General features: G+C 41.1%; 6 protein-coding genes across 6 annotated transcripts in view; 1 reads left to right on the forward strand and 5 right to left on the reverse strand.

The window, feature by feature from the left end:
* Positions 1-4,877: 4,877 nt before the first annotated feature.
* znf362a (zinc finger protein 362a) lies at positions 4,878-20,611 on the reverse strand. Its single transcript, XM_083892455.1, has 9 exons — positions 20,589-20,611; positions 13,095-13,158; positions 12,222-12,468; positions 11,034-11,159; positions 8,646-8,970; positions 6,753-6,977; positions 5,485-5,563; positions 5,176-5,334; positions 4,878-5,068 (listed from the first exon to the last, which is right to left on the reverse strand). The coding sequence occupies exons 2-9, from the start codon at positions 13,155-13,157 to the stop codon at positions 4,949-4,951; spliced, it is 1,344 nt and encodes a 447-aa protein (XP_083748581.1). The 5' UTR covers position 13,158; positions 20,589-20,611; the 3' UTR covers positions 4,878-4,948.
* A 23,152-nt stretch (positions 20,612-43,763) lies between these two features.
* trim62.1 (tripartite motif containing 62, tandem duplicate 1) lies at positions 43,764-72,076 on the reverse strand (the record flags this gene model as incomplete). The annotated part of the gene is made up of 5 exons (XM_083892250.1): positions 43,764-44,314; positions 47,958-48,073; positions 49,839-50,095; positions 53,194-53,289; positions 71,669-72,076. 5 exons carry the CDS (start codon positions 72,074-72,076, stop codon positions 43,764-43,766), a joined length of 1,428 nt encoding a protein of 475 aa, XP_083748376.1.
* A 3,539-nt stretch (positions 72,077-75,615) lies between these two features.
* On the reverse strand, positions 75,616-84,407 carry tnfrsf1b (tumor necrosis factor receptor superfamily, member 1B; the record flags this gene model as incomplete). The annotated part of the gene is made up of 9 exons (XM_083892594.1): positions 75,616-76,167; positions 77,522-77,580; positions 78,713-78,799; positions 78,886-79,169; positions 79,262-79,355; positions 80,653-80,811; positions 80,947-81,072; positions 82,356-82,461; positions 84,357-84,407. 9 exons carry the CDS (start codon positions 84,405-84,407, stop codon positions 75,616-75,618), a joined length of 1,518 nt encoding a protein of 505 aa, XP_083748720.1.
* Positions 84,408-88,223: 3,816 nt separating this feature from the next.
* Positions 88,224-92,348, reverse strand: miip (migration and invasion inhibitory protein; the record flags this gene model as incomplete). Its single annotated transcript, XM_083892595.1, has 8 exons — positions 88,224-88,349; positions 88,446-88,565; positions 89,521-89,611; positions 89,913-90,045; positions 90,340-90,438; positions 90,543-90,666; positions 90,796-90,956; positions 92,087-92,348. 8 exons carry the CDS (start codon positions 92,346-92,348, stop codon positions 88,224-88,226), a joined length of 1,116 nt encoding a protein of 371 aa, XP_083748721.1.
* A 16,439-nt stretch (positions 92,349-108,787) lies between these two features.
* mmel1 (membrane metallo-endopeptidase-like 1) lies at positions 108,788-120,250 on the forward strand (the record flags this gene model as incomplete). Its single annotated transcript, XM_083892353.1, has 23 exons — positions 108,788-108,944; positions 109,718-109,762; positions 110,105-110,167; positions 110,573-110,734; positions 110,882-110,962; positions 112,458-112,553; positions 112,902-113,020; positions 113,643-113,708; positions 114,009-114,143; positions 114,302-114,391; positions 115,953-116,089; positions 116,198-116,291; positions 116,398-116,526; positions 116,817-116,915; positions 116,995-117,078; positions 117,636-117,739; positions 117,855-117,913; positions 117,989-118,108; positions 118,218-118,351; positions 118,481-118,546; positions 118,627-118,722; positions 119,171-119,247; positions 120,151-120,250. 23 exons carry the CDS (start codon positions 108,788-108,790, stop codon positions 120,248-120,250), a joined length of 2,313 nt encoding a protein of 770 aa, XP_083748479.1.
* A 6,642-nt stretch (positions 120,251-126,892) lies between these two features.
* Positions 126,893-130,799, reverse strand: part of prxl2b (peroxiredoxin like 2B) — a 10,433-nt gene continuing 6,526 nt past the window's right edge. The window contains exons 6-7 of the mRNA XM_083892480.1: positions 130,544-130,662; positions 126,893-127,048 (exon numbers count right to left, since the gene is read on the reverse strand). Coding sequence (XP_083748606.1) covers positions 127,022-127,048; positions 130,544-130,662 — 146 coding nt within the window. The 3' untranslated portion in view covers positions 126,893-127,021. The remainder of the gene's footprint in view (positions 127,049-130,543; positions 130,663-130,799) is intronic.

Genomic DNA, 130,799 nt, shown 5'->3' on the forward strand with positions numbered 1-130,799 from the left:
AAATGTCTGGGAGTGCGCGAGACTGTGAGAGCTACGCGTTGCAATACTACGCAGACAGTGCTCGGTGTAATATTTGCGACGCAAAATGTTAGCACTGCTAGCGTTGATAGCTGATTAACTTTTAACGAATCAGTGCCAAATTTCGGTACTTGAAATGTCTGGGAGTGTGCGCGAGACTGTGAGAGCTACGCGTTGCAATACTACGCAGACAACGCACGATGTAATATTTGCGACGCAAAATGCTAGCACTGCTAGCGTTGATAGCTGATTAACTTTTATTGAATTGGTGCCAAATTTCGGTACTTGAAATGTCTGGGAGTGCGCGAGACTGTGAGAGCTACGCGTTGCAATACTACGCAAACAGTGCTCGATGTAATATTTGCGACGCAAAATGCTAGCACTGCTAGCGTTGTTGGCTGATTAACTTTTAAGGAATTGGTGCCAAATTTCGGTACTTGAAATGTCTGGGAGTGTGCGCGAGAATGTGAGAGCTACGCGTTGCAATACTACGCAGACAACGCACGATGTAATATTTGCGACGCAAAATGTTAGCACTGCTAGCATTGATAGCTGATTAACTTTTAATGAATTGGTGCCAAATTTCGGTACTTGAAATGTCTGGGAGTGCGCGAGACTGTGAGAGCTACGCGTTGCAATACTACGCAGACAACGCACGATGTAATATTTGCGACGCAAAATGCTAGCACTGCTAGCGTTGATAGCTGATTAACTTTTATTGAATTGGTGCCAAATTTCGGTACTTGAAATGTCTGGGAGTGCGCGAGACTGTGAGAGCTACGCGTTGCAATACTACGCAGACAGTGCTCGGTGTAATATTTGCGACGCAAAATGTTAGCACTGCTAGCGTTGATAGCTGATTAACTTTTAACGAATCAGTGCCAAATTTCGGTACTTGAAATGTCTGGGAGTGTGCGCGAGAATGTGAGAGCTACGCGTTGCAATACTACGCAGACAACGCACGATGTAATATTTGCGACGCAAAATGCTAGCACTGCTAGCATTCGATAGCTGACGCTACCAACATTTGCAATTTCGCGGACATTAGCCGAACAGGGTCAGCCTCTGACTCACGAAAAAAAAAGTGTTTGCTAGTCGTTAGCCTTACGTCTGTGGCTAGCGTTAGCCGTGTGGCTAACTATCTGTCGGTTAGCTCTGTTGGAGTGCACAGCTGACTTGTTTGTGACATGAGACAAAGGGAAGAAGCATTGGTTGTGGAAGAGAGAGGTCTTGTTGTTGTTGTTGATCTGGTCCTAATTTATGCCGAACTAACATTTACTGTTCTTAAGTCTTCTTAATAAAAAACTGAAACTGAGAAGTGCAGACTTGTGTGTGTTCTACAACTGAAAAACATTTTAAAAATACAGAAATAAGGTACCATTTGGTACTGCCCTGTGTTCATTCTTTGTGCGCGTCCACAGACGCCGATTTGCATAGAAACATGAACCCATGCTGAAAGTTACCGTACAGAGTAAGGGCGGAGTTTGGAAAACTCGCGTGGTGTGGTATCTTGAGTTTTAAATAAACTTTGCATTCATCCAAGCAACAAAGATGTGAATCAGCAGCAGCAGTGAAGTCCTCGAGTCTGGCTAATAACTTTTGCAAATGTCCACCGAGTTGAAAAGGTCAACTGACATTTCACTGTCGACGTTAACCCTGAAATATTAGACATTTCAGCTGCTTTTTTCCATTACTAGGTTAAAACGTACAGTAAATACAGAGGCTATAAGAGTATATGTGCGGTATAGAGTGTCTTATATCCTTTTAGAGTTTCAGCACAACCTTGGCAGTCCATTTCCTCTACCGCTTTATCCTCCACAGGAGGGACGCGGAGGGGTGCTGGCTCCAAGTAGAACCTTTTTATAAAGATTCCACCTGGAATCCTTTTGGAGGGTTCCACCAAGAACCCTTTTAAAACCCTTTATTCTGGAAAGGGGTTTTAAAGGGTTCTCTGGATCAAAATGGTTCTTACGGGAACCATTAGTGTTACCAAGAACCCTTGAAAAACCCTTTCTTCTGGAAAAGGAAGTCAGAGAACCCGGGGAAAACCCTTGCACACACAGGGAGAACATGCAAACTCCATGCAGAAAGACCCTTTGTTCCAACCGGGGCTCGAACCCGGAAAAGAGTGCTAACCACTGAACCAACCTAAAACCGCATTGAATTTGTTGAAATTTGTTGAAAAGTTCAAAGTTCACTTGGCTGTTTTTTTTTTTTTACTTCTGCACAATTATTGCTACTTTATATTACGACTTAAAACGCGATATACAACATCATACGAATCATAACTTTGTCTCAACAACTCGTAAGAAGACGGAAAACAAAAACACATTTTTTTTTAAAGCGCGACTATGTGACCTATAATCACACACCCCCAGGATGTCCGTATAAGGAGTTATAGAGTCACGCCCGCGTGTTCATAGCTCATACGGACGATCTAAGGAGGACGATGAGGAACCTGCGGTAACAGGAGATGGAGGTTGAAACGGGAAGAACATACTGAGGACGAGTGGACACAGATGAAGGAAAGAGAATCACCAGAAGTTTCCTGAGGTCACTTTAGCTGAAGAACTTAATCTACCAAAGACCTCCGTGCCGCGTGAGGACTAAAGCCCAATTTATACTCCTGCGTAAAGTGCTCTGCGTAGGTTACGCAGAGTCCTCTGCGTCGACGCAGAACCTGTTGTAGAGTCGTCTCCGGCTGCACGGAATATTTTTTAAGTGTCCGTCACTCTGTCAAGGGACAACGGAGACGGCAAGAGCTGCAATTGGTCCTCAGGACAGGCCGAGCGAAGCTGCTCTGTGCCGGCTCACAGTGAGCACCGAGCGTCCACAGAGGGCGGAGCTGATCACCGCCGACTTCGTCGCTGCCGAACTATAAATACGTCATATCTTAACACACACAGCACATGTTTAGACTCTAAATGGCCAATTTCTCGCCTCAAATTATCTTAAAACTGCGTTCCGGGACACAGAAAAGTGACAAACGGCCGCTGTTTCAACAACAACAGTCTTTCTCCCTCGGACGCCATTGCTCACTGTAGCCAAAAGCACAACAACCTTGCGCAGCGACCCCTACTGATCGGGCGGGAAATTGCATCGCCTATCCGTCACCACGACGCAGAAGTATAAAGGCCTCGAGTGGTCTACGTGGTGACGCAGACGGATAACGCATTACGCAGTCGGAGAAGTATAATGTGGCCTTAAAGGTTAAACACTGACGGCACAGTCTGTCTGTAGACATAAAGGACGAGCAGTTGCCTCAGTCCACACATTTGAATTACATTTCCCTGTAAACACATCTACCTGTGGACATTTACACCTTTGTAAACAGTCCAAAAAACCCCACTTCTGGCAACACGATAAGGTCATTGATATCATCGATAACTGCTTAATTTAAACTGTTCAGCGGGCAAAAATGTCATCTTTGTGAAAATGACATTTTTTGCCCGCTCAAGCTCGATCGTACAAACGACTTAACAGCGACATCTGTAATTACAGAAATATTTATTATAAACGGGCTGACAGTTAATATAGATTATTTACAGTGTCAATCATGCGATGATGACAAAAAACGACTACGTGGATCCTAGGGTTTGAACAAAGTTAAGGCTTAAACGCATACAAAATGGCAAAAGTGCTCGTCCGGAAAACAATAGAAAATAAAATAATAATAATAATAATAATAATAATTATACGCAAACAGAGGTGATGCTTCCATTACACAGAAAAATTATTTTTCTAACGTTTGTGTAAGATTTCAGTTATTTGTGTTAAATGTTGTTGTGGTTGACTGAGCATAAAAGAGTTTTGACTAAAATGTGTTCAATTTAACCTCCGTCAATTCAAAGGCTAATTGCAAACGGTGCCTTTAATTTCGCGTATCTTTCACTCGGCCATGTTAAATTGGAGTCATTTTAACTAGTGCTGGATACGCTAACGCGATAACGGCGTCAACGTTAACATCATTCTCATGACGGCTGACCGGAAGATTAATACGCACGCGAAGTCATGTTTTATGCTACTCCCGATTGTTAAAACAAGTCTCTAAAGTAACGCTAAACTTTAAAAACAGAGGCACACATACGCAGCACACAGGTACGCTGGTTATTTGTAAATAACTCCATTAGCTGCGTTAGCTCCTTTCAGCTAACGCAGCTAACGGAGCTAACTGGTAAACCAGGTGCCCGGACTCCGGTGTCGCGGCGCGCAAACATGACGTCGCGCGCGTCTTTTTCCGGTCAGTCGTCACGGAAACGCGTCGCGCGTTAACCTGGTGCCCAGCACTATTTATAACACTGCAAAACACATACGTTGACATAGTCCAAAATGAATTAACTGGTGGTCTGTGTGTTCTTCACACGGCCTCGTACAGTAAACGGTGAACTATTGCAAACATTGACATTAAAAAGTGGCACAATACTGCATACAGTACAAGAATACACATCATCTAAGCATTCACCTTTATGTTCGGCTGGCCACGTGGGGGCTAAAGGAAGACTTTGTCTGATGCGAATACTTATCGGCTTTTAAAAAAAAAGAATTGAGTAAAGAAAATAAAGGACCATATAAAAAAGACAGAGCAATCTTATGTAACACACAAAGTTAAAAAAGAGTTTTCCATGTAGCTGCCTAGGGCAAAACCTTTTCTCTTTTGATTTTATTTTTTTTCTTGTCACATAGAAAAAATTTTTTTTGGCCTGTCATTTTTTTTTTTTTTGAGGCCTGAAAGTGCTGAGAAATCATCTTTGGATGTCTCCGATAATACTATCTGGTCAGCAAGAGAAGAAAAGGAGGATGTGCTCCTCTTCGCAAACGATCTGGCACATTTTTGGAACCTATTTTATGGGTTTTTTTTTTTTAAGTCCTTCTGAAGGAACGCCGAGACGCCGAGACGCCGCGTCTCCGACCCCGGAGACGAGCCACGAGATCAGATGAGCGAGATCCGTATGGGGAGGGACGGCGACTCTGTCCGGTGCTGAGGCGTGTGGTGCGACATCACGTGTTCCACCACCGCGTGCTTCGCCAGGTGCTTGATAAGGTACGTTTCCTGGGGAGGGGGGGGGGGAAGGAAAAAAGGAGAGGGAAACGTATTATTTTTAGGGGCCACACTGCACCGCTGCGGTGTTATCCAGAGCTCAGATTGGTCCGACTCACTGAGGTGTATGCCCTGCCGCACATGCTGCAACAGTACGCCTTGGCGTTTTTGATGGCGTGGACGGACATGTGGATTTGCAGTGAGGCAGCGTCTGAATAGGCACGGTAACAGTTGGAGCATTTGAATTGTTTGTCTTTGTTGTGCTGCCTCTGGTGAGACTTGGGGGGTCAGAGCGAGGACGAGAGAGAGAGAGAGAGAGAGAGAGAGAGAAGAAAGTTATGAAAGACACCGCGTCACAATCTGTGGACGACGACGACGACGACGGCGGTAAAAACACGGTTGGAGGAGACGACAGTTCATGTTTTTACCTGCAGATTAGATAGCTGAGTAAAAGCTTTTTCGCATCCTGGATGGGCGCATTTGTACGGCCGGTCCCCTGTGTGGATTCTGAAATGTAAACACAAACATTATCCCGCTGCAGATTGAACGTCTACCAGCAATAGAATAAACTTAAAGGTGCATTATGTAATAAATCTAAAGCAACTGGACCATAAAATCCTCCTGATATGTCACAGAGACTCAGGAATAATGTTCATATAACAAACTGAACTCACCAACAACAACAGTACAGACAAAATATTTGCATTAAAAAAATATATTTTGCAGACTGCAAATCATGTTTTGGGCATGTGGCGCCACCTACCGCCGTCTACCAATCATTGCAGTCAGTAGAGTCTCAGCTGCCGAGCAACCACCGGTTGCCAGTTACGTCAGAAAACGAAACCTAAAAGACCTCGGTGTTTTGAATTTGAATGTAGTAACCGTTTTTGGCCACATTCTTACATATGGCACCTTTAACGGACTCATATTATACCCGATTTCTCCAAGTTAACCTAGTTCCCTGGTGTCCTAATGAACATTTCCGTGACGACTGACTGGAAAAAGACGCGCCTGACATCATGTTCACGTGCCGCGGCATCAGAGTCCAGGTTTACCAGTTAGCTCCGTTGGCTGCGTTAGCTCCCTTTAGCGCCGTTAGCACGCCTACAGTCGAAACTGGAGCGGTCTGTTTATTAAACCAAAAGAGCAGCGCTACAAATAACCAGCGTATCTGTGCCTCTGTTTTTAAAGTTTAGCGTTACTTAAGAGACTAATTTTAACAAATCGTAAACATGGCGCGTCGCCCGCTTCTTTTTTTGGGTCAGTCGTCATGGAAACGCGCCATGCGTTAATGTGCGTTAATGTTGACTCCGTTAACGTACCCGGCACTACTCATGCAAATTAGACACAGCAAACTACGTCAGCTCCGGCAGCTAACAGCAGTTAGCGTTTGGAAAATATATAAAATGTATCCACTGGACACGTAAATCCTCTGAGGCTGGAAGTTTGTGTAGAACTCTGCGCTGCACCGTGCAGCCAAGAATAGAACACTTCGCCGACTGCCGCTCTCACGGACACTATTGCCCTCGCCTGCACTCTCGCATTTTTAAGCGACAAAGCAGAGACCACAATTCCAGTAATTTATCCATCTGACATTAGATACCAAAAAAAAGTCGATTTTGCATAACAGGTCCCGTTTAATGAAACTGAAACCAGTGTCAGAAACGCACTGATGTGATTCGCTCAAACCTCGCACCTCGTGTGCTGCTGCAGGTGGGAGAGCTGGCGGAAACATTTCTCACAGTAGGAGCAGCGATAAGGTTTGACGCCCAGGTGGATGCGCAGGTGCTGGGCCAGGTACGACGCATTGGCAAAAGACTTGGTGCAGTGAGGGCACTTGTGAGCCTTGGCCTCCGTGTGTGTTTTCGAGTGCATCTGCATGTCCGACTTGGAGAAGAACGTCAGAGGACACATTTTACACCTGCAGAAAGCGAGAAAACACAAGAGACACACGGAGAGAAGAGTTAACGCCGTCGTTATCACATGATTCATAACTTGTGTTTTGTGCTATCGATAAAACTGTCAAAGCTATGATATTTTATTCTTAAACAACAAAAAGTGTGAAAAGTGAGAGGAGAAAGAGTCCTATCTTGAAACTTAGTGACCTCTCCCTCCACACGGGTGGTACAAAGTTGATCTGATGTCACGTGATGTGGGAGCTAAGGTAAATTTAGCGCAAAAATAAGGCGGCAAAACCGTGAAAACAGTAGTAGATAGAGTAAAAGCGGGGAGAATCGTTGACGCTCTGACTTCCTAGACAGAGGGAAATTTCTAAGAAACCTCATCCTTTATTCTTTTAACTTAAAGGTCACATAGAGTGGTCCTGTTGCACATAAATGTTAGTTATGGAGGTCTACTTACATACATTAACTTGTTTTTATGGTCAAAAACCTCCTAGTTTCTGTAAACGAGCCGATAGAAATCCTCTTTTCTGACAGTGTTTTTCTGCTGTGAGATTTCAGAGTGAACTTTCACCCTCAGAAGACAGAGTCTTGTGATTGGCCAGTACTATCCAGCACATCCGTTCTCAGAAGCGCAGCGCCCCCCTCTGGAACGGTGGATGCACTGCTCCTCATTATCAAAACATTGTTTTAACAGTGTTTAAAAATAGCTTCTTCACGACTCCCCGCCTCAGTCCCTTTTATGACTTTAAACCGGAGTCAGACCCAGAGTCAGAAGACACTGTTGCTCGTGAAACACCTCCACAACGGACGTTATTCTTCTTCTGCGGTTCAATGTACGCAACCGGATGTGCCCGGACTAGTGCCCGGAGCAGGACGATCGGTTGTTCAGGAGAACCGCTGCTTACGTAACTATTACGGGATTTTCAGTGATCTCGTTGAGCCCCGAGATTACAATAAAACACAACGTTCTCAGCAATGGCTGAACTGTTTGTTTCGAAACCGTCAGGCTTCATAAACAAGGTAATGACGCAGATACACACCAAAAAAACAGTGTTAATAGGAACTTCTGGTCTAGTTCCGCTTTAAGTTTTTGTACTTGTATTTGTTCATTTTTCTTTATTTTTGACTCAGGGTCAAGCTTTTAGAACATACAACTGACACTGATAAGTACAAACTTACTCTACCGTTCAAAAGTTCGGGGTCACCTATACAATTATTTTTGTGTTTTCCATTAAAAGTCACACTTTTATTCATCAAAAGAGTGATGCGAATGATTTTTATTCCAAATAATAATGTTGCCATTTCGTCAAAGAACCAGCAAAACTGTTTTCAGCTGTGTTAACATCATTGCACAAGGGTTTTCAAGGGTTTTCTAATCATCCAATAGTCTTCTAACACCATTAGCAAACACAATGTACCATTAGAACAGTGGTGGAAATGGGCCTCTATACACCTATGTACATATTCCATTAAAACAGACGTTTGCAGCTGGAATAGTCGTTTACAACATTAACAATGTGTAGAGCTGTTGTCTGATTCATTTAATGTTAAAAAAAAGTGCCTTTTCCTTCAAAAATGACTTCTAAGTGACCCCAAACTTTTGAACGGTCATGTACCTAGTATACTGGGACACTTTTAGTTATAGTGAAAACTTAAGCCATAGACATAAACGTGGTCTTATTCACCTGTAGGTCTTTCCCTCTTTGGCAGCGATAACACAGGACTGGTCATTGCCTGAGGCGAGGATGGGGTACGGCACCACCAACAGCGACGAGCCGCTCTCCGCTTTGATCTTCTTGCGGCCTCGCTCCTCTTTCGGCGGCGGCCCGAGGAGGCCCACCAGGCCCTCGCAGTTTTTCCCCAGCTCCATGCCGTGGCAGCCGGCTAACCCTGAGATGAGGTGAGGGGTCGGAGCTCCGCCCAGACGACTGTGGCAGCTGGAGGTGGGCGTGCTGGGGGTGATGATCTCTGAGGGGTTGAGGTTGCCTGTTCTGGATGCCAGCGCCACACCTGTTGGAAGTTGTACTCGAGAGTAAATAAATATCGGATAAAGTACGTTTTGTGTTTTTTTTTTTTTTCTGTACATAATTCACATAGACTTTAGTCCTTTTTTTCTATTTTTTTTTACCTTTCGTCCTTGAATGTTTTTGCTTCTGTAATAAGGGAATTTCCCCTTTGAGTGATATATGAAGTTTATGTTATCTTATCTTTAATTATCTTTAATAACTTTAATATCATTTAAAGGGGAAATAAGTAGTTTATAGTGCCATCTAGAGGAGAGGCTGAAATTTACAACAAAGACCTGCTGCTCTGCTCACCCCCTCCCTTCCCTGAGCGCTACAGTATCCTCAGCCGGTCAAATGTCGTCCTCGTCGTCTTTCTCCGTGTCAGCAGATGAGGTTCGTGAGGCGAGGGAGAGGGCGGAGCTACCGCGGCCGTAGCAGACGAAGCGGAGAGAGAGGAGGCGGGACTTCAGCTACAAGTAAAGAGACGCTTGATTTGTTCTCTCGCGTTTGTCCTTACAGGCTCCGGTAGAAACATGGCGTCTCGCTGCTAACAGTGGCTATGCAACCGCGGTCCGCGGTCATGTTATTTAACATGACTTTTTGAAACACTACGAAAATGAAACAAAAACTATTATACAGCGACTAGACAATGCAGGAGCACATAATATGTATAAAAAAGTGGATTTTGGGTTATATAAACCCATAAATACTACATATTGTACCTTTAATTTACATGTAGTGTAAGACAACGACCTATTTAAACCGTCGCAGACCGATCTCGCGACTGAATTTTTTAAAATTTTGTGGTGTTTCTTCACTTCAAAATTGCATTAATTTGCATTTAAAACAATGATTAAGCAAAGATTTCACGAGAAACCATAAAATCAAGAACTTTTAGAATGTAATACGAGGTTGAGAATGATATAAATAGTTACTATAATACTGTACATGTATTTTAAATAAGCATAGGAAATAGAACAGTCACAGAAAGCCTTCAAATTCAGTCGGTGTAGAGAAAGGAATGAAATACAGTGTGTAAATAAGTATATTTATTTTAATTATAATAACTAACTTAGGGATGATTGAGTCATTTCTAAATATATCTATAACTTTGTCAATAGCACAGAGGCATAAAATCGGTAAAAGCAAGGATTTATCAAAGAAATGACTGTATTTAAGAAAAACTTAAATGTATCTGTAACCCTTGTAAATGTATATGAGCTATTAGTTTACACTGAAACTAAGAATATAAAGCTGATATAAAAAAATAAGGCTGAGTATGAAGCTTCAGTTCTTTGGTGGTATACTTCAAAGTTCCTCATCTGTTTCCAAACTGTTATTATTTCATATTAAATTTCAGCACCTAAGGAGTTAATCGTCTCTGCGTCCGTGAGCCAATGAGGACGCAGCATGCTGTGTGACCGAGATACAACTGTGCTCCCCATTGGTCGTCTCGAGGCTTTCAGGAAGCTACGAGCAGATGGAGATGGAAGCTCATTCTGCTGTGTGTGTGTGTGTGTGTGTGTGTGTGTGTGATGTGTTTTGTTTAAATAAAGTTGTATAATTTAAATATGAAAGCAGGAAGCTGCTCTGTGTTTGAGTGCAAGAAGACGACTTTAAACGTGTGTAAGTGGAATTTACTTCAGGAATCAGTATCAAAATATATATGGTTATTATCTGCACATGTTCATTTTGTATTTTAACCCTTAAAACCCGGGAGCATTTTCCATGAATATGTTAAAATGCGCAATATATAAAAGAATGTGCAATATAGAGTGTCTTATATCCTTTTTTTTTTTCGCACTTTTCAGATTGAATTTGTGAAATTTGTGAAATACGTCACATTTCAAAGTTCTCTTGGCTTGTTTTTATGAAGAAAAAGAAAAGAAAAACGCTCTATTTTGTGACTTCTGCACTATCATTGCTGCTTTACATCACTACTAAACATGTGACACACATTTAATCATAACTTTGACACAACAACACATAAGACACTTCCACAGGATGTCCATATAAGGAGTTGTGTTATTATTCCCACGATCTCTTCGCAGAGATCTCCGTGGTTACCTGAGACGTGGTTTGTCCGCGAAGGATGATCGATGAGTTGCCGCAGATGCCAGTCTTCCCATAATCCTCTGGCCTTTACGGCGGCCTTATCGTCGAGATTCAAGTTTACGTCCCCAAAAATGCGACCTGAGAAATGTGTTTTTTTTTGTTTTTTTTTAAAGAAAGAAAGAATATGATATTAAAGGAGACATATTATACCCTATTTCACCAAGTGAACCTAGTTCCCCGGTGTCCTAATGAACATGTTTGTGACATGCTTTGGTCAAAATACCATAAGGATGAAGCACCACAGCAGTTCAATCACCCTGAACAAAACAGCCCGGTTCAGAACGCTCACTTTTGAGTGCCTGTCTCTTTAAATATGCAAATGAGACACAGGAAACTATGTGCAGCTAATGCTAGTGCAGTTAGCATTTGGAAAAGCCATCATTATCGCCGTCATATATAAAATGTATCCATTGGACACGTGAATCCTCTGAGGCTGGAAGTTTGTGTAGAACTCTGTGCTGCACTGTGCAGCCAAGAATAGAACACAAAGTGGAGCTCCGCGAAACGACAATTCCAAGAATGTCTCATTGTGACGTAGCAATGAAGTCGACATTGCGTGTTTTAGCTCGGGCGGACCACAAAAACATGAATGAGTCATGTTTTTCACATTTTGCCTACACATAGGGCCTCCAGAGTCCCAAATATAAGGATTAAAATGATTAAAAAGTTGATGTCTCCTTTCAGATACTTAAACAGTCAAATGATTATTAAACGATTTAACCCTTTAAGGTACTACTCAACCATTTGGTCGAGCACACTTTAAGTCACTATATCTCATCGAAAAATGCATCAAGGCTGAACTCACTAACACTTAATGTCACTTGTTCTGAATGTTGTAAACCAGGTTTATTATGAACAGACGTCTCATCCGTTTGGTAGAGGCCTGCATCTGTAATACTGTAGGGTCTAATAAAAAAATAAATAATAATATTGATTGTCGTTATTGTTATCATAAGTAAATTAAAAAAAAAATGCAAAGAAATAATTTTTCCTTTGCTTTTTTTCTTGGTGCGTACCTTAAAGGGTTGCGATTATACACTTCTACAAACACACTCTCGAAATGTTACACCGCATGGATAAACGTCGACGCCCAATCGTTTCATAGTTTCCGTCGACGACTGGAAAAAGACGGGGGTTTACCTGCGACCGAGCTGGACGTGGGCCGGGCGTGCAGGGCGATGTCGGGCTGAGACGAGCCGTGGCTGTGCAGGACCTGCATCTGCACCTGCTGGGCTTTGGTCATCCCCTGCTGGCCGTTCTCCACCAGACCGGGAGGAGCCAGCAAGGGCTGTTGGGAGGGGGCTGAGGCAGCGGAGAGATGCGGCGGCCGGATCTTCTCCGCCATCAGCTGCTCCTTGATTTTATTGATCAAGACTAGGTTATCCAGCTTGACAGCCAGGAAACAACATTGTGTGACAAGAGAACAGCCACGGTCAGTTCAGTCAGTGTCAGGTCACAGCGTGACCCCATGGTTCCCCCGTCTAATGGCCCGACAAATGACACATTCCACACCAGTGGTTCCCAAACTTTCACCGCTACTGACCCTTTAACCCGGTTTAATGGATGTTTTTTTTTCTTAGCTGTAGCTTAAAAAAGTATTAAGATGTGATGAATATTTGATTAAAAAAACCTGTGCCATGGCCGCTCACTTTCACTCAAATGCACCAAAAAGGTGACCAGCGATCCAGATCATCACCAAAACCTGACTCACTGGCCATAAAATCCAATATATTCTGAATGTACAGTAAGTCTTCAATAACCTTGTGAACCTTCTGATAAATAAGGAAATCTAACAAGAGCAACAAAAGGTAAAAAATGTGCATCTTAAATGTTGATTTATCCGTACAAATGTGTAAAAACGGCACATTGTGTTGTTACGGTTGTGAACTATTTCATGGCCGAGGGAACTCTGTCACGAGTGGGATTAATATTACAATTGAACTTTTTGTTTTTATATAAAATACATTTATTTGTATTTAGACAAAATGAGTGTGGATACTTGGATTCACTCACCTGACCAGTCATCGCAGGAGGTGGAGGCCAAAAGTAGGGATTATTAAAGCGAGGTTCAGCCATCCTGGAATAAAAAGACAGAAAAGGTTATTAGATAGTTAGATTATAATCTTGTGTGGCACACAAAAAAAGAGGAGAGAAAACTCAATTTTCCCGGCTTCCTTCATCCTAACAGGGGTTGAGAAAGAGTGTCAAAGCAGCAGCTGACTGTTTGATGCAATAACTTGAGATAACTTACTGGTACCCGGTCTTGTGATAGAGTGTTTTCTTTATTAGTTCTTGTCCCGCGAAAAAAAGAAAACCTTGTGTCCTCAATACTTTGACAAAACAACACGTCAGAGATAACAGAGAGGAGTTGACACAGTGGATTCATTTTTTTGGGGAGGACATTTAAGTGAGAGTCTGACAGATTATTTAAAGGACTCTTTAAAGGCCTCATATTATCCCCTATTTCTCCAAGTGAACCTAGTTCCCTGGTGTCCTAATGAACACGTCTGTGACATGCTTTGGTCAAAATCCCTTAAGGATGAAGCACCACAGCAGTTCAATCACCCTGAACAAAACAGCCCTGTTCAGAACGCTCCCTTTTGAGTGCCTGTCTCTTTAAATATGCAAATGAGACACAGGAAACTACGTCAGCTACGTCACTGAGGCTAACGGCAGCTAACAGCAGTTAGCGTTTGGAAAAGCCATCGTTATCGCCGTCATATATGAAATGTATCCACTGGACGCGTAAATCCTCCGAGGCTGGAAGTTTGTGTAGAACTCTGCGCTGCACTGTGCAGACAAGAATAGAACACTTTGCAGACTTTCCGCTCTTCCGGATACTATTGCCCTCGCCTGCACTCTCGCGTTTTTTTAGGTTACAAAGCGGAGCTCCGCGAGACCACAATTGCAGTAATGCGTCATTGTGACGTAGCAATGAGTGCGGAAGTCAACGTCGCGTGTTTTATCTCTTGAACTTAGACTGAGGAGGACCACAAAAACACGACCGAGTCGTCTTTGTTCACACTTTGCCTCCAGAGTCCCGAGTGCAAGGAAAAAGTTGACTTTGCACAACACGTGCCATTTAAAACATCGGTCTTCTGTCCGTCTCGTCGGGTGCTAGTAAAGCAAGAAAGGGTTAATGGGCAAACGGGAGAAACTTTACAGTCTCGCTCCAGAGTCAAAGTATGACCTGAATGACATGGTCACGTTCTCAAAAACTAAAATTAGGAATACTAAAGAACTCACATTTACAGGATGTATCATACATAGAAAAGAATAGCGTTTATTGTTATTGTACGTACAACCAAAAATGAAACCTCAGGCCTTTCATCGCGGTGAGAAACTAAATCGGTGTTTGTCACCCGGAGGTTTGCCGCCACATGACCACGCATAGTTTTGAGATTTTTAAGCCTGTTTTTTTCACTTAAAGCAGAACTAGACCGGAAGTTCCTATTATCGCTGTTTTTTTGGTGTGTATCTGCGTCATTACCTTGTTTATGAAGCCCTGACGGTTCGAAAACAAACAGTTCAGCCACTGCTGAGAACGTTGTGTTTTATTGTAATCTCGGGGCTCAACGAGATCACTGAAAATCCCGTAATAGTTACGTAAGCAGCGGTTCTCCTGAACAACCGATCGTCCTGCTCCGGGCACTAGTCCGGGCACATCCGGTTACGTACATTGAACCGCAGAAGAAGAATAACGTCCGTTGTGGAGGTGTTTCACGAGCAACAGTGTCTTCTGACTCTGGGTCTGACTCCGGGTCAAAGGTCGTCAAAGGGACTGTGGCGGGGAGTCGTGAAGAAGCTATTTTTAAACACTGTTAAAACAATGTTTTGATAATGAGGAGCAGTGCATCCGCCGTTCCAGAGGGGGGCGCTGCGCTTCTGAGAAGGGATGTGCTGGATAGTACTGGCCAATCACAAGACTCTGTCTTCTGGGGGTAAAAGTTCACTCTGAAATCTCGCAGCAGAAAAACACCGTCAGAAAAGAGGATTTCTATCGGCTCGTTTACAGCAACTAGGAAGTTTTTGACCATAAAAACAAGTTAATATATGTAAGTAACTAACATTTATGTGCAACAGGACCACTCTATGTGACCTTTAAACTTAACCGGTTTTAAAATATTCAAAGAACATGACGATGCATAGTTTTAAGGTTTCCCCATGTGTTACCAGCTCTAATAATAATAATAAAAATATTTAACCTCGTATGAATCACCCAGAGAATGTATATCAAAATGGACATAGTCTTGAAGTTGGAAAAAAACTCAGAAGACTATTCCCACAGAGAGAGAGAGAGGCCATTACATTTCTCAGGCTGAACTGCTCGCTCGCTCGCTCACCGTTGGGATCTGAAGGCCTTTCTTTCCATCGCTTTTCCCCTTTTTCCCTCTTTGACCCTGTGTGCAGTCTTTCTTGCATGCTTTGGCAAACTCCGACCATTCCGAGGTCTGTTTGGCTTAGCGGAGGCATAACACACTCCGCGTCTCCACGCCAAGGAAAACAGAAAGTGATACGTCCAGGGGTACAGGCGTACAGTAAACCCCACAGAATAGTTCTCTAATGATGCCAGTGGGGAGCTGGGGGGGGGGGGGGGGCAGTGGAAGGGGGGAGGGGATCAGTTTCACTTCCTGTAGGTTTTGCAGCCTCCTGGGAGAGCTGAGGTCAGGAGTCCTGACTGCTGCTGGGACCATCTCTGTGTCGCGCGCCGATATGTCACACTTTACTGACAAAACATTTAAAGACGGCGAGGTTTCCACGCGTACACTAGCGTGCAAAAGTTTGGGGTCACTAAGAAATGTCCTTTTTTTTTAATATGAATATAACATTAAATGAATCAGAAATACACTCGTTACGTTGTTAAAGGTGCATTATGTAATAAATCGAAAGCAACTGGCCATAAAATCCTCCTAATATGTCACAGAGACTCAGGAATAATGTTCATATAACAAACTGAACTCACCAACAACAACAGTACAGACAAAATATTTGCGTTGAAAAAAATCTTTTGCAAACTGCAAATCATGTTTATGTTTTGAAATCATGTTTTTGGCATGTGGCGCCACCTACCGCCGTCTACCAATCACTGCAATCAGTAGAGTCTCAGCTGCCGAGCAACCACGGGTTGCCAGTTACGTCAGAAAACGAAACCTAAAAGACCTCCTTATGTTAGTAACCGTTTTTTTGGCCACATTCTTACATATGGCACCTTTAATGTGGTTGTAGCTACACCGGTTCAACAAAAGGCCACGATTATCGTACAGCCGTCTTGATTTTTCTGTTTATTTTATTCTCCTTCGTCCGTCGTCACCAATAAATCATAGGACACCGTGAAAACTATAAATACAAAACATAAAAGTCCATATGAGTCCATTGAGGCTTATTTTAACAAATCAAAAAAATTAAATACAAATGACAATTAATACGAGTACAATTACCGTGTGCGCCTCTTGAACACAGTGCAGAAAACTTCAGAAGTCATAACCTCTTGCCTCCATGACAGTGGTCACGCTTCTGACCCACAATCCCTCAGTTCAACCTCAAACTGACCCCAGTCATGTGATAATGCACTTCAAAATAAAATGATCCCACATCAATGTAATTATGTGAAATTAAAGGTATTATACCAACATGTTTTAATTCAGTTATGCATAAATGTAATGCCCTTTTGGTCTCCTATTTATACATTTTAACACTTAATGAACTCTAGTTTATAACAATGAAATCTGTCTCACAGACAGTTACAGTGATAAACGACTATTCTAGCTGCAAACGTCTGGTTTTTAATGGAATATGTACATAGGTGTATAGAGGCCCATTTCCAGTGTTCTAATGGTACATTGTGTTTGCTAATGGCGTTAGAAGGCTATTGGATGATTTGAAAACCCTTGTGCAATGATGTTAGCACAGCTGAAAACAGATTTGCTGGTTCTTTGACGAAAGGGCAAAATCATTATTTCTAATCTTGTCAATGTCTTGACTGTATTTTCTATTCATCCTGCAACTCTTTTGATGAATAAAAGTGTGACTTTTCAGTGAAAACTAAAAAAAAATTGTATAGGTGACCTCAAACTTTTGAACAGTAGCGTATATATAGATACATGTATGACTTAGTGAGGCTATAGAGTAAATCACGTCACGTCTGTTTTTAATTTTTTCAAATAAGCTTAAATATTTCATAAAATCAGCACTAAAAAACACAGAGGTCGTTCTTTTTTCCGTCACTAGAAGCCACACCCACTCTACCTTTTCCATTGCAAAGAACATTATTATGAAAGTCAACTAGCGATTATTCTCATAACCGCTCGGTCCAACAAAATGTCAGAAAATCGTAAATTGATCACCTGGAAAAGATGCCAAACCAAAACGGATTCAGTTTGAATGATGTCTTTGTTACACGGAGCAAAGAGACAATACAATACAAATATTCACATTTTGAACGTCTGCCACAGGTCACACACACAGTGAGTCAGTATTTTCAATTCAAACCTTTATCTACCAATCGTTCATGTTGTATAGTTTTATGATTGTGTGTGTGTGTGTGTGTAGCAACTCATTTCATCATCGTCTAATCTGATGCACGCGTGTGCTAAATGTTTGCATCGTAATCATTTACAGCCGGGCTGAGAAAAAAAAAAAAAAAAAAGAGACACTTCCACGTTCGCCGTTTATCATCTGCTTATCTGTTTATATTAAGTCAACTGTCATCGTTTATAAGCCGATTACAGCACACGCTGCTCAATTCATCCAAGTAGAGGTCATTCATATGTAAATTACTGGTTAAACTAAATGATCATGATGTGAGAAACTGTTTTTTAACCTGAAGGAATGCATAATGAGTCATTAATCAATAATCCAAAAAGTGAATTTCACAGATTGTACAGGAGCTGCACTGACGGACCGTAAAGAGACATCCTATCTGGAAACAACTTAATAATCTGTCACTTAAAGCTTTTAAATTTGACCACAATTCACTTCACATTTAAAACCAGGGAGTAGATAACTTGATAGAACAGTGGATTCATTCGGGATTATAACCAAACAGAGAAGACGTAACATCATCCACGACCTAAAGAAAGACCTGATTTGTGGTTTGCGGCAGCTCACGTTTAACCACCGGGTGACAAGACTGTGGTAGTTTATAATACTGGCCCTTTACATTTATATGGGTTTTATGTCTGTTTTTGGTGTATTTTCCACTATACAGTACCGCCTCGCCTCGCCTCGCCTCTACACGGTTTTGGTTGATTTTCCATTACAATATAGTAACTGAATCATTAGAATCAGTTCATGAAAAAGATTAGTTCAGTACTTCCTGCATAACCGGAGCACATACAGCGGCTAAATGCACCAGACTCCTCCTGTTTCCGTTGCTAAATATTAGAGATTAACCCCCACGTTTTCCAGGATTGTTACGTCCTTTCAACCGATCTACAGTTCGGCATCGTTCGGCTCGATTCCTGTGACGGCACTCTGGCCAATCAGTGACGTGGGCGGTCCGGCGACGTCGCGCACGTCATCGCCTCAGTACCGTGTACTAATGCTAAGGTGCTACATCGCTAATGGAAAAAGCAAAAATAGCCGCGCCGTGCTGACGTGCGAGCTAGTGGGAACACGACATTAGCATAAACCCTAACCCTAACCTTTGTGTCTACAGTTAATGCAGCTGTCGCTGTGTGTTAAACATGACTGTGCTAATCAGGCTCCATTTTTAAAGAAATAAAATAACATATGATACATGAATAAAAATGAACAACACACAATGACTAATTTAATCCTGTGCAACACGCTGTTGATTCATCAATAATAATTATTAATGCATGTTTGCACTCTACCACTTGTTTGTGTCAGATACCGATATCAGTTCAATATCGGTATTTTAGACGCCGTTAGCAACACATTTGTGCCGAGTCATTTCAAAGATCTAATTCTCCGACATATTGTTCTCCCAAAAAAAAAACTGCCAAAACATGACTCAGCTAAAATGCTTTTGCTGATTGTTATTCACATATTCACAGTCGGTGCAATGCGAAACATGCGATACATATATATACAATTATATATATTATATACGATAATTCGGTGCTACCTATGTTAATTCATCAATAATAATTAATAATGCATGTTTGCACTGTACCACTTGTTTGTGTCAGATTTTAGACGCCGTTAGCAACACATTTGTGCTTTTTTTTTTTAGCTTAAATGCTTTTGCTGATTGTTATTCACATTTTCACAGTCGGTGCGTACCGAAACATGCGATATATATATATGATTATATATATATGTTATATACGATAATTCGGTGCTACCAATATTACCGATATCAGTTCGATATCGGTATTTTAGACGCCGTTAGCAACACATTTGTGCTTTTTTTTTTTTTAGCTAAAATGCTTTTGCTGATTGTTATTCACATTTTCACATATAATTGAAAACATGCGTAGCGAAACATGTGATATATATATATATTATATACGATAATTCGGTGCTACCAATATTAATTCCTCAATAATAATTAATAATGCATGTTTGCACTGTACCACTTGTTTGTGTCCGATACCGATATCAGTTCGATATCGGTATTTTAGACGCCGTTAGCAACACATTTGTGTTTTTTTTTGTTTTTTTTAGCTAAAATGCTTTTGCTGATTGTTATTCACATTTTCACAGTCGGTGCGTACCGAAACATGCGATATATATATACGATTATATATATATATATACATATTATATACGATAATTCGGTGCTACCTATGTTAATTCATCAATAATAATTAATAATGCATGTTTGTACTGTACCACTTGTTTGTGTCCGATACCGATATCAGTTCGATATCGGTATTTTAGACGCCGTTAGCAACACATTTGTGCTTTTTTTTTTTTTTTTTTCTTAGCTAAAATGCTTTTGCTGACATTTTCACAGTCGGTGCAGAGTGAAACATGCGATATATATATATATATGTATAAGATTTTTGGATTTTACATTATTATCAGTCCAATATCAGAGCCAGTGATTTTCGCCCGATACAGTTACCGATTCCCATCCGCGCTGTTTCACAATATCAGCATTAAAATGGCATCATGGTGTTAAAATAGTGTCATTTTGGAAACAGGCCTCCATCTTTAAAACAAAAGTTGCCATTATTAACTTTCCCTCCGTGAATCGGTGCCTCGTTCTTTCTCAAAGCGGCAGATGTTTCCCAGCAGCTGGACGTGAGCTGGATCTCGTGTGCGCGTGCAGCAGCGGCTGCCTCTCCCCACATTCTCAGACAGTTTATTATTTAAGAAGAAAAAAAAAAAAAAAAAAAAAATCAGACAAAAGGGAAACAAAAATGGCAGCCCAGTCTTATTTTTATAAGCAGTGGGACGCCATATTCTGCAGATCCGAATATTAGAAGCAGATAAGTCTCACACACACACACACAGAGAAACAGAGGCGCGGGGAGTCGTTCACGCGCCCGCGTCGATGTGACATGTTTGCATTAAAGCGCGCGGATGATTGTTTACTTTGATTTGCAGGTTTGAATAGCCCGGCTTAGAGGAGGAGAGAGAGCGGAGAGAGGGAGAGAGAGAGAGGAGGAAGAAAAAAAAAAAAAGAGAGAGAAAAAAAAAAGAAGCCCTGACACTTCCTACAACAATCACCACCATGCCTTTGCTGATCGCTGTGCAGCCGCCGCCGCGTTCACAACACAACACGGACGCGTAATGGACACACACACACACACACAACAAAAAACGCGCAGATCTGTCTTCATCCTCTGCGCCACACACGGGTGAGGTTTTTTTTTTTATCGCAACTTTTGCACGACTTAAAAAAACACGCGACGCGAAGCCGAGGGAGCGAGCGACAGACAGACAGACAGACAGACAGACAGATGTGTGTGTGTGTGTGGGGGGGGATAAAGAAGAGGCGTGTGGAGGAAAACACGTACCTGAGCCGGAGAGAGAGAGGGAGACGGGGGGGAGAGACGAGCAGCAGCAGCGGCGGCGGCAGCAGGGATGTTTTATTCAGGATTACAGTCTCCTCTTTCTGCCTCTGCTCCCTGTCGGACTTCAAGCCTTCCGGGTCGCCTGCTGTTCACTTCTGGGTGCTGCAGGCGAGGAATTGTTCGGCAACAACAACAACACCACCACCGAGATGATGAAGAAGAACGATTTTTTTTCTCTCTCTCTCTCTTTCTCTCACTCTCGCTCTCTCCTTAAAACCCCATTTTTCGTGGCTTTTCCTGTGTGTGTGTGTGTGTGTGTGTGTGTGTGTGTGTGTGTGTGTGTGTGTGCTGCAAAGCGGAAACGAACAGGACTGAGAGGAGAGACTGTGACTGTTTGCAGGGAAGTGAACACACGGACGCTTTAGGCTGTAGTGCTGCTCAACACCTGCTCTTTTTTTTTTTTTTTTGCCCTCTGAACCATTTAAAGACACTTCTTTATTTTTCTACTTCCTCCCAAAAAAAAAGGACAAGAGGAAAGGAATTGGGCTCGTAGTCGGGGAAAGGTCAAGGGTTCAAATCCCTCAATCCCAAAGCACCCAATCATGTGTGTGTGTGTGTTCCTTGTAACAAGGAATGGGTTAAACCAGGGGTTGTCAAACTCATTTTCTCTGAGGGCCACATCAGTATAACGGTTACCCTCAAAGGGTCAGATGTAACCGTCATACAGAATAAATGTAACTAAATGTAACCAAATATAACGTAAAGTAAAGGTAACTACTCTGTAACATATTGCCAACATAAATAACTTTCTGTATTTTTGTATTCGTGCATTTGTGGGAAATAGTAGTTTATGGTCAACGCACATGCCTTAAAAGCAGCGTGGATCTATTTTAACACAGATGTTTAAGACCGTGGGACACATAACATGACGTGGCGAGCCTGAGTTTGACACACGTGGGTTGAATGCAGAGGTCAAGTTCACTATCACGTATTACATTTTTTTTTTAGATGACACTTCCCTCGTCAGTCTGCTCAAAGATGGCTGTGATATAATACTGTAATCTCTTAAAAGAGAATATAGTAAAAAAAAATATTCCTGCCACAATTATCCTGACCAAAATAATTGTGATTATTGCGATTACTAAAAAAAAGGTCCGTCTGCACTTATGGCGGTCAGAAACATCCCATATAGGATCCATATTTAATTTAATAGACGTGTAGGGGGAGGTCAGAAGCCACATATGCTAATTAAGATCATTTAAAGACATTTTGTCAGTAATTTTGTTTAGGTTTCAAGACAAAACCATTTTAACACTGTCTGACATTATATAGATCAAACAAACTAAATGTTTAAATTGAGATAAAAAAATATCTATGAAAGTTAGCATCTATCTATCTATCTATCTATCTATCTATCTATCTATCTATCTATCTATCTATCTATCTATCTATCTATCTATCTATCTATCTATCTATGAAAGTTAGCATCTACCTATATATCTATCTATGAAAGTTAGCATCTATCTATCTATCTATCTATCTATCTATCTATCTATCTATCTATCTATCTATCTATCTATCTATCTATCTATCTATCTATCTATCTATCAATGGAAGTTAGCATCTGTCTATGAAAGTTAGCATCTATCTATCTATCTATCTATCTATCTATCTATCTATCTATCTATCTATCTATCTATCTATCTATGGAAGTTAGCATCTATCTGTCCATCTATCTATGAAAGTTAGCATCTATCTATCTATCTATCTATCTATCTATCTGTGAAAGTTAGCATCTATCTTTCCATCTATCTCTGAAAGTTAGCATCTATCTATCTATCTATCTATCTATCTATCTATCTATCTATCTATCTATCTATCTATCTATCTATCTATCTATCTATGAAAGTTAGCATCTATCTATCTATGAAAGATAGCATCTATCTATCTATGAAAGTTAGCATCTATCTATCTATCTATCTATCTATCTATCTATCTATCTATCTATCTATCTATCTATCTATCTATTTATCTATGAAAGTTAGCATCTATCTATCATCTATCTATGAAAGTTAGCATCTATCTATCTATCTATCTATCTATCTATCTATCTATCTATCTATCTATCTATCTATCTATCTATCTATGAAAGTTAGCATCTATCTATCTATCTATCTATCTATCTATCTATCTATGGAAGTTGGCATCTATCTGTCCATCTATCTATGAAAGTTAGCATCTATCTATCTATCTATCTATCTATCTATCTGTGAAAGTTAGCATCTATCTTTCCATCTATCTCTGAAAGTTAGCATCTATCTATCTATCTATCTATCTATCTATCTATCTATCTATGAAAGTTAGCATCTATCTATCTATGAAAGATAGCATCTATCTATCTATGAAAGTTAGCATCTATCTATCTATCTATCTATCTATCTATCTATCTATCTATCTATTTATCTATGAAAGTTAGCATCTATCTATCATCTATCTATGAAAGTTAGCATCTATCTATCTATCTATCTATCTATCTATCTATCTATCTATCTATCTATCTATCTATGAAAGTTAGCATCTATCTATCTATCTATCTATCTATCTATCTATCTATCTATCTATCTATCTATCTATCTATCTATCTATCTATCTATCTATCTATCTATCTATGAAAGTTAGCATCTATCTATCTATCTATCTATCTATCTATCTATCTATCTATCTATCTATCTATCTATCTATCTATCTATCTATCTATCTATCTATCTATCTATCTATCTATCTATCTATCTATCTATCTATCTATCCATCTATCTATCCATCTATCAGTAAATATGAGATGTAAAAATCCTCACGTGTCCTGTGCTCTGCTCAGCAGTAGATGGCGCTGCTGCCACAGCTGAAAACATAGTGAACTGAGGCCTTTAAACCTCACTTGTAAACACTCTCAGTGCTGTAAGGTCACCAGAGTGACCACAAGGGGGAGCACTCTGCATTCTTCCAGTGTCATCACTGGTCCTTGAGATGTATAATGATCTGATTTAATTAAAGAATCTGTCAGAGCGCAGGTTACACTCTGCTCTACTTATAAAGGCTTATCTTCAAAGTATTAACCCCCCCAGTGGCTAACAGATTTATAAGGTCCTAAATTAACAGCACTGGTAATGATCAAAATATTTTCTTATGTTTCTGTAATAGTTAATAGCCCGGTATTTAGAAGCTATTTAATGCTAAAATACTAAAGCTAACCATTATTTCTTGATTAAGATGTGAAATTATAGTTCCTTAATTAGTTTTATGGGCTTAAACTCTATGCTTGGATGAAGCCCAGTAAAGCCAAATGTGGGTATAAAAAAAAAAGGTGAATACAGTTTATTATTTGCCAAATAAATAACTTTACTTAAGTTTGTCTAAATAAAAAAAAAATTAAAAAAAACATGCCAGAGGACAACGTCCACAACGCACAGTAACTCAAAAAATAATAACTACTTGTTGCAAACAAGGCATGCAAAAGAGCGTCTGTGTATGCAAAACACTGTGAACTTTGAAACAGATACAACAGCAGAGAGAAACTCTGCCAAGTCTGTTGTAACATGTCTGCAGAGGTGGAAAAAGTACTCAAATATTGTACTCAAGTAAAAGTACATATACTTTGATACCTACTCAAGTAGAAGTAAAAGTAGTCATGTGAAAATGTACTCAAGTAGAAGTAAAAGTAGTCATCTGAAAATGTACTTAAGTAGAAGTAAAAGTAGTCATCTGAAAATGTACTCAAGTAGAAGTAAAAGTAGTCATGTGAAAATGTACTTAAGTAGAAGTAAAAGTATTCATCTGAAAATGTACTTAAGTAGAAGTAAAAGTAGTCATGTGAAAATGTACTTAAGTAGAAGTAAAAGTATTCATCTGAAAATGTACTTAAGTAGAAGTAAAAGTAGTCATGTGAAAATGTACTCAAGTAGAAGTAAAAGTAGTCATCTGAAAATGTACTTAAGTAGAAGTAAAAGTAGTCATGTGAAAATGTACTCAAGTAGAAGTAAAAGTAGTCATCTGAAAATGTACTCAAGTAGAAGTAAAAGTAGTCATCTGAAAATGTACTCAAGTATAAGTAAAAGTAGTCATCTGAAAATGTACTCAAGTATAAGTAAAAGTAGTCATCTGAAAATGTACTTAAGTATAAGTAAAAGTAGTCATGTGAAAATGTACTCAAGTATAAGTAAAAGTAGTCATGTGAAAATGTACTCAAGTATAAGTAAAAGTAGTCATGTGAAAATGTACTTAAGTAGAAGTAAAAGTAGTCATCTGAAAATGTACTCAAGTATAAGTAAAAGTAGTCATGTGAAAATGTACTCAAGTATAAGTAAAAGTAGTCATCTGAAAATGTACTCAAGTATAAGTAAAAGTAGTCATGTGAAAATGTACTTAAGTAGAAGTAAAAGTAGTCATCTGAAAATGTACTCAAGTATAAGTAAAAGTAGTCATGTGAAAATGTACTTAAGTATAAGTAAAAGTAGTCATCTGAAAATGTACTCAAGTAGAAGTAAAAGTAGTCATCTGAAAATGTACTCAAGTAGAAGTAAAAGTAGTCATCTGAAAATGTACTCAAGTAGAAGTAAAAGTAGTCATCTGAAAATGTACTCAAGTAGAAGTAAAAGTAGTCATGTGAAAATGTACTCAAGTAGAAGTAAAAGTAGTCATCTGAAAATGTACTTAAGTAGAAGTAAAAGTAGTCATGTGAAAATGTACTCAAGTAGAAGTAAAAGTAGTCATGTGAAAATGTACTCAAGTAGAAGTAAAAGTAGTCATCTGAAAATGTACTCAAGTATAAGTAAAAGTAGTCATCTGAAAATGTACTTAAGTAGAAGTAAAAGTAGTCATGTGAAAATGTACTCAAGTAGAAGTAAAAGTAGTCATCTGAAAATGTACTTAAGTAGAAGTAAAAGTAGTCATGTGAAAATGTACTTAAGTAGAAGTAAAAGTAGTCATGTGAAAATGTACTTAAGTAGAAGTAAAAGTAGTCATCTGAAAATGTACTTAAGTAGAAGTAAAAGTAGTCATGTGAAAATGTACTCAAGTAGAAGTAAAAGTAGTCATGTGAAAATGTACTTAAGTAGAAGTAAAAGTAGTCATGTGAAAATGTACTCAAGTAGAAGTAAAAGTAGTCATGTGAAAATGTACTCAAGTATAAGTAAAAGTAGTTCATTTGAAAATGTACTTAAGTAGAAGTAAAAGTAGTCATCTGAAAATGTACTTAAGTAGAAGTAAAAGTAGTCATCTGAAAATGTACTTAAGTAGAAGTAAAAGTAGTCATCTGAAAATGTACTCAAGTAGAAGTAAAAGTAGTCATCTGAAAATGTACTCAAGTAGAAGTAAAAGTAGTCATCTGAAAATGTACTCAAGTAGAAGTAAAAGTAGTCATGTGAAAATGTACTTAAGTAGAAGTAAAAGTAGTCATGTGAAAATGTACTTAAGTAGAAGTAAAAGTAATCATCTGAAAATGTTCTCAAGTAGAAGTAAAAGTAGTCATCTGAAAATGTACTCAAGTAGAAGTAAAAGTAGTCATGTGAAAATGTACTTAAGTAAAAGTAAAAGTAATCATCTGAAAATGTACTCAAGTAGAAGTAAAAGTAATCATCTGAAAATGTACTTTAAGTAGAAGTAAAAGTAGTCATGTGAAAATGTACTTAAGTAGAAGTAAAAGTAGTCATGTGAAAATGTACTTAAGTAGAAGTAAAAGTAGTTCATTTTAAAATGTACTTTAAGTAAAAGTTACTTATTTACTTTGCGTGAGGTGTGAGGGTAGTACAAATATGACAAGAGGTCAGAAATCCAAAACTATTTTGGAGCTCACGCGCCCGACGCAACACAGGAAATTACGTCACTTTTGGCCACGCCCTCTACGTCCACGCACCAGCGCTGGTGATAATCACATCATCATTTGTCTGGTTCTGGTGTATATTTTCCCCCTGTAGATCTTCATTGTGCTCAATTTTTATTTTTACTCAGTAAACTCAGTAGGATTTATAAAGTAACTAAGTACAATACTTGAGTCAATACGTACTCAAGTAAAATACAAAATCCTGCAATTCTAAATTGTACTTAAAAAAATACAAAACACACAAAAAAAAGTATTCAATACAGTAACTTGAGTAAATGTATTTAGTTACTTTCCACCTCTGCATGTCTGTATGTGAACATGACTGAGGATCTAGTTCTGATATTAAATGTTATAATATTCTATGATATTCTATGATATTCTATGATTCTAGATCAGGTTTTTGACTCGCTAGTGTGTCGTAGATACAACAGCAGACATACTACACTCTTAGAAGTGCTAAGAAGAACCATGTAAGGTTCTTCGGCTTGAGAACCATTTTTGGTTCCAGGTAGAACTTTTTTTTGAAGGGTTCCACCAAGAACCCTTTAAAACCCTTTATTCAGGAAAGGGTTTTTTAAAGGGTTCTTCCTTTTCCTGTTCAGGCAGCCGTGTTGTCAAGGTCGAAAAGGCATTTTGACATAAATGTTGCTTTTAAACTTCCGTTTCCTCAAATTACCATATTCAACATTTTCAACATATGATGACTTTGGAAGAGGATTCACTGGATTCTGACGCGCGGCATTTCCGTTGCCCTGGCAACGACGCACGCCGAGGGAGGCTTCCTGCACTCTTCCTGTGTCAATAATCGGGCGTACTTTCATTTAACCAGGCCGCAAAAAGGCCGTTCCATGTAAGAAGGAGGATCTTCTTACAACATCAGCCTTTTAGTTCGTCCACGCTTCCTTTGCCGGTCAATGATAAAAAGCATTTCTCCTACTTCAGGGTTATTGGCGATAACAACACGCTGCAGCTCCGATTGCTCCTGCTCTTCCGTAAGTAGATCCAACTTCCGTAAGGTAATCCGGTTTATTGATCCAACTTCCACGTGTTTTTACTTGTTTAGTGACTGTCCAAACTTCATCAGCCACTCAGCTACATCCTGTTCTCATGTATTATTATCGATGTTATGCAAACGTTTACATTTTATTGTTGCAAACATGAGGTGAAGGACAATCTAACTGTGGCGTGTTCACGAGTAAAAACCGTGTGATCTCACCACCACCTTAGTAAATCAATTCACCTGATACACCTGTGGCGACATTACGGTGGCCCTGAAGTTCAAAACGCAAAACAAATAAACCACAAACAAACAAAAAACCCACAAACACACTCAAAAAACAAACACAAACGCTCATGACAAATCACAAAACGCAAATGACAAAAGGCAAATAACGAAGCACAAACGCAAATAATAAAACGCAAAACACAAACGCAAGTGACAAAACACAAATAACAAAAGGCAAATAACAAAACGCAAACGACAAATCACAAAACACAAATAATAAACCACAAATGCAAATAATAAAGCGCAAAGGCAAATAACAAAACACAAACGCAAATAACAAACGCAAATGATAAAGCGCAAACGCAAATAACAAAACGCCAATGCAAATAACGAAGCACAAACGCAAATAATAAAACGCAAAACATAAACGCAAATGACAAAACACAAATAACAAAACGCAAACGTGAATAACAAAACGCAAACGTAAATAACAAAACGCAAACGTAAATAACAAAACGCAAACGACAAATCACAAAACACAAATAATAAAACACAAATGCAAATAATAAAGCGCAAAGGCAAATAACAAAACACAAACGCAAATAACAAACGCAAATAATAAAGCGCAAACGCAAATAACAAAACGCCAATGCAAATAACGAAGCACAAACGCAAATAATAAAACGCAAAACATAAACGCAAATGACAAAACACAAATAACAAAAGACAAATAAAACGCAAACGTGAATAACAAAACGCAAACGTAAATAACAAAACGCAAACGTAAATAACAAAACGCAAACGACGAATCACAAAACACAAATAATAAAACACAAATGCAAATAATAAAGCGCAAAGGCAAATAACAAAACACAAACGCAAATAACAAACGCAAATAATAAAGCGCAAACGCAAATAACAAAACGGAAATTACAAAACCCAAAGCACAAACGCATTAAGTAAAGCATAAATTGCAAAGCACAAACGCAAATAACAATATGTAAACAAAACGCATAAAAAAGTGCAAATAAAACGCAAACACAGATCTGTGTCTGTAGGCGTACAATATCACCACAGTAAGGGACGTAAGTCATATACTCTTCAAGTTTTTTTTACATAGTTTTTTATTAAATTAATGTATTAATATATTACTGTGAAGTTCTAATTCAAAGAACAATAATAAAACCTGACAAGAAAATATGGTTTGTAAACCTCTCTTCTTTGTATCAGTCAGATTTTAAGGTCAAGAATGAGCCTTTAATAGCAAAAACGTTCAATTTAAGTGGTGTTTTTTTTTTTTTTTTTTTTTTTTTTTAGCATCTCATACCGACATATGCTGGTCTGTGACCTGGCATCATGAACGCCGTCATAAACTCCAGTCAGACAGTTAATGAAGCAGGAGCAGAGCCATAAAGATAAAACAATGTAAACACAAACTTCACCTGCTTCAAACCCAGCGGCCATAAAGTGGTGGGTAAAGGCCGTTATGATGCACCTGTGGATTAAAGAGAACAATGAGCCCTTTACATGGCACCACAGAGACACTTATTCTTATTATTAGTATAGGGACGCACTATAGAAAAATATACTAATTTCCTGCAATAAAGGGATATTATGAATCCACTGTAGAACTTTCCAGCAGGTTAAACTATTGTCGTCTATATATTATTATAAGTAATAGATGTTATGATTATGATGATCTCCATCTGCCAATGTTTATTGTGCGTGTGTAATAAAACTCCATAAAGAGACTGGAGTTGTATCCGTCATACTTTATAACGTCGTGATAACCCTTCACAGACGGGAGTTTAGTAAAAGTCAGGAACATCCAGTAGTACCAAGTAGTAACATTAAATCAAAAAGGTTTTCGACTTAATGCCAGTAACGCATCCATAATCTACTCAATCTTTAATTTTAAATGGCATTTAGTCAGGCAATAAAACCAGGGGTCTGCATCTGGAGGAGCATAAACCCCCCCACTTAATATTATGTTATAATGAAAACATGGCCCACAACCACACCGTCTTTTAAACACAGTGCTTAGCTGAGGCACAGCTGCCAGCGAGGTGACAGAATATAATATACTCAACAGGAAGTTGGCTTTTTTGAATTTTGGCGACCATTTTGGCCATTTGCCAACCTATGTACGTTCCTACAGATCTATCTACGTTCCTACAAATCTACGTACGCTCCTACAAAGCTATGTAGGAGCAATGTTAGCATTGTTGTTGAAAGGTTTTGCAGATACAAAACGGCGTGAACATGGCAACCGTTGACCATGGCCTCAAATCAACAGGAAGTTGGCCTTTTTGAATTTTTGGCGATTTGCACACTTTCCTACAAATCTATCTACGTTCCTACAAATCTTCGTAGGAATTCTACGTACGTTCCTACAAAACTATGTAGGAGCAATGTTAGCATTGTTGTTGAAAGATTTTGCGGATTCAAAACGGCGTGAACATGGCAACCCTTGGCGAATTTCGACCATTCACCACCATACAGGAATTGCCCTATAACTTCGGCATAGATTGAGTTCCACCGCCGAAACTTGGCGGGAAGACCATGGCCTCAACTCAACAGGAAGTCGCCTTTTTTAATTTTTGGCGATTTGCACACTTTTTCCTACAAATCTATCTAAGTTTCTACAAATCTTCATAGGAAATCCACGTACGCTCCTACAAAACTATGTAGGAGCAATGTTGAAAGGTTTTGCGGATTTAAAACGGCATGAACCTGGCAACCCTTGGCGAATTTCGACCAAACTTGGCGGGAAGACCATGGCCTCAACTCAACAGGAAGTTGGCCTTTTTGAATTTTGGCGATTTTCACACTTTCCTACAAATCTATCTACGTTTCTACAAATCTTCATAGGAACTCTACGTACGTTCCTACAAGACTATGTAGGAGCAATGTTAGCAGTGTTGTTGAAAGGTTTTGCCGATTCAAAACGGCGTGAACATGGCAACCGTTGGCGAATTTCGACCATTCACCACGATACAGGAATTGCCCTATAACTTCGGCATAGATTGAGTTCCACCGCCGAAACTTGGCGGGAAGTCCATGGCCTCAACTCGACAGGAAGTCGGCCTTTTTGAATTTTTGCCGATTTGCACACTTTCCTACAAATCTATCTACGTTTCTACAAATCTTCATAGGAAATCCACGTACGCTCCTACAAAACTATGTAGGAGCAATGTTGAAAGGTTTTGCATATTTAAAACGGCATGAACCTGGCAACCCTTGGCGAATTTCTACCAAACTTGGCGGGAAGACCATGGCCTCAACTCAACAGGAAGTTGGCCTTTTTGAATTTTGGCGATTTTCACACTTTCCTACAAATCTATCTACGTTTCTACAAATCTTCATAGGAACTCTACGTACGTTCCTACAAAACTATGTAGGAGCAATGTTAGCAGTGTTGTTGAAAGGTTTTGCAGGATTCAAAACGGCGTGAACATGGCAACCCTTGGCGAATTTCGACCATTCACCACGATACAGGAATTGCCCTATAACTTCGGCATAGATTGAGTTCCACCACCGAAACTTGGCGGGAAGACCATGGCCTCAACTCAACAGGAAGTCGGCCTTTTTGAATTTTGGCGATTTGCACACTTTCCTACAAATCTATCTACGTTCCTACAAATCTTCATAGGAACTCTACGTACGTTCCTACAAAACTATGTAGGAGCAATGTTAGCAGTGTTGTTGAAAGGTTTTGCAGGATTCAAAACGGCGTGAACATGGCAACCCTTGGCAAATTTCGACCATTCTCCACGATACAGGAATTGCCCTATAACTTCGGCATAGATTGAGTTCCACCCCCGAAACTTGGCGGGAAGACCATGGCCTCAACTCAACAGGAAGTCGGCCTTTTTGAATTTTTGGCGATTTGCACACTTTTTCCTACAAATCTATCTACGTTTCTACAAATCTTCATAGGAAATCCACGTACGCTCCTACAAAACTATGTAGGAGCAATGTTGAAAGGTTTTTGCGGATTTAAAACGGCGTGAACCTGGCAACCCTTGGCGAATTTCGACCAAACTTGGCGGGAAGACCATGGCCTCAACTCAACAGGAAGTCGGCCTTTTTTAATTTTGGCGATTTGCACACTTTCCTACAAATCTATCTACGTTCCTACAAATCTTAGGAATTCTACGTACGTTCCCACAAGACTATGTAGGAGCAATGTTAGCATTGTTGTTGAAAGATTTTGCGGATTCAAAACGGCGTGAACATGGCAACCGTTGGCGAATTTCGACCATTCACCACGATACAGGAATTGCCCTATAACTTCGGCATAGATTGAGTTCCACCGCCGAAACTTGGCGGGAAGTCCATGGCCTCAACTCAACAGGAAGTCGGCCTTTTTGAATTTTTGCCGATTTGCACACTTTCCTACAAATCTATCTACGTTTCTACAAATCTTCATAGGAAATCCACGTACGCTCCTACAAAACTATGTAGGAGCAATGTTGAAAGGTTTTGCGTATTTAAAACGGCATGAACCTGGCAACCCTTGGCGAATTTCGACCAAACTTGGCGGGAAGACCATGGCCTCAACTCAACAGGAAGTCGGCCTTTTTGAATTTTGGCGATTTGCACACTTTCCTACAAATCTATCAACGTTCCTACAAATCTTAGGAATTCTACGTACGTTCCCACAAGACTATGTAGGAGCAATGTTAGCATTGTTGTTGAAAGATTTTGCGGATTCAAAACGGCGTGAACATGGCAACCCTTGGTGAATTTCGACCATTCACCACCATACAGGAATTGCCCTATAACTTCGGCATAGATTGAGTTCCACCGCCGAAACTTGGCGGGAAGACCATGGCCTCAACTCAACAGGAAGTCGGCCTTTTTGAATTTTTGGCGATTTGCACACTTTTTCCTACAAATCTATCTACGTTTCTACAAATCTTCATAGGAAATCCACGTACGCTCCTACAAAACTATGTAGGAGCAATGTTGAAAGGTTTTGCGGATTTAAAACGGCACGAACCTGGCAACCCTTGGCGAATTTCGACCAAACTTGGCGGGAAGACCATGGCCTCAACTCAACAGGAAGTCGGCCTTTTTGAATTTTGGCGATTTGCACACTTTCCTACAAATCTATCTACGTTCCTACAAATCTTCATAGGAACTCTACGTACGTTCCTACAAAACTATGTAGGAGCAATGTTAGCAGTGTTGTTGAAAGGTTTTGCAGGATTCAAAACGGCGTGAACATGGCAACCCTTGGCAAATTTCGACCATTCTCCACGATACAGGAATTGCCCTATAACTTCGGCATAGATTGAGTTCCACCCCCGAAACTTGGCGGGAAGACCATGGCCTCAACTCAACAGGAAGTCGGCCTTTTTGAATTTTTGGCGATTTGCACACTTTTTCCTACAAATCTATCTACGTTTCTACAAATCTTCATAGGAAATCCACGTACGCTCCTACAAAACTATGTAGGAGCAATGTTGAAAGGTTTTGCGGATTTAAAACGGCATGAACCTGGCAACCCTTGGCGAATTTCGACCAAACTTGGCGGGAAGACCATGGCCTCAACTCAACAGGAAGTCTGCCTTTTTGAATTTTGGCGATATGCACACTTTCCTACAAATCTATCTACGTTCCTACAAATCTTCGTAGGAATTCTACGTACGTTCCTACAAAACTATGCAGGAGCAATGTTAGCAGTGTTGTTGAAAGGTTTTGCGGATTCAAAACGGCGTGAACATGGCAACCCTTGGCGAATTTCGACCATTCACCATGATACATAGATTGAGTTCCACCGCCGAAACTTGGCGGGAAAACCATGGCCTCAACTCAACAGGAAGTCTGCCTTTTTGAATTTTGGAGATTTACACCCTTTGTAAATGATCTAGACACATCGAAAAGTTGTCGAAATTTGTTTTTCCCCCCACTTTTTGCTCTCTAGGCCGGCCCCCTATTGACCATAGTAGACATTCATTGGCCCCCAGGTCATTTGACATTGACACCCCTTTTTTAAATATTTAAAAACACACACAGGTCTGTTGTGTTTGGGGAGTTTTTTTTTTTTTTGTTTTTTTTTAAATAGCACATTTTGACTTTATCATAGGGTGGAGACGCATGTTTTTAGATGAGAAAAACACTTGTATTTATCACCTTCAATCAATTCTTAGGTTGCAGATGCAGATCTGCAATCTTGATCTTATCTATCAAGTGTAAAACAATATTATAAACATGAAAAAAAAAAGTCTGTATTGACTCACGGGAGCCAGAGTGTTTGTTCCTCAAATAGTTTGGGGTCAAAGTTCACTCTGGTTGCAGAAAATGTGACCAGTAGCACCTGCATTGCGTTTCCTGCTAAAAAAATCATTCAATAATAACTTTGCAAGCATTTCACACTCAGGCTAAATAATTGTGTATTTTCTGCAAGTGCAGAAACAACATGCAGTAGTTCAAACAATGTACTGGGTGTATTCTTTCATGCACACACACACACACACACACACACGTTCCTGCATCGCTCACCTACTGACAGACCAGCTCTTTTTTATAAAAGCTGTGCCACACCCTCTGACGCACATGTTCTCTCACCTCCACACAGGCCAGGTGCAGGAGGGAGCTGAGGGAGGAGAAAGGGTGATTACCAACCCCCACCTCCACCACCTCCACCTCCACCTCCACCTCCACCACCACCAAACCCAAGAGGGTGGAGCAAAGGGTTGAGGTGAAGGGAGCAGATGAGAGATCTGACACTCACAATTGACATCCTGCCCTGACTGGTCCTGGGAGAGCAGGTAAGAACGCAATGATCTTCACACAAAGCTTTTTGTTCTCCTATCCTCATATTTGCGTTTGCAAGCTCACGTGTGTTTACAGTTAACTGCAGACAGCGACGGCGTCTGTCACATTTGCACGACGAATGGAGCGCGTCGTTGATTCGTCGTCCGCAGCAAACTCTAAAGTGAATTTTTTTTTCAAATTGAATTCAAAGAATAGTTAGCTTTGCCTCTTTTTTTTTTTTTGTAAGTTGCTCCAGTCCAGGGTTCACAGCTAACGCACACACCACTGCAAACAGTTATTTCCACAACTCGTGGAGCTGGCTGCAGGTTGTCAAACATTCTCCCCCCTGTGCCCTAAAGGCACAAAGGGAAAAACTGGTTTGTCCAAATGCTAATCCGCCGTTCTTCTTGTCTTTGTTTTTAAAGTCATGGATGATCTGCTGGTGGGAGCGGCGATGCTGTGCGCGTGCAAATTCACCTGCTCTTTCCCCTTCTTGCCCTCGCTGAACTACTGCAGCAGCCCGGTCAGCTTCTGCTGCTGCTGCCTCCTGGTTTTAACCGACTTCCTGGTCACAGGTGACTATCAGGACACAGAGGGATGCACTGTGCAACACACATTAATATATATACACTATTTACACCGTTCAAAAGTTTGGGGGGTCACTTAGAAATGTCCCTATTTTTGAAGGAAAAGTACCTTTTTTCCAATGAATATAACATTAAATGAATCAGAAACACACTCTATACATTGTTAATGTGGTAAACGACTATTCTAGCTGCAAACGTCTGGTTTTTGAATGGAATATGTACATAGGTGTATAGAGGCCCATTTCCAGTGTTCTAATGGTACATTGTGTTTGCTAATCGCGTTAGAAGACTATTGGATGATTAGAAAACCCTTGTGCAATGATGTTAGCACAGCTGAAAACAGTTTTGCTGGTTCTTTGACCAAAGGGCAAAATGTTGGAGTCAAAATCATTATTTCTAATCTCGTCAATGTCTTGACTATATTTTCTATTCATTTTGCAACTCTTTTGATGAATAAAAGTGTGACTTTTAATGGAAAACCCAAACCCAAACTTTTGAACGGTAGTGAAACAAGTAAAAAAAAGTACATGACTCAAACACTCATTACTTTACTCATTACACTGCTCATTCAGGGATTATGAATGCAGCATCATTTGTAAAAATAATTATTCGACTATAGGATAAAATGGAAATGCAACATTATACATCGATGAAAGGGTTATATGAACATTATTCCTGAGTCTCTGTGACATATTAGGAGGGTTTTATGGCCAGTTGCTTTAGATTTATTACATAATGCACCTTTAAAGGAGTTGATTGAGACTTTGCTCTGTGTCCCCCCCCCCTCTCCCCCTCTCCCCCTCCACCACAGTGTTTCTGTCTCTCCTGCACATGTTTGACTACTGGGTCACTGATGTGTCCCCCGCGGGCGACGCCATCGCCCTGCGCTTCCTGCTGTTTCTGAGCCACACGTACGGCGCGGCGTTCCTCCTGACCATACCTCTGATCGCCGTGGACCTTCTGACCAGGCGGCTGTGGACACACTGTGACAGAGAGGGAGCAGCAGCAGCAGGAGAAGAAGAAGAAGAAGAAGAAGAAGAAGCAGAAGAAGAAGAAAAGCAGGAGGGCAGCAACAGTGACACGCTGTCTCGCGCCGTGGGCTACCTCTGCTGCCTGTCGGTGTGGGTCGCCGTCGCTTTGGTCGTCAGGTGGCGATGGACGCCGCAGGAGGACGTCACCGCCGTCTGTTTGCTCACGGCCAACTCCCTCCTCAGATGTTTACCCAACCTGCTCAGCCCCATCAGCAGCCCTGTGTATCCATGCTGGGGGATGGTCTTCCTCTTCTTCCTCGTCCTGCTCCTGTCCACGATCCTCTACATGCGTCACCGTCGCCCTGCACACACCGAGGAGAAACACAGGATTATCGAAAACGGGGCAAAACTCGTCTCGGCCCAGTCCGCTCCCTCCTCGCCTGTCGACTGCGGGACGCCGCCGTCGGCGTCGGCACAGCGCGTTGACCCGGAGAAAACACACAGCAGCTGCACCGTTCACGGAACACGCTCCGGGAGCGTTCTGCAGATGCCCAGAACGCGTCACCATGGAGACGTCGTCCTCGTCTCCTACAGAGGAGAGCTCGGGTGGCGACACTGGGCTTTCCCCTGCCTGTGGCTGAACGTGACCGCGGCGCTCGTGTTCGTGCTCTGCATGCTCGCGTTGCCCCTGATTCTCAGCGTGAACGTCGTCACGGTGAGGTGCGCCGAGACTCTCATGGAGCTGTACGTCGCGCGCGTGCTCAAATCTCCGGCGCTTGCGGGCGCTAACGCGTCGTCTTCCTTCCACAAAGTGTAAACGTTCGCGGGAGTCGGTGGCGACGGGGGGGAATAACGTGCAATAGAATCACCAAATTAATACGGCGCTCGACACCGGTTTCGTATGAATAAACAAACATTACTGAGCAGCTCTTCGTACGTGAGGAATCGTGTGTGGAAACTGCTGAAAAGGTGCTGAAGAGGCAGGTTGAGGCGTGCCTGCCGGAGAGAGAGAGAGAGAGAGAGAGAGACACTAAACCTGAGTGAAACAGATGGCTGGAAGGCCGTCTTTGACTATTCAGAGCCTGAGAGGTGATTTGTTCGTTTCACAACGGGTAACAGAGGGAAAAGGGGAGGGGAAAGGGGAGGGGGAGGGGGGAGGAGGCCCTCTGCATTTTAAATAACACTAATCCAGGGTTTCGAAAGAAATGATCTGGAGTGTGCTGACGCAGCAGCGCCCACGTGTAAGCCCTCTCTCCGTGATGCAAGCACTAAATGAATACTGAGCGGTCTGAGGACGTGCAACAGATTGTGCTTCCCAATTTTGTATCCACGGGTGGAAAAATCTATATATTATTATTTATTCAGGTAGGATTTTGAGCCATTTATTTTCTCAAATATTTCCGCTCCTCTACATTTGAAATGTTTCTGACAAAAATAAATGGTATCCTCTAGAGCAGGGGCTCTCAAAGTTTTGATACCTGAGGGCCAATCTAGGAACCCAACATTGGACCGAGGGCCGCCAAAGGAAAAAAAACAAAAACATTTGTAATAGTTTTAATGACCAGATTGCAGTTATACAGTCTACACTTATTGGACTGTATCCAGTAATGTCCAATAAACATTTAACAAGCTTAGTAGGATTAAAACTATCGACTGTAATTCATTGCGGGGCCGCCAGAAATGTTTCTGCGGGCCGCCATTGGCTCGCGGACCTCACTTGCCACCAACGATTGTTTTCACGATTAATCGATTCATCGCTTGTTCCACGAAATGTCGGAAAATGTTAATCAGCGTTTGTCAAACCTGGAAATGACGATGTTCTCTATTGTCTTTGTTTTGTCCACAAACCAAAATGATTCAGCTTTTTAATGATTTTCTTTGTTTATGTGGAGCAAAGAAACGAAGGAAATATTCACATTTAAGAAGCCGAAACGATCGGAAATCTCGTTATAATCATGAAAAGAGCTATCAAAACAGTTGACGATTAATTTAGTAATCGATGAATTGTTTCAGCTCTAGTTTCCTCTAAGAAGAGAGAATAAACCAGTGGCTTCTACACCAGTAAAGTTCAATAAAAATCAATGTTTGAGGCCTACAGATGCAAATCTATCACACATTTATTTCAGAAAGCATGCAACAGGTTTTTCCCACTCACCTTGTGAGAAAACAGGTCTCCATAGTGATCGTCCTTCAGCACCAGGTGGAGCAGAAGGAGGAGGAGGATTTCACCTCAATAATCACTACAATACCACAAAAAAGCAAGGTTGTTCAAACATCATGTGTCATAATATGTGTGTGTGTCCAGAAATAAATCTCGTTACTTACCTGGGTTCAGTATTGTTGACGACAACCTCTCATTGTGACTCAGTCAAAAGTGTTGACCTCCAAAAGGTGAGAAGGGACAAGGATTCAACACCAGAGGGCGCCCCAGCACAACAACAACTCAACGCAATGACACCCTTAATGTTGAATGTGTGATGTGTGGAGATGAGCTTCAGCTACATAGAAGAAGTCTTGGAAATAAATCCACTACATATAGACCGACAGAGGGTGAGAGTGCAGAAGTGCAAGGACAGAAGAAGCTCTTGGAAGAGCTGCATCTGCAAGAGCTTCTTTGAAGATAAGTTGTGGCAGCACTCAGTCGCTCTATCCACCAGATGACAGTCCTTTGACGAATGGAGTTGTTGCATGACGGAGCCACACCACACGAGGGCCTGCAAACCTGAGTAGACAAAAACACTGCAGCACACATCTGCGTGTGCACTCTTGCTTTATTATATCTCCGTTAATACCCTCACGTGTCCAAAAGGCAAATTATTGCTTCACATGTGCAAGACGACGAGCGCGAGAACAGACCGAAGCGCTGTTAAATCGCTCCACCATCGGTCTCAACACGTACAGTCTATAGCAAAAATGGAGAAAATCCATTTTGCAAGTAGCAACTCGTAGTGACATCACTCATAAGAACCATAACTTGGAAGAAAATAGACCATCAAGCACAGTATATATATATATAAACATATGTGTGTGGACAAACTTCAACATTTCACTGGTCAAATGGTCAGAAGTAGGTTTGTTCTTCCATAGTCACCCCCCCCTTGTGGCTTTTCAATGTATACTTACTTCCAGGATGGCCTCATCTGGCAAACCAGAAGGCTAGGATCACTTTAATATGCAGTCTATTTGACATCATTGTCCGACTCATGCACCCAACCTTTAAAGATTTAACAAACAAACATTTAAATCTTCATGGGGGGGTAAAACTGATTTGATTATTTGTGTAAAAAGGCTCAATTATCCTGAAAACATGCACAATAAAAGATGTTCTGAGCACAAAAAGGCGAGTGTTTTGAGTACTGCCTGTTTACATCTCTTAGAAGATTAAACAACGACTTTATAATAATGCACACTTCTGTATCTACTATTACCAGGATGGAGAGCGAACGGACTTTTCCTCAGATAAAAAACGTCTGGATCAAAGCCACTTACCCAAGTTTGTCTATACTGTGAAGCTTCAGACGTCACGGTTTGTTGTGGAACGGCTGTAAATCGTGATGATGCAACAAGACTCAACTGGAAGAAATAATAAAGCAACAGGCTGCAAAGATACACAAGACGTGCAGACGCACACACAAGCACGAGGAGGATTCCACTGTGTGAGAAAATGCGTTCGGCTCAGTTATTCAGATTTGACACGGATGGCAAACGAAGACGATCCATTGATGGTGGTGGATCGTCCCACTGTGAGGGAATGTTGAACGTGATGCAGACATATTATTTTGCACCACGTTCTAATGTTTGGCACCTGTCAAATGGGATTCATTTCGTCTTTTTTATGATTTTAAAGTTGTTCGTGAAATCAGACGATGACATAAAACAAACAAAAGTCGCCACATAGCAAAGACTGAAATGATTATCCCTGCAGTGTCAGACAGTTTGTTGTGAAGATCAACCTTCAAATGTTATAATTTAGTCACTGGAGGGGGAAAAAGTCCAGTATTTACCCTGAATTAATTATCTCATTGGGCAATTCCTGCCAAAATTTGACACCATCATTAAAGGTGCATTATGTAATAAATCTAAAGCAACTGACCATAAAATCCTCCTAAAATGTCACAGAGACTTAGGAATAATGTTCATATAACAAACGGAACTCGCCAACAACAACAGTATGTTTATGTTTTGGCATGTGGCGCCACCTACTGCTGTATACCAATCATTGCAGTCAGTAGAGTCTCAGCTGCCGATCAACCACGGGTTGCCAGTTACGTCAGAAAACGAAGCCTAAAAGATTTGTATTCTGTATTTTGAATTTGAGTGTAGTAACCTTTTTTGGCCACATTCTTACATATGGCACCTTTAATATAGCACATTTGCATCCAATGATCATCACTCACATCGTGCAACATTGAGCACTAACAAACTTAAGATACAAGAGACTATTTAACTATAATATAACTATAATTATTATTAGGCTAATTCAATTAAAACCATTTAGAGTTTTTTGCACCCGAAGCCCAACATTGGGTTTAGAGCAAACGCACAAAAGCTAAGCTACGGTCATTATTAATGACATCAACCTGAACTGCTATGTTTATGACTTATTATGGATTATTTGATGGCCAACATAATCCAAGAAGGTCAATAATTGTGTTTTATAACAGGTAAACATCATCATGACGGGGCTGCCGTTTTATCCAGGGTTTTATCTTGCCGATGTTAGCATTAGCTCGTCAATAGCGTAGATTTGTGAGATGGATCATGTTGCTACTTAGACCCTTTCAAGGTTTCAGGTAAATCAGGCTGGATTAACATAAACCTTAAAACTGAATGTTATCGATGAGACGTCAGTTGTGAATTCTCAGGTCGATATTAATTGTGATGTTTTGTGAAATCTGACCTTCCCAGCAGCAGCTACACAAATGTCCATCTCTGTTTGTTCCAGAAAACGACGAAGCACCACACGTTTGCTGCAAATCAAAACAAGACAAAACATTTTTAAAGACAGTCTGATTTCACGCAGTCATTTATTTTTTTTATTTTATTTTTTTTTACATTAAAACACTTCCCACAAACCTCCAGCAGGATAAGTAATGTTCCCACAATCACCCGGCAATAACCTTTTGATAATCTCCTTCCTAATATTTAAACATAAGCGGATCACACACACACACACACACACACACACACAGGTCTTTAAACCCTGCAAAGTGGGGTCAAATTCTACATTTGGTGGATCCTGCATGAGCCCAGCTGGTCTTATGTTGACAGTGAAAGATAGAAAAATAAAAATAAAATAACGGAATATTGTCTTGATCGCCTTAGCCGTACACACAGTAATAAATAAATCCTTTTCCCCCCTCCACAAACCAAACTCACCTGGGTTGTACGATTGAATCTGCCGTGACTGCCGTTACTCGGATAACCTCTGAACCACAGATCTGTGCAAGTTAAAGCAATGCAGACGCTCACAATTAGACCTTATAGTTTACAACACACTGGGAATAAGATGCTACAAAAACAAGGGCACTGCCCCTTAGGTTTCTTTTAAAAAATGGACAACACAGACGACACACGCACGCACAAACAAATACAAAGAAGTGACAAAGAGAGGGTGCGATGTCATGTTTTTGTTCTTAATTTCCAACGGGGAAATAAATTCTGATTCCACTGTAGTTCCTAACAAAAATGTGGCCACTGTGCTTTAATCAAACACAACCAAAGTTGAAGCAGGTCACTCAAACAAACACTGTGCACACTGGATTTGGTTGAGTGACAAGAGCCTCTTAGGGGTGATTGTGCAGGACATAATGTGCACAACTAAACATAAAGAAGAACACTTGAAGAAACTAGAAAAGCACTCGGAGAGCGCAGACCAATAGTGATAGCGCCCAAAAATGAATCACTTGTTCCTGGTCCCATTGCAGACATTTCTTGAAAATTGACTTTTTCGAGTGTTGCCAACAGACAGGCAGACAAACAAAACTCCGGCGAAAACATAAACCTCCTTGGCGGAGGTCAATAAACAAAACGGAGCCATGGACATGGCCAGGATTACGTAACTGTGCTCAAGACCATGTCTTCCACATAAATATGATTTAAAGTATATGAGAGAAGTCGGTCTCTAGTTTTAGCTTAATTTGAGCTTAATGTGACCCTCATCTACTTAAACACACAATTTAATATTCTATTGACTGGAAGCAGAAATGTGATTCAACATAACTTAGCAGTGGAAAAAAAAAAAAAACCCAACAACCTTCAATATTAAACATGAGTCAGCATGAACACATTCATTTAATCCTTGACACACAAAACCTCGGTGAAAAAGCAAAGCATTTCTGGAGAACCTCCGCCTCGAAACTGGAATGTGGATCGCCTATGAACTACTTTCTGTTTCCTTTGTTTTAGGTCATAGAAGAGCAGCTTTTCCTGTAAACGATGAGCAGACGCGCGTGAACGTGACGAGGTCCTGGTCTCTGGCAGAAGTAAAAACGTGCCCGACGCACCCGACCCGACCCGTTCACGGCGATCTGCTGAAAATGTGACAAAACAAAAACTAAACAAAAACAAAACCCCCCCCCGACTGCTGTCAATCACATTCCCACAAACAACGCTAAGCCAACTTTACAGCACAGAGAAGACAAGTGTCTGGACACAGAGTGTTTAAGCCAGGCCTGGGACAATCACTTTAACAGAGGGAATCACTTTGTGTTGCCACAGACTCCAGAAGAGGCCAGAGGCCACTTCTCTCCCTCTGGATTCAGTGTCATCTTTTCAACGAAATATGAGGAACGAGGCTCAACCCCCGGGGCCTTTTTTATCGTAGTGTCATTTCAAGTCACGGAGAAGAAATAACGGCGTGTTTTTTTGTTTCGTTTTCAAAGAGCAACATCAAGCACAATTCTGAACACGGAACTAAAATATTTGACATTCAAACACCCTAACATTTTAACTAGCGCTGGGCACGTTAGGCGCGCGACGTCGTGTTTACGTGCCGCAGCACTGGAGTCCAGGCACCGTTTACCAGTTCTCTCCTTTAGCGACGTTAGCGCGCCTACAATCGAGCGGTCTGTTTATTAAAAGAAAAATTGCAGCGCTGCAAATAACCACCATACTGTGTATGTGTGCCTCTGTCTTTAAAATTTCGCGTTACTTTAGAGACTAAGTTTTTAACAATTCTAACACCTTTAACTGCTGCTAAGGTGTTGACGTGCCCAGCACTAATTTTAACTGATTTCTTTTTGTTTTTTTAAATATCTGAAACCTACACAAGGTCCTGCCAATTCGTCCGTCAGGACACGATCACAAAACCGGGAGATATTTGTCGCTCTTAAAGGCGAACCGTGTTGATTCGCAGAGGTTGCACGTTCTTGCCGTTAGCGTGGCTCTGGCCGGGGCTAAAATAGGGGAAGACCTTGGGCGGGAACTTGTCTCGGTAGGTGTAGAGCCAGGACATGTCGTCGGCGTTGTAAAAGATGAGCAGGCCTTTCCCGTAGTCCAGGTAAACGCCCACCTTCTCCAGCTTGCTCTTGACATTGAGACGGGTCCAGGGCTCGGTGCAGGCGCTGTACTGGTTGCCGTCGTGCATGACGATGCAGTAGAAGCCGCGGCTGGGCATGATCTGGATGCTGCCCTTGCGGCTCACCGTCTCGTTGGCCAGGCCGATCATCCACTGGGTTTTCTCCGACACCATGACCTCCCAGTAATGGACGCCCGAGGCGAAGCCCTCCGCTCCCAGAACAGAAACCTCCACGTCGAAGCGGCGCGGCGAGTCCTGCAGCGGCTGCGGGTGGAGGTTCCCGTAGGCCACGATGGTACAGTCGTCGGAGAGGATCAGTCTTTGGTGGGCCGTTATGGGGTCGAGGGTCAACGCAACCGGCACTAAAGAGAGCAGAAAGCATAGATATATTATATTCTATATTATAGTTGAGAATAATCTGGACAGGTGTTCAAATCTCCTTGGGTCAAACTTTATTTGACCTGAGACATTTGCAACCATTGATGATTTCACAGTATATTTTACCCACTTCAGTGGAACCAGTGAGTGAATAAATACATAAAAACAATTCAGTTTGTCTGTTTTCTGAAGAAAATAAAAGAAACCTCCTCCTGTCCAGATGACAGGCCAACGAGGTAAAGTTAGTGTCCGAGAGTCTGGACGACCTCACTGTGGACACTTTCTATTGGAAATACATTATCCAAACATTAATAATTTACTTTTTCCTACAGCTTTGTAAACTCACGAGTTGGACAGAACACCACTTTTAATTATTGATCCATCCTCTGTGTGCAAACAGAGTGAAAGTGGAGTGCTGTCCAACTCCAGAGGACTCAAAAATGTACTGAAACTTAAAAACCTTGTCCCTATTAAGGCCTAATTATTACCTCCACTAATAATATTCTCCAGTTGCACGTATGATGCTGCTAACTGGCTCTTTCTTGGCAGAGCCTTGCTTGTAAAAGAGGTTTTAATCTCAAATGTGACTTCCTGGTGAAATAAAAGTTGAATAAATGTTCTTTGTTTTGTTTCAGACAGAATGGGGATAAAGACTTGAGGAAAATACCACAAAACATGGAGCTGCATCAAATCCTATTGGCCATTTCTCCCGTTCTGCACATGCATATCTTTGGTTGCGTTTACCCACAATGCCCTGCGTTGCCGTCCACTTCCTGCATTTGGTTCACTTGAATCAAACCAAGACCTACGTTTATACGTAGACCAGAGTTTCCCCAAATGAACCAGATTTTCCGAGCAAACGAACTCGGGTTCGATTACGGCTAGCTTTTACGCGACAAAGATCTGAACACAAACCGCAAAAGTGGCGTCGCGTTGCCACTTTTTATTTCGAGTTTAGACGTGTGTCTTTGGGTGGAAAATCTGCATGCACACGGTGACACAAAAGTGTGTGAAATTTGATGTACTATGCATGCCAGGTGGCTAGGTGGCACTGTGACGCACTGTCATACAACAACACCAGGAGTGCGCACAAATGCGTTGAAACTTCCTTCTACTTCTCTAAGGCAACCCGAATGTCCGACTGACGGATAATCGGACACGTTTGTTGTTGTTTGGCTGTACTGCACATGGATCCGACGTCAACGCGTACGGGAGGATAGCTAGCGTGAGCAGCTCGGAGCACACTTTTTTAGCGTTTTCAACCCTTTAGACGGGAACGCGACGGTGGAGCGTTTTTAAGATTTGCACTCTGGAGGGTCAGGGTGGGTTAATTTTTTTTTGCGTTTTTGAGACCCAAAAAAAACGCAGTCGCCGTCTAAACGAAAGGCACATCTGATAAAATATTTTGTCGGTTTCACCCGGGAGCTTTGTCGTGTAGCCTAAAGAATATCTGGTGTGAATATTTACCCCTCTTTGCTCTAAGCACTTGGTTATACAGGCATCCAAAGTGTAGATAATCAGGCTGAACATAGAGGAGACTCGGTAAAGCATCGGAAACGTGATCGCTCCAGTCCGCCGTACATCTATCCGAGGTGAAATGTCAAGCAGTCCGCCAGCTGACGGGACAATGCCTCCTCCAGTCAATGATATCTCTCCAGTGTTTCTTTACAATCAAGTCATTAAAATTTCATAAGCAGAGAGCCTCTTTGTGCCGCGCAGAGACGAACGCAGGCGTGCGCATTATTGGCAGAGAAGTCGGTTTCCAGCTGAACGCGAAAAGCCGAAGGAACCACGGTGTCTGCTAGTTATTCCCCATAACCCCAGCAGTGACAGTAAAGGCTGAGGGATGATGGGAAGAATGTCTTTGTTGCTTCTCTGGCAACCACCGGTGATGGATTGTAACCAATTGTTCCATTTGGCAGCCACTCAAGGGGGAACCAAAATAACTTGTCTTGCCTCCCCCCACCCCCCCCCCCCCGTAGCTGGCAGAAAGCTGAAATAGGAGGATTGATTTGAGGGAGTGTAAAATTCCTCAGCACGTTATTAGAAATAATCTCCAGTAAGGACGCGATAGCTGTAGGACGGACGGATGTAGTACTTCTCCGACCGCCGTTTCTCACACGAGGATGGAGAGAAAATCAAGAGCATCCCTGGAAAATAAATGCAAGGCTAGATAAGTCCTTGCAAAGATGGATGTCCCAGACATTCATCTACTGCGAGAACAGATGTTCTTGAAAAGCTAGCAGTACATTCCCTCGCCGAGAATGTGTTTTAAAGGATCGATTGCACTCAAAAATCTGTCCGTCAAACATAAAGCTGCAGTCAGGAGAGCATTAGTCTCACATAAGTAAGACCCGACTCCATAAGACGTGGTGTTACAGGGGGGGGGGTGAAGAATGGTCTGGTTCTGCTGAAGGTGAAAGTATATGTTAACATGGACAATGACATTGTTTTCTGTACCAAAAAGGATGTTGAAAAAATGATAACGGGCAGGAAACCGTGGGGAGGGGAGGAAAATGCCGAGTGAGACACTTGGAACAATAAACTGCATCCGGACAAACAAAGGACTCATGAAATATCACCTTACCGACGTCCGTCTAACACTTGTTAATAAAACACAATGTGCCCCGTTTGTGTAACGTCTTCAAAAACCAACATGTAAACAACTATTTTGTGGTTTTATAGGGAGGTCACCATCACTACAGCTTAAATGACAAGTCGTAGGCAGCTGTTGCTGCACCTTCATACAAAGTAGGTGTGGTCAAAGAGCCAATAAGATCTGAACTGCGCTGTGATTGGTCAAAGAGGAGGTGTAGAAATGTCCGTCTCTCGCTCTATATCAGTGAATTTAAAGGTCACATAGAGTGGTCCTGTTGCACATAAATGTTAGTTATGGAGGTCTACTTACATATATTAACATGTTTTTATGGTCAAAAACCTCCTAGTTGCTGTAAACGAGCCGATAGAAATCCTCTTTTCTGACAGGGTTTTTCTGCTGCGAGATTTCAGAGTGAACTTTCACCCCCAGAAGACAGAGTCTTGTGATTGGCCAGTACTATCCAGCACATCCGTTCTCAGAAGCGCAGCGCCCCCCTCTGGAACGGCGGATGCACTGCTCCTCATTATCAAAACATTGTTTTAACAGTGTTTAAAAATAGCTTCGTCACGACTCCCCGCCGCAGTCCCTTTTATGACTTTAAACCGGAGTCAGAAGACACTGTTGCTCGTGAAACACCTCCACAACGGACGTTATTCTTCTTCTGCGGTTCAAATGTACGTAACCGGATGTGCCCGGACTAGTGCCCGGAGCAGGACGATCGGTTGTTCAGGAGAACCGCTGCTTACGTAACTATTACGGGATTTTCAGTGATCTCGTTGAGCCCCGAGATTACAATAAAACACAACGTTCTCAGCAATGGCTGAACTGTTTGTTTCGAACCGTCAGGGCTTCATAAACAAGGTAATGACGCAGATACACACCAAAAAAAACAGCGATAATAGGAACTTCCGGTCTAGTTCCGCTTTAAATTAAACTGAAAGGTTATTATGAAATAATTGATCAATATAACCCACTGCATTCTTTATTTTTTAGTTTGACATCATATTGTTCCAACAATGTTCACATACCTGGTGAAATATCCTGAAAGAGCGACTTCCATATCGTGTACTGTAAAGGACCCATGTACTTGGATGTCGGGAAGTCTTCGTACGTCAGGTTGGTCTCGTGTATCTTCCCCTTGATCCTGTGACAGTAAAATAAAAAAAAAGATCAATAAGTCTCAAAAGTGAGCAATCGGGGTTGCGGTGCCATCACTGATGATTGAGACTTATAACAAAATACTTAATAAATGCCCAGCAGCAGAGATGAATACATCAGAGCAGGGATATGGGGGGCAGATAACCCTAATGGCATTACAATATAATGTGATCAATTCTAACATGAATCACTCAACATGAAGCCCGAGTTCTGCCAAAACACAGTGACTGGGGTTATTATTACTATGCAGAAATCCTCACAATCACATTGCATCACATCCCGTTTTGGTCTGACGCTGTTCAGTACTTACATTTTGTTCCGTTTATCCCTTTTGTGATGCAATTATCGTCCCCGGGTTTTGATTAAAAACACTGCCAAAAATGTTAATGTAGCAACTTCCGAGCAGTTTGAGGCATCAGTTCTGCTAAGTGAATGTTCAAACTCATTAAGTTCCCTATTATAGTAAACTACTCAATTCAAATTGTTGGTTTATTTCAAGCCCAGTACTCCATCTGTTCAGAGGAGCATCTGAAGCTGTTGCCAAAAAGTACGGAAGAGGATTAGGGCCACACGAGGAAAGAATATTTGAGTTTAAAACTCAGAATTCAAAACTCAGATTTCTGACATTAAACTCAGAATTTAAAAACTTATAATTTTAACTTTAAACTCAGAATTTTGACATTAAACTCAGAATTCTGACTTTATTCTGACTATTCTCATAATTCTGCCTTTAAACTAATAATTGTGACTTTAAACTCAGATTTCTGACATTAAACTCATTATTCTGAATTTAAAACTCAGAATTCTAACTTTAAAACTCAGAATTCCGACTTTAAACTCAGAATTCTGACATTAAACTCAGAATTCTGACTTCAAACTCAGAATTTAAAAACTTATAATTTTAACTTTAAACTCAGAATTTTGACATTAAACTCAGAATTCTGACTTTATTCTGACTATTCTCATAATTCTGCCTTTAAACTAATAATTGTGACTTTAAACTCAGATTTCTGACATTAACCTCATTATTCTGAATTTAAAACTCAGAATTCTAACTTTAAAACTCAGAATTCCGACTTTAAACTCAGAATTCTGACATTAAACTCAGAATTCTGACTTCAAACTCAGAATTTAAAAACTTATAATTTTAACTTTAAACTCAGAATTTTGACATTAAACTCAGAATTCTGACTTTATTCTGACTATTCTCATAATTCTGCCTTTAAACTAATAATTGTGACTTTAAACTCAGATTTCTGACATTAAACTCATTATTCTGAATTTAAAACTCAGAATTCTAACTTTAAAACTCAGAATTCCGACTTTAAACTCAGAATTTTGACATTAAACTCAGAATTCTGACTATTCTCATAATTGTGACTTTAAACTAATAATTGTGACTTTAAACTCAGATTTCTGACATTAAACTCATTATTCTGAATTTAAAACTCAGAATTCTAACTTTAAAAATCAGAATTCCGACTTTAAACTCATTATTCTGACTTTAAAACTCAGAAGAAAAAAAAACTGAATTCTGACTAAAGTCAGAACTCAATTTTTGTTTTTTCTGTGTGGCCCTAATCCTCTTCCATAAAAATGTGTGTTTTCAATGTAAGCAAAAGCAAAACACCCATTTGGTCATATCACAGTATCACACTAACAACATTCATTCATCCTAGTGTTAGATAATCAGATCCTCCTTGGACCACAACCACGTGTTTTCTGATGGGAGTGCAGGGAAGGCGAAGCACCTCTCAGACGTGACGGCTACTCCCTCCAGAAAGTCATGTCGACCCGTCTCGTTGAGGCGCTCCTGCAGGATCTGGATGCCCTCTTTGACGTCGCGCAGCTGCTGACTGTAGCGCTGGATCTTGTGCTCGATGTCTGCGAGTTTGCGGGCCGTGTCCATCTCCAGCTCCTCCAGCATGATCTTCTGACGCTCGCGGAGGAAGCGGTGGAGGCGCTCGAACGCGTCGCCGATGGTCGCGCGCAAACTCTTCGCTGAGGACTGAAAGCGACGATATTGTTTACAAAAAAATACAACATCATTTGGGGTATTTACAACTGAAATGACAAGAAATAGACTTTTCTAATATACAGTAGCTGGTTGGATTTGGATGGAGTGTTGGATACGTTTTTTTTATTTATGTCCTCTTTGCTCATCAGAAGAAGAAAACAGGGATGTGATGTTGGTTTTGAGGTGACCATCTAGTACACAAAATAATCGCAACACCAAAGCATCTGAAAAGTCTAAGTATTTCTGGTTCTACAACATAGATGGCAAAGCATAACGAACTGCAGACTCTGCTGATAGCTTCACTGGAGCTAACAGCTTCGCACGAGAGAATTATGGTCATGCAAGACTGGAACCACGATAGCCTCGTAAGATTTGTGCAGGGGATACAGGATACAGGAAGTGGCATGTATTAAAATATTGACCCATTATGCATTCATATCAGATCTTGCAAACAAATATTTTTAACCGAGTCCTACTTACAAAATTATCTAAATTGTGTTAATATTACATTAATATTCATCAATTCATTCAGCTTATGCATGTTTTGATTTGAAATGGCTCTCGGTCAAAAGTACGACTTTCAAAAAATGTATTCAGGAGAGACAAACGGTTCACTTTGAGGGGCGGGGCATCAACAGAGCACGTCCTATGTCTGAAGTCAAGTGATTAAAAGGGCCACTCAGACAAGCTTAAGTCATTACAGACACTGCTGATGACTTTGGAAGATAAACTGATTTGTAGAAAAATGGAAAGTTGGACTTGGAAAAAGGACATATTAGCCTTTCAAGCTGTCAAACGCCAGACGTTTTTAATCAAAACTTTACCCGCGTGCGTTTGCAAACTGAACATCTGGCGAGAGAGAATTCTGTGACGACTGAACGAACCCCTGTTTCTGTGCAAACCATCAATTAATCACCTTAAGAAAATGTTTCATCTGATTTATCTTGTAAATTTAAAAAAACTTAATCAATCCCAGAAACGGGGACATATTTCTATTCCACTGCAAGCTCATGACATTCAGGTCAGTCCCATCCCAGCCCACCTACATTATTATTATAAGAGCTGAAAACTACAGTGAAGAGGAGGAGGAGGACTGCAGCTGCTTTGCTATCAGTCTCGGTGACACGTCTGCTTGCTTTGGCTCAGCAGGATGTGATGGCACTGAGAGAGAGAGAGAGAGTCTGCAGCCCTTGGAGACACGATGCAGCCTACCTTTCAGGGAAGGCAAATCCCCCGTGGGCATGTGAATAGGACACAATGACTGTTTCTTCTGATGGGAGAGACTCCCAAGGTCCCAAATTGGAGTGCAAGGAAGGCACATTCGTTTAAAAAAAAAAAAAAAAAAAAAGTGGGAGCTGGGCTGTGCTGCGGAGCTTCTTTTTCAGTCTTAGAAGAATAAGTCAGTGCGGGGCTACATTCACAGTGCAGTGCACTTCAACTCAACAACTTTTTTGGTGCAGTTTTTAGTTTGGGTGCAGAGAAACAAAGAAGATGGCAAAGTTACCTGCATTTACTTCCTGATTGGTTCTTACCGATACAGCCCGACGACTAGCAGAGAACTTAGATTGTTGTTAACACTTGCTGTCAGTGACTGTTTCATCTCTTCAATGGTCTAATAAATTAAACCTTGCTAGTATTTTCTGTAACTAAAGAACCAACTGCAGAGAGGATAACCCGTTTCCTGTTAACAGTCAGTATGTTTACGGTTTTATCAAATTAAGACTAGCTCCATTTAGTCGGACTAATGTCTTTACATGATGACACTAAGAAAACCGAATTATTGTAAATCTGATTGTTAACATGCATGAAAACTAGTGCTGGGCTAACGGCGTCAACATTAACGCACGATAACGCATTGGCGCGTTTCCATGACGAGTGACCGGAAAAAGACGCGAGTGACGTCGTGTTTACGTGACTCCGGATTGTTAAGTGTTGTTTAGCGTCTCTAAAGTAACCCTAAAAACATGTTTAAAAAACAGGGGCAGACATAAGCAGTAACACAGGTAAGCTGGTTATTTGTAGCGCTGCTCTTTTCGTTTAATAAACGGGCCGCTCCAGTTCGATTGTAGGTGTGCTAACGGCGCTAAATGAGCTAATGCAGTTAATGTAGCCAACTGGTAAAAGGTGCCTGGACTCCAGTGTCGCGGCACGTAAACATGACCTCGCGCACGTCGTTTTCCAGTCAGTAATCATGGAAAGTGAAGAGGAAACGTGTCGCGCGTTAACCTAGTGCCCAGCACTAATGAAAATGCGATATGTAGAGCTGCAACTAACGATAAATCTGTCAATTATTTTCTCGATTAATCGAGTAATCGTTGGATGGAGCAAAGAATTTAAGAAGCTAAAACAATCTGGAATCTTGTTTCAATAATGAAAAAAGCTTCAAACCGATTGCTCGAGTATCGAAATAGTTGATGATTAATTAGGTCATCAATTAATCAGGTAATTGGGTGATGCATATTGGTAAATAATAACGCAATATGCATTTTTCAGCTGTTAGTATGGATTGGATTGGATTACAAAATCGTAATGGAAGGACAATGAGGTAAAAAAAATAAACAAGAAAAATGACTCAAGTTTAGCATAATGAAGAAGAACTTTCATCATCAGCTGCATAAATGAATCACAGGTCAATGCAGTCACTGCATCCCTGCAACAGGAAGAGCAGTCTGTGATAATGAATGTCTATCTAATGAGAATAGTCCACGTCTACTGACAAGTGGGGGGCAGCTTAAAGTCCAGTGTCTCGCAGTCAGATCGAGTCTTGGATTAAACACTCGTCTTTGCCAAAACCCCCTCTACCTGTTTAATGTGTCAATGTCACTACAGGAGGCAGGAGAGAAATAGGGGGCAAGTGTGTGTAGCTTTGCTGATTAAAATAAGGTGTTAGAATTAAACCGCCAATCAATAAACCAATTTATGTGTCACAATTCACCTGTCAGTCAAAATCAGTGAAGAAGACAGATAATCATCGACTACACGACATTACACAAGACTCATCTTTAGATCCTGCTCACTGACACTTTACTGACGAATGGCAGATGAGAATACGTTGTACATTTTGTTTTTTGAGTGTTGTGTTGCAGTACCTTGGTCTCGGTGAGTTGTCTTTGCAGGAGCTGCAGGGCCTCAGTGTGTCCTTTCTCACTGTCCTGCAGAGTGGCCAGCTGCTCCTTCATCTCCCTCTGCAACACACACAGTACAACAGGTCAGGAAACTGCCGAGCGGGCTGGGATAAATTCAATTAGGCGACGCGTTTGAAGGATTGTCCGTTTTCAACGCTAAACATTAGTGCCGCACGTGCTCAAAATGGAGTAGCTCGTATTAAACTGATGTTTAACAATCACCAATTCATCCATCTTTGCAGAAAACACAAATGACAGTCGTGGTCGACTCATTACATTTCCTCCTCAGAAAAGTTTGGGGGTCACCTTTGTTGTGTTTTCCATCAAAATAGTTGCACAATGAATAGAAAATATAGTCAAGACAATGACAAGATTAGAAATAATGATTGTTATTCAAAATAATCATTTTTGCCCTTTCGTCAAAGAACCAGCAAAACTGTTTTCAGCTGTGCTAACATCATTGCACAAGGGTTTTCAAGGGTTTTCTAATCATCCAATAGTCTTCTAACGGCATTAGCAAACACAATGTACCATTAGAACACTGGAAATGGGCCTCTATACACCTATGTACATATTCCATTAAAAACCAAATGTTTGCGGCTAGAATAGTCGTTTACCACATTAACAATGTATAGAGTGTATTTATGATTCATTTAATGTTATATTCATCGGAAAAAAGTGCTTTTCCTTCAAAAATAAGGACATTTCCAAGTGACCCCAAACTTTTGAACAGTAGCGTAATCTATGAGAGTAGACTGACATTAGTAGACTAAAATTAAGACCTTTAGTTGATAGTTAGAAGATTAAATTTAGTTTCCTTTGTGGCATCATGAGACGGACATGAACACCCACACATACACATTTAAAAAAATATATAATATATATTTAAATACACACAGACGAGTGTCATCCAGGGGGAAAAGGTTAGAGGATCATCGAGGATAACGAATGCTTGAGATTTAATTTCAAGGCAATCCATTAAATTGCTGACCTGAACTGAGAGAGATTTCAATACCAAGGTCTCTTTTAATCTCTTTACTATGTAATTTACTATGTTTTCATGTTGCAAAGTGGCCAATAAGAGTAGATTATAAATAAGAGCAGTTATGAGACTCGCGGTCCCTTTGCTCATATGCGTCACCTTTTCTGCGACCCACACAATGTCACTTTTCTCCTGCGGCACTACAACAATACATTACATGCAAATTCATCCGTAAGGCTCAGTGGGGTTAATAAAATGACCATTACTCAGCAACTAGAATGAAATGAACGCCAGAATAAATCTCTACTGACAGGAAAAACACATTACAGTACAGTAAACAGGAGGGGAAAAAGGTTATTGTAGGGAGAAAATAAGTCTGCATGCATCGGTTTGTGATGCATTAGAAAAAAATCCTTACAAATCACACAACAATGGCTCAAACAGAAACGAAGGAGCAGTGGTTCGGTTCGGTTCGGTTCGGTTGGCTGTTGGAAGATGAAGCATGTTTCTCGTCGAGGACAGAGACAGGAAAACAATGGCTGGTGCAGAGGAGGAGCATGACTCTCCATGTTAATGACAGTGAGTGCGGCGGCGGTGGCGGCAGCAGCAGCAGCCTCAGCAGGCGCTCTATACCTCATCACTGCTGGATGCTTGTCTGCAGCAGGTCAAAGGCCACTCCCACACACTGAGATAGATCAACAGTGGCAGAGTGGCATAAAAAAAACATGTCCCCCCCCCCCCCCCCCGCTCCTCTAGTCTCACATTTTTCTGACCGACTGGTCAGAGAACGGCGAGGGTGTCGATGTGAAGCGACGTCGTGTGCCCAAAATGAAACAAAACATACATAGAATGAGTGTAACTGAAATAAATTCAATGTCATCATCCTTTGCACTAGCATTTGTAACAGAAATAATAAGAAAACACGATGTACTGAATTTAAAACAGAGCAAAAAATGAACCTTTATTTACTGAAAATCCCTGAACCTCCTACATAACATGTAATTACATAATCCTCTATAATCTCCCCTGAAGCAAAAAACCTGCCCTTTGAACATCCTACAGAGGGAGATTTTCCCCCGTAATGACTGGAAAATTTGGGCTTCAAGGGAAAATCTTTGCATTACCTCATGGTAAGTGCTAGTCTACGTGTGGAGATGTGTCTCTCGTGTCCATCACATGTCTGACACGACATTTCCACAGGTCGTAAAGTTGCAGGAAATCACACGGGGTCACACGCCTGAGGGATTATAAATCTAAAACTCATTTCATCCTGCTGGCGATTTCCTTCCCCCTTCTACATCCTCTCATGTCATGTTAGTATTCTTTGGTGGGATGATTTATACACGCAAGTGAATAATGGAATACAACAATAAATAAATAAATAAATAAACGACCGACGACCACTTGCTGGATTATATTCTGCAGCTGGCTCTGGATGTAAAGAGCATGACTGGTTTCAAACTGCCAGCACAGGTGAGGAAGTGAACAAGAGAACATGCAGCAATGTTGCAGCATGAATACTAAAAAGCTTCCTCACACAAACACACACACACACAAGATATAAGTAGCTTCCACTGACAGCAGCAAGAGCACAAACACTTACTGGAAGATGCGTCAAATGCAGGAGTAATGCATTCATCATAATTGAGTTCTGATTGCAGTATAAGGAGAGTCTCATCTGCGTATCATTGGACAGATGACTCAAACGAAAATGTACTGCAGTAACTCAAATGTTACTGCGAGTGGTTTTCTAAAAAGACAGATTGGCAGAGTCGTCACAGGGCTGAGCCGAGGGTGTAAATTCTGTAGAAGTCGACAGGTTGAGTAAATAGGACGTCAGCCAATTACACAGCAGTGAACTCTCTGCGGCCGTCGCAGTCAGCCGGTTAGCTTTATGGGCTTGTCGTAATTTAGCACGGACCGGTTTTGGAAATATGTGGCCGACACTTTAACTGTAATTACACTCGGGTACACAGCGTCACAACACAATAGCATGATCTCAAGATATTGGATATTACAAAAGAAGCAACTAGAGGCGAAACGATTAATCGATTACGTTTGAAGCCTTTTTCATGATTAAAACAGGATTTCCTGATTGTTTTAGCTTCTCAAATGTGAATATTTTTCTTTGTTTCTTTGCTCCACATACATAAATAAATAATTAAAACTGAATAATTTTGGTTAGTGGACAAAACAAGAAATTTGAGAACATAGTAATTTCCAGATTTGACAAACACCAGAGACTAGAAAAGGGACATTAATCGTGTTCCTGCATGTATTTCATACATATTCGTTTGTACTTGGTCCAAACTGACTTTTATACAAGGGGAATTTTTGAAAAGCCAAGAGGGAAGATGACTCTTTAACACTTGACAGTGTTAGTACTAGATTCAACCAAATGTAAACACTGCAAAAGCAAGCAGAGGTATAAAAACAAACAGAAAGGAACCAAAAGAAATCTGCTAGTACAGGAAAAGTAAGGGTGGTTCTATAAAAATATCACAATAATTCAATGAATTTCAAATTTAAAAACCACAATAAACTTCCGTTATCAAACATCTATTGTGGTCATTTCTGATATTGAATAGTTTGGATCTTTTTCAAACAATACTAACATTATTTTTTTGCCCATGTGATCCAGCACTAGATACAGCACAAACAAACCGTGATGACAGCTTCTGTGTTTTTGAAGATGCAGGAATGTCACTACATTTCATCATCTCTGAGACTTTGTTTCGAGTGCCCATTAAAATGCAGGCAAATTAACTTACATTTAATCACATAGGTTATCGCTAGATATACCACGACAAGCGGATTAATTTGAGCTGTGCGTAAAGCAAAGATAAACTTTTAGTTCAAACGTATCAAGGTCAATCAGGAAACATGTTTTAATGACACGTATTGCCGTAATAGCTGCCATCCCTGGCTCCCGTGAGGCGAACAAAATAAACGAAAAAAAAAAAACACAAAGCGGAGAAACAAAACTGCCGTCTCAGGCTGTAAAAGTCCAGTGTATTTTGTTCCAAGACATCAAACTGAAGCTCAAGCTGTGCCTTACATCCCACAGCATTGTTTCCCCCTAGCATCAGCACAGAACCACAGCCTCTCCGGGGAGAAGAGTGCCTCCCTTCAAGCTGCAGCTCAGAAGCCACAAGAGCAGGACGAGGCCAGCTGAGCTGACTCAGAAAGCTGGAGGACAGTTGTTCTACTAAAAAAATAAAACTTGCAAAATCACAGATTACCAGACACTAGGACCTTGGTTATTACTGGGGATGACGAATGGACTTCACAGGAGTTTGACAGTAATAGTCCGGTGTCATAGATACACACATTCCTATGTATCATCTGGTCTCTTGGTGGTGAAAACTTTTAAAGAGAATTACTTTAAAATACATGTTCTCTTAAATACTCTGTACAGATCAAAAGGAGTATATTATGCAAAATCAACTTTTTAATCATTTAAATCCTTACATTTGGGAAAAAAGATGACTCGCTCGTGTTGACTTCCGCACTCATTGCTATATCGCGATGCACTAAATTCCTGGAATTGTTGTCTCGCTGAGCTCCGCTTTGTCCGTAAAACACGCGAGAGTGCTGGCCAGGGCAGCGGTATCCGAAAACCTGAAGTCCGCGAAAAGTTCTATTCTTGGCTCCACAGTGCAGCAGAGAGTTCTACACAAACTTCCAGCCTCAGAGGATTTATCTGTCCAGTGGATACATGTTATATATGACGGCAATTTGTCTGCTAGAGCCTGCAAATTATCACTTTTCCAAATGCTAACTGCTGTTAGCTCCCATTAGCCTCTGTGGCTGATGTCATTTCCTGTCCCTTAAGTTTCAATTCACTGTTTTTTTAAGGTGGACCTTTAAGGTGGACCTAAAGAGATACTACTAAATCGAGTGTTCTGAACAGGGCTGTTTTGGCGTGGGGTTTTAACTGCTGTGGTGCTTCATCCTTAAGGTATTTTGACCTGATTAGGACACCAGGGAACTAGGCTGGAAAAATAGGGTATATGTCCCCTTCAAAGTAAAGTGCTGAGCATTGTAAATTACCAAACATAGCTGCTCCTTAACAGATGACACCGTTCCACTGCGCCAAGCTTCAGATCAAAAATGACCCCACATGGGCGACTTCAACAGGAAACCTTCGTTAAAAGCAGTAGAGATGAGAGGAAACGCTCCCCTGAAGGCCTGCTGCTCCAGTCCTCTGAATATAGGACATGTCATGTAAATGATGAATGCGCAGAAGCTGCAGCTCCATTTACAGGAGAGAGAAAAAAAAAAGCACCAAGTGTGCAAATATAATACCTCACACGGCCAAATGAATAGAGTCGTCAAGGATAAAACAACACTGCACGTCAGTTTTAATATTTTTATACCTAAAATGAAAAAGATTTACGATGTTTGAATTAGCTGACAAAGGTCTACGGAGTCTAAACGTTAACCTGTGGAAGCAGTGAGAACAAAGTTTGTGCTGCTGCAGCGTAGACGCAGTAAAGCAGTGGGTGGATGACTGAAGCTTGAAGTCTCAAAAGCCATCAGAGCAAGTTTAATCATCTACACAGGAGGAGTCATCAATAACAAACAGGGAGCCTGAGAATTGTTCAGTGATAAGAGCACACATTCACCGGCTTTGACAGAAGCTACTTAGCGCATCGCTTTTAAGTTTTGCTCCGGCGTTATTGTGAGTGATGAGCAAAACTGGCGTCTAACGCAGAGAAGATTAGAAATGCATTTGACGGACAGCTGGTACAAATGCTCGCAGTTCTAGTACGATAGGATAATCGTGAATTTTCTCACTGCAGCAACCAGTTTCCTCCCATCTCCATCTCTGGAGAGCAAAGACGTGAATCTTGGCTGTACATTAACGTCAACAGGCGGGGACTGGACTGCACAAAGGGAGAGAATATTATTAACATGACAAAGGATTCTTAAGCCTCTTCTAAAAGTATCCAAAACAAACCACAAGCAGCTCCCATGTGTCACTGATTACTTCCCAGCAGAGGGATCATTAGTATGAACAGCCATGTTTTGAAAGCCACAAAGTACAATTAGAGTGCTTGATTATCTTTAAAGTAGACATATTATAGCCTAATTCTTTAAGTCTCCTAGTTCCCTGGTGTCCTAATGAACATGTCTGTGACATGCTTTGGTCAAAATCCCTTCAGGATGAAGCACCACAGCAGTTCAATCACCCTGCCAAAACAGCCCTGTTCAGAACGCTCGGTTTCGAGTGCCTGTCTCTTTAAATATGCAAATGAGACACAGGAAACTACGTCAGCGTCACTGAGGCTAACGGCAGCTAACAGCAGTTAGCGTTTGGAGAAGCCAGCGTTATCGCCGTCATATATAAAATGTATCCACGTGTGGACACGTAAATCCTCTGAGGCTGGAAGTTTGTGTAGAACTCTGTGCTGCACTGTGCAGCCAAGAATAGAACACTTTGCCGACTTCCGCTCTTCTGGATACTATTTCCCTCGCCTGCACTCTTGCGTTTTTTTTTTTTTTTTAGGTATAAATCGGAGCTCCGCGAGACAACAATTCCAGGAATGTGTCATTGCGATGTAGCAATGAGTGCAGAAGTCAACATCACGTGTTTTATCTCCTGTACTTAGACTGAGGCGGACCACAAAAACATGACTGAGTCATCTTTTGTCACACCTTGCCTACTCATAGGGCTTCCAGAGTTCCAAATATAAGTATTAAAATGACCAAATTTTTGGGATTAAAAGTGTGCAATGACCACCAGAGAAGCTGTAAAGGCATCTTCGTTTTTGGTATGCACTGTATTTCTTAAACAGATATAAATATTGCACTAAGGCAACAATCATGACAAACCATTGCTTCCAGAGAGAGAACGGATTAATTTCCTGGCCCATACCCATCACTCGGCAACCCTCAACAAAGCTGTCCTCACAGCGCCCTCTCTCCACTCAGGGTGTGTTCATGTGTTTTGAACGCGGTGCTTTTCCAAGAAAGCAGACCGGAGGCGGTGGATGTTTTAGTTGCACTGGATGAAGTGTTGCAACCTTATTTTTCCCCTCTCTCTCACGAACAGATGACTTTTATGGATATTCAGTGGGTTGCACGAACCAAAACCTCAAGGGCAGCAGTGTATTGATTAGCACCGTCACCTCGGAGCACAGTGTGAGGAGTTGCTGCATGATATCTGTGTGGAGAGATTGTGTTTCCACCCCCTACACACACACACTGCCTGCCTGTGTGGGCTGCTTGATATTTTTCCACTTTCCTCCCACAGGCCAACACCACGCAGGTTAGATCAAGCAGTGTTGACTCTAAATTGCTTATTTTCTGCCAAGCAGGTATGAATGTGATAATAAGTGATTCTCAGCCTTGTGTCTGACCTCAGCTATTGGCCAGGGTCAGCTGCAGCTCGAGGATGTATGTCTAAAACCAGAGAGCTGGAGCCGTTTGTCATGTTTCATCACAAAGTACTCGCTGAACTTTCTTTTAAATTATAAAATGTTCACCTTACAGCGAAGTGTAGAACGGATGTTAATTTGTCTTTGCCGTCACTTCAAGTACAAACATCTGCCGTTTCAGATTTTTAAACTAGGTCAGATTTCAGCAATGTCAGCATGTTTCACGTCTACATAAAGTAAACCCTATGTTTGCAAAGAACGGGGTCATTAGTCACGCTTCTTTAAGCAGCTATATGTAGACGCAGCTACCTGGCTCGGCAGAAAACAAACACACATGCATGTAGGCTGGGCGTTTTTTCATGACGGGGCTGAGGGAAAAGTGCATTCCTGTGAACGCTTTAAAGCGGAACTAGACCGGAAGTTCCTATTATCGCTGATTTTTTGGTGTGTATCTGCGTCATTACCTTGTTTATGAAGCCCTGACGGTTCGAAACAAACAGTTCAGCCATTGCTGAGAACGTTGTGTTTTATTGTAATCTCGGGGCTCAACGAGATCACTGAAAATCCCGTAATAGTTACGTAAGCAGCGGTTCTCCTGAACAACCGATCGTCCTGCTCCGGGCACTAGTCCGGGCACATCCGGTTACGTACATTGAACCGCAGAAGAAGAATAACGTCCGTTGTGGAGGTATTTCACGAGCAACAGTGTCTTCTGACTCTGGGTCTGACTCCGGTTTAAAGTCATTAAAGGGACTGTGGCGGGGAGTCGTGAAGAAGCTATTTTTAAACACTGTTAAAACAATGTTTTGATAATGAGGAGCAGTGCATCCGCCGTTCCAGAGGGGGGCGCTGCGCTTCTGAGAACGGATGTGCTGGATAGTACTGGCCAATCACAAGACTCTGTCTTCTGGGGGTGAAAGTTCACTCTGAAATCTCGCAGCAGAAAAACACCGTCAGAAAAGAGGATTTCTATCGGCTCGTTTACAGCAACTAGGAGGTTTTTGACCATAAAAACAAGTTAATATATGTAAGTAGACCTCCATAACTAACATTTATGTGCAACAGGACCACTCTATGTCACCTTTAATCTCCGTTCAACAGTGACTTCTGTGGGAAAAATAAAATGACCCTTTTTGCATGGACTTTCACCACAACCAAAACAAGCTTGCAGCCGTCTTTTAGAAAAACGCTTTTACAAATCACCCTGTGAGGTTGCATGTCAGGGTTCACAAAGAGATTTGTTTACCTCTACCTCGTCTTAGCAGCATGAGCGTAGATGGAAGCTATTCTGTCGTAGCTACTGCCAACAGCAGCTCAATCTGACCAAATACAGTTGCGCGTCTGCTTCTCCTTTCACTCCCCCGCGACTGTGAATAAATATTTGGAATATGGACCTCTTTTGTCAAGTCACACAGACGGTTTCTGTAAACGGTGACAGGCGGTTACGGTTCCACGAATTATAAGTATAGCCTATAGTCATGTCTAATTTGTCTAACATGTCTACAATTTCCGAATAATCTACATATTGTAGTCTGGATCATAGTTATAGTAGCACTCAAAAGTTTGGGGTCACCTATAACAATTTGTGTGTGTTTTCTATTTAAAGTCACACTTTTATTCATCATGAGATAGTCAAGGGCATTGACAAGATTAGAAATAGTGATTTGTATTCCAAATAATCATTTTGCCCTTTCGTCAAAGAACCAGCTAAGCTGTTTTCAGCTGTGCTAACATCATTTCACAAGGGTTTTCAAGGGTTTTCTAATCATCCAATAGCCTTCTAGCGGCATTAGCAAACACAATGTACCATTAGAACACTGGAAATGGGCCTCTATACACCTATGTACATATTCCATTAAAAACCAGACATTTGCAGCTAGAATAGTCGTTTACCACATTAACAATGTTTAGAGTATATTTCTGATTCATTTAATGTTATATTCATTGAAAAAAAAGTGCTTTTCCTTCAAAAATAAGGACATTTCTCAGTGTGCCCAAACTTTTGAACTGTAGTGTATATAGGAAATTATAATTTAATGTAATTTAATATGTGGAGCAGTAAAAACTAATCTGTTTATAGTTAATATACATCTTGTTTGTACAGTATTGACCATTTTTAAGGCTTTAAAACTTTGTATACTGAATATAACTACAGTAAATTGAGTGATCAAGTAATGTAATTTAATAATCAACAGTCTTAATAAATATGATAGAGAATTACAAATCACACAGGCACACACACCCAGCTGTGTCTGTGTTTGACTTGCCTCGACTACACAATAATGCAGTTAATCTGCTCAAACTTAAGGTCCAGTGCAGCATTAGTACAGACATGTGGGCAAGAATAATACAAATCTAAATCTTATGTTACCTATAACTCTGACAAAAAAAACAAAATGTAAAAATACAACAACTGCAAAACAGGCACAACTCTAATCCGCTCCTCTGCAATCCCCCGTGCTATTTTAAAATTAATACATTTAAATTAAAACCACAATTTGGTCGCTATGTTTTTCTGTTTCTGCTGTCAGAAAAGAAGCTGAAAATCCTGATTTGACAGGAGGATAAACAAAACTCACGTATGCAAATCGCCACATTGCGAGTTTTTATTTTCGTAACTTTTGGTGGCAAACACTTTTAGATGTATTCACTCTGCAGATCATTTAAAAAAAAACAAAATTCCAGGTTTCAGAAACATCACTTTCGTGTCGATAAGAGGTCAAACAATGCGGTTTTATCTGCACAGAGCGGACATCTAATCAATCCAGAGAACATTCTACGACCTCTACAAAGCTCTCTTTAAGCCTTCGCAGCGACACGTTTTGTGTTATGTGGAATTAGTTTCTGATCGCCTAACAAGTAAACCGAAAAATGTAATCACTCCTCTAATAGGGATGGTTTTCTTTCAGATTAACGAGGCTGCTGCTGATAAGAAGAACACTTTACTTATCTATTTCTCCGAGTACGACTGTAACACTTAAAAACAGCTCGTCTATGCGGCGATCAGAGAGCGTTCGACTTTTACTGCTCCACAAAATGCTAATTTGTTTTACAACTGCAGTAATGAGTCACAGTGGAAAAGATCCTCAGTTTAAAAAAAAAAAGAAAAAGAAGAAGGAAATCTGTTAATGTGCAGACTGAGCACAGCGATGCAACGCATTAAGTTTTATTAGCAAACCAATTTGGGTGCCATTTAAATGGGTTTTCTATTACGGTGTCTGATAATTGCACAATGAACTGTTGCTAATTTTGACACCAGTTTCCTAATCCCATATATAATAATAATATAAGACTAAAATGAACATGTGAGGGTTTTCCCTGCTGCCACCTGGAAATCATCCGTTCCTGTGTTCCAGCAGCAACACTCTGTCATTTACACACAAAAACGTGGCATTTAAAACGTTTGTACACCTTGAGGCTCCCAGGTGTCTTTCCATCCCTGGCAAATTGGAAGTTGTAAACGGGGGCTCCCATCAACCGCGCGTCTAATTAAATAATCTGCGGCAGCATATCACGGACACGGGGAATTACAGGAGATTATGGCCCTACACGGACCCCCCCCCCTGAGAACAAGGGCCTATAATCTGTGTTAATTCCCGAGCTAATAAAGCAACGCAGCGCTCGATGAGACGACCCCTTAAAAAAAAAAAAAAGGAAGGAGACGACTGTATTTTAACAGCTTTGCTCTGCGATCACTCGAGCGTTTGAATTTTTAAACATTTCCCAAGATCGTCTCGGTAAAGCTATCCTCATAAACCTCTCTCGTTTCACATTCATAACTTTTTTTTCCAGCTCTAGGGCATTTGAACAAAAGAGCAACCATCCATAAAACACATTTTACCGCCTGGTCCCGTTTAAAATTTGATATGATCTTTTATAGCCCGCTGGATGTCACTGGATTGCAAGCTGCTCTCGCTGCCGCTGCTGCTCCGCCGCATCACATTCACGAGGCCGGAGCTGAGAATTAAAAGCCTCACTTCCAGTCACAAAAGCTGAAGGACAGCAACTTCCTTTTTCATTTACTAAGAAGGCTGATAAATCTCTCTCCTCGCCTCTGATCCTTCCTCCTTCTCTGCCAAACCAGTCACAGCTTGCACAGAAACTGTGACCTGTAACTAGCTGTCCGACATGTTCGACTACCCTACGCTGCATTCACGTGTAATGAATCATTAGGCTGCAGTCATAATATTATTCGGGAGTGTGCATTTGCACAGAAATGAAAGAAGGAAGTAAACCTCAGAGCGCACCTTCCCAAAAGGAGGCAGAAATATATGTTCGGTTGCCAGCTCGTACAGCAGTGGCTGGAAGCCATTTTCACTGTGGTAAAACTGGTCCCTTTCAATAAATCCAACCTCTCCACTGAGAGTGATGTTCATTTTTATTCACACAGATGAAGAGAAGTGTTGATTTAATTATGTGGTCATTTTAGTGGCTGAAGTGCATTATCATGAGGCTGGGATTTATTGCTGGACTCTGGTATAAGACTGCATTAGATTTACCTTTAAGTATCCAAGCGATGACTCACAGAGTATACCTTTAAAACTGCATTGATGAGGCTCTACTTCTGCCACAGAACTACTTCAGAATTGTGAGGGGTGAAAACCCCCAGAAACTGTAAATAGAACATCAGGAAAGCGACATTTCAGCCCAGCAGACCTGAAGTCAGGTAATAATATTGCATGTGATATTTTCTTATTAACTTGGGCACCAGCATCGTGAAAGTAGGGTATTGTGTCTGTTTGTGAGTACAAACTCAACAACACATTAGTAATTACTTCTTTAACAGATTAGTAAAAGGGCCCAGCTCTAAGTAAATGAAAATGTAGTCTAAAAACACACATTTTCCATATCATCTCCATACTAGGGATGTGAATCTTTGGGTGGCTCACGATACGATTCGATTCCGATTCTTAGGGTCACGATTTCAATTCAAAAAGGATTCTCGATTCAACTGATTCAATTCGTACGATTCTCGATTCAAAAATTGATACAATGCATAGTGTGTTAAGGCAAATTATGTCATCAAAACAATGCAGTTTGTATAAGATAACGTGATACTGTGATCACACAAAGGCAAACTTAAGACAAAAGTTAACATTTATTCATTCAAAACAAATAAAAACTTACTTACTGTAATTACTTTTATGAATTGATTCAGAATTGTGGACGATTAGAATCGCGATTCCTATGTGAATCGATTTTTTCCCCCCACCCCTACTCCATAATGTCGGTTTGAAGCTTTTTTCATGATTAAAACAAGATTTCTGATTGCTTTAGCTTCTGACAATTATGAATATTTTCTTTGTTTCATTGCTCCATCATTAAAAGTGAATCATTTTGGTTTGTGGACAAAACAAGACATTCAAGAACATCGTCATTTCCAGGTTTGACAAACACCGATCGACGTTTTTAACATTTTCCGACTGATTAAATCGAGAAAATAATGGCTAGTTGCAGCTCCACCATACTGTAAATAATATGGTCAGATAGGGTTACCGCATGTGATGAGTATGCATCACCAACCCCCCAGTGATGTTGATGACGGACCTAAAAATTTAAGATCACATTAACTGTACAGTATATAGTTATAGAACTGTAGTTCAGGACATTCTCCTCTCATCTCCTCACCTAACCTTTGAGCATCACATCAACAAAAACCTCTGTAAGAAAACATCTACAAACTCTGTCCAACTCTTACCCTCTGGACTACTGCAACACACATCTCATTCAAAAGCTCCAGTGCATCCTCAGTCACCCCCATCCTCCACTTACTCACTACGTCGGCTCCCCACATTCCACTGCATCCATTATACCTCACAGAGCTCCTCAGCCCACACACACACACACACACACACCTCAGCACGATATCGCCGCTCTTCAAACACCTACCTTCTCCTCCTCCACAGGACTTAAACCCACACAGTGGGGGAAACGGGCCTTCTGCTCCGCCGATCCCCCCCGACTCTCTTAGGGCAACACGGACTATTGGTGCCTTTCAAAATAGGACTTTTTACGGCATTATTATTATTATTAGTAGCAGTAGTAGTAGTGGTGGTAGTATTATAAAATGAGCTATTCCTGCTCAAAGACATATGGCAAATTGAAAATCCAAATAATCTGTGCAGAAAGCTTACAGTACGTACATGCACGTGCATTTCTAATGCACGGCAGATGCACAGACATCTGTGTCTCTTCACTTAAGCCAACGCAATCATCTAAACAAGACAAAGTGTTGTGTGCGATGGAGACAACAACAACAGCAGCAGCAGCAGTCGCTCTTCCTCGTACAATCAATGCTGCTTATCTGCTAATTTACCAACAGCATGGGCTGAAGGAAACATTCCCAAGCTCCAAGAATTAATTAGTGATATCAGTAAAAAAAAAGTGCACTTGTGAGTTAGCTACCACCTCTTTCTGGATGAGGTTAAAAATGATGCCAGCTCTACTCTAATGGAACACGACACTTCTGTCTTTTCCCCCCCGTAGCTCCTTTTCCACATGAATGCCACCTCTCTGCCACACCAGCCTAACCGACTGCCACATTTTGTTTGGGGTGAGTGGACGCTAGGTGGGAACGAGTGTGAAGAGCTGGGAGCTAGCTTCCTCAAAAAGAAGTTTATTAAAAAGGACTTCTGATAGAGCAAACAACACAGACGTGAAAGTAAAATAAATTGAGGACAGGAAAGCAGAACGGGGGGGGGGGGGGGGGGAGGGGGGGGTTATCGTGGGTGCCCTTGAAATTGCCTGACTCATTACTGCTGCAGTACGGCCCTGCCTGGAGACGGCAGCTCTCTCTGCTGGGCTCTGACAATTGTAGAGCGAAAGACAAGCCATGTTTCACAATCACTTCAAAAGATTGCCATTTTCATTCCATTTTGAACAACAGCGCACAGACTTATAGGACGGTAAATGAGAAAAAAAAAATGCTAATACGTGTCTTGATTAATCCCGCGGTCGGATAAAAACTAGGTTTTGGAAAGAATTTAATGTAGAGTAACACTCTTGCCCATCTGGACGCTTTGAGTGACAGGTCTGTGTGGGAGAGACTCAATGCCAAAGTAACCATTTAATTATTCAGCTGCGTGGCTTTTAGTGAACTCTACCGCTGCCTGTTGCTATTCTCTTTTCCTCACTCCATTTACAGCTTCTACAGTCCAAGCAAAAAAAAAAAAAAAGTTAAGTTCCCAATTATGCAGGAATAGCCAGGAGCTGCGTTCTTATACTCCTTTATTTCTTATCTGGTCTTGCACCGCTGTCAAGCTTGAATGCAAAGATGCCCCGAGGACAGAGACAGTAGGAAGTGCGTGTGCATAGCCCTGCAGCACTTTGGTTGCACACAGCCCAATGAACAGCCTCCATCATCACAATTAAAGCACAGTGGCTGCTGTAGCTTCCACGTTGTCCTCTGCAGGAGCCAACGGACAACTTCAGGTCCCAGTGGTCTGTCGATCTCAAATCAGTGTTACAGTGATCCGGCAGACTTCCAAGTGTAGCCTGACTGACGGAAGTGAAGTCTAATCACCATTAATCTATGTTGCCCAACATAAAAGTCTATATTTCCCAGAGTATAAAGCATGTACCTTTACAGGGTGAAGGAATGAGGCTCGACAGATGAGAACCCTGTGAGCCCTCTTTTCCATTTCATTTTCGTTTAATGAATTTGACGTCTTCACAACAGGATTAAAATGAAAAACGGTGCCATTCTAGGACTGATTGTCTGTACAATGTTGTATTAAAAAGGCTTTCTTCCCTCGCGAGTTGGGTTTAAATGCAAACCCCTCCTAAGAAGAACATATTAGTCACTCCCTGAATAGCAGGGAAGCAAGCAATTAGGAGTGACTGTTGTGCCAGATGTGTTTGCATCACCCTGCGATGGGTTGGATGTTGACGCGTTTTTGTTGCTTTCCAGATTTGGCTGCAGGAGCTTCTACAGGAGGAAAAAAAATGATAAACATCAGTAGGAGGTAAAGCTCTCAGCGCAGCGGCAAGACTTATGGCCCGAGGTCAGTGGAGCGACATGCCAGGAGTAAGGAGATTACAGACTGCCACAGAGCAACCGAAAGCTGCACTCATCAGCGGACATCGCCCAGCCAAACGCACCAGCAGCAGCCTATACAATATAAGCTGTGGGGCCAGGTCTAAAAGTAGTGGAAATCAAGTCAAATCTAAGGCTTTGAATGCCGAGCTCTGCTGCAACAATGGTCTAATGGCTGGTCTAAATCTGAACATTTACTGTACATATTTTGACTGGATTCATTAACTGGATGTGTCGTCCTTGTAGCTTTTATTATAAGTGTTGTGCTTTGTGGAGAAAGCCGGGGAACGTCCTGCTCCACTAGTGGGAGATGGGGTGATGGGTGTGTGTGACATCTAATGGTAATGGACTGCAAGTTGCAACAAACAAAGAGCACAGAGCACTACTTTGGTTCCCATATATACAGATACAGCCATTCACTTGCTTTTAAAGCCAAAGCTTTAAAGCGCAGAACATGTCCATGCTAGTTTGTTGATCTGAGCGACTGTAGAAAGACTTAATTTAAGCATGAGCCTTCCCTGAAGTTAATATTTAAGGCTTATTCTAAAAGGCTAAAACTATAGAATTTTATTTTAAAATGATAAGTCACTTATACAACCGTACTTCCGCCAATTAACCCGACTAAACGTTACACACTGTGAAAGAGTCCAAGTGTGAAAGAGTCCAATACAAAGAGGATAAGCTCTGGCTCGCACTCTACTCTGCTAAAAATGCTTATCCCCCCCTCATTTACCAACTTTCCCACCCTGCAGAAACTCTGGAGGTTCAGTTCAAAAGAGGCCACCAAGTTGGCAAATCATGTGCCTCTCTGGTCCAGACATTCACAGCACTGGAGCTGTTGTTGGAGTGCTGCACCACTTAAAGACATCATCATCATGTTGTTTTGGCACTTCAGTTAAGCGTCGCGGGGCCTCATGCTAAAAGTGATTTCGGTGCCAAGAGTGAAGTTGCTGCCTGCACAGATTTGTTCTGATCTGACACACAGCCTTTTTTTTTTCCTATCTGCTCTCTGGAAGGGTAAGGGGGGAAATGATAAGGAAACTAATGTTCACTCGTTGACACACTCCTAAATAAGCGTCCTTTGCAATCGCTAACAAACATGACAGAAAAATAACCTGCTGACATTAGTGCTCGTCTGGTTAAGGACAAGATGTTGCATAACAAACGTGCTGAAATGTGCTGATCTAAAAAGGGCGAGTATGCCAAGCTCATCATGAGACACGGTTGCTTCTGATGGGGCCTCGTTGTACCATTACGCTCTTTTCAGTATCGGACATGTGGGGAAACCTCACAGTTCCTGCCAGAATACAAAATACCGGAGCAGCGTCTTGAAGAGAGCTACAAGCTGGTGTCCAAGAAAAAAAACATCTTGTCTAGGATCTAATTACTCCTGCTCCAAGATTACACAGTTTCGACCTTTCTCAGGCTTTTACCACACAGTCTGATTGAAGGTTAATGAGAGCATCGTTGATATTTAGATTTAATGCAGAACGTAGAAGAATAGTGCCGCTCTATTCACAACGACCTTATATTATTATGTGTAATCTACGGATTTAATTAACTGCATGTGTAGTTTATTCTTTATGATCTTTCTACAAGTACCTCAATAAGTTTTACTCCGACAAGGAAGTAGCATAGCTATCATATTCTGTAAAAACTGTTATAGTGGCTGCATATAGGAATTAACTTAAGTTTGAATTTAAGATTATTGGTAATAAATACAATTTTTTTTCTGATTTTGCAAGCTGAGGCAGACTCAATAAGATTAATCATGTGAGATTTGAGCAATATGACCTAAAATATACAGAACCATAATGGCGAACTGTCCACGGCGTACCCAGCCTATCGCTCTATGTCAGCTGAGATGGGCACAGCACCCCCCGCGACCCTCCGGTGGAGGATAAAGCGGTACATAATGGATGGATGGATGGATGCAGAACCATAAGACTAATTACAACTAATGACAACTTCACTGGGGGGGAGAAATTAATACTGAAGGTATATTAATTCGGATAACATTAAATCTTGAGATGACCGTCACGTATTTAATGCTTTGTCTCCCTCCTTCTCTATTGGACAGACTTCATAAACGAGCTGCAGTTTGCATATAATCCTGCTCCGTCAGAGCAGCGAGCACAGGGTGAGCTTGCAATTGTCAAAGTCACACTTTTAACAGGAGGTCAGTGTAATGAACAGTCGAAGGACGAGGGCGCTAACACTGACGCAGTGTGGGGCGGTCAAACTGCTGTGAGGGGGTAGCTTCTTTTCTCTTCTGTTCTGTTTCCCATCAGAGATCTCACCATGCTGCGTGTCAAGAAAACTCAAAAAAATCAAATGCTTGTGCTTTCTCATAAAACAGACCTGAAACAAACACCAGGTCTGTAACACTAGGCTAGAAATGTATTCTCATTGCACAGCGGTGTAATGAAGGAAGAGGATAAGGAGCTTTCTTTCAATATTATATTGGATTTTGGTTCTGTGGGAATGGAATTAATCCAGACAATGAGAGGATGAGAAAAAAACCCTGGAGCGGCCTTGTTCGTGTAGAAAATGTGATTCAGTGTAAACACATATAAGCCGAAAATAGAAGGGCATTTAATCGATGCGACTGACACAAAGATTTTAAGGACCAATAAGGGATTTCAGACATTTGGCATTTCATTTCAAGACTAATTCAATGAGACAAACCACTTTAAGTCTAAACCTAACCGACTGAAAGTATAGAGGTGTGGGGAGAGCGCTTTACATGCAGCAAATGTTGCATCGTTCAAATGAAAAAAATATATAATCCATCTCCCATTCTGTGTCTGCAAAAGTTGCCATGTTCTCCAGGTCTGGGTTGTTTTACTGTGCTCACGCAGAATTTTTACGAGAATACTCAAACTGTTCCAGTGGAGCTGCTCCCTGGCAGTAAAACAGACTGAATCGACTGTGGGCTGCTTCCAAACTATGAACAAACGCTAATGCTTGAAAGTGAGTTTTATGAAGATGTCAGCCTCGGTCTCGATGTCTACGCGCTACGCGCTACGCGCTACTGACCTGTATCTCCTCGTACGCCTCGTCGATAGTGGTCACTTGGTGCTGCTCATGCAGCGCCGGCTCGTCGCAGAAGAAGCACACCAGGCTTTTGTCGGTGAGGCAGAAGAGCTTGACCTTCTCGTGGTCCTTGCACGGATAGCAGCTCCTTTGAGCGTTGAGGATGGCGTCGAGCGGGAAGGCCGAGTAGCGCTCGACGATGTTGGACAACTTTAGACTCGGGGTGAGCAGAGGGTCGGCAAAGGTCCTCCGGCACTCGGGGCAGTCGCGCGTTCCGTGAGGCTCCTGCCGGCTCCAGTGCTCGGTGATGCACTTCCTGCAGAAGTAGTGCTCGCAGCCAAAGCTGACGGGGTCCTGGTAGATGCTGAGGCAGATGGAACAGAGGAGCTCGTCCTTCAGACAGCAAGCCATTTGCAAAAGCGGAGACCGAGCGGCATCTACGAGGACAACGCTCTGGAGCTTAACGAGTGTACTTTCTTTAATCTTCACTTGAGGGCTTCACTGCCTTGTATGAGTCATCGAACAAGAGCTTCAGAAATCCTGGTAGTTCAGTTTTATTTGATCTGTTGAAAGATGATAAATAACAATATTACTCCATTATATTTAATCACAAAAGCATGTTTTGGTTACACATTAATATTAAATGTGAACCCTATTCACACATAATGTCATAGTGTACTGTCACCTGTACTGAAAGTAGAGCTCTAATCAATAGAACATTTATTGAACAAATAGAGAAAGCATTCAGAGAGTGAAGACCTCCAAACAAGGCCACTCAGTTTCCTACAATGAGATCTGGATTTTTGCAAATCCCACACAGTAACAAGGACAAACATGAGCTACTAACTAGTACACGAGTTCATTCAAAGCCACGCTGACATTTTCTGATGGTATTAATGGAAATGTCATTGAAGAACTCAGCCGGTTGTTTAAAACAGTTAAAAATCATATTAACATTAAATGGCGAAACTCTAAAGAGTTAAACCAGGCTTATATAGAGATACAAAAATCTTATTGAATATTTCTGCGTTTCGAGCTGTAAATCACCAGGATTTGTGATGTTATTTAACGGTATGGAGCTCACGATTATTTTCATCTTGTTATATTGAATAAAAACCCAACAAATATTCAGTTTTAATGATTTTTTGTGTTATATGGAGCAAAGGAAACCAGAAAATATTCACATTTAAGAAGCTGAAAAATCCGAAAACTTGCGTAAATTCCTTGAAAAACACTCACCACAGATGAATCGATTACACTGGGTTACACATTTTTTTTTTGTAAATTGTCTATGACTTTTAAACTGAATTAGGACCATTTTGCACCACTGAATCAAAAAAACTAATCTGTTTTTCTCAATCAGGTCAGGTTTTTATGCTAATTTGATTTTGAAAATTCCGATCTTCTGACTAAGTTGATTACATTCATACATCAGGCTTTTTTTTTTGCAAGATCTTCTCGTCGAAGCCATTTCGTTCACTTGTAATATATATATAAAAAAACAATTAGTCATAAGGTTGCACATGCAAAATCTTCAGAATTTGTTTATTGCAAGAAATATAAAAGAATTTTGCATTATATGACTATTATATGTAAACAAAAACGTTAAAAACAAATATTTAGCTTTTTCAGAAAGTTGACCTGATTGAGCAAAAATACTGAGGTCTTTTAGGTTTCCTTTTCTGAAGCAACTGGCAACCCGTGGTTGCTCGGCAGCTGAGACTCTACTGACTGCAATGATTAGTAGACGGCGGTAGGTGGCGCTACATGCCAAAACATGATTTCAAAACATAAACATGATTAGCGGTCTGCAAAATATTTTTTTAATGCAAATAGGTGGGTTCAGTTTGTTATATGAACATTATTCCTGAGTCTCTGTGACATATAAGGAGGATTTTATGGCCAGTTGCTTTAGATTTATTACATAATGCACCTTCAAACTAAATCACCTAAAAAAAAAACACCTTAAAAATGATTAATCGAGCAATTGTTTCAGCCCTACACTATGCTGACAAAATTGAGAAACAGATTAATCCACAATTAAAATAAGTGACAAACAAAAGGACTACTATATTATCATATCAGAGCATGCACATGCAACAACCACCACCACAAACTAATAACATTGACATTGACTGTAAAATAGATTTAAAAAAAAAAACAATTTAAACAACAATACCAACCCTGTTTGCCTTGCCCCCCCTCAGTCTGTGTATGAAGTGAAAGGTTTGCCACAGTTTGACTGAATGCACCAACCCACAGGCCAACAGGGAAACAAACACCTGCAGCGCTATTATCTCCCTGCTCCTGTCTTTCCTCCCTCCACCGGCGTTAATAACAAGCTTCCCTTTAAATGCCCCCACTGTTAAAGGTTTGGTAGCGGTGTTCCACGAAACTACTCTGCCCCACATACAGCGCTCACATTATGCCTAGAAACTGGCTGGAGTGCAGCCTTGACTGCTGCGACCTGGATTTGTAAACATAACAGAACCCAGGACCACAACACCTTCAACCCATAGCGGGGGGGGACAAGAGAGGGCATACACACAACACAACATATACATACAAACAAAGCGGGTAAAACACTAACTTAACAACCTGCCTGTTGAAAAGCTGGGTTCTGTGGACGTATATGAAAGGTTCGGCTATATTAGTATGACACTTCGCGAGCGAAGAATTTGATAAAAGTGGACAAACAAAACAGAGCATGGACTCACCACACTGCCCGCAGCACCATCGGCGTCTCCAATGCAAAGCCTTTATCAGGAAGGCGAGCAACACACAGCGGCAACAGACCGAACCAACGGCGCTGGACTGTATGGGGGTGTGTGATTATCAAACATAGTCATTAAAACATTAACGTCGCGTGTTAAATATACACGTGTATATTTAAAGTAAGAGTCAGTAGTGAATTTTAGATATTTGACAGTTGAATACATAGCGTTAAAAAAAAAAAAAAAACACTACTCTCGTACCCGCCTAAGAAAAGAGTGGTACAGACTTCCTCGTTTGCCCCGCTGCTGCTGCTACTTAGCTTAGCCGCCTTGATTTCATCGAACGAACGAACGAAAATGAAATAAACGACAACTGCAACTTACCCCCCGTTTGAAAAACTATTGTTAAAATACAGACAGGAAGTGTCTTTAAAATGGACCGTCATTGTTCACTTAAATGTGTATTTATTTATGAGAACAACGAGATGGAGGTTGTGTCCACTTTTAACCAGCAGATGGCAGCAGCGCCCGCAGAAAACACACCTGAGACGGGTGTATGACATGGTAGGTGTCTATTTACCAATACATTATTGTTCTTTACATACATTAAGTGTACAATAAATAATAATACATTTACGTTAACCGCTTTACCATAATGAATACATTATTTATGGCATTTAATCTCTTATCCACTACATTTCAAATAGTTATATAATACATTTTTGCTGGCAATTGCAGGTGATTTGTACTTGGATAGTCTTGTGAACAGAATTATAAAAAAATCCAATAATAAAAATCTTACATCATACATCACAACATGAGGGATTAGTTAACAACGAAGACCGTCCACATGAAATTGCTTCAAATTCAGCAATGCATCATTAGTGTTTGAAAAAACCCCCAAAAAAACAGTTGTAATTTAAAATGATAGCAATTAATAGTTTTGATAGTAACTGCATTTTGATACCAATACACATGCACTTTTTAGATTGTAATGTAAGAGATCTGTAACAGATTATTCTGTATGTTTGTGCCACCACACCTCATAAAACACCCCTCAAAAACGTAGAAAATATTGACTGCAACAGTGACATCTTTAAAACTATTTGTACTCGCACTAATGAAGAAGCAATATTTACACAGTGATTTACAATATTCAATATATACATATATACATATACACAGTGTCTTGTTCTGATATAAACACTCCAACCTACCGACACCCAAATGCCACTTTCACGCAGGCGACTCTTCACACACTGTACTGTCCTGCACCGACATTAACGCCTGTTTGCCGTCCTCTTGCTGTGGGATGCTGAAGGACTCCTCCTCCTCTCCAAAGGGGAGGTCAACGCAGTCCGGTTCCGTCGACTTTGCGGGTACGACGGCAGGCGTGCCGCACGAGCCGTTCCCTATGTGGAAAGTGATGTTGACGTTGACCTGAGGACTGGTGGTCACCGGGCTGATGATCTGTGGGCTTGTGGGCTGAGAGGACGACTGAGACGAGGACGGAGGCAGGGACTGAGAGGGGACACTGGCCTGAGGTGAGACGGACTCTGTGTTGGATATTAAAGTCAAGGGCCTGGACAGAGCACAGTGTGAATTGTCAAAGGCTGCGGTGGATTGCAAAGGGCCGATCTCCTCCTGGCTGCTGCAGTCGTTTGTTCGCGTAAAAGTTTCCACAGAGTGATTGTAGTCGCCGCAGGTTCCCACTTTCTCCAGCAGACACTGTTGTTCCACGGTGAATGAAGTCAGCCGAGTTTCCCCCAAATAATCCTGGCTGATCTGCTGTAGGAATAAAAGTGGAGATCAGTTTGTGTTTATTTATTTTTTTAATGGCCACAATTGTGGTACATAATTGCTGCCTAGTGGGATCCATAACAGTGTATCTACCACTGCTGTCCTGAACTCTACACTCTTAGAAATAAGGGTTCCAAAGGGTCCTTCTACAAGGGCTGAGGTTTTACCTGGAACCATTTGTTTTGCAAGGGTTCTTGGTAACACTAATGGTTCCAGTAAGAACCATTTTGATCCAGAGAACCCTTTAAAACCCCTTTCCCCGAATAAATAGTTTTAAAAGGGTTCTTGGTAACACTAAAGGTTCCAGGTGGAGCCTTTATAAAAGGTTCTACCTGGAACCAAAAAAGGGTCTCCTATGAGGACAAGCCGAAAAACCTTATGGTTCTACTTAGCACTTTTATTACATTGAGTGTACACTCTTAGAAATAAGGGTTCCAAAGGGTCCTTCTACAAGGGCTGAGGTTTTACCTGGAACCATTTGTTTTGCAAGGGTTCTTGGTAACACTAATGGTTCCAGTAAGAACCATTTTAATCCAGAGAACCATTTAAAACCCCTTTCCTGGATAAAGGGGTTTAAAAGGGTTCTTGGTGGAACCCTCCAAAAGGGTTCCAGGTGGATCCTTTATAAAAGGTTTTACCTGGAACCAAAACGGGTTTTCCTATGAGGGAAAGCCGGAGAACCTTATACGGTTCTACTTAGCACTTTTATTTCTAAGAGTGTACTTCACCTATAGAGGATTAAACGATGAATCTTTTGGTCCATAAAATGTCAGAAAACGTTAAAAAAAATTGTTGATCCAAAAAGATTCAGAACGAAATAAAATATTCACATTTAAGAAGCTAAAAAAAAGCTTCAAACGATTAATCAGATTAATCGATTATCAAAATAGTTGACAAATAATTTAGTAATGAATTAATAATCGATTAATTGTTTCAGCTCTATGTATTATATATGCTCATTCACTATATGTGAATATAAAAGGCAAAAATTAGAAATACTTCCCAGTACACTGTAAAAAAAAAAAGCTCAAAATTTCAAGGCAACTTGATGCAATCAATTTCTGAGTTTACAGCCCGACAAAAGATCTCAAGTTTTTTTTTAAAAGTTCCATCAAATAATATTATTTTGTTTTTGTGCCAACTCAAAATTCTAGTTCAACATGAAACTATCCTTGACTGCAGCCTCAACACTGATCACGTGATGCTCTTTAAACATATCTGACAGTGTCAACAAAGCATTTTTTGCGTTAAATTGCACTAGTTTGTGTGTGTTTGTACTGTATAATGAACAGAACATTATAAAATAATACAAACAGTGAATTCAGTCACACGAAACACTTACTTTATCGTCGCTCTCACAGTTTCCGTTTGCATCCAATTTATGACGAAATCGTGCGACATCTGGGCAACGAGAAAGCAGAGGAAACATTGAGTAAGGTCACGAAAATGTGACGCAAACACATTTCCAGATCAACACACTTATAAATAAAGGTGTATTCCAAGTTGTCACCGAAGATAAATGCAATGTAAAAGATACAATCTTTCAAAATAAATGATTTATAAATGCTGCCTTTTTACAGCACGTGTCAAACTCAAGGCCCGGGGCCCAGATGTGGCCCGCCACGTCATTTTATGTGGCCCGCAAGTGATTAATTGGTCTTAAAAATCTGTGTTAAAATAGGTCTATGCTGCTTTAAGGCGTGTGCGTTGACCATAAACTACGTTTCCCAACAATGCACGGCGATTGTGTTACCCGCAAATGAATGTGACGGCACCGCCACTAGATTGCAGTGTATCGTTGTATATGCATTTAGTTACTTTTATTCTGTATGACAGTTACATCTGGCCCTTTGAGGGTAAAGCCCAATTTATACTCCTGCGTAAAGTGCTCTGCGTAGGCTACGCAGAGTCCTCTGCGTCGACGCAGAACCCGTTGTAGAGTCTCTGCGTCGTCTCCGGCTGCACGGAATATTTTTTAAGTGTCCGTCACTCCGTCAAGGGACAACGGAGACGGCAAGAGCTGCGATTGGTCCTCAGGACAGGCCGAGCTAAGCTGCTCTTTGCCGGCTCACAGTGAGCAGCGAGCGTCCACAGAGGGCGGAGCTGATCCCCGCCGATAACGCCGCTGCCAAACTATAAATACGTCATATCTTAACACACACAGCACATGTTTAGACTCTAAATGGCCAATTCCTCGCCTCAAATTCTCTTAAAACTGCGTTCCGGGACACAGAAAAGTGAGAAACGGCCGCTGTTTCAACAACAACAGTCTTTCTCCCTCGGACGCCATTGCTCACTGTAGCCAAAAGCACAACAACCTTGCGCAGCGACCCCTACTGATCGGGCGGGAAATTGCAGCGCCTATCCGTCACCACGACGCAGAAGTATAAAGGCTCGAGTGGTCTACGTGGTGACGCAGACGGATAACGCATTACGCAGTCGGAGAAGCATAATGTGGCCTTAACCGTTATGCTGATGTGGCCCTCAGTGAAAATGATTTTTGACGCCCCTGTTTTACAGGGTATATCGTTACCTTTCTTCCAGACTGGCTTACAGAGCAACACCAGGACGACAGCGATGAAAAGCACTATGAATCCGACGATCCCAGCGATCACTGCAACTAAACACAAGAGAAATGTGTAAATACTCTCTTTTTCCTCAGGATAACATATCTAAAAAAAATAAGGGATTTTTTAATCACCATACCCAAGTTAATGCCAGACTCTGTGGACGGTGGGAGACTTTTCACTGTCTGGTTGAACACTTCCTCTGAAACAGATGTCCAGGCAGACAGTGTGGACTCTGCCAGAGTTAAGACTTTGCTCTTTATTGTACTCGCAGTGGAGAACACAGTCTCGACGCGATGATAACCTGCCGTTTGCAGCGTCGACGTAACGGCCACCGCCGCCGCCGCCACCGTCACCGCCGTGTTTCCGCACACCGCGTCTGAGGTAGCGCTGCCGTTTCGTACCGCAGCCATCCCGTAACACCTGGGGAAACACAACAAAAGAAACGGGGTCAACGGTTGGAGCTTCTCACGGCGTGATATGCAGCATCAACGTGCGACCTCGACTTCACCCACTTTGCGTGCGGCCGACAGGGGTCGGTGTAGGAGAGCGTGTCGGAGAACGTTCCATCAGGGCAGCGTTTACACTTCACGTCTGAATTTGCCGTCCCTGGGAACAACACAACAAATAGCATTTCGCCATCAAATATCACATCTCATTCTTTTCTCAGACTGTACATAATAATACATAAATAACATATGATCACATCACATTTCATATATATATACTTTATGATACACACTCGAACAACTGGCCATAAAATCTTCCTAATATGTCACAGAGACTCAGGAATAATGTTCATATAACAAACTGAAATCACAAACAACAACAGTACAGCCAAAATATTTGCATTAAAAAAAATATTTTGCAGACCGCAAATCATGTTTATGTTTTGAAATCATGTTTTGGCGTCATGTGGCGCAACCTACCGCCGTCTACCAATCATTGCAGTCAGTAGATTCTCAGCTACCGAGCAACCACGGGTTGCCAGTTACGTCAGAAAACGAAACCCTAAAAGACCTCGGTATTTTGAATTTGAATGTAGTAACCGTTTTTGGCCACATTCTTACATATGGCACCTTTAACCCTTTAAAACCGAGTGAAAAGTGTTTTCATTGCTGTAATTATGCGCTGTTTTGTGCCATCGGAAAAATCCCAACGCTTTCTGAAAGCCCGAGAAGTTGCACGCCAAAGCCAACATGCTGTGTTTTTTTTACTAATTACACTCGCGCCGTTTCAGAAAGCCGAAGAATCATCATCTACAGAACGCCTGGACATAGTTTCCATTTTTTTTTCGCCTGTTTTTGCACATTGAAAGACAAAGAAACTGAAAAAATGGGATTGTAAATATGCTTTATACTGTTCAGATTTCAAATTTAACGCGCAAAATCTCTTGTTCGTGTACAATGTGCCAAAAGCACTTAGTTACAGGACATTCTCTGGTCTTTTATGGTTAAAATAAGGGGAAAAAAAAAGACATTGGACATTTTGAGGATTTGGTGTTAATTGGATTACTAAAAACATGATATGCTTTTATACAGGATGTGAACAGAACACGACCCTCACCATATGAAGTAGGGACGAGAATCGATCAGTATCGGTATCTGTATCGGTCCGATATTGAATCCAAAATCCAAAAATCCTACAAATCACATGCTTCATTCTGCACAGACTGTACATTTTAAAAAAAAAATAAAAATAAGCAAAATCATTTTAGCCGAGTCATGTTTGGGCCGTTCATTTCAACGATATGTGTGACACTCGGCATCGATATCGGTATCGATACTCCAGTTTGTGATATGGGTATGGGACGCAAAAAAAAAGGGGTATCGTTTTCAACGTTTCGTCCTTAAAATAACATGCACTGCATAGCAAAACGCATACACACGAAAGCTGGTACTGTTACCTGACACAGACGCTCCATAACCAGCACTGCATGGGCTGTACCTTTGACACGCTGTGCAGTGTGGGTCATCGAATCCCATAATGCAAAACATGCCAGACTGGCAGACACAACCGGACCTGGTGGTAGAGGAGCAGTTCTGGACATACTCCAGACCTTTCTCTGGTTACGGACGACACAGACAGACAGACAGACAGACAGACAGACAGACAGACAGACAGACAGACAGACAGACAGACGTGCGTTAGGACATTCACACACGACGCGTAAATGCGCGTCTATAATGCAGCGACTCACTTGTTTTGCACTTGACGCAGGAGAAGCAGTTGCGAGCGTAGTTCCAGCTCTCCATGTACTGGCCTTGTTCACACGCTTTGCACACACTGTCTGTGTTTGGAGAGCACTCCTGTATCAGATGCTGTCCTGGAAAAATAAAAAAAAATGTTAAGTCTTTTTTTTTTTCGTCCCTGATCTCAAAACAGCCTCAGTTCACGAACATTTCCATTCCATTTTTTATTGTACTCCACAGCACCATTTAGTCTGTTTCACCCCCCCCCCCACTGCCTATAACAGTGTTGTTCATCACAGTGCAAAGCAAAAATGAAGGTATATACTTAATATCGGTGACTTACAGTAGCATTTTTGGTGCACAATAATGCTGCTATTATTAATTTAAAGCATCTTTTTTTTTTTTTTTTAAATGTGGCTACTTGAGAGCTGTGAGATACACGTTATGCAGCTCAAATGTATTCAGGTAAACAGCCACTGTGAAATTGAATTATCTTATCCATTTATCTTTTAGGTTTCATAAGCCACTGAAGGAAGGGCGGGCGTGGTTGGACAGCTCCAACTGAAAATCCACATAACCACACTACACTAACGTTGATTAATGTGTCTGTGTTCCTGCTGCTGCTGCTGCTGCACCACACATTACCCCAGCTTGTGCTTGATATGTCACATAAATCACGACCGTTCATTTAATCTAAATCACTTTTACATGAAATGTGAAACTTATGCACTCCCCGTTCAAAAGTGTTGGGGTCACCTATGCGATTTTTTTGTGTGCGTTTTCTGTTAAAAGTCGCACTTTTATTCATCAAAAGAGTTGCGTAATGAATATAAAATATAGTCGAGACATTGACACGATGAGAAATAATGATTTAAAGAAGCAGCAAAACTGTTCAGCTGTGTTCAACATCATCGCACAAGGGTTTTCGAGGTTCGTCCAATAGCCTTCTAACGCGATTAGCAAACACAATGTACCATAAGAACACTGGAAATGGGCCTCTATACACCTTTACCTCATTAGCAATGTATAGAGTGTATTTCTGATTCATTTAATGTTATATTCATTGAAAAAAAAAAGTGCTTTTCCTTCAAAAATTAGGACATTTCTAAGTGAGCCCAAACTTTTGAACGGTAGTGTGTATGTATAATATTTTGACCTATACAATCAAGAGTGCACACAGTCATTTAACCTTCTTCACGTATTGTTTGTTGTCTCGGTGTCAAGGACAGACGCCCAATGTTGTTTCACAGCTTCTGTCTACAGCAACACTGTTTCAATACCCGTGACCACGAATTACTTTCATTTTTGATCGCTCTGGTCTTTCAGTTCAGTGCGGCGCGCGACTGTGAGAGAAAATGAAACTTGTGACAATTGTGGTCCTCGCTGTGTTTATGTGGCATTGCGCGACGGTGCTTACCGGGGGGGCATTTCTTGCAGCACAGGTTGGAGTCATCGACTCTGTACTCTCTCGCCGGGTTGCGACATTTTCCGTCCGAGGCCGCCTCATAGGGCTGAGAGCACACCTACAGACAGAGAGTGGTACTTTTATTACTCGTTAGATCAACATAGAAAGTCCTTTCCCATAACCCACTGACACACACACACACACATTTAACTACTTGGGTTGAGTCATTTTGAAATGTACACAATGTCATGTCTGTACAGTACCATTGAAAAGTTTTGGGGTCACTTTCATCACTTTTTTTTCAATCAACATAACATTAACTGAATCAGAAATACATTCTATATATTGTTAATGTGGTAAACGAGTATTCTAGCTGCACAAATGTACATAGAGGCCCATTTCCAGTGTTCTAATGTAACATTGTGTTTGCTAATGGCGTTAGAAGACTATTGGATGATTAGAAAACCCTTGAAAACCCTTGTGCAATGATGTTAGCACAGCTGAAAACAGTTTTGCTGGTTCTTTGACAAAAAGGGCAAAATGATTATTTGGAATAAAAAACATTATTTCTAATCTTGTCAATGTCTTGACTATATTTTCTATTCATTTTGCAACTCTTTTGATGAATAAAAGTGTGACTTTTAATTGAAAACACTTAAAAAGAATGGTACTCTTACAAATAAGGGTTCCAAAAGGGTCCTTCTACAAGGGCTGAGGTTCTACCTGGAACCATTTGCTTCTGAAAAACTCTTTCCCAAAGAAAGGGTTCTTGGTAACACTAATGGTTCCAGTGAGAACCATTTTGAACCCTTTGAAATCCCTTTCCCCTGAATAAAGGGTTTTAAAAGGGTTCTTGGTGGAACCCTCCAAAGGGGTTCCAGGTGGAACCTTGATAAAAAGGTTCTACCTGGAGCCAAAAAGGGTTCTCCTTTGAGGACAAGCCGAAGAACCTTATATGGTTCAACTTAGCACTTTTAGAGTTAGCAGATAAAACATCCAATATGACTGTAAGTGTTTCTGGGCATACCTGACTAATTCACTAGACGGCGGTCAAACAAACAGCCACTGTTCTGCAAGACCCCCCCCCCCCACTACCTGAGGGCCCCTCTGATATGTCTAAGCCCTGGACAGTGCACACCTGCGTCCTTGCAGCTCTTTACAGAATATTCTCATGAATGTTCTCAGGTTCACGACCGTCGCCGTTCACACACCTTCTTCAAAACTGTCTCACCGCAGATATACCGCCCCCCCCCCCACCCCCCCATCCCCCATTTAGCGCCAATGACAAGCAAAAGCAAGAAAATGCTGACAGCGGCAGTGTATTTCTCGTATTACAGGAAGTGGAGGCGGTAACCCAGAAGCCCTTTCTACAGTGCTTCCACTGTGCCGGTGTGACCACCGATAACGCCGGAAGCGAAGACTTGACAGCTCACCTAGAAGTGCGTTCTAAAAAACTAGTGCAGACTGACAGACAACAGCAACAACCACAACAACAACAACAACAACAAAAACACATTTACAGTAAGAATACACAGTAATAGTGAAAATGCAATCGAGGAGTAACTGCTGCATCATTTCACAACTGGCTATTAAACTATAAAACATTCACTCTGAAAGTGCACTGGATGTGCAGACAACAGGAGCAAAAAAACATTCAGAAAGTTCCCCCACAAAACCATGACTGTGCATCAAATCCCTGCAGTGTGACTCTCAACTGAACTGTAAACGCTCTGCCACACACACACACACACACACACACACACTGATACTAATACAGACAGGGAATGTCAGGAATGTCTTAAAGCTGCTGAGAAAAGCTTTAGACTCAATAATGACACGTTTGAAAAAAAAAAATATAAATGCATTCACATTCTAGAAACTAAACTAGAATAATAAACTTCACAATCCCGAGGAAACACTTTACAGTAACAATTCAGACTTCTACACAAGTGTACAGCCGACCTAATAAGGACGGACCGACTAAAAGAAATAAAAAAAAAATAAAGAGCCTACCTTTCTCGTCCGGACACTCAGCAGAGCCATGAGTACGACTATGTTCTTCATGGCTTCGTTTAAAGGAAATAATTGACTGGAGAGGATACAGCTACCCAGGGTGTGCGTGTGCGTGTGCGTGTGCCGCGCTGCTCATTTCTTTTCTCTTTTTTTTTTAAGGCGGGCCGACAGTGAGCGAGCAGAAGCCATTTCCTTGACCTGAGTCAAGTGTTTGTAGGAAGGAAATGAGCAGGCGGGCCCTGTATACCTCCTACCGAGTCTGATGTGAATAAGCATTATGAGGTTAGAGAAAGTTTAAACAACTGTGTCAATAACTGATTGTTGGTGGTAGATGGCTGAGAAGTAAATGATGAACTGTGAATATATACAGGATGACAAAGCGATGGATTTACCTTTGTCACAATATAAGATCCATAAAATGGGGATTATAAAGTTTATTACTTGCTTTATTTCTCCCCACATTGTTACTTGCCATTCCACGAATAGCACCAGTTGGATCTATAATATGATTATCAATGTCCTACTGCTAAATAAGTCTTAATAGGGAGCTTCATAAATCAAATAGATCCTATGGTATTCAGTGTTGAGCAAAAAGGGTTGACTGTAAAATAGAAACAAGTCAAAAAACATACTTAACCCTTTAAGGTAACACTTTAAGTCACTATATCTCACTAAAAAATGCATCAAACTGAACTCACTAACACTAAATTAATGTCACGTGTTCTGAATGTTGTACTTTATGAATTATGCAAACCAGGTTTATTATGAACAGACGTCTCAACCGTTTGGTAGAGGCCTGTATCTGAAATAATGTAGGGTCTAATTTAAAAAAAAAGTAAAAAATAAATAGTGATTGTCGTTATTGTTATCATAAGTAAATAAATACAATTCATAAGAAAATAATAAAAAATGCGGAGAAATATTTTTCCTTTGCTTTTTTATTGGTGTTTACCTTAAAGCACGTGTGTCAAACTCAAGGCCCGGGGGCCCAGATGTGGCCCGCCACGTCATTTTATGTGGCCCGCGAGTGATTCATTTGTCTTAAAAATCTGTGTTAAAATAGGTCTATGCTGCTTTAAGGCGTGTGCGTTGGCCATAAACTACATTTCGCACAATTCATGGCGATTGCGTCACCCGCAAAGTGACGGCATCCCGCCACTAGATCGCAGCGTATCGTCGTATATGCATCATGCGACGAGTGAAATTGAATAAGTAATAAATACAGAAAGTTATTTAGCAATGTGTTATGGAGTAGTTACCTTTATTTTACATTATATTTGGTTCCATTTATTCTGTATGACAGTTACATCTGGCCCTTTGAGGGTTACCATTATGCTGATGTAGCCCTTGACTCCCCTGCATTAATTTTTGCATTAATTGCAGGAAAATGTGCACTGTGACTATTTGGAATGATGGATAACGCGGCACCAAAACAGGAAGTGGACACACACAAAAAAAAAACAGATGCAGTGATACCACTAACTGTTCCACTATGATAGCTAATGTTTAGCTATTGTAGATTTTTAAAGTTACCTAATAACAGAAATGACATTACAGTACGTTAACCTCAGGCTGAGGTCCCCGCTGTGACTGTCGGTTGGCAGCGTTTGTTTGAAGTGTTACTGAGAAAAGGCACAGGAGCAGTTTTCAACCACAGCCGCTTTACTGTCAAGACACTTCCCTCTAACGTCGACGCTACAGTAACAAACGCACTCTTGTGCCCGGTTGCGAGAGCTTGTTTGCTTCACTCTGCTTTGGTTCCTGCGAGAGTTGCTGACATTTCATTCTGAAGTTTCCCCTCCTACATCCTCAGCATGTCTCTGAAGAGGAGCAGTGAGAGCCATGTCATCTGTATACCTTATACATTTAATAACTTTTACCATTCAACCAGTTTATTTTTTACTTTTTTGCTGTGCTGTAGAAGTGTAATTGCGTTAAAACCTCACTTTGATGAGGAGGTGATGGCAGTAACTACACTCTTAGAAATAAAAGTGCTAAGTTGAACCATATAAGGTTATACGGCTTGTCCTCATAGGAGAACCCTTTTTGGCTCCATATAAGGTTCCACCTGGAACCCTTTTGGAGGGTTCCACCAAGAACCCTTTTAAAACCCTCTATTCGGGAAAGGGGTTTTAAAGGGTTCTCTGGATCAAAATGGTTCTTACTGGAACCATTAGTGTTACCAAGAACCCTTGAAAAACCCTTTCAGAAGCAAATGGTTCCAGGTAGAACCTCAGCCCTTGTAGAAGGACCCTTTTGGAACCCTTATTTCTCAGAGTGTACATTGATCTTGGGCAAATCGTACATATTAGTAAAGATATTTAAAGGAATACTTTATATTACTAGTATAGGGTTAGCATTTTTGAAAAAAATGATCCTTCCCAACCTCAGTTTCCCCTGAGTTGAAAAACATCTTCTTTGTCACGTGCCCACCAGTGACACTTGGTCCTGTTAGCATAACTGTTAGCAAAGATAGCGGACAATGTTTACATTCTGGGAACGAGGTCCCGTCCCCCTAGAGGTGGGTCTAAAAAGTGCAGAATTAGTGTTGCAGTCTCAAGCCTCGAAACAAGTGTCACTGGTGGCATATACCCAAAAAAGAATGAAGATACAGTACCGTTCAAAACTTTTCCATTAAAACTCACACTTTTATTAATTTTGCCCTTTCGTCAAAGAACCAGCAAAACTGTTTTCAGCTGTGCTAAGGGTTTTCTAACCATCCAATAACCTTCTAACGCGGTTAGCAAACACAATGTACCATTAGAACACTGGAAATGGGCCTCTATACACCTATGTACATATTCCATTAAAAAACCAGACGTTTGCAGCTAGAATAGTCTTAGTTTACCACATTAACAATGTATAGAGTGTATTTCTGATTCATTTAATGTTATATTCATTGAAAAAAATGAGTTTTTCCTTCAAAAATAAAGACATTTCTAAGTGACCTCAAACTTTTGAATGGTAGTGTATTTCTCAACTCTTGGGAAACTGAGGTTGGGAAGCATGTTTTCAAAAAGACTAGCCATATTGTAGTAAAACAAAGCTAAATGCAAATCGGTGAAGTATTCCTTTAACAACTGACTGGACAATTATTTGAATATGAACAATAGAAAAGAATATATATTAACCAAAATATTAAATGCAACTTTCTCAGTGCAAGAATAATAATAAAAAAAAAAAAACAGAGCACCGATATGCTGTGGCGTCACCGTCGTCATTTTTATTTGCAAACAGTTCCAATAATTGTAATCACACTGAGCATACCCCATGACATTTAGGACATTATTAATCGCCCTACAAGACAAAAAGTGGAAACAGTTGTCATAGGTGGGACCTCAACATGTGTCAATTTCCTGTGAAATGCAACATCTGTAGAATACATGCAGCCTTTGTCTCTACAGTGTTTTATGGCATCACAGTGAGGAAGTTAAAAACAGAAGTGTGTGTGAACCTGGTGGCCGAGGCATTCAGTGGGACAGGGAAACGCTAACCTGTGTCTCTAGGCAACAGAGATTATCCAAACTGTTTCCTTAATGTTGTAAACATTTACCCATGGGCAACTTAAACTTCACCAATTTACGAAATCATTCTACATGTGATGATTTTCCTGTGGTGTAATATCACGGCCCTCTGGTTTCTGTTTGTCACATGCTGAAGTGAATCCGTTCAGAAATGATTCAAAATGAAGAACTAAAACTCCTGTCAACAAGAAAGCTTCTGTCATGTAAGCTGGATTTTCTCATGGGACCAATGCGAGTTTGAAAATACGTATTCAATTGAGCAACGGTCTGTTAAACACTTCTATATATAAGTTGATCATCTTGTGGGTGTGAAATTGGTCGCTTTAAAAATAGACGTGGCTCGTCAGCACATTTGGTAAGACGTGCTTCCTAGTTTTTGTCTTTTTGGAGAGAAGTGTCTGAACTTGTGCCGCGCTAACCTTGACACATTCGCCGTGTGGTCGGCGGGCGTTTGAGGCACGGACGCATCCTGGAAAATAGAATAAAATAAAACAAAACAATCATGATTGGAAATATTTGCTCCAATTTTACACCATTTTGACATCGACACATTACAGCGCCTCACCTCTAGGTCCTTGTACAACGCCTGCGCCGAGCTCTTTGTGTTTAGACTGCTTCGCATATCGAGGCTGCTCGGAGGCGGCATGGTGCTCTGAGCTGTGTGTGACCAACCCGAGAGACAGTGCTGGAAAACAATGAAGGTATTTAATAATGTGAAGTCACAAGAAAAAGTGTTTAAGGAAGGATTATGACCCTTGAGTACATGGATCGGAAATATCATCATTATTTTATCCAATTAGACAAAGAAATGTTAATTGTTAAAGGTGCATTATGTAATTTAAAAAATAATCCTTATATGTCACAGACTCAGGAATAATGTTCATATAACAAACTGAACTCACCAACAACAACAGTACAGAAAAAATATTCACATAAAAAAAATAAACCTTTTGCAGACAGCAAATCATGTTTTGGCATGTGGCGCCACCTACCGCCGTCTACCGATCATTGCAGTCAGTAGAGTCTCAGCTGCCGAGCAACCACGGGTTGCCGGTTACGTCTGAGCGACAATGGCGGAGAAAAGGAAACCTAAAAGACCTCGGTATGAATGTCAAAAACGCCTATTTAAAGTTTGCTGCAAAGATGCACGAACAGATGCAGAATTGGCTTCTCTTCTCCTAGACAGGTACTGTAAGTTAAGCTTAGCTAACCAAGTTAGCATCATAGCTCGAAGGGGATGGACATTTCTTATGTTTTGAACCCTCGAGTTCTGTTTTGAACTGTTCGGTCCGTGCTCTCGGAATTGTGGACGTACTTTGAATTTTAGTGTAGCAACAGTTTTTGGCCACATTCTTAGATATGGCGCCTTTAATTCAAGTGGATCACATTTGCTAAATTTAAAGAAGATATTGAGTTCTCTGTGAAGTCACAGTGAGTCTTTGGGAATATTTTTTGCCAAATAGTGAAAAATGTATTTCAAGTTGTTCCTAAAAAATCACATTAAAGAGAATATTTGTAGCGATGGAAGTTAACGATGTGGAACCATAAAAGAAACCTGCGGCACATTGCTAAAATATATAAAAGTAAACAACGGTTCCTAAGAACATTCATCATGCAGTGGGTTTTTAAAAAGTACTCACCGATGGTAACCCCACACTATCAGTGGGGTCAAAGCTGCATCGCCGGTGTGATTTGTACTTGTATGGTGGCAAAACAGCAGAGCGGGGGAGGCTGATCCTTTAAATTGAAGAAGAAAAAAGACAAAATTTATTTATTTCTTTTATTTATTTAATTAGAGTCAAAGGAAATGATTTGCCATCATCAGTGATTCATATGTTTACTATATGTTCTACAATGATGCTAATAATATACAATATCTCTCTTTTATGCCCTTAATTTAGATTTAAATACATTGAAAGAATTCATTTGTTAAAAACACTGGATCAGGGCAAAGGTGTAGCATTGTTTCCTGATGGCACCAAGCATGTACTGTACACTGCGGCGTTATAAAAGCAGTTTAAGTACACATCACACTAACCTGATTAGAGCTGGCTCGGCTGTAGTGTGAGGATGGGACGACTTGTGCTTTTTGCACACAGGACAGCACTCCCGAGAGTGAAGCGGCGCCGGGAACAGTCTGCTGTTAATCCTGTACGAGAACGTACCTGGACAAGAGACACAGTTTACTTCTGCTGGCACAAAAACAAAAATACAATACTGGGAAAATATCCAAATAAATCACCCCACTAAATCACTTACATTTATGAGTGTCTGCATCAGCTTGTGGATCATCCTTGTCTGCTAGCAAGCCCAGCCCTGATTGGATCTCCTCTGAAAATCTATCAAGTGCGCTAATTAATAGTGATTTATTTAGGCCATCATCGATCAATCAGAAGTCAACTTGAATTAATCACAACGTGCAATCAAATGAGAAAAAAAAACTCACTCCGCTGTTGAACTGTGGACACATTCGTCTTTATGGAGTGATCGGAAAACATGCAGGTCGTTGAAGAACTCGTCAGAGCACTGGGTAACGGTGTCCTCAGAATCCAGAACTCCTTAGAGAGAAAAAAAAAACCAAGGAAACAACACACCTCATCTGTAAGAAGATGGATGCATTTGAAAGAGATGTATAACACAGAGAGACATTGAGGAGGAGCACCTGCTATCCAGTCGTATCCAAGTAAGGGCTGCAAATGACGCCTGTCAGTTGCAGGTGCTTCACGTTCAGGTGCAGGTGCCTCGCGGTCGTGAGACTGAAATGTGACTCGACGTCGCACCTCTCTCTACAGATACAAATATTGAAGAGAGTCTTAAATTCTTGCCATTCTTAAATAAAAACGCGTCGATGATTAATTTAGTAATCGGTTAATAATTGTTTCAGGCCCAGGTAAAGTCCTGTGTCCTCAGCTTACCTGCTCTTTGTTGTTGTTCACTAAACAGGACTTGAGCCCATGTGGACTCGTTTCCTGGACTCCAAGACGTCCATCACTGTCTGATGATGAGTGATCCGTGTGTTGAGCAGTTCCTCCACGTTTGGAGGTCACAGGTGGTGTAGAAACGCTGCACACAGCGCCTGTTTTCATGTCACACACAGAGGATATATTATATACATATATATCCTCTATCCTCCTCATATTTGAATCTTTAGATCCATTTCTCAATGCATAAAATTATGTAAAATGCCTGTGTGTGTTTCTCAAACCACAACATTAGAACGCCCTTAAATATTTTGTTTTGTCCACAAACTGGCTTTACAGGCTAAATGTGGTTAAAAAACAGTTCAAATAAATCATTTTGTTTAACAAAGTTATAGAATGGTTCAGAAATAAAAGTGGATAAATAATTGAAGTAGGTTGTTTGGGCTTATTATAATTAGTACTACACAATAACAGGTTATACAGTATATAAAATATTTTTATATATACAGTTAGAGCTGCAACTAACCATTATTTTCGTAATCGATTAATCTGTCGATTATTTTCTCGATTAATCGATGTATCGTTTGGTCCATAAAATGTCAGAAAATGCTAAAAAACGTTGTTCAGTGTTTGTCTAAGCTGGAAATGACGATGTTCTCGAATGTCTTGTTTTGTCCACAAACCAAAATGATTCAGTTTTAATGATGTCTTTGTTATGTGGAGCAAAAAAAACAAGAAAATATTCACATTTAAGAAGCTAAAACAATGTTTTAATCATGAAAAAAGCTTCAAACCGATTATCGATTATCAAAATAGTTGGCGATTAATTTAGTAATCGATTAATAATCGATTCATCGATTAATCGTTTCAGCTCTATATACAGTGCATTTGCAATAAGTATGAGAAGCAGGGAAACAACTGTGTTGGAGTTAAGTAAACAAACTGTGTACGTTTAAACACACATAAATAAACACATACAAATATGCACACGTACCTTACTTTAACAATTTGAGAAGCTGAAATTGAGATGATTTGTTGTGATTTTTCCCAATCGAATAATTTATGGATGGATTCATTTAATTTCAGTTTAAAAACTAACAATCAGGTAGCTCGCTAGTACTTTAGCTAGGACGGCTATCCTAGCTACAAGCCCGTGAGGTATATTTTACAGCTTTACGTTTCAAAATAATGCAAAATAGGAACTTCATGGACCTGGTAGACATTTCTGTTGAAGTCTACGGTCTTTGTCTTAGGAATTCGGGCCTGGGTGTAAATGCGTAACTACCTGCGAACTTCCGGGTAGGTTGTTCGGAGAGCGCGGCTCGGGCGGGACCGCGGTGCCCATCGGTCCGGGTAACCACCACCACTTCTTCTTCTTCTTCTTCAGACCGGCTCCTCGCCTCTGCCTCCGCCTCACCATCTCCGTCCTTGTCGCGGCTCTGAAAGTAGCCGCGCAAAAGCTCCAGTTTCTCGCTCTGCTGCTTCAACTGCTTCAGTAAATCTTTGTTACGCTGCCGCAGAAGGTCCAGTTGACCAGAGGACGACATTTTTTTAAAAGTTTGGACCGAGTTCGGATCAATAAAAGTCCTCCAAAGTCAAACGCTTTCCCATTGTGAATCAAATCAAACACCACCACAACAACGCGTTGACAACAATGATCTGATTGGCTGCGACCGTTCATCGCGTCACGTGACGTCACCGTCAGAGGATTTTCTTAAAGTGACAGGCACACTTTTGATCTACAGTACATGGTGATGGACAGCAGAGGGCGCATTTAGTTCTGTGAGGCAGCAATCAGTGGAAAAAAGCTGTTTCAGTGGGAACGTTTATCACATCCTTGTGTAAATGTGTAAAACACATGCTTTTTTGTGTGTTTTATTTACCGTTGTATTGATTTTAATGTACAATATACTATTACTGATTGCATAAATTATTCTAAATTCTCACTCTAAATACAAATTGCTTACCATAGCTTGATTGATTATCGACACATTACTAAATAATTGCTAATAATAACTACATTGATAATTGATTTGTTGTTCTTTTTAGTACATAAACTACAAGTGATGTGGTTCCAGCTTCTGAAATGTGGTGAATGTTGTTATTTTTGAGGTTTTGGAAACAGTGACTGACATTTTTCACAATTTTTTTTTGTGTGTAAGGACATTGTGTATAGGAAGAATGTCATTGTGTATGGGAAGAATGTCATTGTGTATAGGAAGAATGTCATTGTGTATGGGAAGAATGTCATTGTGGATAGGAAGAATGTCATTGTGGATACGAAGAATGTCATTGTGGATAGGAAGAATGTCATTGTGTATAGGAAGAATGTCACTGTGAATAGGAAGAATGTCATTGTGGATAGGAAGAATGTCATTGTGGATAGGAAGAATGTCATTGTGGATAGGAAGAATGTCACTGTGAATAGGAAGAATGTCATTGTGGATAGGAAGAATGTCATTGTGGATAGGAAGAATGTCATTGTGGATAGGAAGAATGTCATTGTGTATAGGAAGAATGTCATTGTGGATAGGAAGAATGTCATTGTGGATAGGAAGAATGTCATTGTGTATAGGAAGAATGTCATTGTGGATAGGAAGAATGACATTGTGGATATGAATAATGTCATTGTGGATAGGACCTATGTCATTGTGGATAGGAAGAATGTCACTGTGAATAGGAAGAATGTCATTGTGGGTAGGAAGAATGTCATTGTGTATAGGAAGAATGTCATTGTGTATGGGAAGAATGTCATTGTGGATAGGAAGAATGTCATTGTGGATAGGAAGAATGTCATTGTGAATAGGAAGAATGACATTGTGGATAGGAAGAATGTCATTGTGGGTAGGAAAAATGTCATTGTGGATAGGAAGAGGCTCCACTTTAATAGCATTAATTTAATACCACTGATTGATGGCAACACTCACCGCATGTCCAGTCAGAGCAGGGTTTAACTGCACTTTTCTCTTGGCTGTATTAACATATGAAGGTGTGCATATGTTACACAACACTGATCTGATCATAAGAACAGAACACAACATCATCTCAGCTTTTCTTTTTACCTTTTCGTAAACAGAACATCGCACGTGTGACATCTAATTTGAATGTTTTGATGGCTCGAGGCGCTCGGTAACCGTTCATTTTCTGTAACTACATGTTGGCGGACGGTGTATTGATTTTTTTCCTCATCGCTGATTTGGTCTTCAAGGACACCATGTGCTCAAAGATATTGACAACAATCGTACACGTTCGTGCACCACCCCTCCCCCCCCCCCCCCGTGCGAGGCTCGATAACATTAGTTTATTTACATTAAACGTGTTCGCCCGTGACGACAGTAACGACAGTGATGCAGGTGGCGCGGGGTCAAAGCCATAATCCTATGTCTGATCCCCCGTGGCGTGACCAGTGTGGAAGTGCGTGGGTGGGCGGCCGCTCAGTATTCCAGTCACGGCTCATTTGCACTGCAAGCTGTCCAGGCCGGGCCCGTATGATTAGTTGACCACAGTGGTGTGGAGGTTCACCCCATTATCATTAAACGGTGCCAGTCATGAAGTCATTTACTCCTCCCGGTTTCTTTAATTACACCCCCACTGTTGGGAGCCAGGCAATTATTGCACTGCAGCCGGAACGCTTCGTCGTTCATTACGTACAGGAGAGACACATCAAAAACAAAAACAAAAAACAAAATATGGAATTACTCCTGTTATTTTTTGACACCATAAACATGGCTCAAGCGGTAGGATTTTTGATTCGTTTTTGATTCGTAAAGTTGAAGGGCTGATTATTTATGTTAATTTCCTGGTCTGTCCTGTTTGAAAGAAAAAATGTTATGTATATTTATATTGGATAATTAACGTTACTGCTAAGTAAAGTAATGCTTATTGTACTGCTAATAGAATGATACGTCTTAATCCAACTTTATACACACTTATTTTATTCTATAATATTTACTGTATAATGTGTGCTGCTGACCTCTTGGAAAAGAGATTTTTGATCTCAATGGGTTCTTAAATAAAGTTTAAACAACATAAATGAATAAAAAGTTACTCAGATGTCAGGCATTTAGAAAACATATTGTATATATATAAAGAAAACTCATCTGTTTGCTTTTCACAGGGGGCCAAATTACAAAGATAAACAATCACTCGACCGTAATTGATTGTGCGATTGATTCATTAATTCCACTCTGCATGAAACCGGACGACTCAGACAAACACAAAAACTAACCATAATAGGTATTTGTTAAAAAGTTTGTTGATTGTTGTTTTCATCATCTAAAGCACATGTGTCAAACTCAAGGCCCGGGGGCCAGATGTGGCCCGCCACGTCATTTTATGTGGCCCGCGAGTGATGAATTGGTCTTAAAAACCAGTGTTAAAATAGGCCTATGCTGCTTTAAGGCGTGTGCGTTGACCATAAACTACATATCCCACAATGCATGGAGATTGCGTCACCCGCAAGATGACGGCATCCTGCCGCCAGATCGCAGTGGCTGAAGAAATCACCCCTGCTTCAAAGTCTTTTTCAGAGGGTAATAATGGGTATAATGCATCATATTTGTAACTTGAATAAGTAATAAATACAGAAAGTTATTTAGCAATATGTTTCGGAGTAGTTGCCTTTATTTTGCATTATATTTGGTTACATTTAGTTACATTTATCCTGTATGACAGTTACATCTGGCCCTTTGAGGGTAGCCGTTATGCTGACGTGGCCCTCAGTGAAAATTAGTCCGACAACCCCAATCTAAAGCTTCTTTGACGATATGAAGCTTGTCTTGTACAGTATATTTTCATGCATCCACCTGACTTGGCGTGTGACTCAGCAGACATGTCAGTTTTATGTTATACAAACATGTTCTTATACATAATGAATGGGAAATGAACAGCGGGAGGGAGACCGGTGAAAGCAATTACTTTATATCTATGTGAAATGAGCAAAAGGTACATGTTAGCTTATGTCAACCCACTGCCAGAAGCAATCAATCAAGATGTTTTATTCATTCAACACATGCTTCACCCTCCACACAGGTCGCAGGTTTATTTTCACCAACTATATAAGCACAAAGTAGCAAAAAGTACTCAAAATGGATTGAATTTGTGAAATTTGGATTTCAAAGTTCACTTGGATCGATTTTATCGCTACTTTAAATCACTGCTAAAAAGAATGCGATATAAAATGAATCATAACTTTGACTCAGCGACACAAAAGAAGACCTGAATATGTGACTTATAAACACACAACCCCCAGGATGTCCATATAAGGAGTTGTGTATTATTCACACAGTGATTTACCGAGGGTTTCACCTGAGCACTGAGGGTTAAATACAATGAAAATACTTTACGTGTGGTATAAAAATAAATTCGAGCAACTATCCAGGGAAACCAGAATTTGTATGGCAGCTATTATTATACAAATATGTTTTCAAGTTATGTGTGAAAAGTCCCTCTGGACTGAGTGGCCGTCATCACAGGGGGAATTCGAGGGAAAAAGGGAATAAAATAGCCCAAAGCCAAAGTGTCTGTCTGTATTCTATGATAACACGAGTCGTCTTACTTCTTTTTCAACGACATCAACAAGCTTATTTGAAGCGTATTTTTTTTTTCTCGTCGCAGGCTTCTCCAAATATAGGTGAGACTGACAAAGCACAACAAGATGAGGTATTACCAGCGAGTAAAAAGACCGACCAAAGTGCCTGAAGGCGGCGGCGAGGGTGGCTCAGACCAACGGGATTGGAGACGGATGTGTTTTCTGCTCGCTGAGAAAGTGAGGGGGAGAGAGTCGATTGTCCCCCCCCCACCCACCCCCACCCCCACCCCCATCCCCGTCGCTGCTGAGATAGTGGTGGATGTTATTAAGATAAGGAGGATTAGAGCTGTCCGAGCTGTTCAAAACCTGAGTGACAGAGAGCGGAGAGTAAAGAAGACCTGCAGCCAGGAGGGTTTGCTGTTCCTGTAGCTGTCAGACACCAGAGAGAGAGCGACTCGCTCATTTGATGGTTTAAAATGATGGCAAATTCAATTTCTTTGTCTCAGATCTAGAGCGGCCCAACACCCCTTTCCTAACACAAGATACCGGGTACTTTTGTGTATTCAAATTAGGATGTCTCGACTCAACTTGATACCTGCAGTAGACAAAATGGTGTGAAAGCACGGCCTAGAGGGGCAGACCCCTGCAGCAGACAAAGGGATGTGAGAGGGTTGTTCCTTAGCTATAAAAGTTTAGCTCTTGCCATACTCTGGGTCTTTCTTCAGCGATGACCACTCGTGTTTTGATCGACCTTTTGTTTGCAAAGAAAATAAAAACCTTGTCGGCCGGCGGAAGTCTCTATAGCAGCAGAGAGAGCTACATTTGGGCAACAAGTATTCAGATCCAGAAAGTAAAGCAAAACAATACTGTCAACATTGCATTTGTATCACTGGTCCATTAACGTTTAAACAGCGTTTGAATTAGTTGGACACATTTAATATTTATTTATGTCACTGGTAGCTGCTGAATAAATAAATTTAAAAAAAGAGTAAAAAGTTAAATATTTTGTACATGACATAGAGTTAAATCAAAATTTGTATAGCAAAGACACTTTCTGAGATACAGTTGTTACCACTTGTTATTATCAGATTAGATAAGATTTATTGTCATTAAAGGGACACTGTGTAGTATTTATGGGTTTATATGACCCAAAATCCACTTTTTTATACATATTATGTGCTCCTGCATTGTCTAGTCGCTGTATAATAGTTTTTGTTTCATTTTCGTAGTGTTTCAAAAAGTCATGTTAAATAACATGGTCGCGGGCCGCGGTTGCATAGCCACTGTTAGCAGCGAGACGCCATGTTTCTACCGGAGCCTGTAAGGACAAACGCGAGAGAACAAATCAAGCGTCTCTTTACTTGTAGCGGAAGTCCCGCCTCCTCTCTCCCTGCTTCGTCTGCTACGGCCGCAGTAGCTCCGCCCTCTCCCTCGCCTCACGAACCTCATCTGCTGACACGGAGAAAGACGACGAGGACGACATTTGACCGGCTGAGGATACCGTAGCTTTCGGGGAAGGGAGGGGGTGAGCAGAGGAGCAGTTCTTTGTTGTAAATTTCAGCCTCTCCTCTAGATGGCACTATAAACTACTTACTTCACCTTTAAGTACAAGTACAAAGACAACAAACTGCAGTTTGCATCTAACCAGAAGTGCAAAAAAGCATAAAAGTGCAATGTGATATACAGAGTAATATAAATTAAATATAAATATGTGCAGTGTATTAGCAGTTACCTTGTAAGGGCAGAATAAATATGGTTATGTAATGTAGTAGCAGTAACATTATAATAAGCATAATATAGATATATGCGTATTAACAGAATAAATATGAGTATTCAGTATAAAGATATGTACAGTATGCGTAGCTATGTGCAGGATAACACTTACTGGTGCACACTGAGGTAATCTTTACATAATAACAGTAATAATAATGTAATATTGAGTTTGTAAAAAGGTCGTGCCATCTTTCACAAACATGTTTCATGTGCAGGTATAACACACACATCTATAGTTATTTAAACTTGCCACAAATTACCATTGTTACTACATGGAGTTTAAAATGACACAGTATTACAGTGTTTTTTTTAATGAATCCAGGAAGCTCAGCTCTCTGGGACTGACATTTTCCTCCTCCTTGTTATGATTTTTCTAATCACTGTCGTGCAGTTACACATTAATTTGACAAAGTAATATCAGTAGAAAAATTGACTGTTTGTTTTTGCTATACTGACTGCAGGAGTTTACAGATGATATTTACTGCAACTGCAAATCAGAGCAGGAAAACACCTTTAATATACCTAAGGAGCTGAAAGCAGGGTGCGTACAGTCTATCCTTTTTTTTATATTAAGTGAATAGAAAACACACATGTTCAGAGAGACAGAGACAGAGAGAGGAAACGCTAATAAAACACTTTCAGGTAAAGCAGGCGCTGCCTAAATAGATTAGCCTTTCTTTTTTTTTAATGGCCCCCTTTTACTTCTTTTCAAAGAATTTATTCCCAAAGCAATTATGCGCTGCCACGCTCGGGTTTTGCCTGATCTGAGAGTGAAGAAGAGTGTTCGACGCCATGCCGAAAAAACCGTCCAGAGCAACCTCCGCAACCGTCGCACACATTTTGGACACACATATTACACCCTGGAAGCGACGGTCAACAAAATGGACGCTGATTTATGAGACGGAGGAAGGGGGGGGTTCAGAAAACATTACGTTAGCTTCTGGGGTTTGTTTCCCGCCCATTGTGTCCTCGTTTCTGAGGCTTTTAATGTCGCCGCTGTGCTTAATGGCCTGTGCGCGCGCCTTCTTCTCCGAGGCCTGCCCGAACACGTGCGGTAAATCAGCCGATCGGAAGAACATATCAGTTAATCACGGGCCTTTGTTTCTGACCGAGCGGGAGACAATGAATCCGACTGAACGCCGCCGAGTTTGACAGAGAGGGAGAGCAACATAAAGGCCGTCATATCAGAAAGATGGACTTCCTCGGCAGCTTTTTACCACTGACTGACTCAAAATCAATACCGACACCTTTTTTTCTTTTTTTTTTTTTTTTTTGTTCCCCTTCCATCCAATCTCTACAGCCGGTTGGCAAATCATCCTTATGTAAGAATCATGTCACTTATATAACCCTCATCGCTCGGTCACAAAGCTTATTTAAAACATTCGACGCCCCAAATTAAAGATTCAAATGTTTATGCCGGGCTGACGATTGCCTGAATATTTAGTGTGGGAGATAATTAAGAATGCCAAGCGCTGATTGCTGTATTATTGTCGAGCTGCAGGCATTAAAACTAGTTTACGGCAAAGCTGAGAAGGACAGAAATGGGGGGAAAAAAAAAAATAGCATACAGTTTACGCGGGGAGTAATTATGTGTAAGAACAAAGATAAAGAACATTGTTATTTTGGCACACGTTACGCAACACATGGTAATTTTTTTTTCATATTGTTTCCCCCTAAACGTATGAACTAGCGTCGGCCGACTTTTCTCCTTCCTACCGTGAGAGTTTTCAAGCTGCCACAAGGCTTTTAAGCAAAGTTGAACAGCCTGCTCCATCAAATTCATACAGCAGCAGTCGTCAACAACGGCCTAATTAAAAAGCTTTAAAGCTTGTTTTCCAGGTCCACCAATCATTGAGACAGTTCAATGTCTGGGCCGCTGCAGAGAGCGAGAGAGAGAGAGAGAGAGAGAGAGAGAGAGAGAGAGAGAGAGAGACACTGCCTCACAGCAAATAAATCTCCAATGATCGTATCTGAGCTTCCCCCACTTTAACATAATTAAACCCGCTCTTGCAAAACCGACAGAGTTAGCCGGCATTGAGCGCAAAAAAACGTATATATACCGCGGCCGTGTCCTTCGGCGAGGTGAAGGGTTTGATGTTTTTTTTAAGTTTGGTAATGATCAACACACACACACACACACACACACACACGCTGGAAAAAAAACAAAAACAAAACACTGAGAGCAAAGAGTGGAGAGGTTTTCAGAGCTGGGAAAATAATTCAGGTTTTTAACCCTGCGTGCTCACGTGGCACGGCTCTGTGCCACAGGTGCACACAGGTGGTCATTTGACGAGGGAATAATACACAACTCCTTATATGGACATCCATACAAGGAGGTGGTTTATGTGTCGCAATTACAGGACTTAAAAAAAAAGTGCCTTCTTATGTGTTGTTATGGTTCATTTTATATTGTTTAATGCTAAATTCATCACCCAATACCTGCCGAACACATAATACCACATCCTTTGTGTATTGTGTTTTGTGTATTGTGTCTAGCCTGAACTGACACCTATCGAGAACATCTGCAAGGAGTTGGCTCCCCGATAATACCTACAGTAGACAAAGTGGTGTGAAAACAATGCCTGGAATGGCAGACACTTTGTCTATTGGAGGAGTTGCTCAGGTATAAATGTGGAGGGCTCACTTTGTCCCGGGTCTTTACTCCAGCTAGGATCACTCCTGCGAAGATTGACCTTTTCCTCGCAACGGAAATAAAAAAAAACTTGTCGGCCGGCAGAAGTTAATTTTGGTAGCAATAAATGTGCAGAAGTCTGAAAATTCTTCTTATTTTTGTTCATAAAAACGAGCTAAGTGAACTTCGAAATGTGACGTATTTCCACGTTTCACAAATTCAATCCGATTTTTTTTTAACATTTTGAGTACTTTTTTGCTCAGGTGTGTTTATATAGTTGGTGAAAATGCCATTTCTCTTTCATCAGATTGCCCAGGTTGTGCTCTGAGACGCTCTATATTGCACATTCTTATAACCTCTGTATAAACTGTATGCTTAGATATAGTAATGGTGTTCTAAGGGTTAAAAAACAAATGGATAAAAGAAAAAAGCCGAGCTCAGGGAAAGCAACCACCCTCTAAAATAAAAGCACTGATGCGTGAATAAAAGCTCAAATACATTGTTGTCACGTAAATGCTTTTGTAAATGGAGCCAAACGTGAAGTCGCTTTCGTTTGAGATTCTCACAAGCGTAAAAGTTTAACTTACGCTTCGGCTTCGTGGTTCCCTTGGTGACGCTTGTGCGGTGAAATGTCATGTTTTTTTACGCCACATTACGTCGTTGTTTGCGAGGAATAAAACGCAGCAAAGTGTTAACGTGATCATTATCTCAAGAATTTGTAATTTAAAGGTGTTGTTGTGAGCATGCATCGTCAATATTTACGTATCCCTGATCCTTTTAAAGTGTGCTCGGAACTTTTATGAGGCGTCGACATCGAATTAAAGATTTAAGATCAACGTTTCGAGATTCAAATTAACCGGCGCTCTCTCTCGCACAGAAACACGAGCCGAACGCAGCGAATGTACGAGAGGAATCATCCTCTGCTAAATACAGATATGAATAAATAATGAACGACGGCGAGCCCGCTCTCCCTCCTGCGACGCGCCCCCACCGGCCCTGCTGCTGCTGCCACGTGACCGAAACCGTGGCGTATATGCGAGCCGTTATAAAGGATCTTTAACATTATTAATGCATCCTTTAAAAAAAAAAAGTGTGTTGTGTTTCTACTTTGGCTTTGACTGAAATCACTCATCTTGTTTACTTGTGTCGTCTTGTTTGGTGCCTCAGCAGCAGCAGCAGCAGCAGCAGCAGCAGCAGCAGCAGCAGCACCTGAGCCACTGGGCATCTGCCAGGCAACGCTGTGGCCCCCACTGTCTTGTAATTATCGGCTAATTAGTGTGTTTAATCTGTCTGATAATGAGCCTGGACGCGGTGCCATTTCAATCTGACACCAGGCCAGAAGGGTTTCAGATCTCCTTCCGCGTGTCCAAAAGACGTCTCTCGGAAGACAAATCTCCCCAGACTTTAGGACGGACAGAGAGGATGACACAGGCGATGGTAGGTGTTTGGGTAATAATAACGGAAGAGAATAATTCTTCTTTTTTTTTGTCGCTGGGATGATAAAATCAGATGTTTAGTCATTGTGTCTCCTCAGATTCACACAGACACACAATCTTCTGGCAACACTTAAAAAAAGCAATACAATACTGTCAACATTGCATTTGTATAACTGGTCCATTAACGTTTAAACAGCGTTTGAATTAGTTGGACACATTTAATATTTATTTAAAGGGACAATGTGTAGTATTTATGGGTTTATATAACCCAAAATCCACTTTTTTATACATATTATGTGCTCCTGCATTGTCTAGTTGCTGTATAATAGTTTTTGTTTCATTTTCGTAGTGTTTCAAAAAGTCATGTTAAATAACATGACCGCGGACCGCGGTTGCATAGCCACTGTTAGCAGCGAGACGCCATGTTTCTACCGGAGCCTGTAAGGACAAACGCGAGAGAACAAATCAAGCGTCTCTTTACTTGTAGCTGAAGTCCCGCCTCCTCTCTCTCCGCTTCGTCTGCTACGGCCGCGGTAGCTCCGCCCTCTCCCTCGCCTCACGAACCTCATCTGCTGACACGGAGAAAGACGACGAGGACGACATTTGACAAGCTGCGGATACCGTAGCGCTCAGGGAAGGGAGGGGGTGAGCAGAGGAGCAGTTCTTTGTTGTAAATTTCAGCCTCTCCTCTAGATGGCACTATAAACTACTTATTTCCCCTTTAACATCAACATGGTACTATTGTGGTAATACTAGCTTTGGTAATACTATCTTATCTACCACTATCTTATATCTATAGTAATAGTAATTTTGCTGTTAATTGCAACTTGTGTCATATTTGTTTGACAGTAAATCAGTTGTACATCTATAGACCTGTTACATGTATATCCATGGATATACATTTGGGCCCGCGTTTTTTTTCTGGTGATATAAACTCGTGCTGGGCGCTAGGCTAACGCACGTTAACGCACATAACGCGTTTCCACGACGACTGGCCGCAAAAAAGATGCGCGTGACGTCATGTTTACGTGCCGCGACGCCGGAGTCCTGGCACCGTTTAGCAGTTAGCTCCGTTAGCTGCGTTAGCGCCGGTTAGCGCGCCTACGGTCGAACTGGAGCTGCGCGTTTACCAGCGTACCTGTGTTACTGCGTATGTGTGCCTCTGCTTTTAAAGTTTAGCTTTACTTTAGAGACTCATTTTAACAATCGGGGAGTCACGTAAACACGACGTCACGGGGGCATCTTTTTCCGGTCAGTCGTCGTGCGTTAACGTTAACGGGCGCAGCGCTAGTAGAAACTCAGAGCTAACGTTACACCCGGTTCAGACCTCCCAGTTCCAGAGTTAAAGGGACAATATGTAGTATTTATGGGTTTATATAACCCAAAATCCACTTTTTTATACATATTATGTGCTCCTGCATTGTCTAGTCGCTGTATAATATTCTTTGTTTCATTTTCGTATTGTTTCAAAAAGTCATGTAAAATAACATGGTCGCGGGCCGCGGTCGCATAGCCACTGTTAGCAGAGAGACGCCATGTCTCTACCGGAGCCTGTAAGGACAAACGCGAGAGAACAAAACAAGCGTCTTTTTACTTGTAGCTGAAGTCCCGCCTCCTCTCTCTCTGCTTCGTCTGCTACGGCCGCGGTAGCTCCGCCCTCTCCCTCGCCTCACGAACCTCATCTGCTGACACGGAGAAAGACGACGAGGACGACATTTGACGAGCTGCGGATACCGTAGCGCTCAGGGAAGGGAGGGGGTGAGCAGAGGAGCAGGTCTTTGTTGTAACTGTCAGCCTCTCCTCTAGATGTCACTATAAACTACTTACTTCCCCTTTAATGGAACACACTGTGGTGAGGATACAGTGATGAGCAAGGTCAAAAAATAGCCTAGTTAGAAAAACTCTCACAATAAATAACAAAGTTACATGCAGTTTTTTCTTTGTCTAATCAGAGGAAGAGAATGCTGCCAACTTGTGGCCAGGAGGCTTAAATACAACACAAAACCGCTGTCATATCACGATGTTTGTTTAGTGCATCATTTCATTCTTACACTCCCTCAAAACACACACACACACACACACACACACACACACCCCTGACAATTTCCTTCTCACCGTCCATGTTAACAAAAAAAACAATATGTTACTATCACTTCCCATCTCTTTCTCTCTCTCTCTCTCCTTCTTGCTCTCCCTCCCTCCCTCCCTCCCTCTCAGTGCTGCCTCACTCATTCCCTGAGCAGCACTGAACTGGATAACGTCTCCTTTCGACCTGCAGCACAGACTCATTTCTCCACACACCAGCTCTGAGCGGATGCTCAGGAGGGGTGTTTGAGATATTAGGAGCGCTGTGGGGAGGGGGGAAACAGCCCAGGGGGGAACCTGACTCTGTCATCCTCACACTCACAAGGTAGGTAAGCCTCTGGATTCCTCTAGATCAACATCAACACGTTGTCCTTGTTTTATTCGGTCGAAAGTGTCAAAGTGAAATGTGGCTCAGAGGTTCGGCGACGCGTTTGTCACGAGTCTCTCGGGACAGATTTTTTGGAACAATAGTGACATTTGCTACGGATTTGAAGACGTGGCTTCGACACGTAGGGAAACAGAGAGTGAATATTCTGTCAGCGGTGGAGAAAGTGTGCAGAGAGTTAATCCCTGTTGTTTTTGGAGCACGAAGTTTAGAGAACCGGACACGGTTGCATGTGATCCGATAAGGACTTTAATTTCTGACTCACGGAACTATGTAAAATGATTGATTAACGTCTCGTACATGGACGTCTGTCACTCTTACACGTGAGCAAATGATTCAGCTGAATGGATTTAACTCACTCATTAGACTCTTTTGTTCCCTCCTCCCCTGATGGATTTCCACTTTTAAAAAGCTCTAATTAGTCCTCTTTGTCCCAAGTATGCTTTTCTTTGATTGTATTTTTTCCATCTTGAAAATCCTGCTGCGAGACTTCTCCAAAGCCCACGGATAAAACACAGAGTCATGTAAGTTGTGCAGTCAGGTGGTTCCTGAGCGCTGGAGCCTGCAACCGGTGATTATCGGAGCCTTTTGTCTTGTTTTTGCTCGACTCGAGAAAAAAAAAAAGCGTTTGCGACAACTGGAGCAGACAGATGATGAGGACGATGATGATGAGGAGGATGATGATGATGATGTGTTCGTATACATCACATCACGTCGGAGTGTTTTTCCAACTGTCTTGTAATAAGGAGAGTGATGTATACATTCAATACACTTCAGTTCCGTTTTAGCCAAAGATCCATACAGTCATATATTTTCACCACTGGCTCATGAAGGCATCACACCTTTTCTCAATTTTAAAATCAACCTGTTGTGTAAAACTAAAAGCTCTTATAGTAAGGTTAACGGACTACACGGAGTTATAGCACCATCGTCCATTAAAAAAGCCTTTTTAGCAACATTTACTGCTTGTAAAGTGGCCGCTCGTCGCACCCCAGAGTTTGTGCTCCTCGGAGACAAGAGTTGATTTAATGGAGCCACTTAAGTCTGAAGATTGTGTTTATACGTCTCCTGAACTCCTCTGGCTGAGTGATGGCACCATCTGCAGAGGCCTGCGACGGCTCTGTGGAGCCTGAGTGTTGTGAGAAGCAGCTCTCTGCTGCTGCTGCTGCTGCTGCTGCTGCTGCTGCTGCTGAAGAAGAAGGATAATAAGCAGCACATATATATCCTCTCATCACATGCACAACTTCTTCTTCTCTTTTTTTTTTTTTAATTGTTTTTGTTTTTGCAGTTAATAAAAATGCAACAATCCCTGTTAGAGTTGACTCCCCCTCCCTGCACTCACAGCAACGAGCAGCACTTTGCTATTTTAGGTCTTGTTGTTAATAAGGGTCTTGTTCTTGTTCTTCCCCCCTCGGGTTTTGCCTCTGCAGCCACAGACAGGTTGTCTTTACCATCTGGTTTGTGGACCTCGGCAGGATGAGCGGCTCCATTTAGCTTCCTTTTCATTTCTTAAAACCACGCTATTTTCCTGCCTCTATTTTCCCATTGCTATACACCTGAAATATACATGATATCTAATTAGATTCTTACACTAAAGGCTTAAAGAGCGCACGCCTCATCAATAAATGTTTAAACATTCAAGATGCTGCGGCGTGTGCGCGAACGCTCCGTGCTCTGTGAAGTTTAGTCACAACAACAGCTGCACGTCCAGCACTACACACACACACACACATTTATGCAGATTATAATTATTCTTTGAGTTTTACTTGGCAAATGCTGTGTTTGTGAACAGAATGTTTCACTGCTCTGGATCAAATAGCATCTATTAAAAAAAGCCAGAGAGTTTAAATTTTGCCTATGATTAAAAACAACATTGATATTTGGTTTGGTTTGTTTTTGGCAAAATCTACAATTATGATGAAGTGAATTGGTCTTACCTGGGTTATGCATTATATACTAATGGGTTAATTATAAGGAACCTTTAGGAAACAGAATTTTGTGCATTTTTATGCAATTTTATGCAAAAAAATTATAATTTTCAACAACTATGGAAACACACATGCGCAAAAAGAAGTCAATTTTTTTTTTTAATCTGATTGAATACTGAACAAAAACAAACAAAAAAACACTATTTTGTGACTTTGGCACAATTATTGCGACTTTATATCACTCCTAAAAATTTGCCGTAAAACGAATCCTAACTTTGACTCAACGGCGCGACAAGAAGACGCAAAAGACACATTTAAAAAAGCCTGAATATGTGACCTATAAACACACACACCCTCAGGATGTCCATATAAGGAGTTGTGTCTATACCGAGGGTGCACCTGTGGCACAGATCCGTGCCGCGTGAGCACTAGGGGGGTTTAAAAAGCAGAGACGAGAGGACACGTCTAAACGACTAAACACAAAGATGGAGCTAACTCTAGATAAAGGGCAACAACAGGTCACACACAAGTGATTATTATTGTCTGGAAAGTGTTTCTGATTTTTTAACGCAAAGGCCTCAGAGAGAGAGTTATTTCCTGTGCCGTGTGAGGATGCTGAGGACGCCCCCCCCCCCCGCGTCTGCTCTTCATCACTGTAGTGCCGGCGATGTGTGCCCATGAGTATTCATCAGGAAGGGCTAATGGGCCACAGCAGCGCGAACGTCTGATTTACAGCCGCGCTTCCTGTCAGGCTTAATGATAGGCCAATGGGGTTGGTTATGGAGAAACAGGTGCCGCCGAGTGAATGGATGCGAAAGCAAACGCTCGCTGAAAGCCCGTGGGTGATTGCCATTTTGTCCCCCAGCACAAAAGCTCATTTGCCATATTGTCTTTGCACATACGTACGTAATTATTGTAAAAGCTCAGTGTGTGTGTGTGTGTGTGTGTGTGTGTGTGTGTGTGTGTGCAGCATCAGCGTCACATTCACCGTACACGACGACTCTCTGGCTTTGAGACTCTGTGTTAACAAGAGATGGGACTTTATTTATCAAGTGTCTGTGAATGTGGCCATGGTTATTACAGCAGGTGGGTTAAGTAAGCGTTGTCAAAACCACTGTTATTATAATAAATGTCAATCATTCGAGCAACTACGGCGTGCAGGGAAACACGTTTCGTACACATAATAAGTTTTTTAAAAAAGCAACAGTACGCAATATCTTAAGGGCATTCAGCGTGAGCAAAGATCTGCATTGATAGAAATCTAAACTAAAGGTCTTGAGATAAATAAAAAAAAGAGCGTTGATGTCTTTTAAACTGGCTCTCGGTGAAGAGCTCAAACATCAGAGTGACACAAAGATGTGTGTGTGTGTGTGTGTGATGTCAGCGCCTCTGAACTTCAAAGCCTCCTCTCTGGCTTTAACTCTTCACTTAGTTAGTTAGTTAGTTAGTTAGTTAGTTGTTAACCACTGTTGGTTATTTCCTACTTGTATTGTTTCAGTTGATGCGAATAAACTAAACATAACGTACATTAACAGGTTAAATCCCCAAAAGGACACATTTCAGTCATTTCATGTCACACAAATTGTCTTATTATACACACTCTTAGAAAATAAAAGTGCTCAGTTGAACCATATAAGGTTCTTCGGCTTGTCCTCATAGGAGAACCCTTTTGGAGGGTTCCACCAAGAACCCTTTTAAAACCCTTTATTCAGGAAAGGGGTTTTAAAGGGTTCTCTGGATCAAAATGGTTCTTACTGGAACCATTAGTGTTACCAAGAACCCTTGAACCTGGCTGAGGTTCTACCTGGAACCATATGCGTCTGAAAAACCCTTTCTTCGGGAAAGGGTTTTTCAATGGTTCCAGGTAGAAACTCAGCCCTTGTAGAAGAACCCTTTTGGAACCCTTATTTCTAAGAGTGTATGGGTGATTACTACGTTTTGGGGGGTTCCTGACACCATTTTATGAACTAATTACTCATATTACTGTAAGGTAACATAGATGATGAATAAATAATATATAATATAAAACAACAACAACAAAAAAAACAAGTGAGGATGCATTTTACGTCTACAAGCTGTAGAACTTTTTATTTAGTGTTTCATGACTTTTTAACCAGTTCCTCAGCAAATGAGGTTCCGCTTCTCTTAGGACCAGGTTTTGGTACTCACTCAAGGATCCTTCCCGTCTTCTCCACAGAGCCGGCAGCCCGGAGGAATATGGGCAAATCGGAAAGTCAAATGTACATCATGGAGAAATCAGGTAAACCTGGGAAGCGTCGCTGGACTGTCGCAGAAATCGGTCTGTCCATCCTGCTGCTGTTGGTCAGCTGCGCCTTGGCTGGGCTCGTCGTCCTCTACACGTCAGCTGGGAAAGGTAAAACGCGGAGATTACGGATTACGCATCAACCTCATCTGTGTTATTTTTGTTTGTAATGACACAGGAAGTGATCGCGGCCGAAAAGACGCGCGTGACGTCATGTTTTGAGTCCAGGCACCAGTTACCAGTTTACCAGTTAGCTCCGTTAGCTCCTTCTAGCGCCGGTTAGCGCGCCCCTTCAGTCAAACTGGAGCGGTCTGTTTATTAAACGAAAAGAACAGCGCTACAAATAACCAGCGTACCTGTGTTACTGCGTGAGTTTAGCGTTACTTTAGAGACTCATTTTAACAATCGGGAGTCACGTAAACATGACGTGACGCGCGCCATGAAAAACTTGTCGCGTGTTACCGTTGACGACGTGAACGTGCCCAGCACTAGAAAAAAATAAAATAAAATGGCGACATCAGTCACTTCCATCAAAGAAAATACTGTATAAGTCCTAAACTGTGTTTCTGTCAAGTTTTATGAGTAAAAGATGAGGAAAAAAATCCAATTTAATCCGACACAGCAGCATCATAAGGATTTTAAGTTTATTCTGCATTTGACCAAGTGAAATTTTTTTTTGCGTGAAACGGCCCTTTAACTATGTAAGTGTTACTTTAACACTGCAGCATGTACTGTGGATAAAGCACCTTTAATGGGAAATGATTATGAGTTGTCATTTGAAGTAATATTAAAAATAATAAAATAAATAATAATAATAATAATAATTAAAATGTGCAATTACGGTGTCATAAATGTTATAAAATGTGTTTCTTCTGCCAAACCAGAACAATCTAACAGGCCCAGCGTGTCCAAGAGCTCAACAGGAGAAGGTGAGGATTCACTGAGGTGACGAGTTAGGTTTGGCACGTGGCCGCAATTCAAGCACCGCGACGGGCGCAATATTCTGTAAATCCCCTTACTGCCTGATCAGCACTGCCACACACACACACACACACACACACACACACACACACAAGTGCATGTGGTTGCTGACGCTGCATACATCGCCTGTCTCTCTCTCACACACACACACAGACTGTAGATCTAGGCAAATTAGAATCATCTCTGTACATTTACATAGCGTTTTTCAGTTGGGGTGTAATTTTCATAATCTCCCTCTCTCATGTGTGTGTGTGTGTGTGTGTGTGTGTGTGTGTGTTTGTGTTTTCCAGACCAGCTGTTCCCTCCCCCTGACCGCAACAATGTGTGCACAACTGCAGACTGTGTTAGTGCAGGTGAGAGCGACCGTTTGCTTTTATTGCACTTACTTATTTATCTTTCGCTTCCCTGTCGTTTCATCTGATCATCCTGCCCATCCATGCAAAAACCATTTTTGGTAACACTTTAGATTAAAGAACACATATTCACCATTAACTAGGTGCTTACTAACATGCATACAAGTCCGCATACTAGCCCTTTATTAGTAAGCATGTATTAACACTGCAGGAAAAATCTTAATTTCTCGCCGTAATAGAGGTAGAATAAGATTATGTAGAATAAGTTGGTTAATTATTACCGATTAACCTCGTATGCTACGTATATATGTTAGTAAGCACCTAGTTAATGGTGAATATGTGAATCTAAAGTGTTCGCGTATTTTCTTTCCTCTCTCCCCCTCTTATTCCCGTGATGCCTTGCAGCCGCGTGGCTCTTGCAGAACATGGATAAGTCCGTGAAGCCTTGTGATAATTTCTACCAGTACGCCTGCGGGGGATGGCTGGAGCGCCATGTCATCCCAGAGACCAGCTCCCATCACAGTGTCATTGACATTCTGAGGGACAAGCTGGAGATTGTCCTCAAAGGTCAGTTTGTCAGTCCTGGTCAAACAAGGCCACAGGGATCGTGGGTTTTTTTGGTCTTTTTTCGTGGTCAGTGGGCGGCAGCGTTTCAGCGGAGTTTCATTCAGTGCAGACATTCATTTTTTTGCGTCTTTTGCTTCGATGTTGCAGGTGTTCTGGAGACGAAGAGCGACCAGGACAGGGACGCCGTCAGAAAAGCCAAAGTCCTCTACAGCTCCTGCATGAATGAGAGTAAGGAGACGTTTGAACCTTAGAACACAGAGCATTTTGGCTGCTTTTTCCATTACTATGTCAAAACGTACAGTATTTACAGAGACATGTGCAATATAGAGTCTTATATAGTGAGCAAAAACAACTAAAATGTGTAAAATCGGATTGAATTTGTGAAATTTGGAACATTTGGAAACACGTCACAGTTCAAAGTTCACTTCGCTCGTTTTTATGAACAAAAAGACAAGAAAAACACGTCTATTTTGTGACTTCTGCACAATTATTGCTAACTTTATATCACTACTAAAAATGTGATGTAACAACACATAAGAAAACAAAAACACAACACATTTTTTAAAACCCGACTATGTGACCTATAAACACACACCCCCAGGATGTCCATATAAGGAGAAATGTGTGTTTTTTCAAATCTGTCGCTCATTCCTCTGCTACAATTTATGCATGACTCACTTTTTAAAGACATTTTTATATATTACACACAAAACTATTCAAAAACAGACATGGATTGAACGCTCCATACTTGCCTTGGAACAACAAGGTTGCCAGCTTTGCCAGGTTTCCTCCCACAGTCCAAAAACACTCAAAGGCGAACTTATTGAAATATTATATTATATTATATGTTTCAAATGATAGATTTTTATGGTTTAAATAACTGATTAACAACTCTCAGAATCAGATAAGTGGATGGATGATTGACATTTTGCAAGAGAGAACTATTTATGATAGTTCAAATATTTTTTACTTCTATTTATTTATTTATTCAATGATAAGGGAACTAAATACAGAAGGAAAAACCTTTAGAATTTTTAAACTTTACATTGTTATATTGGTAAATTGGTATTTATGGTCAAATTTAAAGGTGCATTATGTAATAAATCTAAAGCAACTGGCCATAAAATCCTACTAATATGTCACAGAGACTCAGGAATAATGTTCATATAACAAACTGAACTCACCAACAACAACAGTACAGCAGAAATATTCGCATTAAAAAAAAAAAAATTTGCAGACTGCAAATCATGTTTATGTTTTGAACTCATGTTTTGGCATGTGGCGCCACCTACCGCCGTCTACCAGTCATTGCAGTCAGTAGAGTCTCAGCGAAAACCTGACGAAACCTAAAAGACCTCTGTATTTTGAATTTGGATGTAGTAACCGTTTTTGGCCACATTCTTACATATGGCACCTTTAAGCTATGAGATTAGTTTGAATAAGGTGAATAGAAGTGAATAAAAATGCAGCGAAATACATGCAAGAAACTGATGGAATGACGGCAAACAATTTGTCTTAATATAGTTCCAAATGTCAGGTCTGAGCACAGACTGTGCACCGAGGAAGAGCGTCGGTGAACACACGATGATTTATCCCCACTGAGTTCACCTGTTATAAACAGAGTCTGTACACACAGAAAAAGACAAATATGTATATATACATATATATATATATATATATATATATATATATATATATGTATGATGTGCTATTTCACTTGCAGGCCTGATCGAGCAGCGTGACTCCCAGCCTCTCCTCAGGCTCATAGAGAGTATTGGAGACTGGCCCGTGGCGTCTGATGACTGGGACAACACCACAGGTAGAAAATACCTTCATCGTAATCTGCGTAGTTTGCGCAAAAGACATGCAAATTTGCACCTGCAAACACACACACAAACCGAGCGCGGTCACAAATACACACAAGAGTTCACACAAGAGCTATAAAGCTATATTTGGACTGTGAAATGCTGAATATAAGACTTGTCAGTGGGATCAGGAGGCGCCTACTTCAGCTGAGGAGACAGGTGTGTGTGGAGTGTGATGAGCGGGGGGGTGAGGATGCTGCAAATAGTCTCTACGCCGACTCCTGACACTGAGACTGTGGATGATGGTGACTTGGTGGTAATTCACATATACTGTATCTTGACTGTTTTTGCTGTTTTTGCAGAGGAAGCGTGGAGCCTGGAGGACACTCTGGCCACGCTGACCGCTCGCTACCACAAGAAGGTTCTGCTAGACATGAACGTGTGGACAGACGACCAGGACTCTCGGCGTCACATCATTTGTGTAAGATTGTTGTGTAGTCGCAGCACAAATAATACTGGAATTGTGCTGTCTCTTTGGGAAAAATTCCATTTGTCTTTTTTCTCAGCTGTGGATTAGACCACAGGGCATTTTTCGACTGATTTTATCCATTACTGTGTTAAAACGTACAGTATATGCAGAGGCTGTAAGAATATAGAGTGTCTTATGTCTTCATCTGATGATTTTCTTTTCCATTTTCACCAAAAAAAGTCCACAAAATGTTTAAAATCGGTATGAATTTGTGAAAGTTGGAAGTACGTCACAGTTCAAAGTTCATTTGGAACAAAAAGAAAAGAAAAACACGTCTGATTTTTTAAAGCCTTAATATGTGACCTATAAACAAACCCCCCCAAAGGATGCCCATATTAGGAGTTGTGTATTATTCCCACGGCAAATTACCAAGGGCGCATTTTTTGCGCTACACTGAGTAATAACACAAATACAACTACAATGTCCATGTTACAAAGAAATAATATGATGTAACTTTATGATTTACTAATGTTTTTTTTATATTTTGTGAAGGAAACTGTCAGCCGTTGGTTTGCTCTCCGTTATGTTACGAGTTTGCACAAATGCATTAATGCTTCTGTTGTGTTTTCATTAGATTGACCAACCAGGACTCGGAATGCCGTCGAGAGACTATTACTTTAACGATGGAAACTACAAAAAGGTAACGCCATAAAGTTTTCAGTTCATAAAAACAACACAAAAAAAACACCATACAGTATTTCCTCAATCGCCTGTAGGGATATAGATGGTTTTATTACTCCTTATTGGACGCCAAATGTATAGCTTTATAGCATTGTTTAAGTACAGTCTACTGAATTGTCTTGATGAAAACAAGTTACAAGGGAGGACGATGCTTCCAAATGTTAGTTTTTGTTATATTTAATAGTATAAAAAAACTCCCCGAGCAGCAGAAAAAACACTAAACTAACGCGATGTACGCAATGTAATTACTCACCACCAGGTTCGAGAGGCCTATCTCCACTTCATGTTCTCCATCGCCAAGATAGCTCGAGAGGACAGGAACTTGACCCAGGACGACGATCACGTGCGGGAGGAGATGATGAAAGTGCTGGAGCTGGAGACCGACATCGCTAATGTGAGCGCCGGCCACAGCGGGAATTGGATGGTGGCAGGAGGGGAGCGGAGGGGGAATTCATGATGAGAAAAAAAAGAAAAGAAAAATGAGCTGAGTTATTGTAATTGTAAGTAAACATCGTCTCATACGGAACCGTTTACCTTCTTGTCGACGCTCAGGCCACGTCGCCCGTAGAGGAGCGTCAGGACGTCACCATCCTCTACAACAAGATGACGCTCTGTGAACTGCAGAGCACGTTCAGCTTCAACGTGAGTGTGATGTTACTTCTTTTTTACTGTAGGCTCTTAGAAATAAGGGTTCCAAAAGGGTTCTTCTGCAAGGGCTGAGGTTCTACCTGGAACCATTTGTTTCTGAAAAACAAAGAAAGGGGTTTTTCAAGGGTTCTTGGTAACACTAATGGTTGTCATTTTGATCCAGAGAACCCTTTAAAACACCTTTCCACCATCTCCATCACCATCTAAAAGGGTTCAGGTTCTACCTGGAGCCAAACAGGGTTCTCCTATGAGGACAAGCTGAAGAACCTTATATGGTTCTACTTAGCACTTTTATTTCTAAGAGTGTAATATATTCGTTTGTGAACAGAACGAATGAAGATGTTTCTACTTAATAACTTAAATCTATTGAGGTGGATCCTCAAGCCACTGAAGTTAGTGAGGGCATAATTGTCAGGGATCACAACTCTTTACTAAGTAAAGTAAAACATTCCCATATGTGTTTAAGTCTGTAAAAGGTTGATTCATGAATTAAGTGTATTCAAATATCAATATCGGCCTGTGCTTCTATTGTCTGCCCATCAACCAAACCACCAACAACAACTACAACTATTATGCCAATACATATACATTAATTATGACATTGACATAATTCTAAATATATTACAGATATGACAGTCACAAAGATGTTTGTATCAAATGTACAAAGAAAACAATGGTCAATAAGCCAAATAGTATAGAAATATAAGATCTCCACAAAAAGAAACCTTAACCTTGATCATCCCTTGAGTCTATTAATATTTTTCCAACAGTGGTTTTACCTGGAATGAACTTCCTTCCAAAACCTCTGTTAAAGTTGGGGTGGGAGATCATTGTTTTAACTGTATTGCTTAAAACACAACCCGACTGTAACCAATGTCCAATCACATTGAACGGACCAAACAAAGTAATTGGATCGCGATGCCCCTTATGCACGTACACCTCTCCATGCACTAATCGTGCATTATCAGTGGACAACGCCAGAACCAGAACGCTAGCTTGCTAAATCCAACGAGACAGTTTGCAGCAACTCTATGGCAGAAAAAGGTGCCAGGTGGTTTTTGGGAAAGCTACGGCCAAGAAAAAGGCTAATGTGTATGGACATCGGCGACAACTGAACGCCCAGAAAGGGCTGCAAAGTGATGACATTGTGGCTCTGTGTTTGTTGTTTTTCATCATCTCATTGTCAACAGAACAAGTATCTAAAAACGTTAGCGCCAAGTACCGAAGTTGACCGATGATGAGCAGTGTTCGTTAATCTGTGTTCGTTGCGCGTTCCTGTGCTCTGGAGGCGGAGCTTCGGAGGGAAGTCTGAAGAAAGGGGGCTTGGAATTTTTAATTTCAAAATGCTAGCGTGCTCTAACTCCAACTCCAACCCTACCTTCAGTTTCCAACAAGTGTCAATAGAATCAAACTCTGATTGACCGCCAAATTTCAACAATTTCCTCCCGAGGACCTGAACTTTATCCCCACACCATTTCGTCACTTCTTCACTTTTTCCGAGTTAAGCTGCGCACAAACGGAGATAATCACGTCTCGCTTTTTGGTTTTTTTTCAGGGTTTTAACTGGACGCAGTTTGTTCAGGGTGTGCTGTCCAGCGTCTCCGTTGAGGTCAAGCTCGAGGAGGAAGTGGTGGTGTACAGCTCTCCTTACCTGGAGAAGATGAACGACGTCCTCTCCAGACACAGTGTCAGGTCAGTTCAAGAGTGTTTGCACACACACACACACACGAGTCCGTGGAGGACAGATGGCTGCAGAACACGTGACGTGAACGTGAAACGCGACTTACTGTGCGTTTGCAGAACGATGCAGAACTACCTCACCTGGCAGCTCATCATTGACAGAGTCAACAGCTTGAGTCGCCGCTTCAAGGACACCAGAGCTCGATACAGGAAGGTTTGTGACGTGACGGAGCAGCACGTGTTCATCTAAGCAAGTCAAATGACCTATTTTACACTGAGTGTCTCTCTCCCTGTGTGTGTGTGTGTGTGTGTGTGGACAGACTCTCTTCGGAACCACCGTGGAAGACGCCTGGTGGCGAGAATGTGTCCGCTACGTCCAGAACAGCATGGAGAACGCAGTCGGAGCTCTGTACGTGCGCGAGACCTTTGCCGGAGAGAGCAAACAAAGGGTCAGTGGGTTCAATTGAGGCGATCGAGAGAAACGCATATTTCCTCACGGAGCGTGGAAATCGGTTACTACCGAAAACAGACGTTTACGTCAAACTGCGATGCACCCGTCTCGGGTGCGTCTCGCACGGTGTGACGCACATTATGGCCGCATAAATTGACTCTGAGGGACAAAGGGTCAAATTATGTGCGGTTAAAGCAAGAATAAAGACACGTTACTGTGTTATTTTACGATTCATTAGATCACATATCTTTACTTCTGTCGTTCATGTTCAAATGTGTGCGATTACAGGTCAGTGACCTCATTAGCAAGATCAAGGAGGCTTATGTGGAAACGCTAGAGGAGCTAAGCTGGATGGATACGCCCTCGAAAAAGAAAGCAAGAGAGAAGGTAGCGTTCGCCGTCGCGGTGACAAAATATCTCCAGGTGGACTTCGACAATACAAGATTATTGTGTGTCTCTCTTGTAGGCAATGGCGATCAAGGAGCATATAGGTTATCCAGATCACATTCTACAGGGAGGCAACCTGAAACTGGACCAAGAATACACTCACGTGAGTAAAGATGGAGACCATTTGTGGGACATAAATGATGCAAAATCTACTTCTCAATCATGTTAATCCTTATATTTGGGACTCTAGAGGGAGAGCGGAAGTTGGCGAAGTGTTCTATTCTTGTCTGCACAGTGCAGAACAGAGTTCTCCACAAACTTCCAGCCTCAGAGGATTTACGTGTCCAGTGGATTCTTGTTATATATGACGGCAATAACGCTGGCTTCTCAAAATGCTAACTGCTGTTAGCTGCCGTTAGCCTCAGTGACGCTGACGTAGTTTCCTGTGTCTCATTTGCATATTTAAAGAGACAGGCGCTCAAAAAGCGAGCGTTCTGAACAGGGCTGTTTTGTTCAGGGTGATTGAACTGCTGTGGTGCTTCATCCTTAAGGGATTTTGACCAATCAGGACACCAGGGAACTAGGTTAACTTGGAGAAATAGGGTATAATATGACTCCTTATAATATGAAACATACTACAGTAAAAGTACATATTTTAGTCCTTTAAAACATGTACTGCACTCTGACTTGTCCTATTTATTTATCTATGTTTTTTTTTAGTTGAACTTTAGTGAAGAGCACTATTTTGAGAACATCCTGGAGAACCTCAAGTCGGAGGCACACAAGAGTCTGAAGAGGCTCCGAGAGCCGGTGGATCCAGACTTGTGAGTATAGCGATGATGACGCGTCTGACGGAAAAGGAAAGTCCATCGTGTTTGTCTCCCGTCAGTTGAAATGTCCGTTTTCCGCCTTTATTCACGTTGAATCCCTTTCGTTCAGGTGGATCATCGGCGCCACGGTGGTGAATGCGTTTTATATACCCAACAGAAACCAGATCGGTAAGAGAACTCACCGTCTGACAGATAAGAGATGGACCATTTTGCTAGATAACTGTAGTCTTTCTTTCTCTCCAGTGTTTCCTGCAGGGATCCTGCAGCCGCCGTTCTTCAGCAAACATCAGCACCAGGCCCTGAACTTTGGCGGAATAGGGATGGTCATCGGACACGAGATCACACACGGCTTTGACGACAATGGTGAATCTGGATATTTGGATATTTGTTGACTGAAACTGTTTTTTCAGATGTGGCTGATTTGGCAAAACACAGCATTTCATGTTCGTTGTGTTTCCCCCCCCCACCGCAGGTCGTAATTTTGACAAGGACGGCAACATGCTCAACTGGTGGAGCAATTACTCCGCTGAGCATTTCAAAGAGCAGTCACAGTGCATGGTGCAGCAATACGGCAACTTCAACTGGAAGCTAGCAGGCGGACAAAACGTAAGCACAGACAAAAACCGTGTGGTCATATTTGTCTCGACTGTAATCTCCCGACTGTGTAAAGCATCTATTAGCGTGCGTGATGTCATGCTAATGCAGCATGTGTTTTTGTCGTTTGTGTGGCCGCAGGTGAGCGGAATCAGCACTTTGGGCGAGAACATCGCGGACAACGGCGGCGTTCGTCAGGCGTATAAGGTCAGATGTTTGTCACGAGTTACGAATCACGTGTTACTATTTATTTAGGCAAAATTTGCAGACAACATTTGTGTTTACAGGCTTATCTTAAGTGGGTGGAGATGGCGGGGGAGGAGCCTCTTCTACCTGGTCTGGACTTGGATCACAAGCAACTTTTCTTCCTCAACTTTGCCCAAGTAAGGACCATTCAGTGTCATTTTCTGAAAAGTGTTATTTCAGCAGCCGGTGGGCAGGTCATTATTGTTCCATCTACAGTCGAGAGACAGAGAGAGAAAGGTCAGGAGAAGTATTTTTCAGTCGAGAGGAAAACACTGAGGTAAAGGGAGAAGGTCAGCGGGGGTGAGACATGGAAACAATTCCAGGACAACACACACATGTGAATGAGAATGAGCTGCCAAAAAAGTAAAAGCCAAAGAAAAAGCATCCTGGTTGTTCCAGGGAATCATGAAACAGAGAATTCAATCTCCTTCTTTGGCACAATTGATCCCCCCAAACTTTGCTCATTGTCAAACATAGACAGGATAATTTCAAGTCAAGTATATAAAATATCGTCTTTTATCGTTCCATAGCTGCCAGATGACCCCTCTTCTGTCACTCTTATACTGTATCTGTTGTATTCTGCAGGTTTGGTGCGGTGCTTATCGGCCTGAATATGCCAGCCAGTCCATCAAAACTGACTCTCACAGTCCCTTGGAATACAGGTAATAAAGCTTTAGTCAACACCTTGTATTGAGTCTGATATACAGTCGTTGATTCTCGATCATTTAATTTAATTTAATTTAATTCCAAAAAACTAGTGCCCATAGGAAGTATGTATTCCTATAGTGGGAGCTGAAGAAGATTTTCCAGTTATGGTAATGCATGATAAGGAACTTAGCTACGCTAATGCTAACCGAAAATGAAAACATTTGCGTTGTGCCTAATGAGGTTGTACAGTGTTTGTATTATGTTAGCCCTACGCTAATGCTTATCTTAGGCCTCGCTAACTTACCTTTGGAAACAGGTTCGCCAAGCTAGCCGCAAAGTAGTAGCGTGCTAATGCAAAATAACTATGTGCTCGCGTATCGGTGAATGGACACCGACTTGGTCGTTTCAGTATAACACCGTGTGAAAAATGTCTCTCCTCTTCACTCCCACCTCCCCGCTCGGCGAAAATTAAATTTCCTCCAAAAAATTTGAAAATCAAGGATGCACACCATCGGGCCATGCTCAACCCATATCCAAAGTCTTAGGGCGATCTGACTAACGGTCAGCGAGAAATGCCTGTCACAGACAGACAGACAGACGGACACAACTTGCTAGATGTTGAGATAGATAGATGGGATCCATGGGGATGGATAAAAGTCTTAATTTCTTAGCTTAAAAAGCTGTTAAATCTAACTCACCACGTGTATGAAATACAATGAGAAAAGGCTTTGTTGCTCGTATTATGGACTGACGGAGAATCACCGCCTGACTGCAGGTCACAAACTCCACACACGATCTTTAACCACATCTCGTTCTCTCTGTCGTTTTAACGCAGCTCCATTCACTGGACACAACACACACATTAGCTTTTATCACCTGTAATGTGTTATTTCTATTTTCCCTTTTTTTGTCCACAGGGTGCTTGGATCTCTGCAGAATTTCGAAGCGTTTTCAGAAGCTTTCCAGTGCCAGAAAGGCAGTCCGATGAACCCCGAGCAGAAGTGTCGCGTTTGGTAGAAAGAGTTTAGGAGTTGCTGATTTCTTTTTGTCCAAAAAAAAAACAACGAGACGTTCGGGCTTATTTTGGCGATGCCTCGAGTTTGAAATGTTGTCTCCGGATGAGGTCACTCGTTCTTGTTTTTGTGACGAGCGGTTCCACCGTTTAAGATAACGGCTGACGTTGAATTATTCACACGGCTTTTGTTGGATTTAGATGTTAGATCTTTGTTCCTCGACCCAACATCTGACACTGAGCTGCGTTTGTTGGGAGTTTTTTTTTTGTTTTTCCAGACACCGTCTTATGTATGTCGCCACTTTTTTTTCCCCGAGAGAACGCTGAACTCGTCGGAGCGAGTTTGAGTACGAAATAAGCTCCGCTGACGCAAAACCCTACGAGAGAATTAGTCGCGCTTGAGGGGTTTGGTTATTCACTGTTACATGAAACAAATTACCTTAAGACTTTAAGACTGTTAAATCTGTGTGCAGCTTTAACCTGAACATTCACAAACTGAGAGCACTGTGGCTTTCCACATTTCTACTCGACATATTTGACATTTCAGAGCGGTATTTAGGCGCATTTTTTCCCCCTCGATTGTCGCCGCAGTAACGTACATGTCACGCGATTACACTTTTTAAACCCAGCACATGACAAAAACCCGTATATATAACCACTTTTATTGCATCATTGTTTGCTGATTTTGATGCAGGGTGCGGGTTGACTTACTTATACTTACTGTAGGCTGTTAATCAGCTGTGTCGTGTCGTGTCTTTGAAGCTCACATATTTTCTGCTTCACACATTCCACCTTTTATGGGAATTTTTTTTTTAGAGGCTGGACTGAGCTGTGGCTATATAAAAAAAAAAAAAAAAAAAAAAAATTCTTACAATTACTCAGAATTCTAATATCCTTCTTGTATAATATGAGTGTTCAACATTTAACCCCCCCTAAAGTGTGATCATTTTGTGGGAAGAGCGAGTCTTTTTTGCTTTTTACGGCGCGGTCGGTCTCCCCGAGGAAGAGATGTGAACAGTTGATTGTGAGACTTTTTTATCCTTGGGGACACAGCCAATTATACACTAAAGGGCAAAGGGAAAAGAAAATCCCCCTCAGAGACGCTCAGACATTGGACAGGCAGCAGCAGATGAAGTGCTCTGCCTTCTGATCTCGCATTGATCAGTGCCAATCGAAGATGAAAGGGTGAAATGCGGTGTTGCTGAAGCGCGGTGACCGCTGTCGGGCCAGAAGCCCCCGCAGGCGAAGAATAGAGCTCGTCATTAAAGAGATGGCCAGGGCCAGGACTGTTATTTTCTACCTTTTATTAACGAGTAATGACAGGAGAATCAAAGCCGAACAGAAATCATACCAGATGATGGGCGCGCTGCTGAGCCCATCATCATTTTTTTTTTTTTTGTTCTGAATATAGGGCTTTTCAAACGCAGCAGGAAGAGGAAACAATACACAGAGGATTTGAATGTTCTCTCTCTCTCGCTGGCCACGTTCAGATTGCCGGGGTAAAGCGAACACGACTGTTAGGTCTCGAAACAGAGGCTGATGAAAATGAATGTGCATATTTGAAGCTTTATAGTGTTTAATCTTTACATGTCCTCACACAGATGTACCGTCGTGTTCGCCAGGGGAAAGAAACACCGTTTTACTCATAATAATGTATGTGGATATTTGTTCTGCCAATCGAAAGTTAATGTTAACAACAGTAGCGCGACATAGATCTTACCACTATTAAACACTTCATTTAAATGCCAAAGTTGTATAATACGTTGGACCAATGACATTTATTTTAAACATTATACATGACAGTTTTGCTTTATTCTCATAATATTACAACTTTATTCTCGAAAGATTACGACTTTATTCTCGAAAGATTACGACTTTATTCTCGAAGGATTACGACTTTATTCTCATAACGTTAAAACTTTATTCTCGAAGGATTACGACTTTATTCTCGAAAGATTACGACTTTATTCTCATAAAGTAATAACTTTTTTCTTGAAATATTACGACTTAATTCCTGAAAGATTACGACTTTATAATCGAAAGATTACGACTTTATTCTCATAACGTTACAACTTTATTGTTGAAAGATTATGACTTTATTATTTTCAAGATTACAATTTTATTATAATATTATGACTTTATTCCTGAAAGATTACCACTTTATTCTCAGAAGATTAAGACTTTATTATAATATCATGACTATCTCATAATATTACAACTTTATTCCCAAAGGATTACGACTTTATTCTCGAAAATTACAACTTTATTCTCGAAAGATTACGACTTTATTCTCATAAAGTAACAACTTTTTTCTTGAAATATTACGACTTTATTCCTGAAAGATTGCAACTTTATTCTTGAAAGATTACAACTTTATTCTCATGATATTACAACATTATTCTTAAAAGATTATGACTTTATTCTCGAAGAAATTGCGATTTATTCTCGAAAGATTACGACTTTATTCTCCCAAAATTACAACTGTTCTCAAAAGATTACATTCTTGAAAGATTACGACTTTATTCTCATAAGATTAAGACCTTATTATAATACCATGACTATCTCATAATATTAAAACTTTAATCTCAAAAGATTACGACTTTATTCTCGAAAGATTACGACTTTATTCTCGAAAGATTACGACTTTTTTCGTCGTAGTTTTTCGCCCCTGTATTTCGTCTTTGCGTTAAGCTGCTGGCTTTAGCCTTCTAGAACATGTTTAATGGACAGACACAGAGAATAGTAGCAATTGTTTAATCTGTCAGAAGAATTCAAAAATGTCAAACTACTTTAAACAAAACAACAAAAAAAGAAATGCCGGAGGCTACAGCACGAGCTGAGATGCAACGTGGGGTTAACGTTTGATAAGTAATTTGATGATTGTACAGTTTGTCTGATTTTCGAAATTGTCATGTGAACAAAAAGAAAAGTACATTGTACATAATATTAATAATTACAATTATAGATGTTCTATATTTACATATTAAGAATTCAAATCAGGTACGAGCATATATGTCTCATTCACTCACGTGGTGAAAATTGTGTGGTTTTGAAATAATCAGCCATGTAACAGATTTTTCTTTTGGTTTTGCTATAATATATGAAAAATGTTATCATGGAGAGTGTGCACCAGAGTTTATTTATCTTCTGAATATTTATGAAAATATCATTGTTGCTTCTCAAGAACTCAGATATACATGATTACGATTGTTCCTGCTGCTACTGTATGTAATTATTTAGACCAACGGCTACTTTTTGTGTGACTCAGATCTGTAATTATTGCCATTAAAGTGACCGTCTCAACTGCTGTGACCTCAAGTTTCTCTTTAACGTCATATTGTTTTGTCCCGTCGGTCAAGTTTAGTTCGTTCATTTGAGAAATTAGACGTACAAAACAAACGATTCGAATAAAAAAAACACAATTCCAAGCAGAAAAAAAGTAGCAGAAAGAAGCGAAATCGTATAATATCTTCTAATGTATATAATAAATCCCAAATTTGGTTCCCATTGGGCTCAAATCTCAACAAATCAAGGAAGGTCTGTCTGCTTTTAATCTGTCCAACGATCCATCGTTCGACAGTGACTCACTCAGACTTTGGTCGACGAGAACTGGGAGACGCGTCAGCGGAGACGTATCGCGCCCAACGAGCCACTTCCGCCCCGTCTCACATGGCGAGGTGAATAAAGAGACAGATGCCATCCTCACCTTCCTTTCATCTGTAACGCCGGTTACCGTGGCAACCGTGGTAGTAAATCACACGCTTGAACGTTTTTCGATAAAGGAAGACGCCGCCAGAGTGTGTGCGCAGTTCTGATTTTGTTTTGTTTTTGTTTGGATAAGAAATATGCAAACGGAACGGCTACAGGTGCCGTTTTAGTCGTGTTTGTAAAAGCCTCAGAGCTACTTTGTTAAAACACTGTTCAGAGAGTCAAGAAAACACCTTTGTGCACTCCCACCATTACATATATTTGCCGGAGATGTACAAAATACATTTTTGACATAATGAGGTTCTATTTTGCATAAATTGGGAGATACACATAAAAGAATCTGTTTATATTAAGATTAACTGAAAGTAACTAGGTTTGCGCACAGTCATCAAAGGGCCCTCACGTTCTCCGCGCAAGTCGGGGAGTGCGGCAGTTTCCTGACCTCACCAATTGGTCAATGTATGGCGAAGTTATAGGCCACCTGTTTCGTGGCAGCTAAATTCAAAATGGCCGACTTCCTATTGGGTCAAGTTAGTGTCCGTAGACGTGTTCAGGGGCGGTCTCCTGTGTCACGTATGAAGTTTTGAGGCGATCGGTCAATGTATGGCGAAAAAATATAGGGCACTTCCTGTTTCGTGGTGAAAAAGGTGGCTATGTTCAAAATGGCCGACTTCCTGTTGGGTCAAGTTTGTGTCCGTAGACGTGTTCAGGGGCGGTCTCCTGTGTCACGTATGAAGTTTTGAGGCGATCGGTCAATGTATGGCGAAAATATAGGACACTTCCTGTTTCGTATTGAAAAAGGTAGCTATGTTCAAAATGGCCGACTTCCTGTTGGGTCAAGTTTGTGTCCGTAGACGTGTTCAGGGGCGGTCTCCTGTGTAACATATGAAGTTTTGAGGCGATCGGTCAATGTGCGTCAAAGGGCACTTCCTGTTCGGTGGCGAATGGTCGAAATTCGCCAAACTTCCGATGATTGCCGTGGCCACCCCCCCCTTTTGAATCTGCAAAACCAATGGCTTTTCGCCGTTGATATGTCTAGTACAAATTGTCACATTTTCTAAATGTCGGTGCGATAAACGCGGTCAGACGAGTTCGCTAACTTACGAAGCGCGCAAACCGCCAAGATGGACGCCGCATTCAAAACGACCGACTTCCTGTTGAGTTGAGGCCGTGGTCCCAATGTACTTTTTTGTTCGTCTTGGGCTATCACAAGTTCCTGCCAAGTGTCGTGAAATTCGGGGCAACTTCATTTTGGCTTGCTCCATCCACAATATGCTTTAGGGGGGGCGCTATAGAGCCCTGGGTGCGAACCCTACGCTAATGTCGCATTTTTGTCAGACCTGATCTATACGTGCAAAGTTTCAAGAGTTTTTATGGACGTTAACCGACTCAAAAATGACCAGAAAGCCACGTATATAATAATAATCTGAAGGAAAACATGTTTTTTATCAACTGAAATTAGGATAATATTTTATTTAAAGTCAAGATTCTCCCTGAAATCGTTGAGGGGAAACAAACAAGACATATTCCAGACCTGAACATATAATCTATGAAAAGTAAACAATGAACAACACTGGCTGAGGAAGTCGGAGATTGTTCTCAGAAGCTTATGATCCGAAACCGCCTTTGAGACTTAATTTGGAAACGAATCAGATGTGTTTAACAAAGCTTGTATGGATGTGGCAGCAGCAAATCTAGAAATGTAAAACACGAAACGAGGAGTTTGAAGAAGGTTTGAGACGGCTCGATGTAAAAATCAAGGATCCAAACATTCTCTGATCTTTGTTTGGACTTCCCTTAGAGCAGACAAAACTTTAGGCTCAGACAGACTATGACGTTGACTGTACGAGGGATTAAAATCTGTATAAGTGGATAATGAGTGCACGCACTATAGGCGCTGATCTCAACAGTCACGCCTTCAAATAAAATGGATCGGTCCGCAATGATTCAGCATCACAAATCCGTCAAATCATACCATGCAATGACTTAATAACCGTTATTGAAACAATGGACAGTGACGTAGTCAACAAAGTTCAACCCTGTGAAGGTTTCTCATGATCATCAACATCAACAGCAGCCTCGTGGGTTTACTTATCCACTTTGTTTCAAATATGCAATTCAGCATGAATCAGCATCACTGTCACAGTCAAATAATATAACATGAAACAACATTCTTCCACACACGGTCTACTTATAAAACACATCTTAAAACCCAGTTTTACTCTTTGGCTTTGGACCCAGTATGGTTGGTTGGTTGGTTGGTATCTTTTTTTATAGTTTTATTGTATACTTTCTACTGTGTTTTATCGTTTTGTTCTTAGGTCTTTATATTGTATTTGTTTTATTTTTTCTCTGATGTACAGCACTTTGTTTCCGCTGTTGTTTTAAAAGTGCTTTATGAATAAAGTTGGATTGGATTGAATGAACAATCGCTCGTGAAATTGTGAAAAACAATGTGAGAACATAACTAACTAATTAAATTAACGGTTTTCTTTTTCACTTTACTGTATTTTTTACAATGAATATTGAATCAAAACTTGACTTTTAAAACACAATTTCAAGTTATGTAATAATAATGGACGTATACATATCACCTACCTCATGACCTGGACTATTGTTTTGCACATCAAGTCTCTTTTGCATCTACTTCAGTTTGCACAACAGAAAGATGGGGGGTTAAGTAAGACAACTCGCATATATATATATATATATATATATATATATATATATATATATATATATATATATATATATATATATATATATATACACAGCACATACATATGTGTACTGTATGTATGTATATATGTGTATATAGATATTTAGATGCAGTAATGGCACAAATAAAAAGGGAAAACCAACAATATCGCAAACAAAGCCGTCAAAGAAAAACAAGAAATGTTGCTTCATTTTTTTTTACATTTAATTCAAAAAGTGGGTGCAATTATATAAATTACAACAGCTATAAATGTGCGCAATATATTACATGACATCACTGTTTCAGAGAAATTACAATTTCAATTATAAGATAGTTGACAGTGCTTTTCAGATCTTGTTGGACGCTGAGATCATCGAGTACAAACATCGTCGTTGCACTAGAAGAAGAGAAGAGAAGAGAAGATGCGTTCAGTGAATGAGCTTAAACTCAAGTATTTTGATGCAAAAAAACACAAAAAAACAGGCGTTTCAACTTGAAAAAACAGCGACAGTCAAACTAATCTCTCGCACATCGAGTTAGCGCTTGAACGCTAATCCAAAACCAACCAAGAAAACAGTCAAACGTCTCTCTGCAGCCGTCTGATAAGGCTCGTGATCGATAGCGACGCTCAATAACAGCTGGAGCTGTTCATTAAAAACGTCTCTCACGTTCACTTTGGCTCAGTCCCACTGCTGTTCGTTCACCTGCTTAATACATTTGTACCAATAAGACTTTGCTTTAGCTCTTACGCTTAAAACTTCATGTTTTATCATCATGTCTTTCCTTCTAATAATTAACACAAATATTCAGGATCACATCCTTTCTGTGCTGCTGCTGCTGCTGGTGATGATTTTCTTCCCCTTCATAAATTATTTCACTGCAAATCAGTTTGCAGAGAGCCTATAAAATAAATATCATTAAACTTGTGTTTTCTTTCTCCCGAGTGCAGTTAAATCCATTCGCTTCTTGCTCAGCTATTCCCGGAGTTTTACGGCCACGTGCGTATAAACAACCTAAATCACATGATGTGGTTAATGGATGCAAACCTTTCTCTTTCGACAGGCGCCGTTTAAAATTCAGATGTGTAAAAAATGGCCGTGATAGAAAGATTTTGCTTTTCAGTTAGACAGGGGGGGGGGGGGGACATGATGAATATCTTCATTATATCACGGCTGGACTTTTGGGACCTGGAGTGTGAGCATTTTCACCCAGACTGACGTCAAAAATTCACAAAACTTCATTGTTTTTAAAAAACAGACAAACCCTGTCAGACCATAATTCACTCGTTGATATATCTGACAACAAATCTCTCTTCTTCTTCTTCTTCTTCTCCTCGCGCATCATGAGGCCATGACTGAAACTAAAGAGATTTCACAGTTGCTGTGTTTTTGAGAGGAACCAGAATCAGATGTGTCTCTGTCTCGGGGATTTTTGGTTTGTTTTTTGTTTTTTTGTTTTTTCCAAATGCAGGATAATGAAGGCTCATCTTATTCACTGTCCTTTCTGGCTGATTAAAGGTGCCATATGTAAGAATGTGGCCAAAAACGGTTACTACAATCAAATTCAAAAAAGGTTTCGTTTTCTGACGTAACTGGCAACCCGTGGTTGCTCGGCAGCTGAGACTCTACTGACTGCAATGATTGGTAGACGGCGGAAACATGATTTCAAAACATATGCGAATATTTTGTCTGTACTGTTGTTGTCGGTGAGTTCAGTTTGTTATATGAACATTATTCCTGAGTCTCTGTGACATATTAGGAGGATTTTATGTCACAGTTGCTTTAGATTTATTACATAATGCACCTTTAAGCTTGTTTGTTGAGGTTATCATCAGCTGTAATGAATACAAAACTGTGTCTGTCCCTGGTGTTCTCTCTGCGTTTGTACATTCAGTTTACAGCACTTTTAGCTGCTTAGAAATAAACTCTACCGTTTTCTCCATTGTCATTGAGTGATTGAGCCAAAAAAATTCCCCCATTTTTACTCACGTTCACAAAGTTTTACCTCTCTCGGGGACTTCCGCACACATGCTGCAGCGTGACTCCCACTTTGTTTTCTCCCACATCAGAGAAAACAAGGTCGACTCTGTGTCTGCGTCGCGGAGGTGACGATATTCTCTGGACTTCAAAGACGTCACGGGGGGGAAAGTCCACTACTGTAAATCTCGCAATAGCTCGGACGTTGGAGGACCCGGGTGTTGAAGATAAACGTGCTAGAGTTCACCGTGGGGGTGGAACGCATTGATCATCGCGGGAAAAACCTGGCCCCATTCTCATTACGCTACAATCAATGAACGCTATAAACTTCCCCACAGAATCAGATTCAATTCAAATCAATTCCAGAAAGCCAACAGTTGACACAATGAGCAAGCACTAGGCATCATTGGAGAGAAACCAAACTCAAAGATGTGCAGCCATCTGCCTCGCCCGGTTGGGGTGAAAGGACAAGAGGGAGATGAGGTAGAGACAGAAGAATGAGACCATGACATACAACAAAGTCATATCAGTCGTGTAAGATATGAGGCGCCGTCTTTCCACTAAATTAGTGCTGTGCAATAGGCTAACGCACATAAACGCATGACGCGTATCCATGACGACTGACCGGAAAAAGACGCGCGCGGCGTCATGTTTACGTGCCGCGACACCGGAGTCCAGGCACCGTTTACCAGTTAGCTACATTAGCTCCTTTTAGCACCGTTAGCGCGCCTACAGTCGAACTGGAGCGGTCCGTTTATTAAAGGGGAAATAAGTAGTTTATAGTGCCATCTAGAGGAGAGGCTGAAATTTACAACAAAGACCTGCTGCTCTGCTCACCCCCTCCCTTCCCTGAGCGCTACGGTATCCGCAGCTGGTCAAATGTCGTCCTCGTCGTCTTTCTCCGTGTCAGCAGATGAGGTTCGTGAGGCGAGGGAGAGGGCGGAGCTACCGCGGCCGTAGCAGACGAAGCGGAGAGAGTGGAGGCGGGACTTCCGCTACAAGGAAAGAGACGCTTGATTTGTTCTCTCGCGTTTGTCCTTACAGGCTCCGGTAGAAACATGGCGTCTCTCTGCCAACAGTGGCTATGCAACCGCGGCCCGCGACCATGTTATTTTACATGACTTTTTGAAACACTACGAAAATGAAACAAAAACTATTATACAGCGACTAGACAATGCAGGAGCACATAATATGTATAAAAAAGTGGATTTTGGGTTATATAAACCCATAAATACTACACAGTGTCCCTTTAAACGAAAAAGAGCAGCGCTACAAATAACCAGCGTACCTGTGTACTGCGTATGTGTGCCTCTGTTTTTAAAGTTTAGCGTTACTTTACAGACTCAATTCAACAATCCGGAGTCACGTAAACATGACGTCACGCACGTCTTTTTCCGGGACAGTCGTCACGGAAATGCGTTGTGCGTTAGCGTTGATGCCGTTATTATACTTTTTACTTGTTGTGACCACAGCTCATCAAGATTTGAAAATTAGACTTGTGCTACTTGGGGGGAAAAACACTTTCCAACTGTGACGGCGATCAGCAGTTTGTCCACGCCATTCACTCATGTTGCCATTTAGTCAAAAAGGAATCAGCAATAATAATATTAATACTATCATTTATCAAATTTGAGTTCATAAACCTTTTTTCCCTGGCTTTCAGCGTTTCAGGGCTAATTACACGGACGCTGGCGGACCATGGAAATGGAGTAATGTGTGTGAAGCCGTCTGCGCCGAGGAGAAGCCGATGCCTGTGTCACTGCTGACGTAAAACCAGAGTCTGCTGAAGAAACCCGACAAACAGCTCGGTCCCGAGTGCGTCAAGAGGCAAAATCATGTTTGATTAACCCTTGACTAAACTGCTTTAAGTGGCAGCGTTCACTCATGGAGAGAGAGAGAGAGAGAGATCGTCTTACCACTGGTCTCTGTCCTGCTTTTACTTTGGCCGAGATCCCCAAAGCCTTGGAGATGTCCTCCAGAGGTACGTGGTCTCCTGGGGAATCCTGGATGAAGTGCAATAAGACCTTTTCCCCACCTTTTCAATGCAAAACACATCATGTAAACAAAAATGAAAATGTAATTTACCATCTTAATTTAACCAATACGATGAGGGTTTTGGTGAATTTGACTTGTGACTCAGTGACACATGAAAGCAAATAAAAGCGGTAAAAG

This window comes from Microchirus variegatus (assembly GCF_963457635.1).
Source record: "Microchirus variegatus genome assembly, chromosome: 7".
NCBI classification, from domain to species: domain Eukaryota; kingdom Metazoa; phylum Chordata; class Actinopteri; order Pleuronectiformes; family Soleidae; genus Microchirus; species Microchirus variegatus.

Excerpts from the sequence above, each read along its gene's own strand:
- znf362a (XM_083892455.1), bottom strand. The coding sequence starts at position 13,157 with ATGGCTGAACCTCGCTTTAATAATCCCTACTTTTGGCCTCCACCTCCT. Across the intron at positions 11,160-12,221 it reads CACGTCCAGCTCGGTCGCAG|GTCGCATTTTTGGGGACGTA; the intron begins GTAAACCCCCGT and ends CACATTTCTCAG. Across the intron at positions 5,335-5,484 it reads CTCAGCTATCTAATCTGCAG|TCTCACCAGAGGCAGCACAA; the intron begins GTAAAAACATGA and ends TGACCCCCCAAG.